Source organism: Ylistrum balloti, unplaced genomic scaffold (assembly GCF_031769215.1).
Source record: "Ylistrum balloti isolate Yb309-2 unplaced genomic scaffold, AGI_CSIRO_Ybal_v1 Utg370354, whole genome shotgun sequence".
In the NCBI taxonomy this organism is placed as follows: Eukaryota; Metazoa; Mollusca; class Bivalvia; order Pectinida; family Pectinidae; genus Ylistrum; species Ylistrum balloti.
Genome location: NW_026782252.1, coordinates 154,226 through 284,842, shown reverse-complemented (window position 1 = coordinate 284,842; position 130,617 = coordinate 154,226). Strand labels below are relative to the sequence as shown.

The 130,617-nt window shown below is 34.2% G+C and overlaps 3 protein-coding genes across 6 annotated transcripts; all 3 read right to left on the bottom strand.

The window, feature by feature from the left end:
* Nucleotides 1–25,107: 25,107 nt before the first annotated feature.
* Nucleotides 25,108–36,708, bottom strand: LOC132553800 (uncharacterized). Of its 3 annotated transcripts, XM_060218076.1 has the most exons (11): nt 36,669–36,708; nt 35,231–35,290; nt 34,942–35,030; nt 34,596–34,708; nt 30,222–30,332; nt 30,001–30,099; nt 29,530–29,671; nt 29,131–29,258; nt 27,247–27,374; nt 26,694–26,865; nt 25,108–25,798 (listed from the first exon to the last, which is right to left on the bottom strand). In XM_060218076.1, exons 3-11 carry the CDS (start codon nt 34,947–34,949, stop codon nt 25,572–25,574), a joined length of 1,128 nt encoding a protein of 375 aa, XP_060074059.1. In that variant the 5' UTR covers nt 34,950–35,030; nt 35,231–35,290; nt 36,669–36,708; the 3' UTR covers nt 25,108–25,571. The 3 variants fall into 3 exon arrangements, with proteins under 3 accessions (XP_060074059.1, XP_060074060.1, XP_060074062.1); XM_060218077.1 differs by lacking the exon at nt 35,231–35,290 and having other exon boundaries at nt 36,669–36,687; XM_060218079.1 differs by lacking the exons at nt 34,596–34,708; nt 35,231–35,290 and having other exon boundaries at nt 36,669–36,693.
* An 11,839-nt stretch (nt 36,709–48,547) lies between these two features.
* Nucleotides 48,548–93,130, bottom strand: LOC132553782 (tetratricopeptide repeat protein 17-like). Of its 2 annotated transcripts, XM_060218058.1 has the most exons (27): nt 92,999–93,106; nt 91,314–91,573; nt 90,852–90,963; nt 89,146–89,262; nt 88,826–88,935; nt 87,962–88,109; nt 87,567–87,706; nt 86,749–86,915; nt 86,392–86,528; nt 83,699–83,803; nt 82,871–82,989; nt 79,694–79,889; nt 79,420–79,497; nt 78,698–78,922; nt 78,143–78,418; nt 77,604–77,754; nt 77,121–77,192; nt 76,322–76,419; nt 71,823–71,921; nt 67,831–68,001; nt 56,930–57,239; nt 56,442–56,571; nt 52,914–53,070; nt 52,177–52,251; nt 51,789–51,908; nt 50,894–51,037; nt 48,548–50,573 (listed from the first exon to the last, which is right to left on the bottom strand). In XM_060218058.1, exons 1-27 carry the CDS (start codon nt 93,104–93,106, stop codon nt 50,460–50,462), a joined length of 3,939 nt encoding a protein of 1,312 aa, XP_060074041.1. In that variant the 3' UTR covers nt 48,548–50,459. The 2 variants fall into 2 exon arrangements, with proteins under 2 accessions (XP_060074041.1, XP_060074042.1); XM_060218059.1 differs by lacking the exon at nt 71,823–71,921 and having other exon boundaries at nt 92,999–93,130.
* Nucleotides 93,131–109,476: 16,346 nt separating this feature from the next.
* On the bottom strand, nt 109,477–116,059 carry LOC132553803 (ecdysone-induced protein 78C-like). Its single transcript, XM_060218082.1, has 8 exons — nt 115,813–116,059; nt 113,867–113,994; nt 113,527–113,668; nt 112,989–113,197; nt 112,560–112,704; nt 111,164–111,327; nt 110,193–110,298; nt 109,477–109,739 (listed from the first exon to the last, which is right to left on the bottom strand). The coding sequence occupies exons 1-8, from the start codon at nt 116,057–116,059 to the stop codon at nt 109,477–109,479; spliced, it is 1,404 nt and encodes a 467-aa protein (XP_060074065.1).
* Nucleotides 116,060–130,617: the final 14,558 nt, after the last annotated feature.

The window sequence follows — 130,617 nt, the reverse complement described above, 5'->3', positions numbered from 1 at the left end:
CCGATGTCCTATGATGTTAAAGATTACGGACAGCGTACTGGATAGCAAACGTTTTACCATAAAACTACCATTGAACATGTAATACTACTACAGGTAAAAATGCTACAGGTATTACGAGACAATATTCTATACTAGCTTATATTTTTAGCGACTAAATTGCTAAAGAATATTTCTGCTTTGTAGTACATAGCGCTACAAAGTCGTATACTAATTACGTATTGGCCTGAAGTATTAAGTATCGCTTCATCCGTCATTGTTTACATCTATATTGTATATATAACGGACAGGTCATTAGAGTAAGCTTTTGTTCGAATTAAATCATCATATTCTTGTTGTTGCCTAGTAGACTGATTGATACATTTCATAAGTAAGAATACATAAGTAGTGTTACATTGTGCATATTTATGTACAAAGCCTATCACTATAATAAATTTATATACGACACTTCATGTAGTTATGTTATTATGTCTATACTAGAAAACACTACATATGAGTTAATCAACTCAGATTTTAGAAGGAATAAGATAGGATAGTTGAACACTGATTCTTATATTGTGATAGATCTCTTGTTTACGTGTTATAATCATCTCCAGAGAGTGAATTACCAGCTCAACAATTTTACAGTTGTTGTAACGAGCCACGTACCAAGGACTTCGCGCGTACATCGTGCGTACATCGTCCGCACACGCACTAACATAATCTATTTTAAGTGCAGAATTGCAATGTATGGTAATAGTGTGGTCAGCAGATACTATTGAAATGATTTGATTTTTTAGATTTGTCTTCTTCTTCAAATGATGTCCATTATGTCTGTATGTAACGAATGCAAAGCTTTAGTGAACGTTTCTAGCTAACTTACAGACTTCAGGTACATGTGTACTAACATTGATCTCATAAAAAAAATTAATGAACCTGATCATTTTGAAACATTACTTTGCAATTTCTGTGAACGCACTTGTTACATATAAGAATGTTGAACAGCGGTGAGTTGTTTATAAAGTGTAAGGATTACACTGGTTACACCGAATTTCAATACTGAGTTATCATCAATGAAAGGGGAAAATATTGTTCAATTTAAGTTTTTACCATGATGCAAAAATGAAAAGTAAAATCTTCAATTGTCCACTTCTGAAGAGGAGGCATGCATTACGTGATAGTTTTATGATAAGAAACGGAAGCGATGTATTTTACTTTACCATGTTAGAAGTGGCTGTCATATCGCCAGTCTGCCACTAAACGACCGAACGCACAAACTTATATTTTTCCAGCCGACTATACAGTTCGATATTGCACCGTGCAGTAAGGAAGTCACACTCCCAAACGAGAACATGGTTAACAATTACGAAACCATAAAGTATGTTTGCGAGCATTAAACACATATAACTTCATATCATGGATATTGTATATTCCTTTTAGTCAGAGTAAAAATTCTAGTGACAGATTTATAACATTTCTGGAGTAGCCATATCTCTTCAAGTATCAAACTACACGAAAGCGTTTTGTCAGCAAAATATCTTGTACGTGTAAATGGACTGAGCGAAATCTTTTTCTTTATTTAATCCTTAATTAACTGACATCTGAAAGCATAAATGATATACGGTGCTACAAAACATCTTGATATACATGTGCATTACTACACATCTCTAGCATCTATCTTATCTAATAAATATGGAATTATTACGTAAACAGATCTAAAAGTCTATGAAACTAACAGCTATTTTCAACCAAGAAATATCTATCATTTCCTACAAATACTCAAAGTCCACTTATTCCTAGCTCTTCAGTTACAAATATAGAAAAAAAATCCTGCATAAACGTAGCTTATGGACTCTAATTTACTGGAAATACCGGCATTACCCAAAATAATGCAAGAATTTATTCTGAAGGGGGCAAAATGTCTCGAAACGAAACCTGTGAAATAACACGCAATGGGAATGTATTTCACAAAATACTTATGGATTGCTAGGAAAACTTGGTAATACGATTTAATGTTGCGTTCAATTCCTTCTCGAAGTGTATTTAATCCGTTGGTAAATCTTTATTTTTTAAAATGAATAACCATTAAAATCTAAAATAAATACAAAGCTGAAAACCACACATGACAATCTGTATTAAACAAGTGATAGAACCAGCACATAAAATGTATAATGTTATTTTCTGCATACAAAACGAACTGGGTCTGGTAGGTAGTTTTCCAAAGACAAAGCCCTAGCTAAGCACGCGTCAGCGGCACAATTGGATACATCGACTTTACAAGAATCCGTGGAACAAACTTTCTTTGTTGACTCGTCTAGTTTTTTAAAACTAGTTTTTACTTTTATTTTGAAGCCTACAGTAGTTTACAGCCTTATTTAAAAGATATCAAGTAAAAATATTATATTTGTAGCTGAGTGACATGTTGATTACATACCCAATTATTTCTAGATGTAATCTCAATATTCTCAACACCCATAAACCATCCTGAAGGTCATGTTTGACCGGGAAACCCTGCTGATTATAGTAATTATATCATATATATAAATATATATATTATACGTTACAACAAATTCCAAAACCAGGCAGTCACATTTGTTTGTGACCAGAGAAGCTATGTGAATTAACAGCAGTGAAAAAGACTATTAATTCGTTTGTTTTAAATTGTTCTAACAGCTCAGACTTATTTAGCATATGTATTTATTGTTTTTGGTATTTCCCCATTACATGTCATACCTCGGGAAAAACTTTGAAAACACCTGCTTACTTGTCAACTTTGATTTGCTAAAGCATGGAGTGTTTGCTGATCAAGACGACAATTGTTATACTGTTTTGAAATCCTACTATTTTATCGGTAATACTAATCTTCAGACAATCCAAGCACTACCTGACAATTCTTCACTTTTTGCGAATGTAATGACAAGTGGCTGCCGTTGTTATCCGCTGCGTCACACGGGGCACCATACTCTTAACAGTAACAAGTTCCTCAACGAAAGCGCATTCATTTATTTTGAAACTTCAGCTGTGATGGAAATTTCCGGTAAATCTTAGTTTGGTGAACAGGAATTCTATTTTTATTTAAACAGTTAAATATTTTTTGTTTATTTTAATTCTCAGTCTCAGGACCAATGGATTTGTCATAGTAAAAATCCATCTTCGAATTTCACAAATTTTTGCCCCAATTTTCTAGACTTACCATAGATTTTGTTTTAGAAAGTTTGTATATTAGTTTGTATGTAATATCATTGACTTTTTCTGTCTAAAAAAGGAACATCAAACTTCAGGGCGAACAGTTTAGTGTTCTCCCAGCACATGCCAATACATATCGTAGTTTATAAACTCTAATGAAAGTAATTTATGTTCCAAACACAGAAACTAAGCTAACAACACGTTCCTTTTGACGTTACTGACTTTACGGGGTTGTACAAAACATATGATAGATAAAAAGTGTCACTTCATTAACTTAATGTGAAGTAAAAAGGAATTCTATTGTATTTCTTATTAGTTTCTCGTAACTAGATTATCTTTCCGCCGACACTAACCGCATGCTTGACAGCAATGCGTTCTCAAATGATAAATTACTACTCCTTTAAAAGGATCGAGTTTCAACTGAATAATCAGCCGTATAATATTTATAAATCAGCCATTGCAACATTGTATTTGCTACACCAATTCATATGTTCATATGTCTTATTAGAATCAGAACATTCTACCATCATGTCTTCGTAAGAAACTCGAACAAACAATGTTATTTCTGAATAAATGTTTTCGAAATTATTCCTTCAAACTAATAAGGCTTTTTCAGTTGGTATGGAATAAATACACGGTTCCTCTGCAGTAGGCAACTGTCTTAATATCTTAATATGTAAATCAATATGGGTGATATATGAAACAGACAATATCCACCACACATTGATGTTACTTAATAAACATTCTTACATAATTTTATATTGTGTATTATACCTATTAGTCATTCTTGGCGATACCCGATGCTGAATTTTAACACCGAGAAAAAAGAATACTTCAGACACCAATACTACACCAAACACAATACATTCACAAAAATAAGCTTTTAGACATTGCGACACCAAGCTCAGACATCAGACACTGTAAAAACAACCTTAGACATCATCCGCATATCAGATTTTGTATCACCTAGGTCAGATCTAGTAAGACAACACCTGACAGTAGATACTGTTATATATCAGATTAGGCATACCGTTACACCAACCAAGACCCAAGATACTTAAACGCCTACCTGGATCCGAAGACATTGTGACATGCACGGATACTATTACATTCTCCCCAAACTCTAAATACCGTAACATCCAACCAAGACTCCAGACACTTACAACCATTTAAAGCCTCATACACTGTGACATCATTCCCAGATCATAGACATGGTAACATCCACCGCAGACCCCAGACACTAACATCCATCCCTAAACCTAGACACTAACATCCAAACTTAAACCTAGAAAACGAAGCAACCACATCAGACCCCAGATACTGTAACATAAACCTTAGATTCCTGACAATATAGCGTTCATTCGACACCCAATAACTCTTATACTTAACCCGAGACTGTGAAACACACTTAAGAACCCACACACTGTCATCCCAGAGACATTGTAACGCTGTCCCTTGACAATGCAAACCATCTTAGATACTTTAACCATCATCCTTGACTTACAGTTGTGTGTAGACTAATTTGTACATTTTACCACCAGTGTAATGTCTGAAGTCCTTACCTGCATAGCATCCAGCAGTTGGATCAATGACATTTTTATTTATTTCAAACCACATTCGAAATGAAAATAAATTGAACAGCTAAAAACTTGAATTGTACAATGTGTTCGCATGTATGTGGAGCTATTTATGAGGGGATTAATAATCTAACAATGGTGTTACACTGATTAGCTAATTGTTCTGTGGGTTGGTCATGGTGACTAGATGGTCAAAGTTAACCTGTAGTACAGGACTCCATTTAAGTTTTAGTTTCAAGAGATTGGGAACGGAAAGGAAGGGGGTACTCTTGCAACCTCTGACTCTGACTTCCCAAAGAAATAAAGCAATATTTAATGTCGGAACGTTGAATTATGTGGAGAGATTGTGAGGAATGTAATAATAAATAGTTTAGACAGCAAGATATTTCATATTAATCTAAAAAATATCTGTTATATAAATTGTATTGAAATCTAACACTCAAATAATTGTATTGTCATTGCCAAGAAAACGTTTACTCTAAATATTAATACACGATCACTGGACGCCATGTTACATGTTTATTCAAATATCGTTTTGTATCAAAGAAATGTAATGTATTTCTAATTCTAACGGTAAAGGGATTTCAAAAAAAACCTCTCAGCTATAAACAGCTATTACCCCGCGTTTGAATCAAATATTTAAGATTTAAAAGTTTTACATACCATTTTGATAATAATATATTTTAAAATACTTATTCATTACATTTTTGATATAATACCAAACAGGTGCTATAAGGTAAACCATTGATAACATTGGTTGGATTAGTCCTCAGGCAGAAACATCAGGAGTCCATGAGCCCATTATGTATCAGGGATTTTTTCATATCACCTCTGTGGACCCAGGTGCACTTCTAGTTCACATGTGGTCTGTTCCTGGTGAACCAGTAGTATTTTCCTCGTAAACAGCAAGTGAACTTATCTGTAAAGAATAGTCTACACACAGCAGTAACATTCTACAATACTCGCCCCAGGCCCTATAACTTATGCTGCAGACAATGTAACACCCTCCCTAGACCATAGACACCTTAACACTCACCGAATACCCGATACAATGCATAACGCACCTTAGAGCACAGATATTTTAACCCCCCCCCCCAGTCTTCAAATTCTGAAACACCTTTCTAAGACCCTATGATACTCTCTGCAGACCTTAAATGCACTGTTATCCCAATCATAGACCCCAGACATTACACAACTTTCCCGAGACCCTGTACATTCATCAAAGGTCCCAGACACTGTAACGTCCACATATTTCTTTCCATCAATTTTAGTTTTTATTAATTGCCTCATAGCGTATGATGCAGTTTAATTCATTATTTGACTGTATGGTATCTAACTCTAAATTTGAATTAAAAGGTTCTTTTCACTTTTGTGTCTTTTGTACAAATTCAGGTAAAAAAAACCATTGATGGTGTGGTTTTAGTCCCCGAGATTTGTCGTGACCTGCACGACACATCTAAATCCATTCGAATAGTTGTAAGGTTCAGAATATACGGATTAAAGACATCTGACGTTTGACATTACTCTGAAATTTTCGCAATCAAAAATTTACGAAAGTCATTAATTATGAGGCTAGTGCGATTTCCTAATATAACTTTTTACATTTCTTTCAGTCTTTGCGGTTTCCTCAGTCGCCTCCTAGGTTTCAAAATTTAGGACCTTAGCATCACTCACGAGCCCTAAAACGATGAAACTGCTGTAGGATTCACTATAATTAGCTCTACTCTATCTAATTGTAAATTTGTATCAAAATATGGTATTAACATGTATTTCATCGTAAATCATCTCCGTAACATATCAGAGAGGTGATAACTGAGTTAAGATTTTTTATCAAATCAAAGGTGAATGTTGTGATCTCATATTTAATTATGATCTGAAGACGACCAAAAAACTTTTCGATCATACCTATCTCAATCGATAACACTAGCACCACGAAGAAAGTGTTCGTGATGGGAGCATTCCTAGTTCGATGACTAACTTTTCACGTCTTTAAGTCCAAACGAACTTGTCTTTTTCTCATTTGTCAGGGGTTTTAAAATGTCAATTTTAGTCGACCAATTCTATTTCAAAATAAATCGTTCGCATCTGTGTGCCTAGTAAATTATTGGTTAACTTTCTGAGCGGCCATCACCTCGCTTAAATTAGAATATTTATGGAGATGAATTGACAACGGATTTAATTAATAATCAGCTGAAACGCTTAAAGCACGATTGATTTTATTTCATTGTTTTTATTCTTCGTTCAGAAAATCAATAAATTACAACAAGCTAGTTTAAGCACTGACATCACAGTTCACTTTCTGTTTGAGATATTTTTTCTTGTGTTGGTGCATTGAATAATTTTTTCTGTTAAACGGATCCATCTGTTATGTCATTATACAATTACATCAGCTTCCATTATTACAGATTTCAGAAGCATGTCACAGAACGAAAAATTATCGTACAAAGATGTTTCATTTAGTTAAAAATCACTTCCCTTATATGCATACATGTTGACAGAAAAAGAAATAAAAAGTGACATTTATAATGATGTGTTAAAGCTAAATCTAAGCTTTTGTGACTCAATCAAAATGAATATGATGAATATATGAACTTGTTGAACTTATTGATAAAAGAACTTTTATTTTTCGACAAGTGTTTACTCAAATCACGTTACTAATTTGTATTCCTTAACAAATTTGGAAGTCCTATTCGATTATTGAATGCCAAAAATATTCAAGTTTTTCAGAAAACACATTTTCATTCGAAAAACTGGTTTTTATTGGACGGTCATTCCTTCCTCAGCAAAATCATTCGGAGAAGTATTGTGGTATAACGAGTATAAATATTTGACATTCTTCTAAATCATATTTTTAGCAATAAACATCCTTTATGTCCTTTATAAAACCGTATAAGCATGATGATTCCCTTTAATTTGAATTTTCCATGTATATGTATCAACATGCCTGCTTCCCTAACCGATGGTGCTTAAATGCAGCAGTTGAATAGATATCTACGCTCTTGTTCCGTATATCATGATTTCCGCGCAAGATATTGACATCTAACAGATAAACAATCAGTATAGTTTTTTTGAAAGATGCACCATGATGATAATATATGAAGGTCACAAGTGTTGCATTGGACAATATAATATTTCATTGAGCGATACGACGTTGAGGGTGTTTGATGCGCGATAGTGCAACCGTTGGTTCCGTTGTTGTTGAGCATGTTCACATTTTAGGAACGTGGCATTACTTAATTGTAAGCTCGCCTGTCCGTTATCAAAAACACATATCGGAACAAACTCACAAAAAAACAAGACAAAATGTAGATACAGCTACAACTTTATTGCAAGTTGTCCAGGATAAGTTAGATAACCAGTCTACTCGGGATTAAACGGCATTAATACAAATCAGTTAAATTCTAGATGTTTCGTTTTCATGCATCTGAAGATGTCTTCCATTATGGCTATGAAAGAAAGAATTTTTTTGTCGCCTCTTGCCGTCAAGCACATATAAATCATGTACAATTATTCTTTGTCGTTATCTACAGGACTGCTATGGTCACATAAGCGAAGCGTTAAAGTACAACATGCAATTTATTTCATAAATCAATTAAAAAGTAAAGTGGATTCATGGGCAGAAATTAAAAGTCGCACGGTAAATTTATAAACAAATTGGAAGTATAAGTGTTTTGGACAGCTCTTAAACACAAACTCTCCTTTGTCCTCTCTTTTCAATTACGAAGATTGGATGATTTTCTTCTGGACTAAAATTTGAATTATCCCCACTGACATACAGTATTTGTATTGATGCAACTTCATCGCCGAAGTTCCTGTTCTCGGTAATCTATCGCTGTGCTTCGACCGTGCTTCTCACAGGTGATCCATCACTGTACAACAGAGGTAGGTCTCCAGGTAGTTCCTTCGATAAACGCATGACCCTTTTCTGCTACTTGTGCCATTTCCCCTTACTTTTTAACACTTGTATCATCGGTTTATGCACCTGCAGCACAAGTATTGAACGGTTGCTGAAACAATACATTTTCACTGCACTTCACTAGAGTGTCTCACGTAACGCGTTCGTGCTCGTGTGGGCTTTGATGTAACAAAATTGTCAGCTTAATTACAACGATTTTGTTTGATTTTTGTCTTGCCTATATCCATTGATTGGAAGTCTTGATGATCAGTTTTCTTTACTTTTTATCTTTAGTTGAACATTTGCAACTGTGAAGAAGGCTTTTGGATTATGTTACATGGCCGCGACGTTACAGAATCTTTAAAATGGCAGTTGCTACTCACCGCTGAACGTTCAGTATTACGAAAAAGTAATGACTGGTTCGCCTGTTTTAGGTGTAATGGGACCAAGTGTGGTGTCCTGTTGGGATAGGCTAGCACTATAAAGTCAGCTTTAATAACGTACAATCACGCGAAGGTTTACATAAGCTTTACAGCCTTCCAAAATCACACATACTAAACATCTGCATTTACCACGCGTATATAGGCATGTCGTATATAAACGAAATAGTCGATAACTATACTGTACTACAGGGCATTTGTCAGCATTTAAAATATGAACTGAATAATTATGCTGGCAACACTTCACTGCAAACGAGCTCATGGCAGATGTATGTCATTAAGTTAATGTCTTTAACAATTTACCATTTGTTAATTCAGTAAGGAATTGAGGGTTTTCGGACTGGAAAAGAACGAATAAAAAAGGTTCCGTCAAAATAGAATGTACAAATCTATTGTGTATATCTTCAACCATTTAGAAGAATTAACAGTAATATAACGATTTAACATGGGAATTGAAAACCATCCTTTAATAATTTCTATTTTACTTTCTGTTGACAAATGGTTCTCGATCCACAACAATTCAAACAAAGTTGAGGAATGAACGAAACAGGAGGAAGTTCTTTGTTCTTTTATGTAGAGCAATTATATTAATTTAAAGGGGTGGAAATATGATGTTTGTCATGAGTGCGCTGGAAAAGCGAAGTTGTCAAACTGTCCATCCCACGAGATGGAATGTGAACTTGTATTGATCAAGAAAAAAAAAAGTTACATTTTCCCCACCTTTCAGTGATGCCGCTGTGACTAGATCTGATATTATCAATACGTATACTACGAGAAATAGATTGTTTCACATGTAACACTCTAATAATTAAATACAGATTCAAGTAAAGCAAGTTTTTCCTATAATTTCATAGAGCTATCTCTACAAGAGTTGTCGTTCCTGAAGTCGATATAACTCTTGGAGCATTGCTATATTTAACAGTGAGAATGTAATAAATTCAATGTCCAATCACAGATCACACGAAACAAATGTTTGTTTCGGGAGTGAAATCCTTAAAACAGCTACGTAACGACATCATCGTCTATGATTGACTAGAAACAAGAAAATAATTGTATTTTCCCATTTCACAGACGGCATACCAATTTACAAGCATAGTTAGGTGTCTTCAACATCTTATACATCCTAGAGGGACGGAAACACTTCACGATGGAGTCTAATTCATTTTTTTCGCTATGCAGCAGCCAAGGCTTAATTTGTATTGACTGGTGTATCCTGTTACGATATTTGGCATACATAATGTTTGTTTACACCCTCTCTTGGTGCTGAGACTAATTGTACGGCGCCTTAGTACATCAAGGCCTGTTACCGCAATGTCCTCTATTCCGGGGAAGTTCGGAGACTCCAGAAAATATAGTCTGCAGCCTTAATAGAATACCTTGTTTGGTGCTTCTACATTATTCTTCAGTGGGGTACCATTATACAGTTGACTTCATTTCCACTCCATAAGGCTGGTATTGATAAATCGCAGTCACCAGAAAATGCTCGCTTTTAAGGCATTGTGTAGACGTCCTCAAATGTCTATAGTTGTTGATAAGACAAGAAGGCATACAAAAAAAAAAAAAAAAAAAAAAAAAATTGGCGGGTTTATTTTTTTTTTAATGGAGATTGCAACGAACTGGCAAATGATAAGTTCTGGTATTCTGAAACAAAACAAAACAACGTTCCCTGATACTACTGATAATTTGGTGGCCATTTTATAGTCATCATCCTGAAATATCGTACCATTAGATAATGGTATCTCAAACGATCACATAATACCGACAACAATATAGTCAGACATCCATTGTAATTGTTTCTTTATCTGAAAATCATTGGGTGAATGTCATGGAGAAACAAACGCCCCCATGTCATGATAGACAAGGTAGATTAATGACTGTAAAGTAGATGCAACAAGACAGATTTCTGGTACCGTGGAATCATCCGTAATCTTGTTCATTATGATTCTAATGACTTAACAAGACAAATTTATTCTGTATATAATGATGAGGCAGAGAACCGTGTTGTTTTGATCATACCGATACTGCAGGAAACAGAACTTCCACAATCCATCAACTTTTGGAACTGCGAACTGCTGGAAGCAGCGACGGCATACACTTTTTTCTGCAAGCGAGAATGTGAAAACTTCGATATAATCCAGATTTCTTGAAGCGATCTCAGCAGTTAATTTAGGGTTTGCAGTCCATGTGATGTGATAATAACATAGTAAATGATGAAAAAAGAGTAGAAACATTTTATGAAAAACAATAGTGAGCGACATATTATTGTGTTCAACTATGGTTAGCAACTCCTTATTCTGATAAACAAAAACACGAGATATTGTTGTATTGATAATAGATAGTTACATACCATTGTGACAAACCTGGCACGTCCTTAAATGAACCTGGCGGCTAATAAGGCGTTAAGCAATAAAACACACATTGTGAAAAAACGTAAATAATAACATATGGCTGTGATGAATAATAAGAACATATTATTGTGACAATACATAGTTATTGTGATAAACAATAAAGATATAAATAGTAATATATTACTAAGATAAATAATACACACAAACATATTATGACAAACGTTAACAACATATAAGTGTACACATCTCTGATACTTTTTAACAAATACCAGCCTAGCGCTGACGGACAATTTACAGGCCTAGTTCAGAAAACGATTAAAGCATGAAAACTCTGTTATCGCTTTTATACAGATATAACAAGATTTAACGATCTCATTGGTTCGTGTCAAGTAGTATTGAGTTTACGTCGCCAACTCTAGAATCATTTTGTTAGGTTTGCTTCAGAATCGTTCAATATCTAACACTGACTGATCACACCTCTATGCAGATTCCGAGACAATTTGTGTTTATAATTGAAACGCATTCAGTTGTTTTCTATTAACAAGGCTCCTAGTTTTTTTTTTTTTAATCTAGTGAATGTTATGTGTCGTTATTCACTGTAGCAGAACAATTAATTATTAAATTTGTATATGTAAAAAAGAAATGATGCATTTCATATTTGGGAAAGCCGACTTTCAGCAACATTTCTTTAATAAGACTAGTTATTTTGTAATATGATTTTAATATGATCTATGTTAAATATGCTTACTTGCTTGTCGTATCTGACCAGAAAAGTTACCTTCTTTTCCAAGTGATATCTTAAATGTTACGGATACTGACCGTAGTTTGGACAGAGGTACAATATAATCTACAATTAAAAAAAGAAATAAATAAATAATTTCTTAAGTAATGACATATGAAACACGCCAAACCACAAGCGCAAAATAAATAATAAGATAAAAACACGAAAAAAGTTTAAATGGCACCAGCATACATGTAAGATAATAAAAAAAAAACCCAGGAATTTGTGATTTTGCCGGCAAATCTGATTGGATAATGACAACATTGACCTTATCTTCACATTAAGTGGAATAATATCAATTGATTTATTTGCTTAAAATGTAATTCAATACATCGAATAGTTTGACCTTACTCAATTACAAACCCGAAGACGATATAATGCGGAAATCATGTATTGTGTTGCAGGTTTTGCCTCCTTGATCGGATTTCGAGGAAGTAGTAGTGACGTAAGTACCAATTAAGACACAAGAATGAGGATATTGATTCAAGCAGGTGTAAGGTGTCCAGTGATTTACGCTCACCAACCGAGGTAAAGTTAGAATTACGAGCAGCACAGTTTTCTTTATGGCTGGGATAGACAGGATTGTTCACTAGAGTTCGTTTAGAGAATTTGTTCATTTATCAAAGGTTGATTTCTTCCGCAGAGGGTGTTTTCTCGTGCTTCAAAAACATATCGCAAACGCGTTACTTTTCACCCTTTTGCAAATAAGAATAATATGAAAAGTAGGATGAAGTTGAAGCCGACATAGTTGTTATGCATACTTCAATTTAAGTTCACATCTTGTTTACAGTAGCCAATGCTGTTTTGTCGGAAACTGCTTTGAGAGAAAAAAATCTACACTTGTGAAGCTTGACATTTCCTCCCAAATGTTTGATGTGTTTCGTGACATTTCATCTTCTGTTTTGGCATTATTTTTATTCCATTTCAAAGACAGTAGAACGTAAGTTACAATTGTCTAAAATGCATTTTCAAAGATTCAATCGACTTCATGCCACGCAGCACTTTACTTCGACACATGGATTTTATAGTAATACTCAATATTTTTTACCTTCCTTAAAATACTGTAAAATTATTGTTTTCGACTGGCTCAATTTTCGAGATTTTCCAAAAAATGCTATTTCTTGGACACCGAATTTTGTAGGAAAAACATGTCCCAATAATTCTACTTGTTTTAACAGCTCGTTCGTGAACGTATGAATTCGTGGATTCAGAGTGCCCACGAGATCAAAGAAAATAAATCCCACCTAAGATTGATTATTTTACAGTAAAGTATTTTGGCATGGGATAGACATGATTTTCTGCACGATACACATAACCTCTGAAGCCTTAGATTGTAGGTGTGTTGCTAACGCCAACACAAAGGTAGTAGTCGATCAAACGACATAGTAATTGCGTGATACTACAGCTGTAGCATATGAGACGTCACAGTAAAGCTGGTAAAGGGTATTGCTGGTATCACTAAGCCACGTTTTTGATGATAATTACATCTGAAAAATGTTTTCTTATTTCAAGCTCGGGACCGGTAAGGTATTCTTTTATCGCTGACAGGTGCGGTTTGTCAGTTACTTGAATATAAAGCAATTATCTTTTGTGGCATGACCCTTTTTTTAATTATTTGTTGGTGTTTAACATGCTCGAAACCTGATTATCACTGATAACGTTTAGATGAGTACTTTTTACATTGTTGAGCGTATGTCTGTTTCATGTTCCGCGTGTGGCAATTGCTGTAAAATGCACATAGAAAAAAAAATATATAATCGATTTCGAGAATTATATCACACTAGTTTAACCATAACTCTTTCTTTTTTGTAGCTTTCCAAGAAGACATATATCAAGACATGTGTCATGTACCTTAGGAACGCTGTACAAATGTTGGAAATTTTAAGTACCAGCTAATTTTTAAAATGTACCCCCTGTTCCCAATTGATGGAATTGTTGTTATATCTTAAGTCTACAGCACGTTGATGGGGAAGCGTCAGCAGCATAGTTACAGGCAATCCTTAATATCGGAAGGGCGTAAAAATGTGCTAATTTAAGAAAGAAGACGATTTTTAACATGTTCATGGAATTCCTGAAATGACACACAACACATGTAGGGGGGCCGCTATTGATATTTTTCAGCAATAATACCCCAAGGTATAGCAATGTGACATTTTCTTCCAATTATTGTTATTTTTTCGGGGACGCCGCATAGTTATCATCAAGTAGCCACCCAATCTCTGATTATATCATCGATTCATTTCAGCTATAAAATCCTAATGAAGGTATCATGATGGCTTAATTAGATAGGGCCATGGCGTACGTAATTTCAGTTGAAGATCAGAGGTTCGACTTTTCATCACTCACTACCAATGGCGGTTTAACTGGGCGATAGACAAAAGAAACAATATTCTCGACTTGAAACAAACTAATAAAACATGGTTTCTAGAGACAGAAGGTGGTGAAGATTTTGAGGTCTCTTTTCTACTGTTTTGCCGCATTTCCTGCCCCTAAATCATTTTCATTCTTTTGGTATGTAATGGTTTTGGTACAGAACCCATTTTTTCTCACGTAGACGGCACTGTGAACGCAAAAGCCAAAAACCTGATAATGTCGAGAGATATTAGGAAGAAAAGGATCTTTAGAAAAGAGAGAGAAAAACAAAATATCCTTTACTAAGATAAGCTATCATAGGTAAATTTATAGCTCATTCCGTAGGGGGTTTTTCTAAAACGGATGTCTGCAAGACCATTCTTTGCTGGTTGTCAGTATAACGTTTCCGGGTTGTTTATCAAGCTAGTTTGTCCGGATAATACGATTTCAGTACAATAATAATGAACAAAAAATAAACTTTAAGTGGAGTCACTAGATGAATCTTACCAACTGCGATGTACTTATCATGAATGGCGATTGGACATGCGTAAGAGTTTACTGTTTTGTCATTACTTATACCAGTTGTAAAATCTGTGTTTTGGCTTAAATCAATAAATATAATATAAATGTTGATATATAAATCTTGTATAAATATGAAGTAACACGCAACTCATTAAGGTGTGGTTTTACATTTTATTTGTATTTGCGAAAAATAAATAAACCAGCATCGAAATGAACATGTATTTACATAAAGATGATTACACATTTCACTTGATGCTCGTTTATGTGTACCGAGCAACAGGCAGTTAAAGGACGCCGTAATATTCTGGATGATAAAACCAAATTTTTGCGAATCCTCGTCAAACTATTGCCAAAAGTTATTATTCATATTCACTAAACACTTCAATATGTCACCATTAATATTTCAATCTGTTGCATTTGGCATTGATGCATGGGGTTTCTAAACGGCTAATTCCTAACGAAAGCATGTCCCTTCATTGAAATATATGTCGTTATCCCCTGTTCTGCAAACCATGTAAATCACTTTTGACGGGACACCCGCTCTCTGCCGCTATGATTTTAATATATTGAAATTGAAATTTGTTTCACGGTGTTGAAATATTTCTTTTTACAATAGGAGTGTGTATAAAACACTCGGCGTCAAAATAGAATTGTATGTTATGGATGTAAAACTCCTGTTCAGTTTCCGATATTTGTCCATACTGAATAATTTTAATTTACACTTGTATTTTATTTCCGTTTGTAACCATTAATTCTTATGATGTACTGAAGTATTGAAGAATCAGATTATGCAAAGTGTCAAACTGATAATCTCGATAAGGAAAAAGCTACAACAGTACTCGTGTGACCCATCAGAAAGCGGTACATTCAAAGCAGCAATCGATGAAACGAGTGCCAAATATGAGCCAAAGACCGTTTTACACGGAGCTTCTTTAAAAAGTGAAAGGACACCTGCCATGTAAATCTAGATCAATCCAGGTAAGTCGGGTTCTTACATGGGAACCAGTCTTTAAACAACGGAACCACCATTCGGCGACCATAAAACTTTCCAATGGTTTTCAGTAACCTGTATCTCTAGAACTCGTATACAGCAAGTCAGCTGTTTAAATGCCCATGAATTTCAAAATACTTGTGACAGGTCAATATTGTAAATATCACTATTGTCAGAAAGGTTCCGAAATTTTTTATAGTGAAAATACATTTTTTTTACATCCAATAGCTAACGTCATATCATATTATATCTGTTGTATCATTTCATTTACTTCTATGAAAGAGAAGAGACTTGTAACAAGGTTTTACATAAATGTTTGTACGGATCTGTACGGGCTGTCTCAGTGTCCTTTACCTTCCTCCTTTGGAGAGACACGAGCCAAAATGGCAGTTTTATCAAAATATTGTCCACATGTGTAAATACTATATATATAATCTTTTTTTGGCGGTTAAAATAATTTTTGACCAAACACATTTGTAATTGTAGGTGTTAAGTGCAAAAAATTATCATATTTTGAAACAAGCAGCGACACACAATACATACTACCTCGATTACTACTTGTCTGCCGTTCATCTGTAACGGGATACTGACCTTTTCTCTTAACAGACACAATGTTGAAAAATGATTCCAAAATGTTCTGGACTGAGTAATTAATCAGCTAAACCTGGCCACAACCGGAACCTGAAGAGGTATCGTTGAGGAGACCATCTGACATGCCACTTGTGGTGCAGAAACATGATTGGCATGTGTATTTAATGGTTGTTTGGTCGAGACACTGTTCACTTATATTACTATATAATACACTCTGTGCTACGAAAAAAAGCCGTTGCAGGACAGGCGACCGTTCTTAAATTGACGAAGCGGTGCAAAGTACAATTGTAATTATGTGGATTAAGGAGGGGCGGGGTACACCTTGTATGCATTATAAAAGGATATTATCAATCGTTGTCACAAGGACTACAAATACAGGCTAGACATTTTACGTACATGGTAGTTAGGCACGTACATGGAGGGTGACGCGGCCAATACAAAGTTATGTCATGTTCTTGAATGGACGTGGCCACTTGGACGGCGCTTCATCCATCAGTCTGTGTGCCCTATTGACGGGGGAAGGGGTTGGGGGAATCAAGTTTTTTTTCAACACAGTGGGAAATAGACATAGATATATCGTATATATGAATGTTTCTATTTACATAGTACATTACACAATGAAGAAACAACTGAGCAATATACATACTTATTTAATGTACTTGTTATTGACGTATTCAGGGGCGGCTGTCAATACAATATTACTACTATGTGTTACACGCCGCTAAAACATGAATACATGTGGATCACAAGGGGACGATGCTGTTAGATAAACGTTTTAGAAAGCGAGTGTGTAACGGAAAAGTCCAAATTTCTACTTCTTGTTTCTGGTATGTCCTCGCAATTAGCCAAAGTCATATGAAGACGTTGTCAACAACTAATTAAGCAAAGGGAATGAGAGAACGTTTTTATAGTGCAATCAAACTAAAATGTTATATTTTGGGGGAAAAAAGGTACATGAAGCCTCATCCAATCATAATGAACCGGTACCTGATACCTGCCAAGACAAATTTTGGGAAAACGATGATACTGAATATTGTTATCGTTAGTCAAATTTAAAAAAAAGATAACAATCAATTGTGTCATATCATATGCTATATACATATTGTCAACAAAATGACACATTTGTCTTCAAATTAACAACTTTTTATGCAAAATTTAAGTTTATACAAAACTGAATATGCCTTCAGTCAGATATATGAGATAATAGTTGACATTGGATAATTTTTGCAAATTACTTCAAATAATTAAATGAAAATGTATGTACTACTTAATTCATAAAAGTGATATATATCAGTGATTTCTTTTAAATGGGTAAACAATTAAATATCAGCTGATAACATTAAACAAGGAATGACATGTGATCACTAGATAACCTACATTGATTAGTTGATAGTATTTAATGTTCGTGAGGCGAACACCCAAGACATCTGCCATATGCATTCATATTACCGTCAGTTTCAGAATAACCACCATACTCGTTGTGGCAAACGACCAAGTACAAGTCCAGTTTTACGGGAAACAGACACGGTGGCAGGACTCAGCTCCAGGCTGGATACCGATACATGGCCAAAAACTATTGTAGACAGATAACCTGTTGGAGATGTGTTCGCGACTTCCCTAGAACCATCAACACTATCAATGACGTCCCTGTGAAAATTGGTCACCAACATCAACCCAACCATTTCCATGAAGTCCAGAAGAACATGAACTGCATAAAGAATACGTGTATGGAGGAACCCAAACCCAAACCTGTTATCTTCCTTGGAGAAGACGCCAAACGACAGAACTGGGTAACCAAGGGACAACAACTGGTGGAACATTTACCAACTTACACATCCTGGAAGACATCCCTCAACCACTGCGAAACAAACTCCTATCAAAGCATGCAATATCATTCGCAGCTAAGATTTTGGAGTATGAATGGACACAAACCAACAACAGAGACCAGTTTATCCTGTTTAATGACAAATACCCCACCAGTAACAGTATTTGTCTGAACTTGGAATCCGCTATTTGGAATGCCGCCATAGCAGTCCTCTCGGAGATTACCGTGAAACATTGCTTCTTTCACTTTCCCAATGTATTTAAAGAAAGATTCAACAGCTTGGTCTCCAGACCTACTACAAAGAAAACGTAAAGTGTCCATAGACTTGTTCGCCGTGCTACAGACCCCCTCTCCTTCCCTTACCACATGTAGAAGATTACTGGTTACACGTATGACCAGGAAGACGTGTTAAAAGATGGATAAATTTCAATAGACAGGTATGGAATCATTTCGACAACGACGGACCCAGAACTACTTAAAACTTGTAATAATGCCAGGAGAGGAGAAACCCCGTGTCCATCCTAACATCTACACTTTCTGTTTGGACGAAATCTACATCCGAGATCAGTCATGCCAGAAGATTGGTGATGCCAAAGAAACCCAGAACCAAGTTTGAGGTGCCGAGCCCAAACGGGGATATTTTGCAGTGTTTTTTTTTTTTTTTTTTTTTTGTAAAATCTTACTCCGCTTGAATAAATGGATATTACCAAAATTGTTCTTCAGCATTAGTTGTTGAAGTGGAAACAGTCTTAAACCAACCTTAGGTTTCGGTCTCTTTAAGCGGGAGGGACAGGGTCCAATAGAAGAAATTGAGTAAATTCATTGAAAGCCTACTCATGTAGGAATGCTTGCAATCCGCCCAAATTTGGTATGACGCATTTTTGGACTAAGGGGAATCATTTTTATTAATGTTGGATCTCCCTGGGCCGAGAGGGCGGGGTCCAATAGTGAAATAAAGCAAAGTTCTTTAAAATCCTTCCTCTTCTGTATATATCAAGATTCTGTCCTAATTTAGTCTGAAGCATACTTGGGTGAAAGCGATTCAATATTGTGTAAATCGTGTGTCTCATGGGTGGGGCCGAATAGTGTGAATAGAGGAATGTCTCTCCAATCCTTCTAGGAATGCCTTGATTTGGTCTGAAGTATATCTAGTTGAAAGAAGCCTAGTTTTATATCAACCAGGCATCTGATATCAGAGATAAAGGGACCGATAGCAAGAATGCAATGTAAATTCTTCTTCTATACAAGGATATTGGTCTGAAGCAACTTTTATAAAAGGTGAATCTGACATCCCTTGACCACAAGGCCGGGACCCTTAGGGCCTTTTTTGTTTATCTAATATATACGAAAGGACATCTGTGACAAAATCAATGTCATTTATGTATCGTTTATGACACCTTGTCCGGCACTTTTATGTCAAAGATGTTTTCTTAAATAAATCGCTGTTCCTTTCATGAAATCATTAAAGATTCTTCTGTATGTGATTGGTCCCCAGATTCCAATATCAATCTCTCACAGTGAAATAGTATTCCTTGCCAAAGACAGAAAACTATCACTTACTTTAGTATCAGTAATAGTCCATGAAAGCGACATCGCACATGCATGAAACATTGTACAGAGACCAATTTCAAAATGGTTATAACACACTAGAATGATAAATTTCGAATTTACAATGTGTTTGTTGACGATCATGAAAAAAGTAACGTTAAAGAACTGGTTCAAACGTCAAAAGGTGACACCACATGGGAAAACTAATAGAAAAATAGGAAAGGTCATAGTGATATCGGGATATCAAACTCTTCAGAACACTGCCTCCTCCAAGTAGACAATCGGTCGTGGATTCAAGCAAATGTTTAAAATAAACGAAGTACCTCTCATTAACGCATTCGAGCCTTATCAAATCAATCAGGGTTGCTTCTTCTACGTTCTCTGGTACAACAGCTATTGATATATGAAGACCGTACATGGATAATGAGGTTAGCGAGCACGTTTTTACTGTGGTTGACTTTTATCCTCTAGAGCATATCAAAACCGGCCTTAATGATCTTACCGGGTCCTTCAATTTCACTATTAGATAATATTGATTATATCTTGTCTTTCATTACTAATAAGATATCATCTATCGTATACACTACCAGAAAGCTTCTTCTACACTATACCAACAGTGATAACTTTCTATCAATTGTAGTATTAGCGTATTGTTTTTTGTTTGTTTTTTGTTCCTGATGTGAATTTTCCAGTTGAGATAGTTACATTACTGCTTCCCAAATCTAGGGTGTTTACGTAGTTGTTGCTATATCTAAGGGAATTGGTCCAGGTATTACGATTTCTATGAAAAGTTAGAAGTTTCACGATAATGGGAAAACAATAAATAAAAGAATGAGTAGTTTAACTTGTAACGAGTAGAATCAACTACCACAATCGTGTTATTGCTTGTGCTTCTAATATCCACTTGAATTTTACCCAGCGACATATAATGATAACAATATTTATATTTTAAACAATAGCATATATATATATATATATATATATATATATATATGTTCATCAAGAGGTTACTTAGTAATTATGAAAAATCAAATCCTTATCTGTTGATCAACAATCTGGATATGTAAATTTTTCTTCATATATGTTAACGCATGCGTACAAAACACCGTCGCCCGTACACAAAAATGGCTTCCCGTCTTGATCGGTCGCCGATTAATGTCATTTATTTCATAATTCTTAACTGACTTAGAATAATCAATTAACATTTGTCACATCCAAAAAAAAAATCCAAAAAAATACCGGTGTCACTGTCATTTCTGTCAATCGTCATGTGTTCGTGTTTACTAAATGAACTGCCTCGTTTTCAAAACTATCAGGTGATGTTATCAGCGCTAAATTTGAAAGGGGTTTCCGAAAACCAAAGAAGTGGTCAAGCTGGACATTCGAGATCGACTGTGAATATATGAATAGAAACGTCAATGGAAATGATTTAAACATGTACAATCGATTACTTTATATTTTTTTTTTTCTTTTTTTTTGTACCGTGATTTGTCTTAAATACACTGTGATAGTTATTACAAAGCTTCCTGTACAGGATATTAACGACTGGCTTTCGTACAATTAGACAATGTCTAGAATGACTGAAGGGCCGTTATTGAGTCATAATCACGTGGATCTGTGTCAGATTAGTCATAACATAAGGAACATGCTGGAATAATGCTTGGCATAATTTTAATCATGATGCCTTCAAAATACACTAAGATTACTGTCCTGAAACGAGTGCTTAAATTTCCCTGGAGCTAATTGCTTCGACTCTATACTAAGTTCATGATATTAAAGCTGTATACATCATAGCCAGTATTTTCTGTAGATATCGTTATGTAATGGCATTCATCATTTTCATGGAAATAGTCATGCCTCCATATATATTGCGAAGAGCATAACATCTAAATGATTGACATCAGTACTGGAAATTGATGTTGTCACGTGATCTTTAACCATCAACGACTGACAGCGAAATCGCTCCGTCTCGTGTTTTATTTTGAATATATAAATAAATATTCTTAAATGACCAAGACAGTCGTGCGTAATATGCAATTATTTTGTGTGATGTAAACAAAATGTATAGCGGTCGGTGACATTTTCATTGTCGTTATCACAAAATGTTAGTCGAGGTCATCTAAGTTCAACAGACAGATAGCAGGTCATCGGGGCTATCAGACTGATGTCTTGTTGGTGGGAAAATGTAATTCCATTTTCGTCAAAATGAAGGTTTTAAGATTGTCAACCAGTCCAGATTACTCATAAAGTGCAAACACCCTAAGAACCCTATGAAAATAGGCGCAACAGAACCGGATTTGTTGACATAGCCAAAGGTTACCTTTAAGAAATATCCTTGAATCGAAAGGTTCTAGGATATAAAAATGGGTTAGCTCCACCATTCCACACCACTTAACCACAACTACGCTCCAGACCTGTCATCTACATGTACGATAAATATACACAATCGACCGTTCTTATTTATATATTTTAAAAAAAAAGTTTTCTCGTTTTTTTCGTCTATCAACACCCTATCAATAATATGGTTGAATTTGCAATTTACAACGTTAGCTGGTCAAAATGTTCTCCTGATATTACTAATTTGTAAGATTAGGATTATGGAAAGGTTGATCTCATAATAGACCAATGTTATGTCGAGAAGATATTGATTCCAGATGATCTGGTTTGAAAGTTAAAGCAGAATATGCAAAAGCAGCCTCCCCTCCCCAGTCTTGAAATCGACAGCATCATATCAGTGATAATTATGGAATGAAATGAATATATGATACAGTCACTACCATACAATCGAGTAAATAATGACTCAATGCTTGGTATTCCCTGAGTAAGTAGGACGAGCTAATATTAACAGATTAAAGTAGACGGTTGATCGTCGCATAGGAATTTTCGGTATATCAGATAAGTAAGTGGTACACTGCATATTTCTGAATCAGATTGCCGAAAATTCTAAAGGAATCACGGCAACTCAGACATCGACTGTTCTAACGAACTTTATCGTACATGTATTGATAAACAACCAGCTGCCAGCTAGATAATACTATTTTTTTCAGGCAGTTAACAATGAATCTCATAGGAACCATAATTTCTACAGCAATTAAAAAGTCACCAAAATTAGGTGAAGTTCGTATTCATTGTCTTATATAGCGCTTACCTCTAAAATTCAAACGTATCTGATCTTTAACAGATTGCTTTTTGATTGTTTCCTTGGTAATTAAAAAGACATTAGAAACACAAATATTTCTTTAATTTTTGTTTTGTTTAAATTCAACTTTGCTTCATACCGTATATGACCCTACGAACACGCCTTTGTTTTGATTTTGTTAACGATTTCTGACTGCCGTGTATCTTTTAGGCATATCGGACAGGTTTATTTACCAACACAGTACATTCAGGGTTCTCGTCCTACTTTTGTAATGTCAAACTATCAATAAAAGTCAATAATAAGCTGTAAAAGGTAATCAAAGACCTGATTGCCTGTAGGTCGAATAGACTGATGCAAGTGAAACATTATTAAAAAAAAGTTATATTAGATTTAATCTCTACCACGAGACATAGAGGAATGTCAAATGCTGGTAAGAGGCTTATAGGGCTAAGTGCTCGCTTAAACAGGTAAGTATAGCTCTATACCTATTGCCAAACACATTGCATGTAAAGATTTGAAATTTTGTTCGTGATCTCAAATAAAGAAATGGAGACACTACTTACGGCCAATTAATCGTTTCTTTCCTTTTTTTCTTTTTTTTTCTGTTTATTTCTTCATAACACAATATTCAATATTTTACTTGATCTTATTATAAAATGACAATCATATACCAGAGGTTAATAAAGAAGGTCACTAAATGTCAGAGGTCAAATAACCAAACATTTTTTTTATTTATACATCGATATCTTATAACAATGCTCAGTTATGTCAAATGTCAGTATGCAGGCCTCCAAACGGCATAGGTCCAACAAGTCATCGATGATATCAATATTACATACTTTTCATTTCAAAATCTTATTACACTCTAAACATACAACAAACGCCAATATATACGTCATCAAAATCATTGGTCAAATATATCATAAATATGAAGAAATATCATAAGAAAGTAATCAATTTCAATCAGCATTTGTTCCTATTTATATTGATAGATTGAACATATTGTTCGTTTATTTCTAAATATCAATATACATTTTTAAGACAAGTTATAGCTTTTACAATTAAGCTGAAAATAGACAACGGGGACTTGTTAATTTCTTGTCATATACATATCATTATGTATACTGCCAATTTATCAAGTAACATGTTTATTTTGATAGTTAACAAAAGGAAAACCATTCACATATGTATGTATTCAATAGAAAAGTTAGAATGAAGGGCTGGGCATGTGTAACAAATCATTCATCATTTGTCTCCAATGACAGGAAACCCTTGGAAATCTTGACAACCCGTTTAAAATACTTATTAATCTACAATGAATTAACTATCAGGCAATGCATGGCAAACATATATGTCCTATTCCTGCATAATTTATCTTCACTAATAAATTTAACTCGTTCATCTTTATCAAATAATATTATATCATCTAGAATATTTCTTCCGTTGGAGAACTTTCAAACGAAACTTGCGCAACAATCATGAACCTGATAGCAATTGGTCTTCCTATAATTAACAATTTAATAATTAATTTATCTTTATTTTATTGGAAATGGAGAAAGTAATATACACAAGTCTTAAGAATTGATATCGGGATCATTCCTAGTCCCTGTGGCCAAATTATGGAAACAATTACATATACATGTAACTACACAAGTATACACAAGACTTAAGAATTGATCTCGGGATCATTCCTAGTCCCAGGGATCTAACAAGATAAATACTCGGTTCCACGATTGACCCGGTTTATCACTAACTCCTTATGTTTAGACCGGGGCCAAATTTTTGATACAGTTTAGATCCCCACGCTACAATAGATTCATTCAAATACTTTATTTGCGTCTCATTCTCAGAAAATCAATGACATATTCATAGTATCAATATTCCTGAAATATATAAATACCTCCTATTTAAAATATAGTAAATAGAGACTATATGTTATATGCATGTCATGGAGTAAATGATCATATTAAAATTATCAATTTCTTTAAAACAAACATCTAAAATTTGTTAGTAGATTAATACATAAATCACAGTTGTAGAGTATAAAATGTGATCATTCGGAATCACATAATAAAAACCATTGATTCTGAGACTTGTCCGTCGTCCAGACCACTCGGGACCCTTCAGTGAAAGCTCTTTGACTTTTAAATGTTTCATTTATGTCTCTAGCTAATCAATTGTAAAGAAGTATATACCAAATTTGTCTGTAAACGCTTGTATCTTAACTGTAAAAGGGGCTGTAACTGTGGAAATGTGCTGGCTAATAAGTGATCCTAATGCAGTTGTGAAGCTTGGAATAAACACATTGATGAAAGTTTAAGTTGAGTCAAGTTAATTTGTTTATCCTGATCTTGTCATTACAATATCCACACTACTGGTTATATATCAACTGGCCCTTGATCATACCGTTTTCCGTTTCTTTATGACAACTTCTGTGAAGATCAGATACGGTTTGTGATCAGAATGAACATACACATAGTCCCTTAATCTGTTGAAGTATTGGTCTATAATGACTCGTTTCTCCTCCTCGGTCCGCGAGTTAGATAATCCATCATGTACCACATGATACATCCAGGGGTAGGTTGACGAAACTATTCTCTGGGAATATTCCATTTTATCTGTATTATCTGCAATATTATGAAGAAAGTAAAGTAAGGTTATTTATCTCCGTCACTTTTCCACTCGCATATTCTAACAAGGAAACCACTCAGTTATCAATATGTTAATAATATTAATTCGAGTTCTATTTTACAGGGCTCCGCGAATATATCGTAATGCATTTACCTGTTCTAAGTTTTTTTCATCAAACATTGATAAATATAAACTTACAACGTCAATAATTAGAGTAATCAAGCATTGAACAGGGTCGGACCTTTTTTTAATTTTTTTGCATAAATATAAAAGCAAATGTCAAAATTGAAGATTGAGAACATGTCAAAATTTCAGGTTGCTCTATTTGTTCAGGGTTATGTAATTGATGAAAGTAGAACACCTTAACAAAAAATTACAACTGTTAAGTTGTATAAACTTTTAAAATTCGGTTATCCATAAATATGGGTTTTCTGTTTGACAGTGCTTCATATTCTCAGAATTCCACAAGACAGATTTTTATAGAACCTGATTCAGGCCTTTTTCATGAATCAAAGACTAATTACTATTTGTTTTGTAATAAATGCATGAAATGTACATACTATCTTTATATTATTCTTTTTTTAACATTATACTGCAAATTTTAATCCAAAATATGAAGTCATGAAAGGCACATTGACAAATACATTCGAAACATTTAACTTTAAAACGTTGCAATTGTCGTATGCATTTAATAAGATGTTATGAAGTTTGAAGGAGTGAAATCATATTTGGGTTGAATGTCACCCAAATACTTGACTTATTGTTTTACACTACATTAATTAATTGCAGTTCTACAAGAAACACAAATTGTGGTTTGAATCGGGTAGCGAGCAAATTTCTTATAATTTTCTAAAATGTCCATAACCATGAAATGATATAAGTACGGCTCACCTTTGTTCACTATATCAAAAGTAGGGTGTCGTAAATAGTGTTTCATTGACTTGATCGATACCAGTTCTAATCCAAGTTCCCTTATTTCAGGTATATCACTGATAAACGGCTCTACGAAATCCGCTGCTTTTCTCAGATAGTAACTGTTGAAGTTTGTAGCCCGATATTCCTCCTGTAAATAACAAGTGATTAGCTTATGATGCGCAAGCTTTGTTCATTACAGACTTGGTGAGGGTGGACCATCGGAAATATATATGATCATATGACTAATAGGTACGCGAGTATTATTCTGTATATGTTATATGCATTATCTGCATAGAGATTACCATTTCTGTTTTATTGAATGGTTCGCAATATGTTAACCCTACACATGAATCGAGAACCACCATTACAGCATTTACAAGTTTGAGCCACACAATAACGACAATCATCTTGATTGTAAACAGGGAAAACTTTGTTTCTGTTTTGAAATTCATATCTTATCTTTGCATATTCCTATTTTGAACATGCACTTAATCAATTTAAGCATTTGTTAATGCCCGTATATAATCACTTGTGTGATAACGCCATTCCTAGCCATATCAGTCACGAAACTCCCGATACACGTGGTTCCCTTGTCCACTATCATCGCCTCATCGCCTTTCTCATCTGACGAGATGTTCATTGTTATGATGAAACCTCCTGGAACAACAATGATGTTCATTGTGTACAGCCTGTTGTAAAATATACGAAATTGAATAATGAATTATCTATTAAAGGAATGGTTTTAAGATTTTACATTACAAATTTGGAGTTAGATACGGTTTAGTCAAAAAGTGAAATATACTGTATCATACAACTGTTCGTTATTGATGCTATGGGACTTGACTTTGAAACCTAGGAGGCGCCTGTGGAAAATAATCAAAAGAAAGGTCGGAATTCAGATGGGGAGATGCATAAACCCCATAATTTGAAAAATTTCGGAATTTCTATATATCTGATAATTTAAGAATAACGTCGAGTGCCTATGCGTCATCTAAAAGCCACTATTATAATGAATTAAAACGTGACGGGTGACGCTTAACAGTAGGTCCAAAGTCAGAGATTACACTTCACACTGAAATAATTTTACGACCAAAAAGTATAAAAGCTATTAGATTATTTTCATTATGTAATATAGGTATAACTAGATTTACGTCATAAAGTTGACAAATATCAAATTATACTAAAATATAATCAAAATGGTATATTCAATTAGAAAAAAGCATTACTTGACGCCAGTAATCGTCTATAAAATCAGTAAATTACGTTAAGAACATAAATGTTCCTACTGAAATACGATTTATGGCTTAGTTCAGCACGTCCTCAAATAATGTTTACGATATTTATTGGCTCTATGCTATGCAGTGCACAACCATTGCTTTTTTGGTGTTGGGGTGACATGAATATTCGTCCTCCTAAGATGTGTCATTCACCCCTGGGCGACACAGGACTTTCAAAGAATAAAATAGTGATTTTAGCATGTTAAAGTTTCTTATAAATATTGTTTTCAAACGCATTACACAATCGGATTAAATCATAGCTGGTAAAAAGTGATATTGTGAATATATCCTCTTAAGGTGTGACATTTATAAAAATTATGAAATTTGTGATTTAATCATCATTGTATGCAATATGCACTTTATAAAAATCGGGAGATTATTGTGACCTTAGTTTCTCTGTAAACGTGGCTTTGACATTTTGTGTTTTAATAAGAATGACACGTGATTTTCATACATTATTGTTTTCCTTTCGTTAATATTGCAATGATAGAAAACAGATTTCAAATCCCCGTGTCTTCCTATGTCTTCCTTTCACACTTTGATACTGCTGGTGTTAGACACTGGTAGTTGATTGCTGTAACCTGCATGCAATGTCACATTTTGATTCAAATTTTAATTCTAATATTATCATATGTATGGAAATTACAAAATATGTTGGGAAAGTGCATCTCCCTATCAGAGATTGTGACAATTTTCGATCACTTTGGATTTTCCTATGTTGGCTTCTAGACTTCAAAATGTAGACCACTCCGATACTAACAAGTTCTAGAGGGTTGAAACAGCTGTTCATTATTTGACTCTACTGTATATATCTCTAAATTTGTATTCAAATGTGCTTTTTAATTGTGTGCCTTTTTCTTATAATCCTCCTTTTCTCTATCGTCCCGGTCATCTTTTTTCCGCAGTCAGTCCATTATTTCTGTATCTTCCTTCTATATTTCCGTCAAGTCTTCTTTTCCCAAAATCAGTAATTTTATTTCCCGTGATCTATGTAATCTATGTGTTACAAAGCTTACTTGAACGTCATAGTGAACAACAACAAACTGATATTTTCCGGTGTTGACTTTGTGTCAGCTGTCATAATAATATTTGAACATGATGCTACCTAATAAAGAATATACATTAACATCACATACCCGGTTTAATCTCCCGTCCTCTTGAAATCACAAATGTCCTCCAATCGTCTTTGGCTTGTTCTTGTATCAGGAATTGTTCTGTTTTGTCTGCATCACTGAAGCATACGCCATTTTGGATTTGACAAACCCTGAAAATGATTAAACGTTAATACACCTATGTATGAATGTGGTTTTATAAAACCGCTTTACAAATAATTTTTATTGCAGTCTTTTTTTTCTGCGAACTTGAATATGGTTACAGTAATTTCATTAAGAGCAATTCGAACTTTTAGTTTTTAAAAGCAACTTCTGGTTTTTTTTCTTCGGGATAATAAAGAATGCAATTCACCAAATAGAAATGGCGAAGTTTATAATGTAATTCCGTCACAGACAAGGGAACTGTATTCGTGTCTTACATACTGCTTTGAGAGATAATGGGTTGCTACACTGGAAAAAGCCACGTCCAGAGAATTATCAGGAAGGCAAACGTTGTACATAGACCTTGGAATGATTGCTGGATACACGTTACTTCTGAGAGTTAATCCAGAATTCTGCCCACCGCCTGGGTTACACAACATTATATAGTATTAATGTTTATACCTTAAATAGCTGTAACAATGTCTAACACAATCCCTCACTGATCATTGAGACTGCAGAGTATATTGCATTGTACAAAAATAGTCAACATATACAGAGGACGATAAATTTCCAATTAAAAAAAAAAAAAAAAAAACATACGTGTTGTTACGCTATAAGAGAAATAGAGGATTAGTATTTTTACGTTATTGGTTCCTTTATACATTTTAAATCATTACAGTGTGAAAGTCTTTCAACATAATATTAAGTATTACAACAGAATAGTGTTCATCATTACAAAATGTTTTATACAACCATGGATAACATTGCTAAGCCGATTGAAGTCGTTCATTGGTTGATCGTTATAGTACACAACAATGGCTTGCTTCTCCCCCAGACGTCCTTTTATTTCATCTGAAATCAAGTCATATACGCATATATACATGTACATCTTGGATTTATCTGATTTGAATATTACTGTGTATAGGAATAACGTTACTTGTATATTTTGCCTGACGTTAGTGCATAGGACTTACCTATCATTTCATTCATGAGAGAAAGAGAAGCAAGGCCATCTGCAGTTCCAAAATCCGCAATGCTTATTGGTTGTTTTGTATCCTTTGCTGATCTTAAAGTGAGCACTTCTTCTGTGTAAAAGCATATGATAATTATGATTTATGGATTTTATGAAATGACAAGATTTAATAGATAGCAACTTTGTATTTAATCAGGTCACGTTCCCAAATGAGAAAAATGTACACAGCAACGGAAGCAACAGGCAAACTAATGAGCATCAAACATGTCCAGAATAATACCGCACTAAGAAACCTTCATAAATCTTCATCTCTCGAGGTCTTTCATTTTTGTCAGTTAGAAGTCCACATCTTGCACAAAAATCCTGATATTAGAAAGAGGCATGGAATATCGAATCAATTGCGAAATGTAAACCGTATGGTGGAATGCAAGGATGTTGCTATCCATAAATGGAAAAATAAAGTAGAAAATTGAAATCATCACCCATATTTGAAAATTGAGATAAGCGGCTGATGTAGATGAGCCTTTCGTGTTTCCGTTTCTTAGTGTTATATATGTATTTATTTCTGAAAGCTTAGAACTGAAGCCGACTTTATAGTTCTACCACACAAAAGTATACTGACCCAAGCAAGGCACTCCACATGGTTACATTATACAGACATTGGGCAAACATGTTGTTAGTGAACATTATGCAAGAGTAGAATCTACAATTGTTAAAGACTGTGGTATGTCTCGGTCAGGGGGCAGAACTCGAAGCTTTTCTGACACTCAAAAAGATTCCAAGTTTAGTCGCCTCTTACGATCATGTATTAGCGACAGCAAGTCCAGTTTTTCGTTCTACCTACCTGATTTGCTATAGTCTTTGAACGAATATCAACACTGCTAATTTGCTGCGCATTGCAGCGATTCGAGTTTCATTTCAATTTGATCATCTATTTTTTAATTATAGGCTGTATCATATTAATTAATCAGAGTTCTGGCCGACTACATTATTGATGATCTGAACGCACAGAGATGTTGTACAATATCTTACCTGTCGAAATATATGCTATTTAAAATTCATATCCAAGATGTCTGGAGTTACCTCTCTTTTACAAACGAAAAGTAAGCGTTTCATTTATATTGAATAATACTTAATTATTGCCTTAAGCTTAAATGGTGTAAACAATATGCAAATATTGCGGTACCCTCTGAAAACAAACTTTCTTCGGGACAATATGGGCATCGCAATCAGCGTGGTAGAAGATATGTCATAGTGCTTGTGAACACGTCTTCTCTTGTTTTGCAAATTCAAACAAAGCCTAAAACGAAGTAGTAAACAAATAGAAATATAAACCTTTTTTTATTCTATGTCATCTGCTAAACAAAATTAATCTTGCTGTTCCAGATTGAGTCCTACTGCGTGAGGAAACCGTAGCACTCGTGGAACTTACTTGGTCAGACAGGTGACCCCGTCCGCTCGGAAAATCGAACCCAGAGCTAGTTGGTGAAAGACGAGTGCGTTACCACTGCGCCGGCCCACCCTACCACCATCTTTTTTCAAAAGCGACATTTCAAATAAAATAATAGATAAATATATATTGCCGGTTAGCTTGTAATGATAACAATGTAATTAGTATTTATATAATAATACTAACTTCTATGTTAATGGCCGTAGCGACTACACAACCACAGTTCATCTTGACTAAATTATCTGACCAGAAAAGAACATTGTACAATGCCTACTTCCTAAAATATTGACTATCAAATTCCAATGTCCTCTGTTAGTCGATCCCGCCATTTTGTTTAAAATGCTACATCATGCACTGGATCACATGCGTGATTGATATAGTCAGTATAGCAAAGCTTCTGTACGACGCGGAAGTTATTCTAGAAATATCGGCTACTTTCTCGTAGCAAGCTAATACCGGATTATCTAAAGGTTAGTTTCGTACGTACTTTGAAGCAAACAGTCAGTAAATTTACGTTACCGTAGCTATATAGTTTTAAACAAGGAACTCGACTACGACTTGGGTTCGAAACTCAGCTGGTACACTTTTGTTTTAATCTATTTTAACTATTTCATGTCATTTTATGTTATCATCTTTTCCTTGTATCAATGATCTTATAATAAAACTGGTGAATACTAAATTATTTAAAAACCGATTTCCAGTTCAATAGAAGGACAATATTACCAGTTGCAAATGCAAAACACGATTATTAATGTAAAAGACAAAAAATATAGGCGACAAGATTTCACCGTGAAACAATCCCTTCTTCGAATTAAAAATATCAAATGAAAAAAATCACTGAATTTACCACATTTTACATCATCGTACAATGCACGTATACTATCTAACATTTTACCCTTCACGCCTTCTTTTATAAACTTATACCATACATTGTGTATATTAACAATTCTTATAAAGATTGTAAAACAAGCATGGCATCTGCTGTAGACATTTTTTTTTTCTAAAACCGAACTGTGCATCAGAGGTCTTTTTTTCATATGAGGTATCAAATTCCATCAATCGATTATTAAAAGCTGCAGTTAATATTTTGGCTAGACAACTTACTTAGGTAATTCCGCCATAATTATACCTATCATTTATCTTATCCGTGTTTAATTTATTAATAACTTAGTCAACTTCTCCTTCGGATATATCAACATCTTACGTATCATCTGATACATATAAATCATACTTTACTCAAATATTAGCTTTTCGTTTTCTCTCGGTTCTGCAGATGACAAATTACAAATGTTGAAAACGTCATGTTCATCAAGGGTGCAACTATTAACATTTTTTCTTCTCTTGAAATTTGTGTTAAAATGTTCCGGATGATTTTTCTTTGTCAAGTTTAACATATTACCTCGGTGTGTTTTGTTATCTCGATTTCTGTACATTTTATTCCTTAAAATTACGTTGAGGATATGTAACAATACTTAAAGAATATAACAATTCTTTCAATGTATTGGTAAACTTTTCAACACACTCATCAACACTGATTTTGCAAGAATCATTACAAAAACAGCAATTTATCCCGGGACCTCCAACCTATGGTATTTATATGTGACAGTTGATTCGATATTCAAGGGCATGTTCCCATTGTCACGATTTTCGTGGAAAAGGTTGTCAATTAACTGGCAAACTCGTAACATAAAAGTTTAAAATATACATGTTGATAAAAATTATGGGGAAGTTTTTAATGTCACCATCGTGATTTCATTGAGAAATATATTTTTCTATGTGCGACATGACGCTGGACGTATTTGATGATCGTTAGTTTGCATGTTTGTTCCGATGTTGTATACCTTGTTCTCATTTGAAAACGTGACATCACTTACTTGGATTGACTAATATTTACATGGCGGGTGTCGTCGATGAAGCAGAAGGTGCTCCATGTAAATCTTTCTATGTTCATATTTCGCCCTAGTTGTATGGAATTTTCTGGTATTTTCTTGATGGTTTTCAGTAAGATAATATTCTTATTTATTTTTTTCAAAAAACATTACGGTGACAAGTAATTGATGACCTGATAAAAATAACAATGCCGCCACCTTTGTCATGAAATCTGGGGAAAATATGACTTTTATAACCTTCTTATTCAACATTTTCTTCATTGACCCAACACTCATACAAACATATAATATCATGATTATTTACAATATTTACAAAATCACGAGAATCAAGTTTTTCAGAAATTGACCTACATTAATTCCTTAAATGGATTGTGTCGTAAGTCACGTAAATTCAAATCTTTTCGCGGTGTTGCGTTCATTTGAAAATCTGAAACCCGTATTAGATTTTCTATCACAGGTAAAACCCATCTGATGTGTGATATGTGTATTCCAAGACGCAGAACCCGTAATGCATTTAGACGCAACGGTTAAAGGGCAATTTCTTGCGAACATTTGGACATTTATACAAATTAATCTCTTGTTACTTCTAAACTTCGAAACACATACCGCTTTTTGTAACAAGAGGCCCAATGGACCTGCATTACTCACCTGATATTCAATGATCATCAAAAATACTATCAATGTTAATCGCAAATACATTAATAAGTGTACCATTGCATTCAAAGTTTGCGCATTCACTCAATTTTCAAAAATTCCAAAAACAAACTTCAAGTTCTAACACTGTTCTAATAGTGGCTGGTATGACCTGGATTAAAGGTTGAATGTAATTTTCTTTCTTTAAAAAAAAAAAAAAAAAAAAAGAAGATTTATCGGGCTTTTGCCTAGAAACACATTTCCACCAGCTATTCTTCTTTTCGGACGTTTGATTTACACAAGAAGTCTTTGACTCCTGAATATGAATATGGTTCAAGATGAATTCTTTTCGCAAACTTTGTCGTTCTTAATCGTAGCAAACTGTTATATGAATATTGCTTACCTAAACTTTCCATGATTGCTGTCCGACATAGATTGCCAGCATGACAATGGATATTATACATGTCGTCAACTCCTTCATGAAGAACTGTCTTCATTCTCATCGTCGGAAAAAAACTGCCAACAAGAACATTATCAGAAATTCATATAATGGAAAACTCTTTAATAGAATGCTACTTTGTAACGGCATGATATGACCGATATAATAAAATAATGTAAGCTGTATCACACCTACCATTTCATCTTATTTTCTTAAAAAAATTATCAGGTAATGAAGTGTCACTATGTACTAGAAATGATTGATAATTTACGTTGATTGTACTTTATATACTCCATATTGCTAGTTGTACCTTGTCATTGTCCTCTGTATCTGGTGCTGTCTAGTAACAGTTGTCTTTTTAAACTTAAGGTACCACGTACGAATTCTGTTGACGGCTCCCTGAAAGATAAAGAGAATTATTATGGTTTTACAACAATGCAAAAGGTAAAGTCATCCTAAAACGGTGTCAACAAAAGGCTAATAATTATCGAAACTGGTTTTGCTGAATCCAAACTTAAGTAAAATGATTCATTTCTACAGAGTGATTTCAAATATTTGCTGCATATTCCCTACACTCACAATTTGGAGAGAATTCTTACCCCTTTAACTAAGTTTCCTAAGGACAGTCCAGACAAAAGTGGGATGGAATCCTGAAATTCCTAGAAAAAACAGAGAAAATTTTCAAAGAATTAGTTCTATTCCCCCAACTGGACCCAGCCTCTTCCGTCAAGGGGGCCTTGACCAACTTTTCTTATACAAAGATAATTTCTCCTTCAAAGATGCTTCAGATCACGTATAGACAAAATCCAGGCCTTCATACAGAAAAAGGGCTTGAAGGAATTTTGTCAATTTCACCATTTGTGACCCGCTCCTCCCGGTCCAGGTGGGCGAGACCCATGGTTGATACAAAATTGATTCTTCTTCATCTGAGGAAGCTTCAGACAAAACATTTGGCAGAATCCTGGCATTTCTTCAAAAGAATGATATTGTTGTAGGATAAGGGAATGTGGGATACACTTAGAGTATACATAGTCATAGACTACAATGGCCGTAATCGGCAAGGAGTTCGTTGTCAGACCTAGAACGTAAAAGCACGTCTGTATCGTAGGTATGACTGAAGACGAACTGGCGGTGTGTTGCACGCACTGTTACACAACACCTTCGTGGCGAGTTGATATACAACCAATTCGTACCAATGGGGCAAGTCGTATGCAGAGTATTATATACCATCACCACAATATTTAGATAAACTGATATATTCTAATGGTTCGGTGTCAACTCCCAAGGCCTAGTGACAAAGGTCTAATGGGTTTTGTACGGAGTTCACAAGCCCTTATCTATCCATAGGGCCTCTGATGGATAACTCCAATTGACCAAGGCTATCAAATTCTTTCCCATTTTGAAATTTGATTCAAGACGTACTGGAACTAATAGGGTCTAATAAAAAATACAAAGCCTACGATCTGGCCATACTTATTGACAAATATCTTGGTTTGAATTATTCATGTTAACAAAATACATCACTACATAAACATGCAATTTACTGCACCTGCTACGCTCTAACAATGAAAGTTGTACAAAATACATCACTACATAAACATGCAATTTACTGCACCTGCTACACTCTAACTATGAAAGTTGTACAATAGGAAATACGTTGTTGAATAAGATTTTGACATTGAGGCTATTTTCTTACTACACTATACTAACATAATCATACACCAGTTACATAACAATACCGTCAATCTGTAAGATCTACTATACCTGATACACAATTAACAACAAAGGAGGAGTGCCAGTTTGGGCCTTCTGGTGGCCATGACGAATACTTTTTATTTTTTGTCTATTAAAATCTTGACAAAAAATAAAAAGTATTCGTCATGGCCACCAGAAGGCCGAAACTGGCACTCCTCCTTTATATTTACAACAATAAAAACTGCCATATCTGTAATAAACAATTTGCCGCAATTGTGATCACATGTTTCATATGATATCCGACAGCTGCACATTCAATGGTAGTCCGATATTGTAATTTACCTGTCTGGTTTTGGTGAAACGCCTATTTTGACCCACATAAATTTGATATCTTCCATGCAAATGAAACTCGTCGGCCGCTTAGAAACGACAAATCTGTGCTTGCAATAATCAGACACATGTACATGAGTAGGGCCTTCACGTGTACATGTATACTCATTAAGATATGCAAGGATTCGGGCATCCTTAGATTTGATTGGTCAATAAAAATATAACACAGTTTCAGCACTCCATAGGGTCATTATTTAGATGTCGCTTCAGCAGGTTTTGATCAGATTAATTCAACGAGTTTTAGAACCTAGTTTTGAGTCATACGACCATCCATCCCCAACATCGCCTTTAAATCGTAATGTTTTGTTTTTAAGGAATTTTCATCGTTAGTTTTTACTGATATATATTAAAATAAGGTATATGTTTATAATCAGAAAATTTTGTTGTTTCTTATACTTTTCATGTTACATTTATGTACAAGATTATCTGAAGATGATCTTTTAAAATATACATAGAACAGTTTTATGTATTGATAGCTGAGTTGCCCTTAATGCCAAACTTGATTTGTTATAGATGTATGTTAAGTATGTGTAAATAAAGTTGTTTGTATGCATGTATATATACGTCTTGGAGATGTTCTATTTTTGTACAACACCTCGTAGCGCTTCGCTGCGCAAAACACCTATACTGAATTTGGATATAAAATTCTAAGCGAATCGTGGATGTCAAAACATAAATCATGGCTGGTTGCGAAGAAAAATAATTTATGAATTAAGAACAGGTATGCCTGTTGCGAGAATATTTCGCGTTTTAGAGAAAGAACGCGGTTACCTAGATAATTCAATCGATAAGTTGCTAATCATTTTGCTTTTGTAAGGCTGTTGTGTGGTTTGTTATATTAAAATGCTATGAAATTAAAACCGCATGTACCTGTGCAATACATACGGAAAGCGTTGATGCAGGAACCTGTTCGTGTATTTAATTTTTCACGTATAAACCGGAATAGACTTGCAGATAGTAATACAGCCCTCGAAATGCTTGGTCGAAGCTCGCTAAAAAGCAAAATATAATCCCTGGTTAAAACGTGGACGAAAATGGTTCAGTTTCCTATCCATCTATATATCTAAGTCTGTGCTCAGGTATAAAAGCATGTGAATTCGTTCATTCTGAACAACGGCGTAGTCAATTGTCGAATGAGATATACTGTGTATACTTACGAACGAGCAGAAAGTGACAGGAGTTGTTGCTGTACCTACAGATATTTAGTGAGATGTGATATTTGCACAAATGTCACACCGTTGCTTATCTTGGTCACCTGCTGGTAGTCCTCCAATCTTTTATTCAATCACATGACTTTCTTTTTATCCAATGACTCGCCGTTAAGTACAATATCCGTGTGAGCAACCATATTTTAACGTCAGCACATACACTGTACTTGCGATAATCGGCAAAAAAGACCGCGAATAGTAATTCAACTTGTAACAATATATGTGGCAGTTTTCAGCTTGTAACAATATATGTGGCTTTCAGTTTTAGCAATTTTCATTCACTTTATATTGCAGTGAAAACTGGGGATCTATCATCACTGTTTGGAATCGAAGACTGATGTGACCTTTGGTGCCATACCGGTCTCACGCCTTTTAACGTGGGTAACATTACTATACTACCTATTCAGACAGGAGGCTATCTAAACACCACACAGATCATCAGAACACGGCAAACGTATTTTCTGTGTTTTTTCTCTGATGATTTCCACTTATTTAACCGTTGTCTTGTTCGCGCACTGCACCTCTTGGTCGCCATTTTGACAAAACTCGTATGCGGAGCTGAACAACACTGCGTGCTTGCTGATGAATCCCATCCGGGTGGAAGATAAATAACGGGCGCCATTCTATTTAACTTCCACCCGGATGGGATTCATATCCACTGTATATCCCATCTGGTAACAGTTTATTGTTTATATTTCCATTTTTAGACATGTATTTCGATCAATAAAATGAAAACACGGAATACAACGTTTGAATTTCTCGCTTATCGTAGGGTTGACGTCATCAGATCAGTTAACGGAAGGAGCAATGGTATAGTTCCTTAAAATATAGTTCCATGTGGAGTAAGAAAAAAAACCCACATACAAACAAAACCTTTGTGATGACGACTTTTATTTGGAATGTTATTGTTATATTTAAATTAATTGAAAGTAATAAAACACAACTATAAAAAAAACAGACGAGTAGCTATGCGAACTAATATTGTCGTAAACAGTAGGGATGCGTCAAACCACGAGGCGATGCCGCCATGTTGGATATTGTCGAACGTTCAGAAATGTGTCTCTGTCTCACTTTCCAAAGTTAATAGTGCAACCATGAAGTGTTGCGTTTTTGAAGAAGCCAGGTGTGGACATCATCGCTGTATTAGACTGAAACGTAATCTGAGACGGAGCTGTCTATGAATGTGTATTAATACTCTTGACCAGATGGGCGTCACATCTGGTTAACATAGAGTTAAAGGGGGAAATGATAGTAGAATGGAAATATATAACCATGTCCTTCCAAAACACGAAGTCCCTACACAACTCCCTATCTAAATCCTTCTCGCTGAATAAGAATTTAGAAGTATTTCAACATTAGTTAATGTTCAAATTTCTACCGTTAATTATGGTTAATTTTATTGTTACCTAAGCCATCTACCTCATACAAATACCTCCGCTGAATTATTAGTAATGATGTATTCTCTTGTCTACACACTACTACCCGGCAATACCCAGCAGCTGTATATTTGTTTCTGACTCTTCTAAAAGACGGCCACGACCTTCCTCTAGACGTCCTACTACGGCCTTTGTTAACTTCGAGAGAGCAGCTCACAGCGAGAATTGTTCTCATAAGTGACCATCAATGGATGTGTTTTCCACTTTATTCACCGCATCTGGCGGAAAGCCTAGCAATCTGTACACCAGCAACTTTGCAGAACACGATAACAGCAAATGCAGCGTCACAATTTCCGCATTTGGAATGAATTCCTCCAAAAATGTCATATATAATGTGTTATGTGCTGGAAAGCTTAAATAAGTATCTATATCATGTATATTTTTGTGCCTTGTGTAACAACCAATGTATGCTATGTATTTGATATCAGCAAATGCTATATTGTTGTATGTAATGTGTGAAAAACAAACAAAAACAAAACAGGGACGTAAATATCCCTCTGTATTATACCTCCCCACAAAACACAAATGTTGAAATCATGTAATTTTATCATATATATTTCATATTATGAAAAAAATCTTCATTTTCGTGAGGTTTGTAATGTCAATAGAAAGTTCTTACAACACAACCAATCTATTGTCTGTGTTATAAGAAATTCTATCCTATGATATGAAATGTATCTTTCTAATGTTATACATTATTTTTTGTATTTTATATCAGACTGTTTTTATGAGTCTATATTGTGCAATTTAATCAATTTAATTTGTTTTAAATCTTCTATGGCAGAGACATATAATACATTATCATACCTGTAAAGCATTTCAGGTACCAACTCACACCGGCAAAAACACTGGTAAATTAACTAAGGTGAAATATATGAATAGTTTGGAACTGGCTACAATTGGTTTATTATTGTCTTCATAAAATATCTTTCTGTGCCTTTTAAAAACTAGGCAGAGTGGAAACCTCCCTCTGTCCTTCAGCTGACGGAGCATGCTTCTTTTCAATGTGAAAGGACAGCACGAATACACATTGTTGAGTGTCCGAGTCATGACACCAAAATTTGTGTAGTACAACTGCAGACAATGCACCAAGAGGGTGCCTCCTCCTCTCGCGTTGTGTTAAATCAAACCATAGGCCACGCCCAGTTATGTCTTCGCACCTGTCGGATTGTAGCGGTCATTCAACCGAGTCAGACACAACTGTATGTAACATTATTCATGAAGTTCATTCGGTCATGGTACATTGTTCAGACAGGACATAGATCTACACAAAAATACTATAGGTGAAGAATTGAATTCTACACCTAAGTGTCTCAACCACGCTCAGTTTTGGAGTATGGTCCTAAATGGACCCTTTTGAACAAAGTCACGTTATTGGGTAAAACTTTATCAAGTCTGGCTGAAAAAGGTGGACAACATTTCCAAACGTATAATAGAATCGGTTTAGAAAAAGGTTTGTTCATCAGACAACAAAACGTCTAAATTCGATGCTGATTTTGTAACACCGAAAGCGGAAGTTTCGGAAAATGAGAAAAAAAACAAAGGAAATAGTTGACTTCCTATCGGAATGAAAAGACGGTGTGGAATTTCATTTTAGCTCTGTAGAAGACAGAATTTCTACATTAGAATCAGAAAGGCTGTCAATGAAATGTATTGATTCAAAGCACAATCAATGCAGGATAAACAAGTCTTCACTAATGCAGTGGAGCGTCCAAATGAGACAACGGATATGGCGGAACAAATTCTTAAACAGTACCTTGTGGACAAGTTACAAATGTGGACTGCTGATGTAATGTAGAATTTAAGCGAGTGCATCGCAAAGCCGGTAGGGATTTCCCCTCGTCCGTTCGTCATCACGTTTCGTGTCTACAAACACCGTCAGGAGGACCGGAAACGTTCCAAGGAACTTAAAGATAACGGATTCTACGTTATCGAGCAGTGACCTGCTGAGATATACACTAAACGCAAGGAGCTTTTCCGCGTTATGAAACAGAAGCGGAACTAGAGTTGCCGACGTAAGCTAATCTACGATAAATTTCATATAGACGGGACCTTGTATATAAAGGCAGAAAGGCGATAGGGGCTGGTTACTCTTAACGTTAACAGGAACTTACAAAATAAAAAACGTCAACGTTGACAATATCATTAACTATGATTTGGCACTCCTGTCTGAACTCTGGTATAGAGCAAAAACTGAACTTGATCTTTCTCTCCTGTCCGATTTAGAGCTAAGGACTTTTTCACCTTTCCGTGGTTCTGGTGGTGGTTTGGTTGTTTTGTACATGAAATATTTGTGCGATGATCTGTCTCTCGTAAAATTTTTACCATCAGATTTGTAAATATGTCTTGTGTACATACCTCATGACACCAATGTTCATTTTTACAATAATAATAATAGACGTTATTTCACGAGGATTAAACAACCTGTTTAACCCAGACTTATCTGCTATAAGGTCATCCTGTTTGTAAACATGGTATATGTTAAAATATATGATTGTTCACAACATGATTATAAGAGTTTTACACATTTATCACAGATACATAATCAAGAATATCACAGAATGCTAAAAAAAATCGTGCAAATAAGTTTATCATTAGAGGACAACTTGTCTAATATACATAGATACTATTATGGTAAAGTGTAAAAATTGACATAGTTATACGCTAATGTAGCTTACAGTAAAACATTACTGAAATTGGAAAGAAAATCTAAAAAATAGCTCATTAAGGGTTCAAATAATAGCACGCTAGTTTTTGTTTGAACACAGAAAAAAATTTGATTTCATTTGGAAGTTTGTTCCATTCCTGACAACCAGATACGTGTTTCGAATACAAAGTTGTCCTGTGTTTTGGAACCAATACATTGTCACTAGATACCTGCCTTGTAGGCCGCCGATGAACATCTCCAACCAAAACCGAATCGCTGGAAAGATGTTGTGGTACCATACCATTTTTAAATGTATATGTCATAGCTGACTTTCTGAGCTTAAAATGTTTTTAAATTGGTATCAATTTAAAAATTTTAATGCATTTTTGCTGAATGAGCATCATATAATTTATCTTAAATCAATTTGGCAGCACACTTTTGAGCTTTTGACATTTTGACTGTATTACAGTACATAAAGTGAGGAAAATACAAGCATTGTAAGATTTCAATGGGCCTTCTATTGGTAAAAATTGGCGAATACGCCTGAGTTATCCCAAACCTTGGTTTATTTTGGAAACAACAGAGGAAAACAAGCAATCTCTATGATATAGATCTATTCACCAGTCTTGAGAATGATATTGCTACATACTCAGCCTTAGGAAATGTTATAATTACTGGTGACTTTAACTGTCGTATAGGAAACAGGCCCGATTTTGTTGATAATGGTGTTTTGTCGGATTAAACTGTCAATAGAAGGTCTTACATTTTTTAATACGATACCAACGTCGCTATATCAAAAAGGCGGCCAGCGAATACTGTTGTAAACAATCCTGGTAGATAATTAATTGAATTGTGTAAAACGAGCGGTACTCAGGTGTGTAACGGCAGTAAATAGATAACATTATTGGTCGTCTGACATGTTTTAACCTTTAAGGTTCTAAGTGTCACCGATTACGTTCTTGCAGAGAAGTCATGTTTTCCTCTAGTGGACATGATAAAAGTCTATGATTTTAATACGTGGTCTGATCAAGTTGCTATTGATTTTTATATACAGGATAGCGAGTCTACTGGTGAATGTGAAACACATAGAGGAACATTACGTTCAGGTAGATCAAACGCGACAAGTTCTAAATTGCAAGCAAACAGAACTGATTGGGATGATAATATATTTAGAGAATAATTATATAAATGTAAACCATTGTGTTAATAACTTGTCTTCCGTGCTTAATGATGTGTTTTTTATTTATTTAATTTTTTTTGGCAAGACTATTTCTTGTAATCATGATACTACCAGAGACGGTCATAGTGTTATAACTGACAAATCATGGTTTGACAACCATTATATGTTTTTGTGCAGAAGGTTTAGAAAAACTCTAGAGAGCTTCAAGTTTTTACGTACTCATGAAAAAAATTAGTCGAAATAAGCGTATTTTAAAAGATATGAACGTCTGATGAAAAGAAAAGTTAAAACACAAGAAGTCAATGGTTGAATGTACATGCGTAAAGCTTATCCAAGCCAATTTTATCAGTTATAAAATAACAGAAGACAAATGCTGCTACAAAGTTGTCAATAAACGACTTTTATGCACACTTAAAAAGTATTTTGGAAGTTTAGAAAAATGATAGTTATGTAGTTTTCCTGACCTAGACAAGGAAATACACGAGGGAGAAATCTTGAAGGTCATTAAACAGTTAAAAGTTACCTTGGACAGACGGACAGGCATTTTAGGAGATAGGACGCCGGACGAACCTCTAGGGCATGTAAGTGTACGATACATATGCTCGATTGATTTTGTAGGGAAATCAACCTTGTATTTGAGGTCATCTTATGTCAAAGAGAGCGTAGAATACAGGTTCTTTAGACCGTTCAACAACAGCAATGTTATGAGTACGCCCTTCAATTAAAAAACCATAAGATCTTCGCAGTCTGTGTCTCCATCTTTGAAAACTTGACGTCGTCACAGAACTATCAAACATTCATCCAGACACCAAATTTTGTTCCATACCCCGTATCCAATAGCTTATATCACACATCAGCCATATTGTCTTCTAAACAATATGCTACCCATGCCTTAACACAGGAAGGCCATACGACGACCATCTGCGTATCTTCCATGTCTTCCTCTTCATAAAAGATTTAAGACCAGAAGTCTGGAAGCAGAGACCGGTCGCTCTCTTGGACGTTGGGAAGAAACTAAGGGAAATCATTTCCGTGGTATTACATCCCAGAATTTTGAAGTACATATAACATCGTTATTGACATGTAGGACCTGCAGGAAAATGGCAATGCATATGCAATATATAAATCCATGAGACGGTATGACGAGACCATGCGTGTCAATCTGCACAAGGAACACGTGTCTGACATCAAGGAGTTTGAATGTGCTACCTGTCAGAAACTATGGCTTACAGTTTTACAACTACAACGACACAAGCGATTGTGCAAAGACAAGACCATATATGTGTATCCGTGAGGATTCCATTGTCCAATCAAAACCGTAATTGAAGAGTTGGCACTGGAAGATATATATATCTGTAAAACCAGTTACAACAAGGACTGTACACGGAACATTGAACTCAACAAACAGACTATTTTGAAAAGCACGTAGATGTATATTGTGAATATTTGTTTCTACTTAACTTAGTCTGAATTCCTCCACCTTGGTGACCCATCTATTCACCCAACAATAGAGAGACTGATCCAATTCCTGGAATCACCTGGTCTGAAGATGCGGTACACGTCTTTGGTGTGTGTTTTTTCTTCGGTTCAGAAAGAAGTCGTGTCGTAAGTGATGCAACAAGGAAATGATAAAGTAATTGGTAAATTTCAGTGCCAGAAAATGTACGAATCTGCAGCAAATTGATGTGCCTTAACGTCATACTGTAAATAAAACGCACGTGTTGGAGATATAGATGACAACGTATGGCTTTAGTGACGTCACCATTATATGAATAGGAGATCGCCCTATATTACTGTTATACCTTCCTCGTTATTTATATGTTATCTCTGCAGTACTCGCAATCAAAAAGACTTGCTTCACAAACTCCTTCCTTATGTTTATCGGAACGTTGTTAAGACGTTTCCTGGTCCCGTATTCCTGTTTAATATAACCCTTTAACAGAAGAATCGAAGGGCTCTTAGACGGTGAGAAAACGTAGTTCTGGGTTACATGTATATAATATATGGTGATGGCCGTGTGAACACCCGAGTACAATAACCCTAATCGCAGACATTTATTAGGACTCAAAGACTGAAACGGAATATCCAAACGAGACATCATAAACGATACAAATCCCCTCGGGTTTTCCACCTTGACTGAAGTGCAAGATAAAAAGATGACAAGTTTTCTAAGTTCGATCGAAATCCCAAAACGAATGAAACCTCTAAAGTGTTGAGAAGGGTTTTCTCAAATGGTGACATTGACCCTAAAACCTTGAAACTAATAAAACGTAATGTTAAGGTCATTTTATATTTTGTAAAGTTTGATTGGAATCCTTACAAGGAACGAAGCCACTAAAGAGCTGACAAGCTGCAAAGATTGTAATAGTGACCTTGAATTTGACCTTACAACCCAGAAACATGTCTGAGATAATTTGTCCATTTTAAGCGTGTGAAAATCTATCAAAATCCATTGAAAAAATTAAACCTCTAGATGGCTGACAATGATTTATATAAAAAAAAGTAAGAGTGACCTTGGTCTTGACCCCACAACCCTTGACCTGACATTTTCCGCGAGTGACTAAAACACTCTTGAATTAACGAATCTCAAGTTTTTAAGGAATGTTGTGGAATTCGGAATTTTTTTTTCTTTTACTAGTTAACACAGCATCGTTAATCATTGAAAGATTTGTATGAGCTGGAAAAGTCACAGTATTTTATCTAAAACTGATGGATCGAACAAAATCTCTGCGCATGTCCATTTCTCTGACATCCTTGGTAAAAGGTCACTACCCGCCATGATAATGTGATAAGTATGTCATCACCGTACGGAACGAGCGGATTGCCATCTGCTTAAGATAAGGATACTTCCGAGGCAACCCAATACTGTTCTTTTATTTCAGCAATAAAAATCATCGGGATATATTGTAGTCTACAGCTTAAGTATGATTCGTTAATGCATTTCACAGATACTGTGTAATAAAATTGTACGAAAGCCACAGGTTGAAATCTCAATTTAATATCATTGATAACGGAAGGTAATACGGGCACACCTGAGCTAGAATACGCTTCACCTATTGTACATTTACTAGTCATCTGAAGCAGTATACTACAAGCTGCTAAACTGTTAAAAAGGTGTCCAAACGTAGGTGTGGCCAATAATATATGATAGTTGCGAGTCCCTACCTTGAGAAAGTAAAACAATTTGAATTCATGATCAGTTTTCATTAACATTGCTGTGGAATTGTTTTTAAATCCGTAGAGTGTCCAGGAAGTAAACCAGTACTGTAACTTCCTCTACTAAGTACTTCAGGCAGGTATTCACAGATCCAACTGATGAAAAGACTACGTATCAGCATTCCACGTTTTGTCGTGTAAAATGGTAGAAGCTTTTATGAGGCATTAAAAACCATTAAATTGTGAAAACCACGACTGTACATTTGGTGTTATTCGCGGGAAAGTAGCAGCGTGTTAGTCAATACCAAGAAAGTATTTTTTTTACGTTGAATCAAAATATTAGATAATATGCTATGCACGTGAAAGATAGATCGACAAGCGCGAAATTAACAGTGATCTAGCCTAAACCGGGAAGTATTTGCCTCGCAAAATTAAACACTGCTACAATATTCGACACCCAAGTGAAAGGCTTGATGATTCACAAAACTAGACAAATCTAATTTAACAATAAATTGTCCGTTTGGTCAAAGCTTGAGACGTTATACACGAAGATAAATTAATTTAACACGCTCACCAGTCTGTACAACTAGCGCTAACGAATGTCGCACGTAATTCTTTATTGTCGTCAGTGACAGCACAAAGCTAAGATCTTCCTGCAATTTTTTTCTCCTCAGACGTCTCGAAACTTGTGCTGGCGGTTACGCCTTCGTGGGTGAAATACTACGTTATTGTTATTGGTAACCTTGATAGACAATGAAGGTTATTATAAACCAGTTTTTCTTCGCTGAAATCGCAGTCTTCATATTGTGTATGCTATAAATACTAGATAGCGGTGGTAACATTAAGGATTGGTAGACAATTACACATACATCTACCTGACAGGTTCTGCCTGACATTCAGAGCTACCATTATGGATAGGACTGGATTAAGTAAAAGGAAAAACATCCATCATTACTTTCTACCGGATATGATGATGTTGGTGACACCTAATGGAACCGAAGTTAGCAATGCAAGCGTTTTTAGGTACTAAGGGAGGTAACTCTTTTTTTCTATATCGACTCTCCACTTGCAGTTCTTCAGACTCGTTGAGTATATATTGACCTGTAGTGATTAAGTAAGTTCAATATAAACATGTTATTTAATTTCTCTCCAACAAAATATCTGGTCGTAACACGGAACTGAATTGCGATTTCGTCCTTTGATAATAAGATTCTTACTTACTCTTTCCCTTGGAACTCATCAATCCTTGATTGTGTTAGATTGTAGGGAAATTATCAACCATACACCATTAAGTGCAGTCAAACTTGGTTTCAATTTTGCTAAATTCAAATCAAGCCTCTGACAATGCAAGTAAGATCTAATTGAAGCTAGCAGACGTGATGAAATGTTAAGCAAATGGAAGCCATGAGATTTCCTAAATCTGATTTTCTATCCTGATTACTGTGTGCAAACACTATTAAATGAATAAGGGAGCCAAGCTGTTCTCAAACAGCTCCTGTCATGACAGTTTCAATCAAGTGGATACATTGATATTCAAAGACGCACAGCTATCCAAATTCTGTGCCTCAGCTATGGTGACATTGCATATTCTGAAAATGTAATTAAAAGAGAATGGAAGTCAAATTAACCTGTTTGGATCCCCCACAATGTGAACTGGAACATTTCTTCATACTAACAGCAAAAGTAAAACTAAGCAAAAGTTTACTTACAACAAGATGTCTTATGAGCCTGCTCACCTGGTGTTGGATGCTCTTAACAAATACATTAACAAGAGTTTCATACAATTAACAGTAACAGTCTTGGTTAATGAGAAGTCATGTGAAGGGTTTGAATATGGGTCAAGGTCATTTCTTTTCACAAACTTTGTTGGTCTTCATTCAAGGAATCTTCCAGTCAAATATCAATATTATAAGTATTTTGGTTAATGAGAAATTATTTGAAAGTTTTGATAAATTTGACCTTCAACACCTTGAATATAGGTGAAGGTCATTTCTTTTCATATCAGGTTTCATCCCATGAACCTTTAACTTCAATTTTATGATTCCAGAGTGTTTAGGCAGATGTCTACGCCAGGATGATTCCATATGCCCCTCATTCTCTTGGAGTATTCAGGATTATAATGTACTATCACTTTTCTTGGTGTCCCTTCACCCAACAAAATATCAAAATATAATCAACAAACAACGTAACACATTATATTGTGACATATTTGATTGATTTAATCATTGGAAATAAATTTTGGCACATATCACTGATTCTGGAGTGACTGGATACATAAAATAATTAGGATTTGTAGAAGGGACAATTTAGGATTTGTAGAAAATACAAAACTTTTAGGACTTTCAATAGCTTAAAATAATTTTTTTAAAAAAAGATAAAATTATAAAGTTACCTGCATACATGTGTCTGTACATTTCTGTGATAAACAATCAACATGCCTTCGGTACATTTACTATAGAACCAACCTCATTAATTTTCTGTAGGACAAATCTTCAGACCTGCTGCCAGTCTCATTTGTAAGACTTTCATTTATATCATAATATACAGGTCTGGTTTTGCAATTTTCACAAGAAATGAGATAACAGCTGTAAGCTTAGGCAGAATGACAAAATATCTGGGAGTAAGCATGAGATGATTAACCGATAATGATGTGTCATTTACAAAGAATTACATCACATAGTTATTGAAATTGAAGCATGTTGACATAAATATTGCAAAAGTGCGAGAGTTATTGGTTATCACAGAGGTAAGTGGACAATGATTCGTTGTATGGATGAAGACATAAAAATAACGAGCACTTCATTGTCTTTTTAAAAATTTTCAACTGTTAAATATACATATCATGAATACGACATATAAGAATTTTGCAGATTTACTATTACCATCCTTCACATGCTTGTTATTTGCATCAACTACAAAGGATATTCAATAGCTCATTGTGATCAGGAACACTCTCCATCAGTGAATTCAATTTAAACCACGTTTAATTTGAAGAAATTTGAACTTTAATTTACAAATTAGTTTCAAAGTCCATTTTTAACTGAACTGATTATCATCATGAAAAACTTAATAAATTAATCAGGAGAAAATGACAAATTTTACACATTCAAATAAAAAAACAGAAATAATTTATAACAAACAAAAAACATACACACAAGGCCATGTGATAAATAAACATTACTATTCATCAGCTATGGTCCAATCAAGACAAACTCCTTGACCGTTGGTCAGTGGACCTGACCAGTTTTAGTCAGTACTGACCTGAAGTAAACTATCCTCATAACATGAGGTACCCTGTTAATAACATTTAATACATTTTAAAAGATAACTTTAGACCAAGCATGACCACTAACTTGTTGCCTTTTTCTAGGAAAGTTTCCCCCCTCTGATCAACAAGGGTGATCGACTTAGTCTTAACGAGGCCATCTGCATAGAACAGCTACAAGTTAGTATGGTGTCATAATATAAAATACTGGGAAAGTTTGTGAAAAATAATGCCATGTAGGTGTCATGACCATTAATACTGGACATGGTGATGGATGGAAAATGATGTGAAATGTTTCAATTAACATTTTATATCTCGTGTCATTCAACAATTTCAGGTGTTGATTTCCCTATAACAATAAGTCATGGTTTCTGTGTAGAAAATGGAGACACATTATTTTTTTAAATCTGTGAAAACAATTTCAATGGTTGCAGAAGAAATAATCACTGATGAAATATTTAGTTTCTTTGGTGTCTGTACAAAGACGCTGAAAGCCTGCTTTAATACTTGATAAATAAACCAGATTGTTCACCTAAATAAAAATGCCCATTGCAAAATATATTCATAACATTTTATGATAGCTAAGGATAAGAAATATTTCTTTGAAAGCCATTTTGCAGTATGTAAGATAGTCAGATAAATTAGATGTGTTCATATAAACATACATCAGTGGAGGAGCTGTCAAAATTTGCTATACTCCTGTACGTAAATCAAAAGTACAAAAAATTGGAAAACCAACTTTTCAACATATATATAAAAGACTGAATATCTAAATGGTTCCTTGTGGGACAGTATAAACTGGTGGATAACAAAAAATGACAAGATAATAAATATACACAATATATAGGTGGTTATGACTTGAGTATTTTACACATTATTGACTTCAGACGCTGTTTAGCAGGTTCAAAGGAAGTTTGAAGACCGAGGGTTGACTCGTAAAACATTTTTGCTTGCTCCCATTGTTCCTGAAATGAAGGACAAAAATTTACAGTCAATGAAGTCATAATAGAGAGTTGAAGGGGAATTATCTTGAAAATATTAAAAAACTACATGTAAGTCAGATTCCAATCTTACCAAGTCAATATACAGTGAAATAGTTAAAACCATCTCTGCAATGAATTATAATTATGTAAACATTGATCAAATACAGCAGGAAGCAAGCCTGGTCATCTCTTACTATCTCTCACTATCATTACTACAGCATTTGGAATTTCTAGACTGGTATTAAGAAATAAGTGCTTGATTTAAAATTTTACAAAGTTATCAAGCATAAACATGGATTTACCTTTGCAGCATACAGATTGGCCATTGTAAAATGGCTAACAACCAGTTGCTTGGAAATATGCAGAGCTAGATCTGTGGCAACAATGGCGTCGTTAATGTAGCCAGCTCTGTGAAGGACATTTGCGATACTCACTAGGGACGTGTCCTGAGAAATACAAACAAAACTGATATCAATTATGTTAGGATAAAGATATTGTTAAGTAAAGTACCTGTAATTTGTAACAAAAAATCTATCCTACAACCAGTGAGAGGATTTGACTGTAAATCATCAGTTAATTTTTTATCCAATCAATGTCATACAAATTTACATGATTCTTTCTGTCCATGAAAAGTGGAACTCAGTAAATGAACCACCTTTATTAAGGAGTTCAGAAATCAGAAAATGTTCCTACAGAATTAAATATCTGATGAGATATATGAATGTTACACAAAAACACAAATCACCAATAAAACAGATCAATTCTCTGAATCATTAGATTTTGTTGATTTAAAAATGCGAAAGTCCCAGCCAGGGTCATCGGAGAAAATTTACACTTCACGTTGCAGGCAATTAAGACAATTAACAGTCATCATATGAATGCTACAGCTCCTCAAGACAAATCATACATGTAACAGGTAATGGTAAGTGATATGTATCATACCCCCTGAACAGATTTATAAAGTTCAGAATTTGTTCAAATTGGTTTCTTTTTTAAACTATTAAGTAAAAATGTTGATAAATGTGTCATTTCCCTATTAAAGGCAAAAATTCCTAAAAATAAATTACTACCAGGTATACTTCCTTGCTGGTTTATAAAACATATGGCATGTATGCAATGACTGTCAGTAACAACCACAGCTTGTTCATATATAATAGGTATGTTTTGAATGTAGTATGTTACTATGGTGACACTGACCTTGACCTCAGTTGGAGCTGTGGTGAGAGAGAGGCGGAGGCACTGAATGGCCCTCTTAGCGTCCCCTTCCACTCTCCAGTATAGTGCAGCCACGTTAGTCAGGACCCATGATGTCGAGTTCTAATGTGAACAAAATTATCAATGATGAAACAAGGAGAGAAAATTATAAACAATCTTAGCAATAAGAAACATAAATAATGGATCGTAAAATGTGTACATCTGTATTGATTTCATCAAGTATTTGTTCTTTTTATACAATTTGGTATGGAAATGTGTGCGAGAGCACCAACATATAGAGAGGATTTAAGACTGACCTATTTACAGTATAATCATGGCATGACAAATAAAGAGATTCTTGAGCTACACTTAATGTAGTGATCAGTTCTACCTTCTTCAATGCATGAGCAACCCTGGTGCCTATGACTCCAACTGGCTGAGACTCCCCTCCCAGCTTCTGGAGGACCTGTATAAATAAGAGACTCATGATCAGTAACGAGTTACTTCTACCACAAAGGAGTTGCTTCCCCTGATAATTTTTTCCCTTCTAGATTCAATTCAGCAGAATTAATATTGTCATCACTGTTATAAGAACAACTTTGAGTTTGGTGAAGTCAATCATATAACATGTGGATATGTCGAATATGAATATTCTTCCTAAGTATGGAGAATTTGGGTCAGAGTTAAAGGTCTGTTGAAGTTGTAAACATATATTCTATATCCATGAGAAAGACATATCTATATACTGCATACCTTTAAGTTGATTGACCTCTCTCCTCAACATTTAGAAACATTAGTCAACACACAGCAATGACCACACCGATGCAGAACAAACATTTAGGAAAAATTCTAACTAATATGCATTATAAGAACCAAGGCCAGATGTACTTTATTACATTTATACCTTAAATATAAAATGCAATACCTTATAAGGACCAGTGTATGTAATGATCTATATTGTCAGGAGGTGGTGTTAGTTCTTATCAAGTGATATCATAACAGGCTTTCAACAGTCACACTGTGATCTGATTATGTCATAATACCTAGTTAAAGAGTGTTATTTAGTAGGACAGAGTTTACTAATGGTTTCCACACAGGACACTTTAGTCTGGTGAACTTCAGTCTTACCTCCTTAAGTCCAGTTTCAGCAAAGTAGTTGAGAGTCTCACTGTGTGTGATACCTGGCAAACTATCTAGGTCTAATTGGCTGTTTACGTCCGTGATACAATATGGCTCCTCAAAATCTCGTTTGATTACTGTCTCAAAGTCTATGTGTTTCCTTAGGCTGCAATGTAAATAACCTAATATAGCACAAATTCTATCATTCCTCAACTTGTCAGAACTTCTTTCTCATTTAACCACAGAAACTCAAATACTTTCAGATAGATAGAAATCTTCATTTACACATCTTTAGTACAAATATATGAAATAAAATCAAACCAAGTAAAGTCCAGATTTTCTAGTCAGTTCTTCTGCCAAAAGATGGCATTTAGAATCTATGTCAGATCTACTGTTTACAGATGGTGTTTAGAGTCTATGTCAGTTCTACTGTTCACAGATGGTGTGTAGAACCTATGTCAGTTCTACTGTTCACAGATGGTGTTTAGAATCTATGTCAGTTCTACTGTTCACAAATGGTGTGTAGAACCTATGTCAGTTCTACTGTTCACAGATGGTGTGTAGAATCTGTCAGTTCTACTGTTCACAAATGGTGTGTAGAATCTAGGTCAGTGTTCACAGATGGTGTGTAGAATCTAGGTCAGTTCTACTGTTCACAAATGGTGTGTAGAACCTGTGTCAGTTCTACTGTTCACAGATGGTGTGTAGAACCTATGTCAGTTCTACTGTTCACAAATGGTGTGTAGAACCTATGTCAGTTCTACTGTTCACAGATGGTGTGTAGAATCTATGTCAGTTCTACTGTTCAAAAATGGTGTGTAGAATCTGTCAGTTCTACTGTTCACAGATGGTGTGTAGAACCTATGTCAGTTCTACTGTTCACAAATGGTGTGTAGAATCTATGTCAGTTCTACTGTTCACAAATGGTGTGTAGAACCTATGTCAGTTCTACTGTTCACAGATGGTGTGTAGAACCTATGTCAGTTCTACTGTTCACAGATGGTGTGTAGAACCTATGTCAGTTCTACTGTTCACAGATGGTGTGTAGAACCTATGTCAGTTCTACTGTTCACAGATGGTGTGTAGAATCTATGTCAGTTCTACTGTTCACAGATGGTGTGTACTGTTTCTACTGTTCACAGATGGTGTGTAGAACCTATGTCAGTTCTACTGTTCACAGATGGTGTGTAGAACCTATGTCAGTTCTACTGTTCACAGATGGTGTGTAGAACCTATGTCAGTTCTACTGTTCACAAATGGTGTGTAGAACCTATGTCAGTTCTACTGTTCACAAATGGTGTGTAGAACCTATGTCAGTTCTACTGTTCACAAATGGTGTGTAGAACCTATGTCAGTTCTACTGTTCACAAATGGTGTGTAGAACCTATGTCAGTTCTACTGTTCACAAATGGTGTGTAGAACCTATGTCAGTTCTACTGTTCACAAATGGTGTGTAGAACCTATGTCAGTTCTACTGTTCACAAATGGTGTGTAGAACCTATGTCAGTTCTACTGTTCACAAATGGTGTGTAGAATCTGTGTCAGTTCTACTGTTCTACTGTTCACAGATGGTGTGTAGAACCTATGTCAGTTCTACTGTTCACAGATGGTGTGTAGAATCTATGTCAGTTCTACTGTTCACAGATGGTGTGTAGAACCTATGTCAGTTCTACTGTTCACAGATGGTGTGTAGAATCTGTCAGATCTATTGTTTACAGATAGTGTGTATAATCTGTCAGTTCTACTGTTCACAGATGGTGTGTAGAATCTGTCAGTTCTTCTGCCGAAAGATGGCATTTAGAATCTATGTCAGTTCTACTGTTCACAAATGGTGTGTAGAATCTGTCAGTTCTACTGTTCACAGATGGTGTGTAGAATCTGTCAGTTCTACTGTTCACAGATGGTGTGTAGAATCTATGTCAGTTCTACTGTTCACAAATGGTGTGTAGAACCTATGTCAGTTCTACTGTTCACAAATGGTGTGTAGAACCTATGTCAGTTCTACTGTTCACAAATGGTGTGTAGAATCTGTCAGTTCTACTGTTCACAGATGGTGTTTAGAATCTATGTCAGTTCTACTGTTCACAAATGGTGTTTAGAATCTATGTCAGTTCTACTGTTCACAGATGGTGTTTAGAATCTATGTCAGTTCTACTGTTCACAGATGGTGTGTAGAACCTATGTCAGTTCTACTGTTTACAAATGGTGTGTAGAATCTGTCAGTTCTTCTGCCGAAAGATGGTGTTTAGAATCTATGTCAGTTCTACTGTTCACAAATGGTGTGTAGAATCTGTCAGATCTACTGTTCACAGATGGTGTGTAGAATCTGTCAGTTCTACTGTTCACAGATGGTGTTTAGAGTCTATGTCAGTTCTACTGTTTACAGATGGTGTGTAGAATCTGTCAGTTCTACTGTTTACAGATGGTGTGTAGAATCTGTCAGTTCTACTGTTCACAGATGGTGTGTAGAATCTGTCAGTTCTACTGTTCACAGATGGTGTGTAGAATCTGTCAGTTCTACTGTTCACAGATGGTGTGTATAATCTGTCAGTTCTACTGTTCACAGATGGTGTGTAGAATCTGTCAGTTCTACTGTTCACAGATGGTGTGTAGAACCTGTCAGATCTACTGTTTACAGATAGTGTGTAGAATCTATGTCAGTTCTACTGTTTACAGATGGTGTGTAGAATCTATGTCAGTTCTACTGTTTACAGATGGTGTGTAGAATCTGTCAGTTCTACTGTTCACAGATGGTGTGTAGAATCTGTCAGTTCTACTGTTCACAGATGGTGTTAAGAATCTATGTCAGTTCTACTGTTCACAGATGGTGTGTAGAATCTGTCAGTTCTACTGTTCACAGATGGTGTGTAGAATCTATGTCAGTTCTACTGTTCACAGATGGTGTGTAGAATCTGTCAGTTCTACTGTTCACAGATGGTGTGTAGAATCTGTCAGTTCTACTGTTTACAGATGGTGTGTAGAATATGTTAGTTCTACTGTTTACAGATAGTGTGTAGAATCTGTCAGTTCTACTGTTCACAGATGGTGTTAAGAATCTATGTCAGTTCTACTGTTCACAGATGGTGTGTAGAATCTATGTCAGTTCTACTGTTCACAGATAGTGTGTAGAATCTGTCAGATCTATTGTTTACAGATGGTGTGTAGAATCTGTCAGTTCTACTGTTCACAGATAGTGTGTAGAATCTGTCAGTTCTTCTGTTTACAGATGGTGTGTAGAATCTGTCAGTTCTACCTTTCACAAATGGTGTGTAGAATCTGTCAGTTCTACTGTTCACAGATGGTGTGTAGAATCTATGTCAGTTCTACTGTTTACAGATGGTGTGTAGAATCTGTCAGTTCTACTGTTCACAGATGGTGTGTAGAATCTGTCAGTTCTACTGTTCACAGATAGTGTGTAGAATCTATGTCAGTTCTACTGTTTACAGATGGTGTGTAGAATCTATGTCAGTTCCATTGTTCACAGATGGTATGTAGAAGCCTTGTATTGTCATTTCTACCTTTGTGATCAATACTTACTCAATGCCCTTTGCTGAGACAGACAACCAGGTACTTGTAAACTTCTTAAAGTTGAGATCCTTAACGTCTTTACAATCATTCAGGGTTGGAGGTCGGAGCGTATACCTCAAGGACACGTGTACGCTGGTGTCTGATTTATATAAAATTTATAAGAAAGATCAGCAACCTGGACAGAGTAGAATCAAACTACAATGCAAAGCTAAAATTAACTTTATTTATTTTACAACATTTTTTCAAGTTTTGTTCAAACTTATATCAATCAGTCTTATTGGCCCGGACTGAAGCACGTGAAAGGCCTTACTGTGGGAGGAAACTGGAGTATCAGGGGAAAACCCAAATGGTCTGACAAGTGAATCCACACCTGAATCAAGCCGCAAACAGCTAGATGGAAGGTCAGCGCATTACCACTGTGCCACCTGACCATCAAGTTGTTTCTGCATCCTATTTTACCTTCATATAGGTTTAACATTACATAGAAACCTACTCACCTGGTAGTTCGCTGTCAGGGAACCAATCCTCTTCAATACTGGCTTTTCCATCATGCATTTGAGGGATTCTGGGACTTCCTTGCCTAGAGTCTCTACCAACGAACTCCTGTGCTGGAGGTCCCTCAGGCTCCAAAGGTGGAGAGGGCTTCTCCAGCGAGGGTTCAGACTGATCCTCAGAGAATTGCATGCCCTGATAGGGTGGGGCAGGTTTCTCTTCTGTATCACAGGGTGAGTTAGCCCCAGAAAGTTGTTCAATAAACACCATTTGTATCTCGTCAAAATTTTCCTTACTATAGTCAAATTCCTCAAGCTGAAACACCAGAATATATCAGTGTAGGTATATTTGTTTTGTCACATTTCATACATGTATACACAATTATCTTTTGAACTCCATTTCATCAATGTTCTTTGGTTATAAACTGAGAGGTGCTAGAAAAACTGGCTAGAAGATATTTTTTTAATTAAAGAATTATTCCTTCCAGTGATTCTTGCTACTTAAAACTTTGCTAAAATATCTCAATTAATTTGTTTATGTATCAAACTATCTCAGCTATCTTATGAAACTAATTCTCAGGATCAAGGTTCTTCATGACTGAGTTAATCTGAGAGAAAGCAAACACTACACAATAATTTAAAGTTATAAAGAGTAAGCATGAGGTTTCTTGAGCACTTAGGCAATTTGTAAGGATTTCATTGCAATTGAAAAAAATATCTTGTAAGAAAATTTCTTTAAGTCATATTTTCCTATCATGAATAATTTTCAAATTGAAAAACATTTTTGTGAGTGAAGTTAAGTGCCCTTGATTTAAGGATAAAATCTGACAACAGTATAAACATTTAAATTTTACTTTGAGGAACTCTATAACAAACTCACCATTATATAAGAAACCGGGTATCGTGGGCTACTGTATAAAATATTGTACCATGCACAAAAAGCAATACAGACTGATTACATTGAACTTTAGTGGTAAGTTATATGTTTCATCATTGAAAATAATTTTAGAAAACAAATTAATTGCATAAAATTACCATATTTTATCATTAGAAGAACTTTTTTTTTTAAATTACAGGAAGTTGATTATTGATTTAATAAACTAATTAGACAATTATTTAAATTTTTAAACGTCATTATCAATAATCAAATTAAAGTTTAATCAGGCACTAATCAATGTGTTTGTTATAGATTGTATTTAAGCTATTATGATCTGAAGTGTTAGTGTGTCTACAATATATATCCTAGGGAATTCTACGAAAACAAAACATGCACAAACAATACGTTTTACAACAGTGGCGAATGTTAAAGTAGATTAACAAAGAAAAGAAAGAGACAAAAGAAAAATCGCAAGGAAACTTTTAACAAACAATCAGTGGCAAAACCTTAGCACAGCATAATCAAAATAAAGCACTATCCCAGACATGTCATGTGGGATAAAATCTGTGGCACCTGGCAGCTGAAAGAATTTCTATCTTAATATCTAACATTTATATTTAAAATTTACGTGATTCATTATACAACAGGCCCAAGGGATCTATCAATTGCTTCTGACTCAATGTTGGGAGGTGGATTGATTTAAGTATAAAACATTTGTCATCATTTCTACTGAAATTATTACACATGTGGATGTACTTCTTAATAAGCGTTGGTTCATTGTGGAATAAATACAGTTATAATATATTTGTAGATAACATGTTATTTATTGCAAAACCAGGAACTAAATTTGATTTTTTTAAAATGAATTTGTTAAATGAAAAATAACACCAAAAACTATTTGTGTTTTGTTTGGTTTTAATATTATCAAGTATTCAATAAAATTCTTCAGAAATCTGAGGACAATTGCCAGATATTATCAACAGAAATTCTTATTGTCATGAATTAACAAAATATTTAAATAAAACACTAAATAATTTCATAAGCCTTTTTTCCATTATATGGGTATAATTTGACAAGAACGATCTAAAAGCATACTGTGAGTATGAACTATAAAAGTTAGTAGAATTCAAAGCCATTCAAGAAATGATTATTTTTTAAATTTTTACACTTAAACCTAAAATAAAATTCAGAGATGTACAGACCAATTCTTATACAGAGCAAATTTCCCCATACATGGCTGTGTTCCTTAATGTAATGATGCATCTAAAAGGAATTCCATTATAAAGTAATGTAATGAACTCAGAATAAAATTTACCTTCCATCTTATCCTATCACATATAATTACTTAATCTTAATGTTTTAAATATATTTCAGACTAATATAATGTTGGTACTTGATTTCAAGGGGGTGGGAAAAGACATCACACCAACAATATCCAATTTCATTAAATATTCCTCAAAAATTCTAAATAAACTTTCGTAGATGTATGAGATTACAGAATGAGAGCACACAATAAATCAACAAACTGACCACAAAATATAAGCACGTTAATTTCTACGTACAGCAGTGAGCATTCAATGCCTGCTTTAGATATATATTGTGCAAAATTTTGAGCTAGAATATCAAAATTAGAAAGCAAAATGTTTACAATTGACTACATATGTAAATAGAAATATTTGTACATAAGGAAATAAAGAATTTGTCTAGTGGAAAAAAAAATGTATGAGAGGAAATGTGTGTTCGAGCTCAACTTTCCCCGTTTCGACCTTAAATGGTCAATAGGGAGAAATTAGCAAGCTGGGTAAATGATTCGAAAGTTGAAACATGTCTTTGATGTACTATTGGGAGAATTTACACTGTTTAAAAAGTAAGTTTTCTCAGAGAGAGAAAAAAATACTGGGGTATTTCCTTGTATACAGTTACCAAAATTTAAAAATATTATACTTATTAGTGTACAAGGCGCTGTATAGGAATTAATGGTGCCATACAACAGGTGCTTGTGGACAATAATGTCATTTTGTTTTTAATAAACATGGTAAATTAATGAAGAATAAACCATTTAATAATGTCCAGTTGCTTAATTTCAAAATTCCAAAAATCAACAACCGATGTAGGTGCATTAAAAAACAATGTGGGTTTTTTTGTTTTACTTAGTGAAAAGAAACTAAATACAGAGTTTTAATCATTTTCTTGAGAGAGATCAGACAAGTGTCTGTCCCATTTCTACCTGGACACTAGGGAATCTAATGGGAGTCACTAAAAAGCACAACACTTGAAGCCTGAATTCACCACCACTCAACAGAAGCTATGACATTACACAATAAATCTAAAAGGCAAATTCAAGTTTTAAAGCAGTCATGGATGAGTCGATTTTATAATATGAATAATGTTCATTTCTTAAATATGTAAAGCTTTGTAATTGTTTTGTACCTAAGTAATGAAAGTATTTATGGCACATGAGTATTTTTATTAATTGGCGGTGTGATAAATACCTTATATAGTCATTAACTTATCCTCTATAGAACCAAAGTGGGTCAGCAAGATGTATAGGAGGTGAGGCTTCGCTCCTCACCCTCTATAGAACTATAGAAGGTCGGTAAGATGTATAGGAGTGAGGGCTCTGCTCCTCACCCTCTATAGAACCATAGAAGGTCAGTAAGATGTATAGGAGTGAGGGCTCTGGTCCTTGCCCTCTATAGAACCATAGAAGGTCACCAAGATGTATAGGAGTGAGGGCTCTGGTCCTTGCCATCTATAAAACCATAGAAGGTCAGTAAGATGTATAGGAGTGAGGGCTCTGGTCCTTGCCATCTATAAAACCATAGAAGGTCAATAAGATGTATAGGAGTGAGGGCTCTGGTCCTTGCCCTCTATAGAACCATAGAGGGTCACCAAGATGTATAGGAGTGAGGGCTATGGTCCTTGCCATCTATAAAACCATAGAAGGTCAGTAAGATGTATAGGAGTGAGGGCTCTGCTCCTCACCCTCTATAGAACCATAGAAGGTCAGTAAGATGTATAGGAGTGAGGGCTCTGGTCCTCACCCTCTATAGAACCATAGAAGGTCAATAAGATGTATAGGAGTGAGGGCTCTGGTCCTCACCCTCTATAGAACCATAGAAGGTCAGTAAGATGTATAGGAGTGAGGGCTCTGCTCCTCGCCCTCTATAGAACCATAGAAGGTCGGTAAGATGTATAGGAGTGAGGGCTCTGCTCCTCACCCTCTATAGAACCATAGAAGGTCAGTAAGATGTATAGGAGGTGAGGGCTCTGCTCCTCACTCTCTATAGAACCATAGAAGGTCAGTAAGATGTATAGGAGGTGAGGGCTCTGTTCCTCGTCATCAATAGAACCATAGAAGGTAAATTAGATGTATAAGAGGTCAAGGCTCTGGGTCTCGCCCTCCATAGAACCATAAAAGATCAGATGTATAGGAGGTGAGGGCTCTCCAAAGAAATGTCTGAGTTGTTGTGGCAAGAAAAACTGGGTCACAATCATCTATTTTTATATGAGATGTAATTGTGTTACTCATGGACATGGAACATGCAATCATTGGTTATTTTATTATAACTACAAACGTACTAAACTACACAGACAAAAAAGGCAAACCAAAATGACAGCAGCAGACAGATTGATCACATTTGCTTAGGAATCAATTCCAGCCAATAGTTGCCTATATACAAGAGTATATAATTGACAGAATGGTTGATCTTTTGACTTATTTTTGGAAAAGTATCTTTTTTATGATAATAGTGAGATTAGTGTCTTACACAACTAATTACATACTAAGATCTGGTAATCTTAAAGTATAAAACGGAAAAATCATGATTATTATTCTTATATAAATATTGCACTTCAAAAGTCAAAGTCTTTCTGCAGGTACTCGTAAATGCATTAACAAGGTACACACATATGGACATGCCTATCAATAAACACAAATACCAATAAACTACCAATAAACACAAACATCAATAAACAACAAAGAAGGAATGTAACAATAATTTAAAGTTTTATTTCAATAGGTGTTTTTACACCAGTTATGTAACAAATATCTGTCAATGTTCATAACAATCTCAAAATATCCATGAAATGAAATAATTGCTGGTCCAATATCTGACGAATGGTATGAGAGTGTAGGGATAGAAACAAGTCCTGTTCTACAGCAAAAAACTTGTATCAACCAATATATATACTATAAGCTGTGATGTACTTAATGTACTGAAGATATTAGTGATATTTATTTGTCTATGATATCATTTTTTGCCCCATTGTTGCCAGAATGGATATTTTTTTGTTCCAACAAGTTAAAGATTATCACCAAAAAGTAACGGGAAAACTCCTATGAGTTACGCTATCACGCGAACTGACCTGAACATCCTAATTTAATTTTCAATCCAAACGTTTGTTTTTACAAGAATTACTTATGATTATAGCCTGATGATTGCCGTCACTAGAAGCATTATCTAGGACTGACTGGTACACATACAACTCCATGTTACATCTGTTTCTTTCCATCATCAATACAACAGCAAACCACACCAGTTATTTAGCCATATCAGAACAAACAATTTAAGCAAAACAAGTTAAGATAGGTTTTCACGAAAAGTTCATAGTTCTAAAAATTATCATCAGAGAGCTTCTATTGTGTTTGCATTATATATTTTCATTAAAGAGGTGACAGGTTTTATCAGGGTGTTTTAACAAACCACATAAATTAATTTTGATACTTTTAGGAAGTTGATTAACTAGACAGTAAAAACTTGAGGATTGGGCTAAATGTTAGTTTTAAGATCTGGCTACATGTGTCATAATATATCCTGACACATGTCTATTAAGGAGTATCACATATATTGATATAGACAGTTATCATTGGTCAATTTAATTCCTTGATAAAAATAAAATAATTCAAATGATTTTTATCTTTCAAACAGAAAAATAAATAACTAAAAATAATCAGAAACCTATCTATTACTGGCAGTAATAAAAAAATTAATTAATTAAACAAAATAATACTTTATGTTGAGTTAAAATATCCTGTCTTTTCTGTTTGAGGTTGATTCTTAGAAGACATAAACAGGATTATAACAGTTCATTCTCTCTGGTTTGTGTTATAATGTTTGGTTTTCATCATTATCATGGTTACATAACCAATATGATATATATCTCAACTATGTGATCAGAATACTGATTTGTTACTCTCTGCAATCCTAGTGAAACAGTTATGATCAATAATTAAAGAAAGATAACATTATGTTGCACTTTTCATACAAATTTAAATAAAAACTGTATACATTTAATCACATGGGGAGCTTTGGAGATAGGCATGACTTGGCAAGACTTCAATTTAATATTACGGTACGGTAACAGGTACAGTATTATCAAATACATAAAGTTCCATTTTTTGAATTCTGAATTTTCAGACTTTAAAAATATAAAGAGGAAATAGGGATATCTAAAATACACAGCCTTAAATGGTTCCTTGTTATAATTTTTTGTTACCTAAATAAAGAAAGATTCATTTTCAGCCAAACTTTAAATCCTGTAGGAGTAGACCATCAAATATTGATACAGTATTGGACATCAGTTAGTCACTTTAAATGATAAAACAGTTCATCATTACCATTCACTGATCAAATGAAGTTCAACTAAAAATAATCATCTAAAATTCTGGGAAAGCAATCACGATCTTGTCTTTAAACTAACTTTGTTTCCATATTTAGTAAAAGTAAAGCTAGGGAATTCCCTCGTAATGTATTATGAGTACTAAAAGGAATTCCTTGTTTATATGTTATTGGAAATAGGAATTCCCCTGATCATATGTTATTACAGAGAACTAGGGATTCCCCTGATTATCTGTTGTTACAGAGAACTAGGGATTCCCCTGATCATCTGTTGTTACAGAGAACTAGGGATTCCCCTGATCATCTGTTGTTACAGAGAGCTAGGGATTCCCCTGATCATCTGTTGTTACAGAGAGCTAGGGATTCCCCTGATCATCTGTTGTTACAGAGAACTAGGGATTCCCCTGATCATCTGTTGTTACAGAGAACTAGGGATTCCCCTGATCATCTGTTGTTACAGAGAGCTAGGGATTCCCCTGATCATCTGTTGTTACAGAGAACTAGGGATTCCCCTGATCATCTGTTGTTACAGAGAACTAGGGATTCCCCTGATCATCTGTTGTTACAGAGAGCTAGGGATTCCCCTGATCATCTGTTGTTACAGAGAACTAGGGATTCCCCTGATCATCTGTTGTTACAGAGAACTAGGGATTCCCCTGATCATCTGTTCTTACAGAGAACTAGGGATTCCCCTGATCATCTGTTGTTACAGAGAACTAGGGATTCCCCTGATCATCTGTTGTTACAGAGAACTAGGGATTCCCCTGATCATCTGTTGTTACAGAGAACTAGGGATTCCCCTGATCATCTGTTATTACAGAGAACTAGGGATTCCCCTGATCATCTGTTATTACAGAGAACTAGGGATTCCCCTGATCATCTGTTATTACAGAGAACTAGGGATTCCCCTGATCATCTGTTGAACTAAGATTCTGATGATTAACTGTTTTGAAAAATAAGGGATTTCTCAGATTTAATTATGAAAATAAGGATTTTCCTGATTATTATTATAACAAGTACAATTTAAGGGAGTTCCCAATAAACTTCTTATCACTTATGACTGTACAAATTACAGAATAATGTAACATATCAATTCCCCATGAGTTACCATTATGAGAACTATGGATTTTCTTGTTATTCATCTCAATACTACGGATTTCCCCAGTTATCAGGTTTGAGAAAAAGGGATTTCCCTGGTTTTCTATTATGAGAATTTGTAATAATTACAAGAACTTTTCAACAATTATTCCACTAACAAAACATCAGTGAGATATTCATACTACAAGCATTAATATTATGTGTACACAATAAATGGAAAAAAGATAAAGCAGTTGATGTAAAATGTGTAAAAAAATGGATTATGCAAAATCTTCAAATCATGTCAACTTAAAAATAAAAGACTTGGAATTGTAATTGTAAAAATAGTGTTAAAAGCATGACAACAACAACATGAACCAATCAGATCAGTTCTAACAAAAGGCCATTAGTAGGTATAGTACGACTAATATGATTGGATGATACCACATGATGATTCCTCAGTAATGTGGACGCTGCAATTGAGAAGGAAAGGACCATAATGGTATTTGTTACCTTTGAGACAACATCATACAAAGAAAGGGAATATATATACATAGACAGGTGTCATATGTACGCCATCAAAACTAGAATAACTGTTATCAGTATAGTTAAACTATGATCATTCTAAATATTCACTCATAGAAGTCACTGTCACCTCCTCTAATTCTCCTCTACATCCTTCAAGGGTAAAATATATATTATAAAAATCCTGACATGTAAATTCTTACAGTACAAAACAGGAAAAAAAAATTATATATGCCCTTTTTCCTGTATTATGAAGCTTCTGTGTAAAATAATTAAGATTTTGTGTAAGAAGAAATTGACAGAAACACATGTCAATAAGCATTTCACATCACCAGCCTGTTTTCCAATAAATTCAATCATTGAATATTTTAGAATAAGTCACTAGTGTAATTTTTTCATCAGTTGCAGGAGTCAGAAATCTTGAATGATATCATAATTTGGAAAATGATCTTATATCATTAATTAAAAACAGCATAAGAAAACAGCTGCCTCTGTTTGATTTTATCCTCCACATTTTAACTTAAATCTGTCAAAATGTTTCTTTTCTAAGTTATGTGATATGAGACTGTAAGAAACTCATCTCCATATTTAAAATTTTTGCTAATCTTAAATAAAATCTTGCGTCATAAAACCTCATTAGAAGAAAACTCAATCACGATCCTACATTTAATTTAGGATGAAAGTTATCGAGTGTAAAAAAACTCTAAGTCAGAAAAATGTTCCATCAGTTTTCACCATAGAAAACTGCTACTGTTGGGTAAACAAAACATTCTTATCATTAATTTTTTTTTTTTTTTTTAATTTGACAACATGCAGTTTTGTAGTTTGCACAATGAAGGCTGTCTTGCTTAATTTACTGACTTCTCTGAATTTTTTTCCACAGTAGATTAAACTGATCAATTTTGAGACAGTATATAGGAATTTATGATTAATTTCTAAAGTGTACAAGTATGTTAAAAAAATCATTTTAAAAATCTCAAAATTTTGAAGCAGAAATCTAAAATTTGTTTTTCTTCTTTGAAATTTTCATTTGATTCTCAATCTTCATGTTTTTTTACTAGGCAAACACAGAATTCATTTAGAAAGAAACATTTAAATAATTGTACAAATATATCAGGTAAAATAATTAAGTGTTACCCAAACATATTCTAACAACTCTAAAATAAATCATAAAAACTGCAAGAAAATTAAGAGACTTTATTCTAATTCTTTAATTTGTTTAATAAAATTAAGTGAAATTGCTGACTTGATTTTCTAACGAACTCGATGTTGAGTGCATGTGAGCAGGGCAATTTGATTTCACTTTAACACAAATGGAATCTCACCTAACAAGGTTCTACATTAAAGTATTGGTCCCTGAAGATTATCATCATAATTTTATGTTTAATACTTATTATTTGTTAAAGAAACATTTCACTGGCCAATTTCTACCAAGGCATCACAGAGGAACGGAGGCATGTTTACCATAACGCCTCAAGATGTCACAAAGGATACAGAAGCACATTTTTGTGATGTCTAAGACATCATAACTTAATAAAAAAAGGAGTTAAAAAGGAACACTGATTTACTGCATGATATTCAGTGTTTTTCTGGACAATAAAATCAGCACAAATCTACTTAATATATAATGAGTCATTAACTGGATCTGTTGTTACTTATTATTCTGATATATAGTACATACTGAAAGCAGTAAGATAAATTCCATAGGACATTAAAGTACATCTTAAAGATAACAACAGATTCTCTGATTCATTTCCTCCTTGCATCATGCCACAATCATACAAGCTCGTCTAAGAACAGATATCAAGATGCATTTCAAATTGAAGTTTTCAACACGAAAGAAATAACTTTTTGTACTTATTAAGTTTCACATCGAGATGAATCTGATGAATTACTCGACATAAACATCAGAATAAGAGAAAAAATTTTGAAGGACAGATTGTAGCACAAAATTATCTGAAAAGGTTAATCGACATTCCAGTACAGGCAAAACATTGAAACAGGCTGTAAATCACTGATACAGGCTGTATACGGCCATCAGCATGTCTTTTGAGTGGTTAATATGAACTATGAATCTGGGATGGACGCCAGCCTTCCCATCTGGTTGTTAATACAAGTATATGACTGTATATAGATGGTGTACACAGGGTTACCTCATGTGATGAAGAAATCATCATACTCCAGCAGAGTAGCCTACAGTGTCCGTAAAACAGCCATGTTACATTTTACGTAATCAAATTATCAGGAAATAAAATGTACTTTATTTTTGACATAACTAATTATGGTGGACAAAAAATATGAACTAAGAAACAATGTAAAGTATGACTTAGTCTCTTTAAACATGATTTTGTTGTTTGAAAATGATATGAACATAATTATAGTATTTCTGAAGATTTCAAAAATACTAGAAATATTTCCTCAGAGTGAAGAAAATAAGCTGCTTTCTTTAAATTCATCGTAGATAACAATCATATATTTGAGCATTAATTACACACCATCCCTCTTTTTCAAATTGCAATACCAAAGTCTATACCTGGTAACTATAATACTTTGCAATGTGGTGGGATCATTTTTTATGATTTTAGTAAAGACAATTGGATTTTCAGATCTGACACCCAAAAACACTCTAAAGGATCTGTGTGTATACAGCAGTGGAAATTAAATTCTGACTTAAATTTAAAGATATACTGTTTGCCATCAATGTTGACATATGCAGTCACAATGTACCATTTAAAAGTTATCATCATATGTATGGTCACCCATATAAACCATCACCCAAGTCAGTACAGTGATATAAAGGTACTTACATAGGCCCGATACTCGGGCTGGTTACATCCACTTGATTTGGAACCATCATTAAATATCACACACTCATCAGCCTCTACGTGTAGTTCATTTGGGGACGATACAAAAATCAGTTTTTGGTGTAACACTCCATTTACAAAATCCAACTTTATGTGCGGTTTCTGTCCACCTTCCTGTGAAAAAAAAAAATAAAATAAAATCTAGATTATTATGCCATAACATCACATGAAAGTATTCTGAAGTGCAGATAAATATCAAATCAAGAAACTGCTTATTTTTTTTTTTATTTTCACAATTGGAAATTTTAACTTTTTGCCAAGATGCTGTATTTCACACAACTTCACCCTTTAGTAATTTATTCAAGTTTCATTTTTACAAAATTTTACTAGCATCTCATCGAACTAAATATTAAAATCAACAAAAAGAAGAGAATTAAAAAAGAGAAAAAACAGAATAATGTAAAATACCAATTTATTGCAATACTGACCTGAAATAAGTATGAAAATAAAAATAATAATTTAATTTTAACTTTAAAGTCTAAATACATTTATATAGATTATCAATGTATGCTAGGATTAAGGGTAAGTTTGCTCCACGCTTTTATACAGTATTTAATCATGTCCACATTTTCTAATCAATTTATAGATTTAGTATCATCTGTGAATATTGACGGGGTTGCTTGATGCTGTGATTATTTGTATTATCAAAAATGAAGAAATAATTTTCAATTAACAATTTGAAAAGATTTAATTAAAAGTTTCATTTCTCATACAGTTAAAAGGCTTCTGCAAAAGTGATACACATTATATTATAGTAATGCACAGGTATGTTAATGATGTTAAAAATCAACATAAATAAAGACACGATTTGTTTCTACCTTGTGATCGTGATCAAATGCGATTATAAATCAAGCAAACCAGAAACAAATTTCAAGAAAATTAATATCAAACCACAATGCAAACTCAGCATAGAAATGTTACAGATGGCAGTGAAACAGAAAATTCAAACATCGGAAAATTAGGTTTCTAAACAATGAAAAGAGAATGAGATATTCTTTAACCTATATGTAATGTTTCAATTTTTTGTTTATTAATTTCACTCATCATAGGAAACAATATAAATGGAAAACAAGAAACAACGACACATATTAAATACAAAGTGATGCCTGGTAATCTAGTTACATTATCAATAATAATCAATGAGATGTAATTACCATGAAATAATTACGACATACCTCAGATGAAGGCTTCAGTTAAAATACACAAAAAGAGTTCATTGAAAAGACTTTTCTCCTATATTTGTAGTAGCCTTGACCTTCAATGCATATTTCAAAATTTGACCTTGACCTCTGACTTTGACCTATAGCTGGGAGACTTATTTGATTTCGGTCAATTAGCTTCCTGATTTCTAAAGGGAACATTTACCAATAACATTCATGTAAGATATTCTTTTTTTTTCGCAGTATACTCCAAGTTCTATTAAGAGTCAATATGACCTTGACCTTTGATCTCTGGATCTAAAAAGTGAAAGCAATATGTGAAACCTGAGTTTTTTAAGTCCAACACAACAGTAAAATAATGCAGACACTGATTTTCTATTTATAGTAATGGTGACCTTGACCTCTGACCCCTTGACTTGAAGGAAGCAGTGGTTGAAGCTATGATACAATTGACCTAACACAACTTGAAGACATTTTGTTGAAACAAAACAAGAGTACCACAGGGCTGAACAACATAGTTATTTGTCTCATGCCAAGAAATTAGACATGATTTTTTGAATGAAATAGAAAAAAAATGTTGTGGAAAGGTAATATTGAGTAAAAATGCCAAAAAGGAAATAACATTTTTAAGATATAATGATCTGAAGACAAAACATAACAAAAGAGATGAGTTGAAAACTGAAAGAAGAAATCTTTGAATATGATTAAAATTCTTAAAAGACAAAGAACATTCACTTTAAAATATTGTTGAATCAACATGCTCTCCATGATTACACAATCTCATGTTATTGTTTGAAAGCCTACAAAGCGTTATATAAAGCCATATATGGGTATCTTGCAAAACTATGCCATCTTTTAGTGTCCATCGGGAAACTCTGGAGGACTAAGTTAAAGGTGAGTATGTTCCCACTGCACCACCAAACTTCCATCATGGTGATTAAGTCTAATATGTTTGAAAGGGATTGGTCAAAAACACTGTTGGGCAAAACCTCTAAGCAAATGGATGTTTTAGACGGATGAAAGGACAATGCCACACCATAATGTGTTGTGCCAAAACTTTTTAATGGGCATATAAAAAAACGGACAGATGTACGGATAGACAACCTAATTACTACATGGTACCCACTTCCATTACTTGGCTTTGATACTTATCCATGACCTTGAACTTAAATCAAACACAAAAGCTGATGTGATCAGATTCTGACAAGATTTAAACACCAGCCCTGACCATGTAAATGAACTGTCAAAGATGTTTATAGCATTGCCCATAATATTTCTAAAATTGTTGTAAATGTAATGATTTTATGCCTACAGTTTCCCAGGTAACAAATACTGTATGCCTTCCGTGTACATAATGTCTAATTTATAGTAATTCACAACTTTATAATAAAGCTAATAATTAAAATATATCTGTCATAAACATAGGTTGTGCAGGGACTTATCATATATTTAGATATATAAAAAGAGTTGCCGGCATTGCCTGCTAATGTATAGAAATATACGGTGCACATGACACAACAATGACACAGGTGTAGAATTCACATAGATGAGAACAAAATCTCTACTGTCTAACAGTTTTAACTTATAATGACTCCAGCCACTACACAAGGCCCTGTTCCCAGTCACACTGTAAATTACTGATTTCATATACAAATCTATATGTGATGCACTGTTGTTTCTCGGAGATACTTTTAATGATTTCAAAGTTACAGGCTAGACACTATTGTAGTAAAACAACAGCGATGACGACAACAACAACAACAACCACAACAATTAATTCAGTTCAAAAAGGAGACATACTAACATGTACACAATCTAGAGGGAATTGACACTTATTTTCATTTCCATTGGTTTTCAGAATTATGTTAACACCACTGGATGGAAGAAACTTAATGAAAGGCCTATTGTATCTCAAAACTGACAGGCTGTGCGATATATTTCTCATTTATGTTTATTTAACAAAACAAATAAAAATTCTCTATCCCATATGTTATTCACTACTATCTTTTAGCTGTACAAACACTGATATCAAGACTTTACTTTAAATCAATGAGTTTCAATACGATTCTGGCAGAATCTCCAAGTGATTTTGCTGTATGGCCCCGCTAGCCACAAACACAAAGAGGAAAATGTACAATTAATCCGGCTGAATAAAAGTTATGACTTTTAATAGGTATACCACCAAAAAATTACAAGATCAGTATGTTTTATGTCAAACACTTCAAGTACTTGGACAATAATCTATTGTACTGATGACTAAGGGCAGAGACGTTTTTCAGAAGTTTAAATTGTGTTTATTGATTTGAAGGAAAACTTCTTACACAGAAAATAGAACCAAAGATTAAAATACACTTTGCAATAAACATGAAAAATTGAGGGAAACTTGATAACTTTTAAATGATTGTAACCATCTAAAAATGTATGCAGTCAAACCAGTAAAGAAAGTGCTATTCAAAGAAACATGCTTTTGAAAAACTGAAGCATGACAGGAGTATATCTTATGAAAAGAATTCATCATAAAATGCATTTATCATCAGCCAAATTCATTCAGCATCACATTAAAATTAATTTGTTTTTATTTTCAGTATATTTACAAGCAATAATCCTGCCCTCACCCCCATCCCCGCCCCACCCAAAAAAAAAAAAAAAAAAATTGAAAAATGTTATCAACATTTGATAAAAGAACACAGAAGTATAAGCAAAGACAGGGTTAAAACCTTATGGACATCTTGCAGTGACAGTAAGAAGAAAACTTAGTAAGTAAAAAACCATTACCATGCACTGTGTTGTATGCAGTGATACTGGGCGAATGAAAAGTTTTGGAGGCGAGACGTGAGCGTTCGAACCGGACTGAGTCTTCGTGGGTAACATACACTGCAAGAAACATGTCCCTGCTGTATAGTGTGTCCAACCCAAGTCATACATCACTGTACCATAACACACAGCACACATAACTGGAAAACACTGACTGCTTAACACAGGGCTCTGGATCATAAAATCACTGGAGATATCACTGAGTGTATAACACAGGGCCCAGTATCATAAAATCACTGGGATATCACTGACTGCTTAACACAGAGCCCAGTATCATAAAATCACTGGAGATATCACTGACTGTATAACACTGGAGATATCACTGACTGCATAACACAGGGCCCAGTATCATAAAATCACTGGAGATATCACTGACTGTATAACACAGGGCCCAGTATCATAAAATCACTGGAGATATCACTGACTGTATAACACAGGGCTCTGTATCATAAAATCACTGGGATATCAGGGAGTGTATAACACAGGGCCTTACACCATCACGATGCTGATTAACCAACAGTGGGCACACAAAATGAATATCTAACTGACAAGCACAGGACCTTGTGCCACCTTGATCTCAACTGGTAACAATAAGAGTCTTTTAAAACCATAACACTGGAGATGACACAATGTGACCAACACAGGAATTAATTCATTTCCCTGGCAATAACACTGAACGCAGGGCTTTCTACTGTCATAATTCTTACTGGACACACAAAAAACTACCTGAGGAAATAGTGTTAACATAAACTCACTTCCAAAGAGCTTGTCAAAAACCCCAAAATACATCAAATCTGAATCACACAAAAAGTTGAACTGTAAATATGCTGTGCTCCAGAACTATATCAATACTATATCAATAATGTAAAAAAACATTGACTGACCTACAAAACAATCAACAAGGTTGAACAATTTGACCCACACAACGCCAAGTACACTGATAAAACTTTACTCAGAAACATATACAAATAGGCTCCTGTACCACTGCTGACGTCAACATAACCAACCTACCTTAATGTCTGGCTAATATGAGTAGAGAATGCTTTTACATACAAATATATTGACAGGAAAGCTATTGACAATTCATTTACATAATTTACAAAATAGCACAAAAAAATAATGTATATCTATTCATTGCTAATTTAGTTAATGTCTTTAACTTGACCCTGATTACTGTAAAAATAAAAATTTGTTAAGAATTTACGGAGGAGGCAACATGTTTAGCATCATCATTAGATGTATAAAACATATTTAGAAAAAATTACAACAATTATAAGAAGTCTTTGTAATCTTCTATATAATATATAACACAGGCCTCGAAGGAAATGTTTCAGGGATCTTTACATGGAAGGGAGTTAGGGTGTATCCTTGGGGCGACTCAACACAAAAACTTGTCAATATTGTTGTCAGGGGTGGAGATAGGGAGAATTATCACAAGGGTGATTGGCTAGAGTAATGTGTGTAGGTGTTGTCAGCAACTGAGGTGGGGAGAGATATGCCTGTGGTGAATCAACACAGGAACGTGTGTAGTTGTTGTTGTAGGTGGGAGTGGGGAGAATTAATTCAGGGGTGACTGAGCACAGGAACAAGTGTGAAGTTGTTTTCGAAAATGGGGGTGGGGGGGAGAATTAAATCAGCGGTGACTGGGAACAGGAACATCTGTGAATTTGTTGTCAAAGATAGGGGTGGGGAGAACCAACCCAGTGGTGACTGGGCATAGGTACATGTGAAACAAGAATACAGTGATAGTATAACTTGTGCTTATATATAACACTATAAGATACAGCAGTTAGCCACAAACTCAAGTCAGTGTTCATTAGTACAACTATATCAACCAGTTCACACAATGCGAAATATCTTAATAAAAGCATTAATTAAACCAAACCAAAAATTAAACAAAAATCTCTGTCCTAAAATAAACTAACAAAAACAACAAAAGGTTTGATCTCAAAATGAACATAAACCAAACAAAAACGAACTCTGTCCCAAACTAACTAACCCTGATAAATGGAGATAAACACGATTGACAATGATGAAGTAAAACATTATAACCACCATTACTTACACTACCCTACATTAACTTCAATTATCAAAATTAAAATTTAGTTTTATTTTTAAAAAAATATCGTTCTGTATTGAATTTCACTCCTAGTTATAACAATCCAATGTTATCAGTTCTATATTTCCCTCTAACTTAATCAGCTAAGTGCTCAGTTTACATAATTCAAATATAACATAAATGCCTTAAAAGATATTCAAAGTTTTCAATCGAAGGCTTATCGAAATTCTGGTGCTATTAAAATCTATTTTGTTATATGATCTACTACAGTTCTTCAGTGAAGTCAACTCTACATCATCCCTGAAACTAGCAACCCAACATGGCAGCATTTAAAATTTTCTTTTAGAATTCTAATGATGCTTTGGACTTAAGCTGAGATAATAAATTCACACATTACATAATATTCTGTAACAACTCCCATACCTGTTATAAACAACTCTATTGTACAACTCCTAAAAAAATTGGAAAAAAACTTGAAAGAACATCAAAACTTTATAATAGGATACAACCTCTCCACAGGAAACCCATGTTACCAGATCATATGTATCATTATAGACAGTGTGAAAGTGTATACCTCAGAATGAAATAAGGAAGTTGAAATCCCAAATCTAATATTCAGGAATATTTTCTTTAAACCTGTATATCTAGTTTAAATCCGTTTAGTCTTTTCTAAAACTCCAACTGAAATCTATGAATGACATTTTGCTATTTCAAAAGAAATCTATTTCAACAAAATTCCTTCAAGCTATATATATATATATACTTGTTTAACACATTAGGCATTAAACAGAAAGTGCTTTAGTTTTCAAATAGGACAGGTTCTGATGTTAAAAAGAAAGATTAAAACATAAAACACAAACCAATTGATCTGTATGGGAAAAAATTAACACAGTTTCGATGTCACTCACTTGAATAACATGTAGCAGGATACTTGATAACAATGATCCTTTATGGTTTATCACACTGCCAAGTAGGTAAACAAAATACACCTTACAGGTAAACATTATGATACCTAACAGGTAAACAAAATACACCTTACAGGTAAACATTATGATACCTAACAGGTAAACAAAATACACCTTAAAGGTAAACATTATGATACCTAACAGGTAAACAAAATACACCTTACAGGTAAACATTATGATACCTAACAGGTAAACAAAATACACCTTACAGGTAAACATTATGATACCTAACAGGTAAACAAAATACACCTTACAGGTAAACATTACGATACCTAACAGTAAGAACCAGATATATACTAGTAATAATCTGTACAATTTGGATAACTTTATATTCTTTATCATATTTTAGGTAAAATAATTAAAGACCGATAAAAATTGATAACAACTGGTAATCTAGATTTTTTTCTATCAATTTTTTTATCATTCTGAGCCTTTCAGTAAACATTTGTTTTGTTTAAAACTTACAGAAGAAGTTTGTTTGTAAAAGAGAAAAATGAATCTTTATCTGAAAATTGATAAATTAAATTTGATTCAATATTTGCATATGTCAATGCTTGAAAGTTTTACCACAATAGGTTAACGACATATACCTTAATTAATGAAATTGACATACCTGGTATACCTTGATTTATGAAAAAAGTTTTCTTGACATAAAATATATTCTATAGTCCCCTTATTACACATGCAAAAACATGCATAAACAAAAAGGTATCTAGTCTATCTTTGTCTACACTAAATAGATTGCAATCATGTTATATTTATCAAATACACTTACTGAGTCCATACAATTTATGTTTAACTTCAGTATATTGTGTATAATATAATTGTCATATGTAATGGCCAGGCACTGAACATGCACTAAACGGTATCCGATCATTTGCGGAATAATTGTACAGCAACAAGTACTTTTGGGAGAAACTATTAATTCTGACCATATACTACGTTTGGGAACACTTTTCTTTTGAATTGATACTAAGGTCTTTGAAAATTCTTTTTATAACTAAACAATATGAAATGTCTCTCAAACCCTGGCTATAATCACTAGATCCCCATATTCAACACCGTAATCATACAGTAATTGAGAATAAATTATTTCCCTTTTCATGCTTTAACTGTAATGAAGTAAAACTGCCATGAATTTATTTCCCTTTTCACACTTCATGCAAATCACATGGCGGTTGAGATTTATTGCTATTTCTGTGTTATTTAATAACTAACTAATGTATTTCTGATATTAGTTATCTCCCCTTACGTGCTCCAGATTTTATAATGCACATACAAATATTCTGATGTATCTTCCTTTAGATGGTGTTGATATGTAGCCATGTAAGTCATATATATATTACAATTTACATAAGCCATTTTTCATGCTATTACCACTGTGTAAATATTACACAATTTGACTATACAGAGAGGAGTTGTCTCCCCTGACCTACCTGGACACGTAGTTGACTGCACTCCTCACCATGACAAACCCCCTTGGTGAGATAGTACTCACTAATCTCATCTAACTTGGTGCTGAAGTCACTACCAACTGAAATATACAGTCATTCAGTGAGTTAAATCACAGAATAAATATCATGGTATGATAGGAACTCTAGGAACCATTATCTGGACAGATCTTAATGCTAATTTGTCTCTATTGAGCTTTTCCATTCAAAATTTCAGAAACCTTTGAAACATTCTTTTTACATTATGGTCATTTTTATCAAAATGTATTTTTCTTTTTTGTGCAATGATTTCATGTTTATCTATTATATAAAACACAAAATTATAAATTTATTGAATACACTATAGATATTAATAACAAAAGACAGTCAAGCCCCATTGTAATACGATCATATATCCCCCATACTCACAAGTCACTCAGATAACCTTACTTTCACTTTAACAATTGATCTGATCACCTTGACCCTTGGTCACTTCTCGTTTACTTCTAATCAGTTTTGGCTCATAATATCTTGACCGGATGAATTTAAGACCACTCTGGTAGGCTTGATAATGGCCATTGGTCATTCAACTTCCTTTTGTAGTTTCAACCATGTAAGTTGGAGAAGTGTACAATAGATATGGTTGTACTATAGACTAATGCTGAAAATTGCTGAATTTTATAACTTTTCAAACCAAAAATAACTGAATGCCTTCTGTTAGATATATGACTGAAGAGAAGAAAGGCTTACTTTGTGGAGAACTAGGTAAGTACAGCCCAATGTTTCTGCAGCTACCAATACTTACATGTAGGTTCCTCTGGTCCTCCGTTAGACACCTGAGTCTTAGCTGACGGACATTGTCCCCCATCTCCATTCACTGTTGAGGAAACACATCTATCATTCACTTTCCTCTCTTTTATATTAAATGAAGTAGCTTATAACATATTTACACTAAAGGATGATCAGTCCCAAAGATGACACAATTGTTGTACATTTGACAGTTGAACAATTTTTGAAATACATAGTGAAATGACAGTAATTTCAGTTTAATTAACGACTGAATTTTTTCACTTATTACTTCTTCTGGGGTTAAAAGATATGATAATGTAAATACAGGCAAGGATTTCCCCTGACATAAGCTGACACATCTGGACTGGGAATTTCTCTGTAAGACTTTGCATTTACAGGCTGGGAGTTCCCTTTATGACAGGAGTTTTACAGACTAAGATCTCTCTTTATGAGAGGACATTTACATGGTAGGAGTTCTGTTAAATGACATGACACTTACAGACTTGGAGTTCCCCTGAAGGATGGATGTCCCCTGCACAGCTATCTAGTTTGATGGGAGTTACCGTACAGGTTTGGGTACAGTGACCATTACATTCCCCAGACTTGCTGCGACTCCGAGTCTCAATCACACACTTCTCTTCACCATTCTCCTGTAAATAAATCAAACATTCTAGAATTTATCACAAAAGATAACAATATTTCATGTTGTAAGGTGATGTTATTTCCAAAGCTCAAGGAAAAAAAACTATAATTCTGTTTCTAATTGACTTTATTGTATATCATATCTATTTTACATAATTTCATTTCTCCCTTGAAGATATCTCGAAAATTAAAAACAACTTTGAAATGAACCTTTAAAGTAAGCTAACTTTCAGTATCCTCAAAAGTAAAGAGATAATAATGGCACTGAAAGACAATATTAAGCCTCATCTCATCAAGGGGAACAAGTAGGCTTTATCAGATTATCTCCCAATTTCCAGAAGATTCTAAATTGCAATTATATTCTATTTGACATTTCTCTTCATGTCTATCACTTACCCGTTTACAAATGACTCTACTTTCTGTCTCTTTTCCTTTTCCCATGGCAGAGGGTCGTGGTTGACAGTTGGCAGTGGGTACAGGAGGTGCTGTTTCCTGTGGAGCTGCTGACTGTGTTGCCTGGTGGTACCGCTGGAAACATTTTATGGCACGTAAGGTACTGACCACTTCTGGATTATCTGGCTGAATCTCCAGTGAGATCTGGTAGTGTTTCACTGCTCCAGTATAATTCTTGGATGCCCATAACACATTGCCGAAGAAGAAATGAGATGAAGGCTAGAAAACAATAGGGAGACAAATTTCCTTATACGTGTATACAGATCTGAACTGGAAATAAACATCATAACGTGTAAGTTTTCTTTCAAAAATTATGAATTTCCAAATTCATTTGGCTACATATTATATCCATGCTAGGCGTCATATGTCCAAAAATAATTTTCCAGAAGACATTAATTTGGTTCAGTATTTAATCTATTTTCACAAATCAAAAACATGGTTACCAGTACATTATTATCTATTTGTCCATTGTTCTTTCTTTTAATGACCTTGACCTACTTCAATATCGCTGATATTGAGAGCATCCCTCATGACCTTGACAGCATCATCATAGCGACCCCAGCGGTAAAGGATATTAGCGAGGTTAACGAGGGGTACATCCTTGTACTTGTCCGGGACATAAACCAGAGAACGTCGTATACACTCAATACCATGGTAATTATTGCCAATGATACGCCAGTACATTCCTGCCAAATTGTACAGCATCCATTTAGGGCCAACATTCTGAAACAAACAGAGAAACAATCGATACCATCAACGATGAAATTGTTTAAGTAAAACATTCCTAGTCTAATAGCCATCAATCAACTATCAACCACTGTAGGTACAGACTACATGAACAATTTTTCACAACAAAGATGTCTGGAATGATACTCCTGTGTATTAAGTTTCTAGTTATAGGTAGAGAGGGAACAGGGCATTACTATTAACCAACAAAGAGATAGACATTCTGATTCTGGTGACCTCAATCAACTTCTACACTCTGCGGGAACGTAAAAACATGAAGTGCAAGAAAATATCTGTAAGACATCAATACCTATAGATAAGAATATCAATATTTGATTTTTTTTTTATAAATCAATATAGAAAGTGTAGTCAAAGAATTTGATAAAAATCACCATGCCAGAACACGAAAATAGCAGAGACAGACTTGTTCACTTAAATATTGTGCAGTTATAACTTATGGCAACAAACAAATGATTGTTGCTATTAGAGGTTACCTTTTTGAGAGCTGTCAGTATCCTCTGTCCGACTTCCTCCTCTGTTACCACTCCACCATTCACATGGTTCAGCAATGTCTGTAACACACCACAACATAACAAAGGTTGAAAATATCTTTGAGAACAATTGACCATGATTACAAAAATTATCTGTATATCAAATCTGACACATCTAATAATGTATTTGAAATTTAAATATTTTAACAATTTCAAAAAACAAAAGATGCCAAAAAACTTTTCGAGGTAAATGTAAAAACACTTAGTCTATTCTCACCTGACGGATTGACTTGTCAGACATTTTGAGTGGCATCCTTGTGCGTTCCTCCCTGCTTACAGATTTGATATGGTCGTAACTCTTCGCACTTCCCTCGGGAATCTCCTCCAGAGGAACACACACTGGAGGGTACCAGGGTAGTGGGTGCTCGTCCCCAGGGGTCAGGTTTTGAGCCTCTGTCAGTAGGGCCTTTACCCTACAGCAGAGAAAGTTCGTTACTTATACCTCATCAATACATGAAACATCATATAAAGACACAGACAAAATGAAAGAAATATTACATGCTCTCATTATAGTTTAAATTTTAATGAAGTAAATTAAAAGACATTGAAATTTTTTTTTCATAATTATGTAAGGCATAAGTGCATTTAAGAAATGTAAAACAAGAGATTTTAGAGGGATCTAGATGTTCACCATCGTATGATCTTTATAGGTTCTATGTCACATCGTATTGTTCCCCTTTTTCTCTCATTTCCTTTTATCTGCTGTAAATTATTTGCCAAATGAATTTTACAGAAGGACAACATTGATGGGTGGGTTTATTACAGGACAATAACACTACACTGGGTTGTAATGCAGGGTAAATATGGTACCAATAATGACTGATAAATCCATCTTCCTGGAGTTTTTTTGATTTTATTTCCCTGTGTTTCATCTTACTTTGGTATAGAAAACACAACAATTAACAAGTGTCTGGTATCCAAAACCCTCACATTTCAGGAAAACATACACTTCCTTATTAAATTGTTTCCTGTTATTGTTATTCCTGAATATAATATCCTGCATCATACAAGTTTAACTGAAGTGTCTTTTTCCTGTAAATATTTCCTGAAAGCACATCCTTTATAAATGTTGATAGGATGGAGGAAGTAAGGCAATGATTACATATGGAACAGGGATCTATCTAGCTGTTGTTACAGAATCAGTCTACTGTGTCCTGGGTAAACCTGTATCACAAGGCTGTGAGGACTGTGAGTTTGAACACTTTGAAGAAAGAGCATTGAAGAAAATGGGCTTAATTATATGAAAACAAGAAAACTTTAAACAGCATCAAAAGTGTTTTGATAAAGTACTGTTTTAGAACATATTTGGTTGGATTCAGTGTTTACTCATAGATTATAATGCAGAAATGTAAGCATAACATAGAACAAGTGTTTTCTTTTTTACACAATCTGCTGGTGTGATTCAATTATCATAGAACCAGTGTTTTCTTTTTGACACAATCTGCTGGTGTGATTCAATTATCATAGAACCAGTGTTTTCTTTTTTACACAATCTGCTGGTGTGATTCAATTATCATAGAACCAGTGTTTTCTTTTTGACACAATCTGCTGGTGTGATTCAATTATCATAGAACAAGTGTTTTCTTTTTGACACAATCTGCTGGTGTGATTCAATTATCATAGAACAAGTGTTTTCTTTTTTACACAATCTGCTGGTGTGATTCAATTATCATAGAACAAGTGTTTTCTTTTTGACACAATCTGCTGGTGGGATTCAATTATCTTAGAGAGATTCAAACAGGAGTTTCAACAAAACCAAATCCTATTTAAGTTTCTATGACAATAAAGATTTCATATTGGTCTTGTGGACAGCCTTTTCCCAAAGCTGTATTCATTCATGATGAAGGGAAATAACATAGAATTGATGGTAATGAAAATAACATTGATACTCTGTAACACTAACACCAGAGATGACAACAAAAGCAACATCCATCTTGGAAGAGCTAAATAGCAAAGAAGCAGTCTTGAATCTGTTAGCCCTGTATGAAGGTGATAGGGTGATCATCATGTGTCCAGCCCTCCACATAGACCCTACCCCAAATCTTTTTTGTTTAAGTCAAATGATTTTCTGGGAAAACTTATCAGAATTCCATATTTTCTGGGAATACTGAACAGAATTCCATATTTTCTAGGAATACTAATCAGAATTCCATATTTTCTGGGAACACTTATCAGAATTCATTATTTTCTAGGAATACTAATCAGAATTCCATATTTTCTAGGAATACTAATCAGAATTCCATATTTTCTGGGAAAACTTATCAGAATTCCATATTTTCTAGGAATACTAATCAGAATTCCATATTTTCTGGGAAAACTAATCAGAATTCCATATTTTCTAGGAATACTTATCAGAATTCCATATTTTCTAGGAAAACTCATCAGATTTCCATATTTTCTAGGAATACTAATCAGAATTCCATATTTTCTGGGAATACTGAACAGAATTCCATATTTTCTAGGAATACTAATCAGAATTCATATTTTCTGGGAATACTACAGAATTCCATCTAGGAAAACAAATCAGAATTCCATATTTTCTAGGAATACTAACCTGAATTCAATATTTTCTAGGAATACTAATTAGAATTCCATATTTTTTGGGAATACTGAACAGAATTCCATATTTTCTAGGAATACTAATCAGAATTCCATATTTCCTGGGAACACTTATCAGAATTCCATATTTTCAGGGAATAATGAACAGAATTCCATATTTTCTAGGAAAACTAATCAGAATTCCATATTTTCTAGGAAAACTAATCAGAATTCCATATTTTCTAGGAAAACAAATCAGAATTCCATATTTTCTAGGAAAACAAATCAGAATTCCATATTTTCTAGGAATACTAATCAGAATTCCATATTTTCTAGGAAAACAAATCAGAATTCCATATTTTCAGGGAATAATGAACAGAATTCCATATTTTCTAGGAAAACTAATCAGAATTCCATATTTCCTGGGAACACTTATCAGAATTCCATATTTTCAGGGAATAATGAACAGAATTCCATATTTTCTAGGAAAACTAATCAGAATTCCATATTTTCTAGGAAAACTAATCAGAATTCCATATTTTCTAGGAAAACAAATCAGAATTCCATATTTTCTAGGAAAACAAATCAGAATTCCATATTTTCTAGGAAAACTAATCAGAATTCCATATTTTCTACGAATACAAATCAGAATTCCATATTTTCTGGAAATACTAATCAGAATTCCATATTTTCTACGAATACAAATCAGAATTCCATATTTTCTAGAAAAACTAATCAGAATTCCATATTTTCTAGGAATACTAATCAGAATTCCATATTTTTTTGGAATACTGAACAGAATTCCATATTTTTTTGGAATACTGAACAGAATTCCATATTTTCTATGAATACTTACTCAAAACCTTTATTTTCTGGGGAGAGATATATCATGGAAAGGTTGCGTGGATCAGGGACTTTCTGAACGTGGGTGTCACACTCTTCTTTACTGGGCCAATCATCATCCAGCAGGGGCATCTATAAATCAAAATGTATCAAAATCTTAGTAATCAACACAGATGGATTTGTAAATAGTATTCTTCATAAAATATACACCAAACACTCTATTAAACAATAGATATATATGGTTATCACACAAAACAATACATCAATGATAAAACTACCCTTCATTAATCACAGTATGTCACACAACACCTGTACTCGCATGCTAATCTCCAGTAAACACTACATAATTTATATTGAACCTATATATCGCAGAATACTGGTTTCTTCATCATATTCACAATATCTATACATGAATAATCTGCGATATGCCTAGAGAGCTAATATCCACAACATCTATACATGAATACTCTGCAATATGCCTAGAGAGCTAATATTCACAATATCTATACATGAATACTCTGCAATATGCCTAGAGAGCTAATATTCACAACATCTATACATAAATACTTTGCGATAAGCCCACGTAACTAATATTCACAACATCTATACATAAATACTCTGCGATAAGCCCATGGTATCTCTGACAAAACTGAAACAGATATGTCTAGACTTATTATCAGACTAAGACTTATTACAAGACAATTTTTGTATCGCCCTTAGCTTTGACAGTATCAGATCCAATGTTTGGAAGGGAAGCCATGAGTAACATTTTAGTAAACCTTCCTCCACAACTGTTTCTCTATAAGTGACTAGTTCAATGAGCATTGACCCTATTACCTACTTTAACAGTGGCCTCTTTGTCACGTCCATCCTTAGTGAAGAGAGGATCACGCACAGGTTTAGAGTAGTCAGTGGTGGAGAGTCTCTCATCCCTTGTATTAGTGAGCTGTAATGTTAACACATACACACTGGGATATTAGGTGCCATAGGTGTTGAGACATACATCTACCTGAGTGTTTCTATATCATGTTTATACACCTCCATGATAAAGAGAACATCTAACAAGACAGCACTAAACGTGAAATTATCCCCCACGTCCCGCTGTTTAAAGGAAAGATGCGCAATCACATATATATGTTAATATTACATCAAGTTGAATTTCTATTTGATATTTTTAATTGTTCCATACAAAGTATTGACATGGACTGCTTATACTCGGGTATTAGCTTGATGCCTGTACAAAGTTTTGAGTACTGGGTAATTACTTTACGCTGTAAGAGAACTGATTTGAAAAAAAACCCTTTTTTATTTGGCCTGTTTCCATGGCAACAGAAAATCTAATAAGATGGTAAATTTCCCCATAGCGAAATTTACTAGCAGCTTAATAAGTGTAAAAAGTTTTGAGCAATTATCTTGTACTGTTTCAGAGAACTGGCCCAGAAAATTTGAAATTTGTGATGTGGGTTATTTGTTTCCATGATAACAAAAAAATTTTAACTAGGGCATTAACCTAATATGTACAGAAAGTTTTGTGGAGTTGAGTGGAATGGTTTCAAATTTGAAGCCTGGAAAGGAATGTTATCACTAATTTTGTGGTTTTTGACAATGTTTCCATGGTAATAGAAAACAATAGCAAAAGGTACCACTAGGGCACTAATCTAATATATACAGAAAGTTCTGTGAAGTTGAGTTGAATAATTTTGAAGTTATAGCCAGAAAAAGCCCTTGGACGGATGTGCACACACACTCAGTAACACAGGGAACCCAAATTAAAATCCACTGCAAATGCTTTTCGTGAGGGATAAACAAGTGATGCTGATGATTAATCTCGAAATCTAAATTCAGAGATAAGTTTCAGAAAATTTCTAAGATGGCCTCTTATGAAAACGATCGCATAAATAAGTTTTGTTTGGTCCCTTGACAGTAATGGCTATTCTCTTGTGGAAGTTTTCCTGTCAAAACAGTCAGATTATCGTCCCAGTTTTGTTATTTTTAATATCCACAATTTTCTACAGTAAAAGGTGAAACATCAGAAAAGTAAACTTTAATTGAAGTATTCCTCTGACAAGGCTATCAGTGCTCCAGTAAACTGTACGCTACAAACTTATCTGAGCTCCAGTAAACTGTAAGCTACAAGCTTATCAGTGCTCCAGTAAACTGTGAGCTACAAGCTTATCAGTGCTCCAGTAAACTGTAAGCTACAAGCTTATCAGTGCTCCAGTAAACTGTGAGCTACCAGTTTATCAGCGCTCCAGTAAACTGTAAGCTACAAGCTTATCTGTGCTCCAATAAACTGTGAGCTACCAGTTTATCAGCGCTCCAGTAAACTGTAAGCTACAAGCTTTTCTGTGCTCCAGTAAACTGTAAGTTACAAGCTTATCTGTGCTCCAGTAAACTGTAAGCTACAAGCTTATCTGTGCTCCAGTAAACTGTGAGCTACAAGCTTATCTGTGCTCCAGTAAACTGTAAGCTACCAGTTTATCAGCGCTCCAGTAAACTGTAAGCTACAAGCTTATCAGTGCTCCAATAAACTGTAAGTTACAAGCTTATCTGTGCTCCAGTAAACTGTAAGCTACAAGCTTTTCTGTGCTCCAGTAAACTGTAAGTTACAAGCTTATCAGTGCTCCAGTAAACTATAAGTTACAAGCTTATCTGTGCTCCAGTAAACTGTAAGTTACAAGCTTATCTGTGCTCCAGTAAACTGTAAGCTACAAGCTTTTCTGTGCTCCAGTAAACTGTCAGTTACAAGCTTATCTGTGCTCCAGTAAACTGTAAGCTACAAGCTTTTCTGTGCTCCAGTAAACTGTGAGCTACCAGTTTATCAGCGCTCCAGTAAACTGTAAGCTACAAGCTTTTCTGTGCTCCAGTAAACTGTAAGTTACAAGCTTATCAGTGCTCCAGTAAACTGTAAGTTACAAGCTTATCTGTGCTCCAGTAAACTGTAAGTTACAAGCTTATCTGTGCTCCAGTAAACTGTAAGTTACAAGCTTATCAGCGCTCCAGTAAACTGTAAGCTACAAGCTTTTCTGTGCTCCAGTAAACTGTAAGTTACAAGCTTATCAGTGCTCCAGTAAACTGTAAGTTACAAGCTTATCTGAGCTCCAGTAAACTGTAAGCTACAAGCTTTTCTGTGCTCCAGTAAACTGTGAGCTACAAGCTTATCTGTGCTCCAGTAAACTGTAAGCTACAAGCTTTTCTGTGCTCCAGTAAACTGTGAGCTACCAGTTTATCAGCGTTCCAGTAAACTGTGAGCTACAAGCCTATTTGTGCTCTAGTAAACTTTAAGCTACAAGTCAACTTGTAGAATTTAATTGAAGTTCATTCAAAATAAAATTTGACATTAACTCTTTCCTCCTTTCCTATCTAAAGATATGAGAGGTGTAAAGAATCTATTAAATCATGTCCTATAAACCTGTTATTTTTCAATTTTATGTATGATATTTATAGTCCACTACAATTGTGATCACTGGGTGGGAACATCAGTTCAATCTTTGGTGCTGTGTACAAAGAAGTGAGTTCTATTGTATAGCTGACCTGTTTGCCCTCTTTTAGAGATGTAGCATCCACAATTTCTTCCTGTATCTCATAGTATTCGACAATGGAGGCCTTCTTTCCCCATGTGCACATGAGCACCTGTTTCCCCTCACGGTCCACCATGCGACAGTATTCACCTACACAACAGTTTAAAACCATAGTAATATTTAGCTTTCTTGTATTTAAACACCATTCATGAAACAAGGACTGCTCAACCCCTTTTCTAAGGAAAATTATACTGTAGATTTGGTAGGTTCTTTGAACTGCAAGAATTTCTTTGAAATTTTGGACTTTGTCCTTATGAAATTATTTTAACAAAAATCTATAAGTTATAAGTAAAAACATTTGGTACTACACCTATATCTATAGTGGAGTCCCGTATCTTGAAGGATTCAAATGCTTTACGCTGCAGTAGTTTGACTTCATTTGACACCTGTTCTGATAAAAGTTTCTCATTCTGGTTCTGCCAAAAATCATGTTTTTTCTGGTAGTCCTTTAGATCATTCAGTGTTCTTTGAAGTGACCTGAAAAATAAAACAAATATTTCAGAATGGGTTTACAAGCTGAAAAATTACTCTGATAGCAGAAATCCTAGGAATTGTATCAGACTTTTGTGTATTTTGATTCTACATGAAGGTAAAAATACACGAAATTTAAAAATCTACAGCTCAATAATATAAATCCTACATGACTCTTGCCATGCACTAATAAATCGGGAAGGATGACCTACAATCTCCTGAATCAATCTGATAACAATTGATATCTTTGTGTTTGATTCTTTATAGATTATAAAGAATATTTTAGAGACAATAACTTCAACATTACACAAAACACAATCACAGAATTTGTTTTATATCTTAAATCATTCATTTAAAAATTTAAAAAACAATTTAAAGAAAAGCAGTCTCATCATCAACATAATGGTTGCTATGAATCAACATCTGAAATACACCATGGGGACACATATTCAGGAACAGTTAGGATGTATATCATTGATATAACATATTGTTTTGATTTCTGGGAAGTTCCATTCTGAAGCTATCACAAAGTCAATTGACTCAGAGATTTCACATTGCTATTCGTTATTTCAAAAGACTTGGACATCTGAGTTTTTTAACAAGTTCTTTTAAGATACAACTTATGATATTTCATAATGGTTATGTTACATATATTACCTGTGCTGAGCTTCCAAAGCATTTTCAAGTTTAGAATGGCAGTGAACAGCATGTTTGCGTTTTGCTGCCGCCTCAAAGTCAGGTTGGATCTTCAGAGTATTTTCAAAGCAGATCACAGATTTATTGTATTCTGCCAGTACCTGAAACACAATAAGGAAGGTCAAAGTTCACCTACTTTACTCTAGAAGTACCTATATCTTAATTAACTGGGTCAAAGTTCTGCTGGTACCTTGTGGTTATATTACTTATATCACAATGAGCATAAGTCAAAGTTCATACAAGTCACTGGTTACCTCTCTCAGAAAAACAATCTTAATATCTGTATTAAATGAAGGTATAAATCTTAATCTATTTTACGCCTACTTAATCGCAGAAAGTTGTGAACATCAACTTACTGCATAGATATTTCCAAGAGTGAAGTGGTTGACATTTCGTTCTTTAGAGATGTCTAGGGCTGCATGAACAACAATGGCTGCCTCATTGGAATAGCGTGCTCGATGTAGGACATTGGCTAGACTGATTAAGGCGACATCCTTCTGGTGTCTGTAGTTAACAAAGAACAGTCAACTGGACAATTCATGGCAATTACTGTCTACCAGTACAATGCAATGCACTACTTTCTACAAATTGTTTTCCAGAATACATCAGGTGAAAGTGTTACCAAGCGGGAATACATGAATTATACAAGAAATTGTTGTTTGATATTGCTGTCATGGTTACTCAGAATATGAAAGTGCAATTTAATTTACCTATGAATGAAAATATCAAACCTGGTGGAATACCAGCCAATAAAACATCTTTGTGATAATTGGTAATTCTAACATAAGGAAGTAGCCATTATAACTCAACCAACAACCGAAACCCAATATAATATCTACAAACCAATTTTCTATTTATAGTAACAATGATTTTGGTCTTAAACCTTGAGACCATGTCCTCTTTTTTCAGACAGCAAGCAATGGATGGTGTCGTGAAAGAAATTAGCACAAGGAAATTACTTTATACCTATTTCACGCAGCACATTTCAGTCTGCCAAAGATTCCAAATGCCACAAAATATCATTAATTCATAGCATGATTGATATCTAAAAGGGAGGTGGGGGTCATACCATACTTACAAAAATCATTCTGTATTAAATGGTTAGCTATTAGCAAGTCACTTTGAATGTATCAATGATTAGCAAGTCACATGATATTAGCATTGCACATTGGCTTTCCAAATTAGGGCCCCTCCAATGCATTTCATCATGCTTTTCTCACCTGGGAGAGTAATGTAGGGCCCGTCTCACACACTCTATCACCTGGTACGGATCACCTTTAATCCTCCAATAAAATGCAGCCATGTTATACAACACCCACGAAGTGTCATTCTGAAAAAATACCACAGGAAGATGTCTTATTACAAATTAAAAATTCTTTCTTCCTTGAAAAATAAATTATTTCCATTTTAAAACCTTAGATATCAAAATATATGAAAATATTTAATTTATTTAGACAAAGATTGAAAATGTAATATTATGTGTTTAAAGTTCCAAAATGTAGAATCCTTATGAAGCCAATAAGACCTTGAAAAGGTTTACCTTGAGTAAGGCATGGTACACTCTACTACCATACTGGTCTACATCATCTTGGTAGATTATGGCATTCTTCAGACCCAGCTCTGGTGTCCCTGACAACAGGTCACGTACCTTCATACCCTAGAAACCAGTAAACAAAATATCAGGTATCATAGCAACATAGCTCAGGTGTCCCTGGCAACAGGTCACGTACCTTCATACCCTAGAAACCAGTATACAAAATATCAGGTATCATAGCAACATAGCTCAGGTGTCCCTGACAACAGGTCACATACCTTCATACCCTAGAAACCAGTAAACAAAATATCAGGTATCATAGCAACATAGCTCAGGTGTCCCTGACAACAGGTCACGTACCTTCATACCCTAGAAACCAGTAAACAAAATATCAGGTATCATAGCAACATAGCTCAGGTGTCCCTGGCAACAGGTCACGTACCTTCATACCCTAGAAACCAGTATACAAAATATCAGGTATCATAGCAACATAGCTCAGGTGTCCCTGACAACAGGTCATGTACCTTCATACCCTAGAAACCAGTATACAAAATATCAGGTATCATAGCAACATAGCTCAGGTGTCCCTGACAACAGGTCACGTACCTTCATACCCTAAAATCCAAGTAAACCAAATGTCAGATGTCATTGCATCTTAAGTCAGTTGTCACAACTGGCAACATACTTTCTTACCCTAGAAACCAGTAAACAAAATATCAGGTATCATAGCATCCTAGCTGAAGTTTCCCTGACAACCAGTCACATACTTTCTTACCCTAGAAACCAGTAAACAAAATATCAGGTATCATAGCATCCTAGCTGAAGTTTCCCTGACAACCAGTCACATACTTTCTTACCCTAGAAACCAGTAAACAAAATATCAGGTATCATAGCATCCTAGCTGAAGTTTCCCTGACAACCAGTCACATACTTTCTTACCCTAGAAACCAGTAAACAAAATATCAGATATCATAGCAACATAGCTCATGTGTCCCTGATAACATATCACTAACTTTCATACCCTAGATACCAAGTAAACAAAATATCAGGTATCATACCAACATTTTTCAGATGTTTCCCACAACCAGCCACCACACAACTGCATTTCCTACAAACCCCGCAGACAAGTAAACTTTATCATAAAGGGATCAGAGAGATGATGGCTAATAAAGGTCATGCATTTTTTTTAAATAGTCAACACCATGATCTCAATGAGAGATACTCTACTTCCTTGTTCAATGTGAAGGATATGCCTGTAAGTATGCCTTGAGGTCGTGTTGTTATTAACCTTGTTCTCATTTGAGAACGTGACATAAAAGATTAACGTGATGGGTGTTGCCAATGAAGTAGAGGACACTTAACTTTACCAAAATCCTTGTCTTATTCTTCAAATATTTTCATTTCAGGGAACTTCTCCGTAAATCTTTTTGTGGTTCATGTTTTGTCCTTGTTTCATCCATTCCAAATTAAGGTTGCGATTTTATCTATCATGTCGGGTTTTTTTGGTTGTCTTTAAGAATTTTTTTGTATATGACACATGCATACTGTGAAATCACACATTTTCTAAGCTCAATTTCATGGTCAATGACTATTACACATTTCTGTGAATGATTCTATGGAAATGAAAGTTGAGGTAATAGCTAATTCAGTGAAATTAAATCCCCACAAAAAATTGCTGACTTTACAGAAAAAAAATAAAGACAAAAATTTACCTCTAAATGCTCAAAGGCATGAATGCTGTAGTCAAGTTCTGAGAAGAGAGTACAATCAGGTGGGGAATGTATACTATGGAGGGGTTGGTTCACATCTATGTGCTCCTCAGGTCTGAAAGTACAAGCAAGTCTCTGTACACATTGTTCACAGGCAGCAAAAATATAACAAGCAAAATAAGATGAACCATAATTGTATAAATGGTGACAATATTTAACTTTTGTTTTAATCAAATTAAAAAGCAATTTTATTAAGATTCTCCTAAAAGTGTTCAGAGAAAAGTTGAATTATACAAGATCACTTTTACACCTTTAAAGTTATTCCTTGAATGTGTCTACATATTTCACACGATGGAAATCTGTATTTGCAGAAATACATATCTAGACTATGTGGATTACAAATTTGCCATTCTTTCATATTTGCTCAACAAAATAACTGTTAAAGTTGGTAGCTTAAATACTTACCTGATACCTTTGTTTTCAAGTGGTAGTACAGTGCTTATATACAGGTCAAATTCAGGCAGTGGTTTGCCTGCTTTTAAACAGTCTGGATCTGTTTTGTAAAACCTTTGTTCTAAGCCTGTGTCTCTGTCTTCATTTCTATCAATTTCATCTTTTCTCGTCAGTAATTCTGCCTTAAGGCCTTCCAGCATCTCTGTCCGCTCATCCTGCTTCATGAAAGCCACGAGGTCGTAAGGTCGTCGTAGGTTGAAGACAGTGTCAGCCTATAAGAATACAGGAACAAGATCATTTTTACGCCATGCAGATACACAGATCTTCTTCTGACTATAAGACTTGTAAATTTCTTTGCTGTCAGATCATTATGATCAATAACAACACCCGAATGATACTGCAATCAACATGGACATATTACTTGGGAAGTCATTGTTAATTAAAGAATTGTGTAACAAATAAAACCATTTAGTGATATAAGATATGGTCACAGCTTTAATTGGAGATATTTTACACATTTGGTTCACTGTAATTATACAGCCTTTTGGTTGATTTTTCCAGTGATGGTCGAGGAACTATCTAAATAGTTAAACATTTCTTGATGAGGCTAAGTATGTCACAAGTCTAGCTGTTGTTCCATATTTATAACAGATCTGTGACGAGATGTCTTTTTTCCCTTGTATTTATTCATGCATGTTCATAGTTGACAAGTTTTTGCTTGACAAACTTCCAGGAGTTTTTCATTAACATTCCAGGACCTAATTCTTTGTAGATTTATACAAAATACGGAACATTAAGGAAGTGTTTAAGAATTAATATCACTTTTGCAAAAAAATACTGTTCAGTTAAAAATACCCTCATTGCTTGCAATGTTAACCAAATTCTTTACTATGTACATGTGTCACAACCCAAAATATCAAATTTTCACATCCCTGTGACTGTGGTGAGATTACTGGTTCTAAGTTACAGCTGAAAAATAATCTTTAATTTTTTTCATTGTGATCTAATATTAGTTTAAAGCAGACAAATTTTATAGTTCTCATGTGTGACTTCAATCAACCACACCCCATGGGACTCCATCCACATTTTGAACACCTACTTTTTTCTTCTAACAACCAGGCTCATACAAAAAATATGGAACTTAACTGTCAACTTCTAACAGAATTCAATGTTGATTTGTTGCAATTTTAACCGATTATCTCCCCTTTCACAAACAGCAACTCAATCAAAGATGATCTGTTGTATGGCAATCTACCGTCAAATCAGGAAAAATCTGTTTGGGTTTATCATTTCTAAATCATAATTAGTGCGCAGGCTGAAAACTGAATACCAAGTATCTGTCAGGTTTATGGTACAATTTGAACAGGTGCCCGTTCAAAGTCTGTTTGTAACATACATCATATCTGAAAAAATAGTCACGAGTCGATAAATGGGGATACATTTTTCGCCTCAGGTTATCTACAAAATATGTAATAAATCAGCAGGTTATTATGAGCATGTGATCGCAAAGCATGTGCCAGGTATTGAGAGGTAACGGATCTAGGCTTAGTTGTAATATTGATTTCAGTGGTCGGTAGCCCACTGCACCTTGATCAAGTGACACTGTTCCTAGCCGACAAATTTTCAACCTATGGCGATCTTGCATCAATTTCAACAGGTGCAGACACATCAGATATTAACTAAAGTTATGTGTTTACCTGAGCCCGAACTAAGCCTTCTTCGGTGACAACCCAGTGTGACGATCCACCAGCTATCGGAAAGTGGTGGGCTACAAGTAACACCACAACCAAAACAGTCGCCGCCATCTTGTGATCCTCATAAATATTCATGACGGAATGATATGCGACTTCCGCACCAAGGCTACAACAAACGAGCGGACACCACGTGTCAAATTGAGCGAGTTTATTGATCGTTAGATAAATATATTTAAAATTTTTATGTATGATATACAGTACATGACTATTATAATATCTATGCACCTGCCAAGTAAATAGTGGTTGTACATGTTCAGTTGTACCTGTTCTATCGATACAGAGATATAGATCAAACATGGGACTTCGACGTTCAGTAAGCCAAAGACAGAAATTTCAAGACCTAATACTGTGTTTGATATCTAAATAAACCCAAACGATTTCTTGCGGTCAACTTTGGTTAAATATAAATAAGACAAGAGAAAATAAGCAGGTTTTACAACATTTCTACTGGGGCGTTTAATACCTTTATTCGTGATACGTGCCTAATTTCCGAAATAAATTAATAAATCATTAATGTTTAGGCTTAATTAAATAAAGTTTTACCGATTTCTCGTGTTTACAAAATAGTATGCATTGAAAAAGAATCAAACGAGAGTGGGTGAAATGAGAACACACTACAACACTGCAATGTTATTCACTTTCAGAGCGAGTTAAATTCTTTCGGTCAATCAATTTCAATGTCGGTGAAATATGAAATGACAAGACGTTAAATCTTACGAACATCTTGAATAACTTGGTCCAACTGACTGTATTGCATTTCCTGCTTAAATATCCTCTTTTAAATTGAGATTTTCTTCCATAATAACATTTGATTTTCAGTCGGCACCGTCTGTTCACCAACATACCCAATTCTCACTGAAGGAACGCCTTCATTCTGTTGTTGTATGGACTTTCTTTTCGAAGAAATTTGAGCGACAACTTATATATGCCTTTCATGGCCGACTTGTTTTCTTTTCATACGAAGTCGAAGTTATTGATATCAAAACAGGTCACAAAGACCTTGTGAAGTCCTTTGATTTCACTTTCAGATATATTGATGACGTTTTGTCTTTGAAAAACCATGAGAAGCTTTCCACTTATAAGTGTAAAGATCTAAGTATCTCTATTTTGAATTTTCCATTTATGGATAGCAACATCATGCATAACCAACTTATGACGTTAACATATCACAATTTATTCGATATTCTAGCTAGGTTTGTTCCAAAAATCAAGATTATCATACAAGATATCTACAACTGACAGACATACTCACAAAGCAATAAGAGATTACTGGGATTTTCACGGTCGTCATACTCATCTCACCGAGAAATATTCTATATGTTTGTGCACGTGAAACTGGCCGTGATAGAAGTTCGTTAGTTTGCGAGTTGGTTCCATTGTGTTTAACGTGTTATCGTTCAGGAAAGTGACGCGGCTTACTGTCATTGATCCGAAGATTTATCTGGCGAGAGTTGTCGATTGAGCATAAGACACTTACAATTCCGAGAAAAACCGCTTCATTTATTCTGCTTGTACATTTTTTTTCACATTTTGTCCTAGTTTCCTCGAATTTGTGTTTGAATTATGATTCTGTTGACATGCCAATGTTTTCTTTGTTGTTTGAGTGGACTTGGCCGAAGGTAGACCACATACACTAATCAGTCACCATAGACTTAACACACTTTCTTTACAAGTCTAAGATCTTATCTCGTGGTTTGAATCCGTAATAATGGCACACGTCCACATTCATGAGTTCAACAATATTCTTATGTATACTAAATGATAAAATTCAGACAAAATATCAAGTTATTTAACATCTACAGCCACATGCAGCAAACCTTTCTCGAGGCTATCAATTTTACTTTGAATTAGACATAAGAGACTCGCGTATCTAGGTACCAAAAGATATCCCAGACACCCCAACCAGGTCGAATTTTTCTGCAAGTAACTGGGTTTTTTGTTTGTTTCTTTGTTTCTTTTTTTTTTTTTTTTTTTTTTTTTTTTTTTTTTTTTTTTTTTTTTTTTGTTTTTTTTTTTTTTTTTTTTTTTTTTTTTTTTTTGGGGGGGGGGGGGGGTTAAACAGGAAAAATCTTTCTCGTACATATTGACTAATAGCGACACACTCACGATTCTGTTACAAAGTCTATATGTAAGTAATTTTAACTATATGTATATTTTATGTTTTATTTTGAAACGTTATGAAATTATACACAATGTTTCGTATCTCAATTGTTAGGATATTAGCCTATAGAATTTTTCATATTTCCCTTTTTTAATCTAATTGAGTATCTAAGTACTGTTCAATTTCATTATTTTTTTTTTGTAAAAACGTTGAATTGACTTTTATGTAAAACGAATATCTGAATTGACTAAATGAAAAATGATAATTCTGAAAACGGTATATGAATACCATATAATTTATTCCTCAGATGAAGCATATATTTAGGATATTTCGTAATGGTTGTTTGACTTCAGAAGTTACCATACTACATTCTGACAGAGGCGACAATAAATATAAAATGTGAGACAGTTGATTAAAAATTGTGACAGAAAGCATCACCCACTTACCTCAATCTTTTCGTACAGCGAAACCAACACCGGGACAACCTGATTCCATTCCCCCAAAGCTGTTTGATAACCTTACGTGCTACTGTCAATTTCCCTCCTGTATGTCCGAACTTCCCCGTCATGTATCGCAGTGGGTCACAACACAGGGGTGTAGGTTGATGATCGGGGAAGTTTTATTGTCGTCATGTGCGAAGATGTAACTGAAAATGTTCTATTTCCCTGTTGTGTGTGGTGTTGGACGTCTTCTTTGGATGGCTATGCGATCAATGATTGGTTGATTGGTGTAATGAAATTTTCCTTCAAAGAAGCCTAGTGTAGTGAAATAAATCATTTATGTACTATGCATGTTCAATTAACCTTTCTTAACAAAGCTATAATTACATGTGTAAGTGATGTATAACACGAACTTAGAAATAACGAATTTAGATTGACAGATATAGAACAGATTTTTAGCCAAATAATACTTCATCCAACTGGTAACAGCCCTGTCTTCCTCAGGTCTAATGATTGTTTAATATATAACAGGTCTGAAGTATGATTTTTATATTGTATGACGACTGAATATTGTGTGATCAGTTAAAATAGGATCAAATATTTCCTTAACTTGGCGATAGAATTTGGACCTTACCGTCATCATCATCATCCGGAAAATTAATTCTGGGAATGTTTTTAAAAAATATTATTCTACCATTAGATATTTCAAGGTCATGTTTGCGTAATCTAGACTTGGTAAAAAGCTACTCAGATAAAAACCAGGAAGATTTAGATACTTTTCTCTTTTGTAGCCTTCTTTAATGGGTTTGTATAGAATTTAAATACTACTCTCTTTTAAAGTTTTCCGTTTTTGCTTGTTGACAAGTAATTGTATTTATACTTAGATTTTCTTTTAAACTTCTTTTATAGGGGTACAACACTATACAGATATCTAAATGTGTTTATATTTCAAACCAGTTCTAACGAATCTTTAAGTAAACCTTCAATCATTTTATTACAATTGCGAAACCACTTGATCCAACTTATTTTTAAGTCACTCTTTCTGGAATCGGAATGGCCGTAAAAATCCACGTGGTCGTGCAGGTGACCCTATACCAATTCACGTCATTTTGGGAATCAGACCCTAGACGCCAAGTAAAGGTAAAGGGAGAATATGCATATATATTTAAAAAGGCAGGAAAATGCCAACCTGGCATTATAATCACAATTCAAACTCAATCTCCGTAAGACTAGGGCAAAATATGAACAAAGCAAACTTACATGAAGACTCATGAAAACGTACAAGCAGAATAAGACCAGGTGTTCCGTAAGAGTAAGCGTCTTCTCCTTCATTGACATCCGCCATGTAAACCTTGGTCAATCCAAGTAAATAATGGCACATTCTCAAATGAGAGCAAGGTATACAACAACTGAACCAATAGGCAAACGAACGAGCATCAAATCTCAACAAGATCACTATGGCGACCATAAAACCTTCCCATAATTTTCGTCACACTGCATCTTTTGAACCCTTGTTTTACGAGTTTGTCAGTCATGTGGCCACTTCTTGTAAGAAAATCGTGATAATGGGAACAGGCCATAGGCTATCGAATCAACTGTGACATGTAGATTCCATAGGTTGGAAATGCAGGAATATTGATTTCCAGGAATGGAAAGTTCAAGGAATTAAAATCATCACGCTTATCATACAGCTAGATGGAAAGCTGTTCGTGTTTGTTTCGTTGATGGAAAAGATCGAGATAAGCAGCTGATGTAGAAAAGTCTGTCGTGTCTTTGATTTCCAATTCTGGTGGATATAAACGATGGACGTAGTCAATAAATTTCTTGTCATTTAAAGACCAGACGTCATCAATAAAATCTGAAGGTGGCATCAAACAACCTGGCAAGGTATTTGTGACCTGTTTTGATAAGCTCTTCAATAAATTCAGCCACGTATGAAAACAAAAACAAATCAGCCAAAAAATGTGCGCAGTTCGTTCACATAGGTATGCCAATAGTGTGTTGGAAGATAACTAATGCTCCACCCGACAACCTACTATCAAGAGAAGACATGTTGTGCTTCAGCATTTTTAAAATTAGGTCATATATCATTTATGTTAAACAAAAGTGTCGTCGAGTTGTTAACTATTATTATTATTTTTTTTAAAGATGTAAGGACTGAGAAAACTAACACTATATATATATATATATATATATATATATTTGTGTGCGTGGTGTATTTGTGTCCCCAAAGTCATTCAGTTCAACATATTTCAGAATAGATTTTCATCCTTGGTTGTTACAGGGTAAATATGACCATATGTACACTTCTTGAATTTACACAGCAGTTGTTAAAATGTTTCAATACATCTAACTTGTGACCTTGAAATAAACATCTCTCAACCTGCCACTGTCCATGTAAGCTTGGAAACTTTTAATAGTACAAAACCATTTAACATTTTCAGGTCAACTTCATTCATATGAACACACTTTGAAGCCTCCAAGTATGCTTGTAGCCTTCATGACACTGGGACTGTTGTTATTGAAAGGATCATTTAAAGCCGTTTGACATGACCCAAGTGACAATTCGGTCAAGGCTTAAGTTACCTTGTTTATAATTGGTGATAAGTTTTCAAAAATGAAACAAGTTTGATATTTCATCCCAATCAGATGCTGAACGAGTGGATTCCTTGTTCAAATCTGCAATCCTCTACTGATATAAATTCTAATATTGCAGTGGCTAAAGTTATGATGTTGATAATTGAAGATGAGTTTTTTCGAAAAAAAAACCCTCAAAAAAAAAAAAAAAACAAAAACAAAAACTAACAAACACATGCATAACTTCATTATTAATCTTGAATCCCTAGTCAGATTCCTTTTCAAATTCCAATCCATTTGCAGCTATAAATTCCATCATTGAAATGACTAAAGTTACCATGTTACTTACTGGAGATAAGTTTACCAAAAGCCTTGAACCTCCAATCCCCTGACACCATTGGATACATTATTCAAATTCCGAAAGTCTTGATTCTATTAATTCTTCAATAAAACAACTAAATTACCATCATGATAATTGGAGGTAATTTTCCAAAAGGGACACGAATATTAACCATGAATCTGCACATTGAAGAATGGATGGATGGATGGAAAGTGGACAATAGACTAAGCATGATTCTATGGGTATGATGATTAAACAAAAGAAACCCCACACCATTTCTTATACTTCATCATTTTTATTGTGTAAAGAAGCTTTGTACTACAAAGTATCTATACTGTAACAACAGGTAGTACATCATGTTGGAGACGACACAAATGGGTGACATACAATCTATATATAGGGGGGGGGTCTCCTTAACCATACAATCTCCCCATCAAAACTACAACATATCAATAGTATTGTCCTCCTGTTGTTGTCAGACAATAAATAACCAAACATATAGGTCTCATTCTGACTGGAAATTAATACAGAGGCAGTTGTACTTCACAGCAGGTGATATTCATGTCACTGTGTAGACAGACATAGTATTCAAATATCTAATTTATGACATGTATGGCTGAATTGAACTTCTTTAATTACCCATATAATCAGACAGGTTTTTAAAAAAAAAAAAAAAAAAAAAAGGATATCCTTTACATGTCCAAAATTACCATTTTCTAAAAATTGAATGTGAACATCACAAGAAAAATGGTATATCATAATTCTAGAGCGTTCACTAAGAAATTAAAATTTGTGTAACAGTGTTGCAGGTGTTTCCTCTGAACCCTACACCAGACATTAGACATTCTGATGGAAAATGTCTGGTATGGGGAGACATTCATTAGTCAAACTGTCTAAAGTCTGATGTTGTTATCAGATGAAACCTGGGCTGTGAACAAAGTTGTTAACATTACTATGAAATGCAATGTTCAGTGCATTTACAAACCATCTTCAAAGGAAACATTAAAAAGCTTAAAGTTATCATTCTTTTAAGAAAACTTGATTCAAATAATATTTATTTATTACATATGTTCAAAATGGCTGATTTCAAAGATTGGTAGCCATTTTTGGCATGGTTGAACTGTCAAATGTGTAAGCACTGGTTAAGATCTAAGAAAGGGAGAAAGTGTTTGGTCTTTCAACCAGCTGTATCCTTAAATCATGTCTCCTGTCGTAATACAAAATGAACAAGCGAATAAGTATATAAGAAGCTCTGTGTGACAGCGTATCATTATGTACATTATCATAAAGTGTAGGCAAAGAGAGTTGCTTTAAAATAGCACTACAGGTATCCAGCCACTAAAACACAAACAAATCATATAGACAACAATATCAAAGCCATGGAAACTATGGAAAATTTCAAATAATCAATTATAATATCAGTGAAATTTGTATCTTTCAAATAAAGATTTTTTAAAAATTTAATTATCTTACCATTTATTGTTGGTATACCTATCTACTTACTGTTGATGTACATGATTACATACTGTTGGTTTACATAATTACATCTGTCGTATACATTAAATCTACAGTGTTTTATGACACATATATTGTTTCATTTCTAATTTGTTGGTGATAATACTGGGAAATTGAATTTTCTATCGCCTCAGATTTCATAGTTATAAGAGATACTACAACATTCATCTCCTCTAGATGACGATGTAAAAATGGATGAGGATATAAAAATGAAAAAGCCTCATCTTATTTACATAAACCCTTATCATCACATTGTCTCTATAATCAGTGTTAAAGTTTATTTATAAAACATATAAATAACAAAAATCACATCAATTGTACATAATTAGTAAGTACACATATATATAATTATGATCAATGGATATAAATCAAAGTTATTAATCAGATGTAGTCAACACATCCTTCTCCAAAATATGGCACTGTGAAATATGTACACTTTGTTAAAAATCATCAATGAAATAAAAATGTAACAAAAATAGTTACAAAATATGTTGTGAAAAAATCATTTATGTGTACTGTGTATAAAATGTCAGTATTTGCCCCAACTGATCTGTACTGTGTATAAAATGTTGATATTTGCACCGACTTATGTGTGCTGTGTATAAAATGTCAGTATTTGCACCCACTTATGTGTGCGGTGTATAAAATATTATTATTTGCAACGACTTATGTGTGCTGTGTATAAGATATCAGTATTTGCACCGACTTATGTGTGCTGTGTATAAAATGTCAGTATTTGCACCCACTTATGTGTGCTGTGTATAAAATATTATTATTTGCAACGACTTATGTGTGCTGTGTATAAGATATCAGTATTTGCACCGACTTATGTGAGCTGTGTAAAAAATGTTATTATTTGCCCTGAAATTAGCTGAGTTACTCTGCTTAAAATTGCCTGTAGATTGTTGGCCTTGTTTAATATTTAATTACTCAGTGTATTATTGAAAGGAACCTTGCAGAGAAAAGAACCTCCCTGTAAAAGTATGGTAGTCCACGGGAGCCGAGACCATTACGTAAAACAGAGGTCACAAAGGTCAATTATCACAAATTACAGACACAGTCACTCAATACAGGTAAAACAGATGTCACAAAGTTCAACTATCACAGGTACAAACACGAAGTCAGTAAATACAGGTAAAATAGAGGTCACCAAACATAGTATAAACACAGATTACAACATACACTTCCTGAGTCATACAAAGTTCATTTTGTTTTCAAATGATAAAATATGAACTGTTATTGATACAACCATTTCTGAAATTCCACAGTGATTACTGACAAATATCTAATACCAATGCTCCAGATACGTGACTTTGGTACCTCTAGACAGAGCTGTCCCTCCCCACACTGGAGCATTCTGAAATTACATAATCTAGAATGAAAATTACGCTTTCTATTTTTGGAGTTGGGGTAATCAAGAAACACACAGAAAACTAACACTGTTACCAATATCAACAATAGTAACAAACACTATATACCTGTATAGTGATAGTCTTGCAGAAATTGCATTGAAAGTAAAAATTGTAGTTAATACTTTCAGTTATATTACATACAGAATATAAGATATTGTTTCTTGCTAACATATACCCGTTTAGACTGATTTTATAGAAAGAAAACACAAGATACACAAGTTTTGTTACACAAGAGCCACACATTACAAAAAAGACAATAAACAGTGCACTTACTCATCACAAAATGCTCTGATCATTTATACATACTACCTACAGGTGGACAGCCAGGAACGACAACTTTTAATATCATGATTTACTTTCCATTCTTGTGATTAACATTTTTGTAAATCAATTTGGATAATTAATGATTCAAAGAAAATAGAATGAGATTTAATGGAAGATAAAACTGTGGAGTGAAATGTTGAATTATGTCTTCACAGATAAGTCTATGCAGGTGAGCATGTCAAGTTTGTGTAAAATATACAAATAATTAGTTGTTAAAATCAATGGGAACACTATTGCAGAAATAACTTTCTTATTTATCTTTCAAAAACCAAACAGGTTAAATATATGAAATAATATTTTTACACAAAAAGAAACCCGTTGTCGATTTGTAACTTGTTACATATCCAACACCCGACAAACAACCATACCTGTAATTAAATTATCACACCTGTAACCAAAGAATCATACCTGTAATTAAATTATCACACCTGTAATCCATTAACCATACCTGTAATCCATTAACCATACCTGTAATTACCCCATCACAACTGCCATACATGTAATCAAGGAAATACATCTGAAACTAAGTAACAGCAACACATTTTTTTGTACCTGTAATTAACCTACCAAACCAGTAATTAAGTAACTGTACCTGTTATAAACTTTTGCCACCTGTAATCAACTAATTGTACCTGTAATTAACTTAAAACACCTGTGATTAAAGCAACATCATGGTAAAATGATTGTTTTCTTTTAAAAACTTTTTTCATTATTGAATATATCCATATCTAGTGTATCACCTTATGAACAATGACAGTTGATTTTCACGGACATATGCACCGAACATATACGCACAAAACACTGTCGCCTGTAAACAAAAATGGCTTCCTACCTTAATCAGTTGGGCGATTATTTTGTTTATTTCATAATTCTGAATTGACTTATCAAATACCCATAACAAAATTTAGTGCTGAACATCACTGACTTTGTCACTACTTCTGCTTTCATTTCTGCCCACCATCTTGTGTTTGTGTTTAAAGATTGAACTGCCTCGTTTTCAAAACTATCATTTGACATTTTCAGTGCTAAATATGGGAGGGGTTTCCCAAACCGAAAGTGGTCAAACTAGACATTGGACATTGATTGTGAATATGGGGATAGCAAAGAAATGTAACTGAAAGTGTTTAAAACATGTACAATAAATGACAAAACTTTATGTTTTTACCGTGATGTCCCTTCAAGTAATCACACCTGAATAATTAACAAATTATACCTGTATTCTACTATGAAATCCAGTTAAATGACTTAAGGTTGACCTGTAAAAAAACAGAAGTCTCCTTGTGCACTATCAAAAATCATCAGACAATTATTGTAACAGCTCTACAACTGGTGATATCAATTGTGCAGACAGTTATATAAACTGAAAAAAAAAGAAACTTCAAGTGTGACCAAATAAAAAAGAATGACCAGAAATACTGATTATAAATTGAGGTAATATGTCTAGTGAATTGAAATTCAAGACTTTTTATTAAGGTAGATAAAAAGAGGGTGGACTAAAGCTACAGATTGTCTATGGGATTACAATATTAGTCTGATTATTGTCAGCTCCATCAGAGTGGAATGAAACATCTACCATCCCATAAGAATTTAAAACTGCCAAAAATCTCTCAAAGTGCTTATATAAAATCATTAAAAATCATTTTACTATGGATTAAAATCAATATTTATTACACAGTTCTGTCTTATTATACACGAACCAGATAACCCCTATCTACCCTATATAGCTGAGATCTGAAGAGTTCCACTACCAAAAGATGAAATAAGTTCATAAAATGAATGACATGTATCATCCCAGACAATCCCTAGCTTCAATTCAAAATTCCAGCACCAATACCAGTCCTGAAAAGCAACAAAATATTTTTAGAGTTTTAAATTAGCAACAAAGTTTGAACAATGAAAAAGGAAAAAATTCAAATACCCGTTATTTCAGTCAGAAACTGTTTTATACATACCGGTAATTTGCATGTAACAATTCTTACACTCAACTATTAAAACATCAGAATGTAAGTCAACAAGGACATTACTGACCAAAATCTCACTATACATTCAACCAATGAACCCACAGGAAGGACAAAAACAGTAACGTACTCCCAGAGAAAGAAAGAAACTTGCACAGGAAGATTACTCAATGGCAGTTAAAACAATTTTCATAGGAAGGATATTTCACAGCGTTAAAACTGGAAGAGGTAGGATGCTTCAAAATTTCAGTTAAAGCATTCCACTAACAAACTCATGGGGAGAAGAACACTCATCAAAAATCAAGTATTGTAACTAAGGCAGGTAAAAGAAAAAAAAAACATACATGTATCATGTTCGACCTGAAGCTGAAATGTACTTATTGGGTAAATAAAGCTATCAATGTTCCCAAAGTTCAACACTATATGTATATAATTAATTAATATATCAATGTGACGTTTTAAATATGCAATCATGGACAGAAAATACATACAGTACATACGACCAGATCAGAATTTTCAAAACTGGTATTCAGTTTGGGCCCAAACTAGAAAAATGTTGACATGGAAGTGTTTCACTATTGAAGTATTCTGCTGGTTTAAGTCTTTTCCCATCAATGATTTTTTTCAAATTCTCATGAAAAAAAAATTCTGGATCTATGCACTTGGACCTATTACATGTGAAAAATGGTCCATCACTTCCACTTACAGACACATTTCTAAACAGTTCTAACCTTCTGAAATAATATTAAAATTACAGATTTTCTTTTCAACAAAAATCAGTTGAACTTTTACATATTAATTGTACTGCAGAATTTATCTTTCACTTATAAAAACAAACAAATTTGACCTTGTGTATGGAAATGAAAAACAATAATGGAAATCGAATAGTTCATGATTTCAGCATGAATATTCTTTCACTACATAACCAAAATCTCTGTCACCACCTGACAAAGCCAATGATGATATATATCAGGTACTGGTATTTGACAGCTTTTGGCAGTGGGAAATCCTAATGGCAATAATGATTTTATAATGAAATGAAGATTTTATTGTTAGAAACATGGATGCAGAATGTATAGTTTAATGTAAGCATATACAATTTGTGATATATCAATTGTAAGTAACCGGTATTCATTGGATAATAAAAAAATATTGTCAACTGTAAAATTTCATTCTCAAACAGATGTAAAAAATTCATATCTAGTAAATATTTATTAATCTAAATCTAACCATTATAGTATATAGCTTTGAAATGAAATGTATTAAAGTTTACAATGTACAATGTGTAATCAGATCCTACAGAGATTTCTTTACATATGTATATACATGTATATGAAAATCTCTTCCTTCTATAAGAAAAGTTTATCCACATAAGCTGGAGATCATACAACTTTCACCGGCTCAACAAAAATGTGTAGAGTTTATCAAATAACTTTAAATACATATATTAGCACTGCCTAAGTATGATTTTCTCCAAAATCTGACAGAAAATATATTTGAAATGATACATAAGCTGTTTCAATCGAAGATTATATACCACACACATTTGTGTTTCTTTGTATATACAATAGTGAACAAACATGTAAGTCTGGGGATGAAACAAGTGTCCTGAGAAATAGTATCATTTATTGTCATATAATAAGTGAAAAAATGATTGATATTACTTTAGAATAACCAAAAAATATATTGGAGCCAAAAACTAAAGGCATTAATAAAGAGGAGGTAACAAGCCTTATCTATATTCAATGTGTTCCAAAAGCTTGGTTTGACTATTTTTCAATTCTACCTTAATTATTCAAATCATCATAAAGTTAACAAGTGTAACTAAAAATAGATATCTTTATTACAGGGTCTCATTATTTATTATAATGAAATATTTTGAGATACATTCATCATTATGAGTATCAAGATCAAGGTCAGTTTAACAGTGATAACAAGAGTGCTAGGAGCTGTAATAGCTCATCCTCACATCGTTTCAATAGTCCTACAGGATACATCCAAGACCGATCATGTGAAACCAAGACCGATCATGTGAAACCAAGACCGATCATGTGAAACCAAAGTGAACATCTTATCACTACGTCTCTTTCAGGAGTAAACTTATAGATGAAAATCATCCATGATGTTTTATACTGTACATGATGTACATACAGTACTTTATATTTAATTGTGATTTTGTAATCTGGAGTCCTGAACTATGATGGTTCATAACAAAGAAGGTAAATTCTTTACCTTCATTAACACAATGTTGAGTTCCCTGAAAACGGGATCCAAATCAGGCTACAATTTCTTTTCCCTACAAAAGAAACAGACTTTTGAATATTTTAACCTATTTCCATATTTGGTTCCATCCTCTTATTCCTTGGAATAAAATTTGTTATGTATCAAGTATTAATGGCTCAATGATACTCGATATAAAATTTTGTCAATTTTCATTCAGTTTTGATCTTCCTGTATTTCATGTATCAAATTAAGAATCAACAGACAGATTAAAACAGATGCTTTTCCATGGAATATAACTCACTTGTCTTTCTTGGAGCTAAAATCTGTTAATGACATTGCTATAAAATTCTCTAGGACTTTCAATCTTAATCTGACCAAGTACTAATCGAGCGTTTTCTTCTGTACAAAGTAACAATACTACCAAAATGTTCAGAAGAAAACATTTTTTTATGTAAGTATTTCCTAAAATCAGAAGAGTTTCATCTAATAACCAATTAAAGTGCTTATTAAACAAAATTCGAAACAAAATAATACTCAATTACATGTTTTTCAAATACTAGGGTATTACAATGTACTACAAGAAATTTAATCACTTCTTAAACATGAAAATATTAATTCTTAATTTTATTAAATGATGCATGCCCTATATGTAATATTCTAACTCCATACTTCCTCAAATGATGTCAAATTCAGAAATCAATATGAAATATACACCTGCAAATACAGTCATATTTTCAATAAAATAAAATGATGCACAAATGCCTCCATTCAAATAATCTTTTACAAAGTCTTTCAGAAATAACTGGCCTTAAATAACAAACACGTTTCCAAGCCAACCGAGCAGCCTTAAATTAAACTGATCATCACAGCATAGCCTTTATATAAGTATTCTAAGTTCATTATATCTATACTGTACTTTTTCCTTTCTATTTTTCTCTACATTTATCTTTCTTTTAAAAATGAAAAAGAAAATAAAATATACACCAATATTTAACAGAACTAAACCTGTTTAATGATACCTAGTAAGTAATTAAGACTTCGCCTGTTGGCTCAGAAAACTGTACATAGTGGGTATTTTTTGAGAAGAGCTATGAGTTGTATGATACTATATATATACCGGGTAGCTATCTATAACTTGAATGCTTATTTTTATGACTAGAAATCCTGTTCACTTTTATGAAAACAGATCTTTAAACATTACATCACTCTTGTACAGAGCGTCAAGTGAGACAATATATTTTCAAAACGAATTTCTGAAATTAAATTGAATTTGAAATCTATGGATACCCCTAAATGAATGTGCATCCAAGATATATCAAGCACATCACCTTGAAGACCCTGAATGGCAGTATTTTTTTCTTTTTATTGAGAAAATTCATCAATTCACTGTAATGTCTTCACAGTAATTGGGTTCCACTTGGACATAATTAACACTATGGGTCAGATTTCTTACATGAGCCTATTGTCCTTCTGCATATTTGATACAGATGAAGGAGACAAGTCGATGAAATTTACTTAAAATATCTTAAGGAACTGTTTAATTTGTGATTGTAAAAATTGAAATACAATCCTATGTAACACTTTTTCACTAATGTAAGTTCACTGCAGTACAATTTGGCAGACAAAATGTACCTAGTACATATTAAGAATAAAAAAAATCATGTTTAGATGCTATATTGAATTTCTCTCCTTTTGAATTCCTACAAAGCTGAAAATATACAACAAAATATAAACAATTAATTAATATATAAACAAGTAAAAAAAACCATTAACAAAAACACTGGGTACTTGTAGTGAAGATCAGTTTAAGCTGATTCCAGGTAAACAAGATTGCACTTTAGAGCAATATATACATACACTGGATCTGATCAGTTCCGTCCAATAGCAATGAAAACAAAACAGTTTTAAAAACAACAATTATAATAATGAAAAAACAAACAATAATATGAAAACACTTGATGATGATTCCATTTGATTCCTTAAAAGTTTCTAGCAGTTAAAAAAATAAGCACTATGTGAATAGTCCTGGTTTGTTATACAACCAGTAGGTACAACAAGAACATGACATCAAACGCTATAAAGGTATTAAGTTTACTTACACACATGTGGATATAATGATGTACTGATATGGAAATAACAATGCTGAATCACTGTGGAAGCTGATCAAAGGTTCAAACTAATTAATGCAAAGTTTCACCTGAGCATATCAATTCTAAGACTGACCATCATATAGATAATCTTACCTAACAACAGGCAATTTCTACCAAATGTAATGCTTAAATGACCCGAGACAAATCTTACTTAAACCTGAGTTGAGGATGAATTGTAAATTGAAAACTGACCAAAATTGTTTGCATATAAATATTAAAACTATACCAGCTTGATGCATAAATCCAACTAGGATCTAAAAATAAACCTGAATTTTTCACAGTCCTTTCTCATAAAAATATCATGTTTTAAAGTATCATGCTTAGCTTCTCCATAACAAAATCCTATTTTGTATCAAATATTCTTTACTGATCAAAAGTAAAAAAAAAAAAACGGATAAGTATTATCGTGTTCAGGTCTAAACTGGACCTTCAGACATATGATACATAGTTTCCCTTGATTGAGGTTTACACCAGAGTCCTGGTTGACACCAACTAACCATTGAACATATAATCTAAATCAGTATTGTCCTAATGTTTGAAAGAAGCTAAAGTCATGAAACAATTATTGTGAAAAAATGAATCAGATTAAATAAAAAACAAAGAAAAGAAAGAAAAAAAAGAGATTGTTGCTAAAAAGTAGTTTTAACTAATTTCACATACATTTGTTCCTTTTGAAGACGACTGTAAGCCTATCAAGTCTTCATATTTTTATATTAGCTAAGGCTATTTTAAGAACAAGAGTAAGCTATACATGTTCCTCTGCAATTTCACAATAACAAAGTTCATTTGTAAAAGCGTGAGCTAAAAATGTTCCTTCACAAAGTGTTGATACTAGACAAAAACTAAGGCACCCATTGACTGGGTTTTATTCCTGATTAGACTCTGAAACCAAGATTTGATAAGCTGCCGATGGTCAAATGGGCTAAATGTGAAAAAAACCCACATCATTCCGATGTAGATTTCTCATCACCAGTCTGCTAGCAAGAGTTGTCTTTGGTAGATTTTGCCAAAATTCAAAGTGACAAGAAGAGATAATAATTTTATCTGTAAATATAAGTGAGGTAGATCACGAATTTTTTAGTGAGAACCCCTGATCAGCCCCGCTCAGTTTGATAAAAAACATACTAGCTAAATATGTACTAGATATTGCCATTTCAGTAACATAATATAAGCCCTTGGGGCTTGTCCTACACATTATAATTTTCAAAATTACCTGAAACCAACCCACTTCCAGTTCTGTCCATGACATGTATTTAAAATTGTCACACAATCAGGAATTTGCCTTCCTCTGAAGAGATATCCCATTATATAAGGTTAAGCTCTGTCCATAGATTCTCACGAGCTAAAAGTCAAGACGAATCCACTTATGATAGAACCATAATCAAGAATCATCTGCATGCTTTGGTATGTCATAGATTTCTGAGAACAGGGGAGGTAACCTGATCCTCTGCCACTGGGAACGGTACCAATGTATGATATCATTGTGCTGGCTCCCTAAGGATCGCAGCTGTGGCAACTTGACAATGGTGGTCCCAAACAAGTTCTCCTCTGTTGAATGGTTCCGACAAATTTGTAGTTTAAGAGCCTCTATCAGCTTGTCCTGGATTTTTTCCACAGACTTCATATCACAAAGACCTCTGCGATCTGAATTTGAAATTAAGATTGCTGTAGACAAAATGTGGATCTAGAAGCAAAATCTTCACAAGTTTTACATACAGGAACTTAAAAATATATCACTATGATGGAAATCTAAAATATTTAAATCACTTGGAAAAATCTGAACTAAAAATAAATTTACTTTTAATTCAAATTACTCTTAAATTTAATCATGGAAAAAACTGATTTTGCATATTTATCAAAACAGAAAATATTCATGAAACATTCCTATCTAGTGTCCCTTTCTAATGTGACGGATATATGAGTTGAATACTGGACAATTACCAGGTATTCCAAGAGTCTCAATAAATACTCTGATATTCCGTTTTAAAAATTCACTGTTTATTTTGTATACCATCATCTCTTAGTGTATCAATCATTATATTCCATACATTATTCCAACAAAACTTTTGAAACACTTTCTTTTAGCATGCAAATTACCTGGTGTAGCTAGCACTATTGCAGCAAACAGACCGATCTCTGTATCATTGAGGTTGAGTTGGTTGAAGCTAATAGCCAGGTCAAACATACATGATACAAACTCCGGCTGTAAAAGCAGATAACTTTAAAATGTCACACAGCAAAAACATAGTACTTACAAAGTATTTTTTACTTAATATTCACTGTCCATAAGGATGTCTTTTTATGACAAATTATTTTTCACAATCTATATTTGAACAACTATCAACAATATTTTTCAAAAATATTTATTGTCAATAGGGATGTCTTTTTATGACAAAATATTTTTCATGGTTTATGTTTTAATATTTTTCATGGTTTATGTTTTAACAACTATCAACAATATTTTTGAAAATATTTATTTCCCATAGGGATGTTGTTTTATGACAAAACAATTTTTTATGATTTATATTTCAACAACTATAAATGATATTTTAAAAATATTTACTGTCCATTGATGTCTTTTAAAGATAAAACATTTTTTGAAAAAAATTAACTACTAAAACAACTATTGGCAAGATCTTGACAGATGTGTTTATAGTGTAGCTTTATGACTACAGGTTTTGTTATAAAGTAACCATCAGAATATTACAAGCTTAACTCCAAAGAAGGAAAGAAGTTTGCTATATTTGCTGTTAGTCAAGAAAGCGCAAAATTGAACACCCAAGGAACATTTCTACAGTTAACGAAAACCTCAGAAAACATCCATTATAAATGTATAAGGACACTAGATCAGAGACTAGCCTGAAATTTAATACCCTTGAACTAGCCCAATCTTGGACAGCTGCGAAATATTAGATCCGTGTAATAATTAAACAGTAATTAACTGACAGTAAGATTTGGAACATTCTAATTTTGACATACTGATTATCTAATATGGTTAAAAAATCAAAATTTAAAACAGGAATGTTTGACTTGTAATGTCCATGTATTATCCCATTAAGTAAACTTACAGAAAACACCACGGACAGTTCTTCTCTCTGTATCATGTTGCCCTCCTCAAAAGTCAGGATGCCTTCTTGTTTGTTGAACATTCGTGCCATTCTAGTGAGCCAGACCTCAAAAAAGCTGCCCTTGATAAGGATGAGCTGGTCGTCCTGAGAGAGGTCTGAAAAGCCTACAGGTGAAGCAAGTATCAAGAAATCAATCCAAGAATTTACAATGCGATGCATTTAAAATTAAACTTGTAATAAAGGTGACTTGAATCATGTACCACTATCAACCTCCTGTCAGGTTATGATGTGTAATTAATCAATGAGATTTTCTAGGCCTCTCAATATTTAGCTAGATTAACTTGACTTTATGTCAGTTTCAAATTTACCTTTAAATATGCTTAAACCTGTGTGTAACCTACTAAGCAGTGGTTAGGGACCATAAAGAAACAATTACTTATTGTATATTACTACCATATATTCTGGTTTATAAGTCACACTGGTATAGAAGATGCAAAATTGATTTTTACTGATTTTTTCGAATTGATCCACATATAAGCATAACTGGAATATAAGCTGTACCCTTTCTTACAATATGGTGATAACTACTGTTGATGTTTGATATACTGGTAACAGATATGTATTTAACCAACTCTCCAAGGTTAATGATTCTATCAAACCCAGTGTGAATAATTTCCATTGAAAATAAATAAATTTGATTTAAATCTCCTAAGTTTTTTATTGAATGATAAAATTTCACCCTTACTGAGGGGTTAATAGGATATTGTGGGTTCATGAAATTCAAAATTTTGAAAAGTACTTCAGAACCCTTCCATCCATACAAAGATATCCTTATTCTACTAAATCTGATTTTTGAAAAAAATTCTCGAACTTGAATCAATTTTACCGATTCAGGCCCCATCTATTAGCTCCACTGGGTCTGCCAGAGTCTATATGTACACACCATCAAACGACTATCCTTTCTTCAAATTCTCACAAAGTTTGAATTATTTTCTATAAAAGTTTATGTTAAGGAACAAATAATGCTCAAAAATATAATTTTCCTGCATAGCTTCAGTAAAACTTTTATCTTCTCTTAACTGGGGAAGACATGCCAACCTGGGGTCATGAAATTTACAATTTGCTCAATGTACCTTAAAACTCTTCCATCCATCAACAGATGTTTTTCTTTTTCTGAGAAGCCGACTTTTGAAATTTGAGTTTATTTGAATTAAGTTTTGGTAACATTAGATCTGGAGTTTTTTCAAAAGTTAAAACTATCAATTGTTTACAGATGGAAAATACAAAATGATGACACCACACAAAAGGCAATCGCAATGCTACCGAGTCATTTGAGTCTCATGTGACCTAAAAAGACCAAGGAAACTGATCCCTAGTTATCCTAGGTAGGGTGTACCTGGTATACGCTTGCCGAATTCTACCACACTGTTTATAGTAGGTGTGATGAGGGAGGCGAGGCACAACCACATGGACAATTTCTGCGTCTCCAACTCTTCATCTGTGAACTGGACCGGGGTAGTAGGAATTGAAATCTGCTGCATCTGTACAACACAATAAATATGATATTATATCTACTTATATGTAGGGCTGTAACGAGCACCTGTAGGATCCCTTGCAGTATGGTTTTCAGGTCAATCAGATTTAAAAATGTGTACCTGAACTCTGCTACATGTTAAGTACTACCAGACACTACAGAACAACTTAAAAGTAAGTATAACCCAGTCTTTACACATGTGCCATAATACAATTAATAAATAAATTGTCACACTATTACTGGCCTTTAATTAGCATACATATGACATTGTCTAATATACTGTTGACTTACCAGAGTTGACTGTTTCTTCTGTAAATGTTTGACTTTATCCTCAGTCACAGTGCAGTTGGCATGATGAGCCTGGGATACACTGAGAATGATATCATAGATGGCTAGCTGTTTGTTTTCCAAGTCTATCTGATCCAGATTCTGTTCTGTTGAAGTCACACACTGATCGTCTTGGCTTTTGGAACGTTTTGGCACTCGACCATAACGCACAGCTGTCAATTATGAACATATATGTGTACCCTTAAGTAAACTAACTGCACTCTAGTTTTGTGTTACAGCTTCACAGTGTATAAATAAAACTTCACAAATTTGTTTCCTTAAAAAATAATTATTCATTCCTAGTACTATTCAATCAAAAATGATGAAGTAAAAACATTTTTTTTTCTGATATAAAGATTGACAAATGTAAAATTTAAACTGACAAATACTGAAAATAGTGCTAGCATATAGATGATACATAAAGTAGAATGTTTTTTGGGTTATGCTTTTTTTCCCCAGATTATTATCCATCGACTATTGCTAGATATTTCTATAAACTTACAGTCTCGAGACATGCCCACTGCCAGGCACTTCTTAAAACGGCAGTACTGACATCGATTTCGGTTTAGCCTGATCACCATGCATTTTCCATCTCTCAGGCACCGGTATTCTATCTGTTTCTGTATACTACGGCGGAAAAAGCCCTGCATTGAGAGAAAATTATTTATTTGATGTGGACATTAATCTGTCACAACGACAAATATAGAAATGACATCTATAGATGCATATGAGATTTTTAACTTTATTAACTTAAAAAATAATGAAGAATAAGAAAAAAGGTCATCTTGTAGCATATGTTTTTGAATTACAGAAAAGCTATTTCCATTTCTTCCCTATCTCACCTTACATCCTTCACAAGATGTGACACCATAATGGAAACCAGATGCTTTGTCTCCACACACTTTGCAGGGAACAAAAGTCTGTTTAGGACTGTTGGAATCAGCAGCAGCAGCCTGAATCACATTTTCTTCTGCAGAATTAAAATTATATTCAGGGTTAAAAGTTATGATAATATGATTATTCAAGTCGATTATGTCATAATGATAAAGTATATTGTATAATGAATTTTTCGGGTTAAAAGTTGCACTGGTATATAAGCTGCAGAGCTAATTTTCATCCTTTTTTTTCAATTTGATACATGTATTAGCCGCACCAGAATATAAGTAGCACCTTTTCCTACAATGTAGTAACCATTATGTTGATATAAGTTTGTTGATAGAACAGAAAACAGAAGGCAATCTATTAAGATCTTCAGTCAAAATATTTGATGAAGTCTGCAATGGAATTATGCACAAATAATCCTTTATTATATTGAAGTATTTTAAAAATTATTCTGATCTTTCAAAATACATAAAAAAAACCAAATAATGAACTTGTTTGGCTTGGAAATTCAAAGATTGTCTACACCCAGGTATGCAATCTTTAAATTCCGATGAATTTCTGTACAATATAATTTGTATGTGATCAACCTGACCTTTGGACCTTTAAAAGTTTTTGAAATGGAGACTATTCAGATTTTTAATGTATAGTTTATCACATATAATATATACTGCACAGAATTAGCTAGAATACCAAGACAGCATATACAAGGTATTCACAATTTTCTCAAAATGGTGATATCATAAAAAATTGTCCACGCTTTCTTCTGCAATTTCTCCCGAAGGTTTCTGATGACAAATAAGATATGTTAACTGTCAAATAAAATTGTCTTATTTGGGCAGTTCTCATGTAAACAACCATTCTGTCGAAAAGGGGAGGTAATTTGCCTAGAATCAACAGTGAATAGTTTAAAATGACATATGTACTAATCCACAAAATGTTCATTGGTTTTCACCTCATAGACATAAAATGTCACATTAAATGTCTATGAGAAATAGAACTAATCAGGTAGAAATGATCAGCATTACAATAGCTCAGTATTTAATATTGTGTTGGGGCCTCTGTATGGTTCAAGGAGACATTATATTGCCTGAAGCCCTGGACTGCCTGGCATTATGCTAACAGTTCAGACCATTTAAAAGATGACAATGATCCAGCACATAAGACACAAAAAGAATGAAGACAATGAAATAACATTCTTACCATCACATGACCATTCTTCTTTTCTGATGCCAACATTATCAAAAATTAATGGTTGGTGACCAAACAAGCACTTAACAATCAGGCCTGGAATATTATGACATGTCACAATGCATACTATTTGCCATGATTTTAAATTTTGAATATCTGTGTTTCCTTTACTTTTAATTATATTAAAGCTCTGTATACGTCAATTCTCTGTATAGTCTGTGGACATTAATACAATCAAAAGGGCACCTTACCAAATATTATGTTTGTGTGTTGATAATTTCCATATTTAATCTCAGTTTTAATTTTTTAATTTTTTCCTGTTTCTGCCATCTTGAACAAATACTTTAGGCATGATGCTGTACTTCACATGAGTATTTTCTATAACCAATGCAAGGATGCAACACATGCAAATGACAGTGCCTATATTAAGCTTGTTGAACAACTACAGTTAATTTGTAAGGTGGGTTTGACTACACCATCTCAATAAGTCTATGAGACCTATGTCTCATCTTACGGTCTCTGATAATGTCAAATGAAATCTTCATTAAGTGTATTGTGCTTACATTAATTAATGCTTTTATTAACATCAACCTAAACTAGAACTTTGTTTACAAATTATACAAGAAGTCAAATACTTGAAAAGGTATCTATAGTTGTAATACTTTAATCGCAGCTATTTATACCGATAGTGGTCAATGACCTGTGAATATTTGCATACCTTTAATGTGTTTTACAGGTGTAAACGACATTTCCTCACTGTGCGAGCTGTCAATCATATCTCTATCCCCCCGGAAACCACTAGAACTTGAAGCCATCACTCCTGCCGCGAAGTCCATGTTACTTGACCCCTGACTGTCCACAATATCCGTAGACTGACTGAGGTAGTGCGTCGAGGTCAGTCTGTTTCTCCTGGCGTAAACATCAGAAAGAGAACTGCTCGCCTCAGCACTCTCCGATACCTCCATGGCTCAGTTGACAGGTTGACGTTGAATTGGTGAAAGTTCGTTTAAGGATAAGGCCCCAGTATATAAGTATTACGGTTTCGTGCAAAATCCCATTTCATCCTCATATCTCTAGATGTACATTTCAGATAAATTTTGAACATCTGATTTTATCAGATTCTCACAAACAGTGAGAGATTTCCCTTCCTACTCGATCATCGCCATAGGCGATCAGCTGTTCAATGTTTTCTCGTGTGGTGCAACAATATCCGCTTCAAAGAAAATGCGCGTCCGTTACATGCATATTTGCTACTTGCAAGGTAAATGACATTCCTTACCTTGTGTATAAGCTGTGTATTGCACCGCTACTATTCGCAATCTCTGTCATTAAAACAAAATAATGAAATTGAATCGAGACAAAAAACATATGTAAATGATTTCAACATGGTGGGTCTATTTACCACATTCCTGCTTGTACGGCTAATTTTCCCATGATGCATTTCGAAATTATAAGAGTGCGCGAGTACTTTCGGTTTGCAGCGAGATTCTATATCGATCCACATCAAAAGGTGAAATATGCAGACGCTGTTGATGTGCTCCAACTTTATATGATTCTGTATATAGCTGGCGAAATAAAACAGAAAAAATACAAACGAATATCTTAAATGTTATTTTTTTTATACCTGATTACTTTATTACGTCATTGACAAGTAACAAGTAAACTCGGATTCGTTACAATTATTGGCTATAACCAGGGACGTATAATCTGATATGGGTCGCACATATATTTATACATCTGCCATGTAGCAGAAATCTGCGTTTCCTGTTCGGCCTGAAAAAGGGTCAATAAGAAGGACATATTTTAATTTTATTTGTGTTTTGTGGCAATGTTTTCTGATTTCTATCAGGGACGTTTAATACAGACGTCTCTGTTTCTATCAAGGACTTTTCAAGTACTAATCACCCAGGTCGGAATGGTTTATACCAGTGTGTCAGGTTTGTTTAAACATCACACACATAGGAACTTCTACATCGTTTTAATTTTGAAAAAGAAAGTATTTCTCGGTCGAGTTTTAATAAAATTTTATCATTAACGCTGAAGGGTATAGGAGGAGACGCGCTTATACTAGCTTAAACAGTATTTTTTTTATTTTGAAGCAAAATTAAAAAACTGAACATATACATACTTATTGGGATCGGAAAAATGCTTATATTGAATCCTTTCCGAAGTACATATAAAAACAAATGAATCTCCGAAAATGGAAACATCTTACTTGTATGGAATATATGGTAATAAAGAATAAAATTATCATACACACATGGTGAATCACGGCGTCTTAAATTGTTTATCTATAGATACAAGCTACATGATATAGCTAAATACAAGTATACGATACGGCAAAATAAGTAAATATTAGTGTATCAAAGTAGGAGTTAAGGGTTATCTCCATCCGAACAACCAACCAGACAATGTACGTGGTCATTCCATTATATTTGTTTTTAAAGACGAAGCATAGAGATCCCCGTGTATGGCATATATATATATTAAATCAAGTGAATATGATTGGTCCAATCAACATTAAAAAACAAAAGATAATAAGATCAATATCCTTATGCGTACTAGCTTCAGTGAATAAAGTATTGTTCATGGTATGGGGAGGATGAATTGGAGTGTTACTGGACTTAGATATCAATTAAGTTTTTTTTTTCTTTATAGGATTAAAATTTACCTAACAATAAACGGACCCATTCATGAATTTTAATGATCCTAATTTAAGATTTCTACGCTGGGTGTGTTTATAATGGCGTACAAAGAGGTGTCATCTGCAAGTGATGGTCTTTCACAGTGCCATTTATAAAAAGGATTAACAACAGGAGACCCAATATCGAACCCTGGGGAATAATACCAATTCACAAAGGTGGTTCGAAGATCAAGACAGACATGGGCAATTATAGACCTGTTTCACTGTTATGTTCCCTCTAAAAGCTCTTTGAAGTTATCATTACAACAAAGATCCAATCATGCTTAACTGCGAACACAGATGTTTTTCCTTGCCAGCAACAATACGGTTTCCGCAAACATCTTGGATGTTACATGGCTTCATTTCATGCACAAGAAGCAATTTTCTGCATTGTCGAAAAACAGCACAGCGTACGTTGCCTACCTTGATTCGCGGAAGGCGTTCGACACCGTTCGGCATCATGGTCTCTTTAACAAGCTGTCCTGTCTTGGCTTAAACGGACCGATCTACGATGTAATTCGTGACTCTTAAGGAAGTATGACAAGTGCCGTCTCCTGTAATGGCGTTATATCGAAATTGGTCGCTGTTAACTCGGGAGTTAGACAAGGTGGTGTTAGTTTCACATTTCTATATTAAGTGTACATTGACAAGCTTCTCGTTGAGCTTCAGTCATCAAATTATGAAGTAAGCATGTTCTCTGTGCAAGCGGGGAATCCTACCCTAGCGGACGATATTGAATTGATCTCCGTCTCGCCGTTAGCTCTACAGCACATGCTGAACATACGCTATAGTTACAGTGTTTCGTGGAAATTTTCGTAAACAACTTAAAATCTTCCGTCTTAGTCTTTGGAAATTTCGCACCAAGAAGCACTGCGTTCAATTGGTACTTAGAATCTAAGACAATTGATCCACAAACCACGCAGCTTCATCTCGGTACATTGGCTTGTTCCTCCTTTTCCAACAAGGAGAGAATTGACCGGACTTGCCAGAAAGGGCGCAAATCTCTAAACGCTATCTTAGGATTCAATGACTGGAACGTCTGTGACCTAGACTCGATAGTTAAATTAAACATATACAAGAAAATAGTGTTACCTTCCATTCTTTACGATTGCGAACACTGGGACGTATTATTACTCCGTCAGTTCCAACATCATGCATTGAAACATATTCTGAATGTCGAGAGATCAGCACGTAACGACATGGTGGAAAGTATGCTGGGAGTTGTCAGGATAGATGCTGAAATATTCAAAAGAAAAACATATTTTTCTTCAAAAAGTGATTTCCCTTGAATGCAAGTACCACATCAAACGGATCTTCCGCGGGAGGTTATTTCAATACTTTCTCGACACTAGTGTAAAACAGCAAGGTTTCATTCCCGATATTGTTGCCATACTTTATCACTATGGCCTCATGAAGTTCATTGCTTCCTACTTCCGAACTCGTAATTTCCCATCCAAAAATGAATGGAAGAGGGTTGTGAACCGTGCAGTTCTATCTCGCGAATATTGATCAAGACATCAGCAGATTTAAGGGTATTCATAATCCGAACAACGCTTTACAGCTGTTCAAGGTCCCGGCAAATGTTCATTTAAGAGACGTTTATTATGTCTGTAAACTTATCACGACCGTGCCAGACCGCACCTCGTCATTGTGTCACAGATGTCAGCGCCAAATCGAGGACGTCATTGTGCGCGTGTTTACATGTTGTGAACACACGGCTGGTTTAAGATCGCGCTTCATGTTTGAAATTCTGGAGAGTTTTTGTCTTGGCTATTGCTTTGCCCAAGACAGCATGGACAATGGACACTTCCTTAAAACTGTGCTTGGCGCAGATCTCCTGGGGACCATCGCAATTCTAAGGAATTTCTCCGAGAGTGTGTGATATACCTACGACAAGCATCCCACGCTTATTTTTCTTGAAATGATGCCATGACACAGGTCACGCCCTCCAATAGGAGGTTTCGCTTTAAATGACTGAGCCAAATTATATATATTCAAATTTCTACCTATCACCTGAATTTTGTCGATTTCTTGTCTTTTGTTGTATCTTGATCTCAAACAAGAATGATGATGATGGCCTTAATGTTCAACCTATAAGAGACTTTTCCGATAACAACTTTTTGTTTGCGATTATGAAGATTATTTTCGAACCATTTAACGAGCGAGTCCCGAATTCCGAAACAAGAAAGCTTACTAAGGAGTCCCTCATGCCAAACACGATAAAACGCTCTACTGATATATATAAACAAAACAAACACATACGTATTTCTTTACCATTGCTTAAAGGGATCAAATGGTCAGATTTCTCCATTTTCTACCATGCGTTTGATTTCTGGCAAGGGTTGTAATACTTAAAATTAGACTCTTCACAAAATTATAACACTCTCTGAGAGAAATTGATAAAGATTATCAGCTTCAAACAAACGCTAGTCGACACTCGCTGTTGTGTCTACCACCCATCGCGTTTTGATCGCAGATAGCCGAGTTCATCACGTGCCCTTTCATTTTAACCCGTCGTTTGATATGCTTTCTTACTATGTATACTTATGTAATTAGCCAAAACTTAATTTGCCAGCCATGTTTCATTTCTTACTTTGTAAAATGACCTCTTGTTTCACGCTAAACGCGTGACAGAGTGAAATAAATGAATTTTAGTTCATCTGAATCTTATATTGAACGCCCACAAACATTGTTTACACTCTCCGAACGATAATGGTATGAATTAGTGTTGGGTTGCTCCTATTTTATTTGAATTTTTTGACGTTGTTAATAAGATGGTTATGCAAACTTTAAAATACCATGATTAACAGAAAGTACACAATTTTAAACAGATATTTAAATATTATAATGCTTTTTATCAGTTATGAAATTAATATTTAACCATTTAGTCTCTTACAGCAGAATAAATGTTACGTGTGATAGTAGGAAGTCGATGAATTGGTAAATCGCCATTTCTAAATCCAGACATGTGTTGAGAGAGTAGGAAGTGAATGTGTAACAAATGTAGACATATTTCGGCCTGTAGTTAGTTAAGATAGACTTATTGTCCTTTTGTGGATAAGAGGTACATTAGCAGTCTCCCAATCTTATATATTAGATGTGAGAAATTAGTTGAAGAGGATTACAAAAAATATCATCTGATTCTTTGAGTAATCAAGGATTCACAAGATTAGAGACATTGACTTCAGAAAAGTCAAGATTTAGTAAAGTAAAAATATGGTTACATTCGTATAAGAATATTTTTAATGTTACACTTGTACCTGACTGTTTGATGGTGTCTTAAGCCATTTTAATGGTTCGCCAAATTTCACCAGTAGACGTATTGATCAAACTGAGTTTGTTTATGATTTCCAGACATCTATATCATGATGACATTTCTGCTCATGAGAACATGTACAGAAAATAATTCCATGAGCATTTTAGCCCTTACCTTTCATATTATCAAAGTATAGGTTGTAAAAATGGGAAATCTTTCATCTTCGACACGGCTCCAAATAGGCTCACAGGTCAAATTGTTTTTCAATTTCATTTCAAGAAAACAAAATTTCTCATTTAAGAAAGTTGCATACATGTGCCATATTTAGATACTGATAATTATTAGTTTTCGCTCCATCTTAAACAATTGAATGTAATTTTTTTCATTAATATTCATTGTACATTCTTAAATTATCTTTTTATGCCATTGTCTCTATTTTTTTCTTGTCAAATCTGTCTGAAACATGGACTGGTCTTACAGTCATTTTACACCATATCCGGTATTATCCAAGAGTTAAATACGACACGTCAAACCTGTAAGCGATTGATCCCAAATAAGACAGAAAAATCCCCAAAAGTTGATTTTGGTAGACTTTTTTTCTGCTACAATGTACACAATGTACATACGAAATGAACTACCACCCCTATGTTCTCCTCGGAACTTGTTCAATGCGTATATCGATTCATCGATACGGCGACAGTGTCAAAACATGACGAAAGCACAAGGTAAGGCAATCCCTATTATAACTTGTCCGCTTATATAGAGATACCACAGTTATAGCCTTTCAAATTATTTCGTTCAGCTACTGTGATAGATATATCCTGTCCATCGTAAACACGGTGTTGTTATCTACATCATGCAATATATCAATATCATGAAAAAGTGTTCAATTTATCGAAGTGACTATGGTTTAAAATTTATCACCAAATGTAAACACAGGGTCCCTCAGGAGCAGAAATAAAAATAAACCTCTTATTTTTCTTTTACATATCTTTCTATCCGTAATAAATGATATTTTTGTACCTTACTGTCCCGGGTTAAATATCTATTAAGTGACTTGAGAATTTTCATGTTTCAAAATGGAGCTTACCAAGGTTCAAATTATCGATTGAATATATCAAAGTCGTGAATAATGAAATGTGTTACACTAAAACCATGATATCTACTCTGCAAGCCGTAAATACAAACCAAACATTTTGTGTACCTAATTATTGATTAGAAAAGTCGAACCATAAATTAATCAGTTCCGAGATGTCCTTTACGCTTATAAACTTAGTAATAGGAGTAGCCTCCCTTACAACAAGAATTCTCAGTTTTGTTCCCGACGTGTTTGCTTATTTTCCAAAATGAATCTGCTATATTGGTTCATTTTACCCACAAAATTCTAACTGTTTTGAAAAAAATAAATACATTAATGAAGTTTTTCTAAAAAAAAAAAAAATGTGATTCAACATCCTTAAATACAGATATCATTTTACGGTTGTCACGAAATCTGAAATATAGAAATCGCACGAGGAGTATTTATGATAGATGTTCTCACACAAATCTGTTTGCTACGCCTAATGCGATTATGTCCAGTAATGTTACCTGATGCTATTATGTCCAGTAATGTTACCTTATGCTGTTATGTCCAGTAATGTTACCTAATGCTATTATGTCCAGTAATGTTACCTAATGCTATTATGTACGGTAATGTTACCTAATGTTGTTATGTCCAGTAATGTTACCTTATGCTACTATGTCCAGTAATGTTACCTAATGCTATTATGCCCAGTGATGTTAGCTAATGCTATTATGTCCAGTAATGTTACCTAATGCTGTTATGTCCAGTAATGTTACCTGATGCTATTATGTCCAGTAATGTTACCTAATGCTATTATGTCCAGTAATGTTACCTAATGCTATTATGTCCAGTAATGTTACCTAATGCTATTATGTCCAGTAATGTTACCAGTAATGTTAATGTTACCTAATGCTATTATGTCCAGTAATGTTACCTAATGCTATTATGTACAGTAATGTTACCTGATGCTATTATGTCCACTAATGTTAGCTAATGCTATTATGTCCAGTAATGTTATCCAATGCTGTTATGTCCAGTAATGTTACCTAATGCTATTATGTCCAGTAATGTTACCTAATGCTATTATGTCCAGTAATGTTACCTGATGCTATTATGTCCAGTAATGTTACCTAATGCTATTATGTCCAGTAATGTTACCTAATGCGATTATGTCCAGTAATGTTACCTGATGCTATTATGTCCAGTAATGTTACCTAATGCTATTATGTCCAGTAATGTTACCTAATGCTATTATGTCCAGTAATGTTAGCTAATGCTGTTATGTCCAGTAATGTTACCTAATGCTATTATGTCCAGTAATGTTACCTAATGCTATTATGTCCAGTAATGTTACCTAATGCTATTATGTCCAGTAATGTTATCCAATGCTGTTATGTCCAGTAATGTTAGCTAATGCTGTTATGTCCAGTAATGTTACCTAATGCTATTATGTCCAGTAATGTTAGCTAATGCTATTATGTCCAGTAATGTTACCTAATGCTATTATGTCCAGTAATGTTACCTAATGCTGTTATGTCCAGTAATGTTACCTAATGCTGTTATGTCCAGTAATGTTACCTGATGCTACTATGTCCAGTAATGTCACCTAATGCTGTTATGTCCAGTAATGTTACCTAATGCTACTATGTCCAGTAATGTTACCTGTTGCTATTATGTCCAGTAATGTTAGCTAATGCTATTATGTCCAGTAATGTTACCTAATGCTATTATGTCCAGTAATGTTAGCTAATGCTATTATGTCCAGTAATGTTACCTAATGCTATTATGTCCAGTAATGTTACCTAATGCTATTATGTCCAGTAATGTTACCTAATGCTATTATGTCCAGTAATGTTACCTAATGCTATTATGTCCAGTAATGTTAGCTAATGCGATTATGTCCAGTAATGTTACCTAATGCTATTATGTCCAGTAATGTTACCTAATGCTATTATGTCCAGTAATGTTACCTAATGCTATTATGTCCAGTAATGTTACCTAATGCGATTATGTACAGCTGTTATGTCCAGTAATGTTACCTGATGCTACTATGTCCAGTGATGTCACCTAATGCTGTTATGTCCAGTAATGTTACCTGATGCTACTATGTCCAGTGATGTTACCTAATGCTATTATGTCCAGTAATGTTAGCTAATGCTATTATGTCCAGTAATGTTAGCTAATGCTATTATGTCCAGTAATGTTATCCAATGCTGTTATGTCCAGTAATGTTAGCTAATGCTGTTATGTCCAGTAATGTTAGCTAATGCTATTATGTCCAGTAATGTTAGCTAATGCTATTATGTCCAGTAATGTTACCTAATGCTATTATGTCCAGTAATGTTAGCTAATGCTATTATGTCCAGTAATGTTATGCTAATGTTAGCTATTATGTCCAGTAATGTTACCTAATGCTATTATGTCCAGTAATGTTAGCTAATGCTATGTCCAGTAATGTTACCTAATGCTATTATGTCCAGTAATGTTAGCTAATGCTATTATGTCCAGTAATGTTACCTAATGCTATTATGTCCAGTAATGTTAGCTAATGCTATTATGTCCAGTAATGTTAGCTAATGCTATTATGTCCAGTAATGTTACCTAATGCTATTATGTCCAGTAATGTTACCTAATGCTATTATGTCCAGTAATGTTACCTAATGCTATTATGTTCAGTAATGTTACCTAATGCGATTATGTCCAGTATTATTACCTAATGCTATGATGTCCATTAATGTTAGCTAATGCTATTATGTCCAGTAATGTTACCTAATGCTATTATGTCCAGTAATGTTACCTAATGCTATTATGTCCAGTAATGTTACCTAATGCTATTATGTCCAGTAATGTCACCTAATGCTATTATGTCCAGTAATGTTACCTAATGCTATTATGTCCAGTAATGTTACCTAATGCTATTATGTCCAGTAATGTTACCTAATGCTATTATGTCCAGTAATGTTACCTAATGCTGTTATGTCCAGTAATGTTAGCTAATGCTATTATGTCCAGTAATGTTACCTAATGCTATTATGTCCAGTAATGTTACCTGATGCTATTATGTCCAATAATGTTAGCTAATGCTATTATGTCCAGTAATGTTAGCTAATGCTATTATGTCCAGTAATGTTAGCTAATGCTATTATGTCCAGTAATGTTAGCTAATGCTATTATGTCCAGTAATGTTAGCTAATGCTATTATGTCCAGTAATGTTAGCTAATGCTATTATGTCCAGTAATGTTACCTAATGCTATTATGTCCAGTAATGTTACCTAATGCTATTATGTCCAGTAATGTTACCTAATGCTATTATGTCCAGTAATGTTAGCTAATGCTATTATGTCCAGTAATGTTACCTGATGCTATTATGTCCAGTAATGTTACCTAATGCTATTATGTCCAGTAATGTTACCTAATGCTATTATGTCCAGTAATGTTAGCTAATGCTATTATGTCCAGTAATGTTACCTAATGCTATTATGTCCAGTAATGTTACCTAATGCTATTATGTCCAGTAATGTTATAATGCTTTATGCCAGTAATGTTATTATGTCCAGTAATGTTAGCTATGCTATTATGTCCAGTAATGTTACCTAATGCTATTATGTCCAGTAATGTTACCTGATGCTATTATGTCCAGTAATGTCACCTAATGCTATTATGTCCAGTAATGTTACCTAATGCTATTATGTCCAGTAATGTTACCTGATGCTATTATGTCCAGTAATGTCACCTAATGCTATTATGTCCAGTAATGTTACCTAATGCTATTATGTCCAGTAATGTTACCTAATGCTATGATGTCCAGTAATGTTACCTGATGCTATTATGTCCAGTAATTTTAGCTAATGCTATGATGTCCAGTAATGTTACCTAATGCGATTATGTCCAGTAATGTTACCTAATGCTATTATGTCCAGTAATGTTAGCTAATGCTATTATGTCCAGTAATGTTACCTAATGCTATTATGTCCAGTAATGCTATTTGACCTTCGTCTAATCGGTACCTGGTTCATTATGTTTATGCGTTTGTGTTTCACACACGTGCACACTCTACACCTGTTACGTGTCTTCCTCTCTCATTGTTTTTAGTGTTGTCTGAGAATATTCATTAAAGATTGAAAACAATCGTTATATACCACAAGATATATATACCAGAAGATTGATCTTTAACGGAGCAAGACATGAAGAAGGTCTACAACCGCCATATGTAAAGGGCAATGACGGAGACGAACTGAGAATGCACATCAGATACAATATGTTTACATACAGGAAACTGTCACTTTATCGGTATATTTTGAAACATTCCACCCTAAGGGAACAAACAGCTATCATTACCATGATATTCGTATAACTTTGCCACCCAAGTCTCTAACGTAAATAATTCTGTGCTTACTAATTCTATCATCACCACATGTGTACATGCAGCATCCTGCCCTTAACACGATGTCATAGCTCTAAGACATAATCATTACTTAGAATTTCACATAATAACAATTGTCGTCTTCCAGCCCTTTCCATTTTTACCATGCGCTTCTCCTACCTGCTACCCATCTCCTATAGATCTATAATTATTCTTGGCGCTTTTGCACAACTTGCGCCAGCGAAAGTACACACTGTCAACCCTAGCATCATAAATGAATCCTAAACGGACGAAACTGTTCTTTGATGTTTTTAAAATTTATAGTTCATAATTTGACATATTAAAATAGACTAAAAGACTCACTTGAAGATGGAACTGTCTGGCACCAATAATACGTATGTATGAAGGTAATGTGTGTTAAGATTACTTTCACCAATATGCCTGTAAATTACAAATGATTGGAGTTATGCTTTGGAGGGTTGAAGTGACAATCATAAGTATTATGTGATATTAAAAACAAAACAATCAGATTCTGTTGATTTTTTATTATCAAAATCACGTCATACATCATTCTTATGACAATATTCAGGCAAATTGTTTATCATTTCACGTCAGGTATGTGAACATTCAATGAACAAATACTTACTAATTGATGCTATTTATAAACTATTCACAACAAGTATTTCAGAATAAACTCCATTTAATAAGTATGACACAAGGCAAATGTGACAATGGTGATGATATACAAACGTGTAGCATTTTATAAACATTTATTAGTGAATGTCACCTTTAAAACCGTGTATATATGTATGTCACGAGGTTTGTCGTAACCTACATGTCACGGTTTAAAACATTTGAATAGTGGCACGGTTTAATATACACACTTGACGGTTTTTTGAAATTACCAGATATATGTAAATTTATTTTACTGTATCTCACCGTCTAGATTACGACATTCAATTCAGTCGATCTTAATTTACCTTAGGTTTCAAAATTTAGGTTCTTAGCATCGCTGACTAGTTCTAGTAGGACAAAAACCTGTATGGTGAAGTTTAATTCATTATTTCTGATTGATAGGTTTAATCGCTTGTGCGTCTTTTGCATAGTTCTGTAGGTAATATGAATCAATTCGTTAGCCACCTGAGTGACCTACTTACTGTTGATGTACTAAATATATTGAGATTTTTAAAATCTCCTCGGAGTGTTAACGATAGTGACTGACTGTTTTAGAATTATGCAAATTTTATATGGGAAATTGAATAACATGTTAAGCATTATTTGTATAAAAATATATTTTAAATTTCAAAACAAACATTTCATTCACTAAACGGGAAGAATAGTTATTGCTAGGCAGACAATTTAATCAATTTCCGGTTAGAATTTCACAAATCAATTTAAACTTCTTGACATTTTGTGGGAGGGCAATTCAATTAATTCAATACAGATGCTCGTTCTCAAGAACAATAGATAAAAAGTCTTCAGGACAATTTCAATTAGAAATATTGGAATTTAGGAGCATATCCTCTTGGAATGTTTTATTTGGGGAATAATTCAACCATTTCTTTCTATTACTTTACGAGAAGTAAAAGTAAGTCTGGAATGTTAACTATCATAGATCATTGTAAAAGCCTATTAAACTAAAATGAATAATATGTACTCTCTGGAGTAGATTCACCTAGGATGAATTATTCACCGGAAATTTCGAGTGGGAATCTAGTCTTCAGTAATATTCTACCTAGATCACTAATCTGCAATATTTAGTTATGTTTATGGTCAAGAACAAAAATGGAAATAATAATTTTCGAAAAAATATTGAACTATAAATAGTTTTACGAATCATTACATCAGAAATAAATGCTAACTCTCCATACTAATTCGGTAATGAATGTTTATCATTGTCTAATACCTCAACAGATGAATCAAAGGTAAACAGGCCCTCCTTTCGTAAATTCAATAAAGCGGGATCTCAGGCTATTTATTAGTAAATATATTATTTCTCTTACAGTATTTATCTGAAATATTGCATTAATAAGATTTGTTTGCACGTGATATCGGTTGAAGACACTATATTTACTCACAACAGCCTGAATAACTCGTTAAACCTCTCGTCGGCGACATTGTTTGGGTTTACTTCCGCCAAAGGCCCATATATGGCAGTGATATTACTTAACTCGTGACACCGATCAGAAACATTTCACTCACCACGCCGGGTTAAAACATTGCAGGGATACAAGTGTACTCTTGACACCGGCCCGATCCATTGCTTGTAGAGCATTTTATAGTATTGCATTTAGGAAATTAATGACTGATCATTAAGAAAATCTATTAATGTAAAATTGCTTTTTTAGATATATATTGCATGTGACAGATTAATTAATTATTGAAACCAAGACACATGTTGTATAATCTGTTATTAACCAAGACTCTTGTTTTACAATCTGTTATTAACCACGACACTTGGTGTATGATCTATTACTTAGTGTATCGAGTACATGACATACATTTTTCATCAGAAGTTTACAGCATCTGTATCATTTTATTGTGATGTCATCGATAACTCTGCCGTATGAATTCAAGGTGAAGGGCGTACACATCGAGTTTAAATTATTTTTAAAACTTCTGAATCAATCTTATGTGAGAAAAATATTGGCAGTTCTTGAGTTATATTAACCGGGATAAAGAACAAAGATGAAAAGTCGATACTATTTTGAAAAAAAGAACCCCGAAAAATAGACGAATTATTCAGAGTAAATTGATATATGTTGACGCTGTGTTGTATTTTGCTCTTACATATTATCACTTCTACGTATCATTGTTTTTGTTTCAATGCAATTTGTAGAGCGTGATTTATTTGTTCTGTGTTAATAAGGGGAGATAATCATTTTTTTTTTGTCTCTTGTAGGATTAACACACACTGACAGCTTTATGCATGTACAACTGATTACTTCATTTTCATACGAGCGGTTACATTAGCGACTATGTGTCAACTCACTACACAATTTTATGTTATATCACGATAGCACTTCTTGATTAAGTCATGACAACCGCCAAATATTACCGTTAACATAAGATAAACGTTCAAATATGACCAATCGGCTTGGAGTATTTTCGTTGCATCATTTCCATATACTAGCAATACACACCCCTGACATGTTTCTCAAGTGTTTTCGACTCGGGCAATATAATTCTTCTCGACCTATTGAATCACCGTTTTGACCAGAACTGAAGATCAGTAAAATGCACCATCCTTTCATAAGCATGGTTATGGACTGAAAAATCACTGGAAATGTCTGAGTGAATGATATATTAAAACCATTGCAAATATATAACAAGCGGTGACAACATTATAGGGATAGTATATCGGTAAGCGGTATATAGGACACGATATTGCTGAATCAATATTCTTTAAATATGGCAAGACAAGTAGCATCTAATACATATTTACATTACAGCTATATTTTACAGTCTAGAATACAATTCTAACTAATATCACAGGCGCATGAACTTGATGGTAAATATATTACTAGTTATCATTTAGAAACGTATAGATCGTTTGTTAAATAAATATTAACAATCCTTAGATCGAACATTAATCTTTTAAGAATTAAAGGGGTATGTTTACAATCTTAATTCAAATGCCTGTAACTGTATGGATATATTTATATAATATGTTCACTCAATAGTGTGTTCAAACAGATCTGCACCAGCTCCGAGTTGTCCGCAAAAAGACCACCCATGTACAATACAAAAAATACCATACCTAGTACAGTGTACTGATACGGAATAAAAAGATACATTTATACATATATATTATATATACAGTGTTTCTATCTCCTTGTTTATGCATATTTACTTCTATCACCACCAGTTTGTTCTGTACAAGTCAGTCACATATTTTCAAATTAAGTGGAATCTCACAAATATCTCGTCAATATATTAACACAATTCATTTCCTTGTCTTCATAATATAAACCATAAAATTATAGCAACATAAAGCACAAAACGATATTGCCGAGTTTCTAATCCATATTGTTTGGAATCATCTCCCTGTAGACCAGCAGGAAATACAATGATCATTTCGTCTTTATATTCTCTGAACAGTTACGAACAACAGACACTCGTCAGCATTGTGACACAATATGGCACACAATTAATAC

What these genes read in the sequence shown, in the direction of transcription:
- LOC132553803 (XM_060218082.1), bottom strand. Translation starts at nt 116,059, where the DNA reads ATGGAGGTATCGGAGAGTGCTGAGGCGAGCAGTTCTCTTTCTGATGTT. An exon ending in CATCTTGTGAAGGATGTAAG is followed by an intron (nt 113,669 to 113,866) that starts GTGAGATAGGGA and finishes CTCTCAATGCAG; the next exon opens with GGCTTTTTCCGCCGTAGTAT. An exon ending in AATAGTGCTAGCTACACCAG is followed by an intron (nt 109,740 to 110,192) that starts GTAATTTGCATG and finishes TTTCAAATTCAG; the next exon opens with ATCGCAGAGGTCTTTGTGAT.
- LOC132553800 (XM_060218076.1), bottom strand. An exon ending in AGCAATCATGGAAAGTTTAG is followed by an intron (nt 30,333 to 34,595) that starts GTAAGCAATATT and finishes GCTTTTACACAG; the next exon opens with AAGAAGTGCTCACTTTAAGA. An exon ending in TTTTGATATAGTGAACAAAG is followed by an intron (nt 25,799 to 26,693) that starts GTGAGCCGTACT and finishes ATAATATTGCAG; the next exon opens with ATAATACAGATAAAATGGAA.
- LOC132553782 (XM_060218058.1), bottom strand. Translation starts at nt 93,106, where the DNA reads ATGGCGGCGACTGTTTTGGTTGTGGTGTTACTTGTAGCCCACCACTTT. An exon ending in TCAATATCAGCGATATTGAA is followed by an intron (nt 78,419 to 78,697) that starts GTAGGTCAAGGT and finishes ATTGTTTTCTAG; the next exon opens with CCTTCATCTCATTTCTTCTT. An exon ending in CAGCTCCAACTGAGGTCAAG is followed by an intron (nt 51,038 to 51,788) that starts GTCAGTGTCACC and finishes TGTATTTCTCAG; the next exon opens with GACACGTCCCTAGTGAGTAT.